The sequence below is a fragment of the Dromiciops gliroides genome, chromosome 1 (genome assembly GCF_019393635.1).
Source record: "Dromiciops gliroides isolate mDroGli1 chromosome 1, mDroGli1.pri, whole genome shotgun sequence".
NCBI classification, from domain to species: Eukaryota; Metazoa; Chordata; class Mammalia; order Microbiotheria; family Microbiotheriidae; genus Dromiciops; species Dromiciops gliroides.
Genome location: NC_057861.1, coordinates 64,673,646 through 64,797,090, shown reverse-complemented (window position 1 = coordinate 64,797,090; position 123,445 = coordinate 64,673,646). Strand labels below are relative to the sequence as shown.

Below are 123,445 nucleotides of genomic sequence, written 5' to 3'. Positions count from 1 at the left end.
GCTAATATAGTAAAAATGACAATACTGCCTAAATTAATTTACTTATTCAGTGCCATACCAATCAGATTACCTAAAAATTATTTTATACAGCTAGAAAAAATAATAACAAAATTCATCTGGAAAAACAAAAAATCAAGAATATCCAGGGAAATAATGAAAAAAAATTCACAGGAAGGTGGGTTAGCGGTACCAAACCTGGAGCTTTACTATAAAGCGGCAGTCATCAAAACTATCTGGTACTGGCTAAAAAATAGAGTGGTAGGGGCAGCTAGGTGGCGCAGTGGATAGAGCACCGGCCCTGGAGTCAGGAGTACCTGAGTTCAAATCCGGCCTCAGACACTTAACACTTACTAGCTGTGTGACCCTGGGCAAGTCACTTAACCCCAATTGCCTCACTAAAAAAAAAAAAAATAGAGTGGTAGATCAATGGAATAGGCTAGGCTCAGGAAATGCAGTAGTAAATGACACTAGTAATGTAGTGTTTGATAAACCCAAAGACTCCAGCTTCCGGGATAGGAACTCAGTATTTGACAAAAACTGCTGGGAAAACTGGAAGATAGTATGGCAGAAATTAGGCATAGACCAACATCTTACACCTTATACTAAAATAAGGTCAAAATGGATACATGATTTAGACATAAGAGGTGATACCATAGGTAAATTAGGAGAGAAAGGAATAGTGTACCTATCAGATCTTTGGAAAGGAGAACAGTTTTTGACCAAACAAGAGATAGAGTATATTATAAAATGCAAAATGGATGATTTTGATTATATTAAATTAAAAAAAATTTGTACAAACAGAAGCAATGCATCCAAAATTGGAAGGGAGGCAGAAAACTGGGAAACAATTTTTGAGGCCAGTGCTTCTGATAAAGGCCTCATCTCTAAAATATATAGGGAATTAAATCAAATTTATAAGAATCCAAGTCATTCCCCAATTGAGAAATGGTCAAAGGATATGAACAGGCAGTTTTCTGATGAAGAAACCAAAGCTATCTATTCCCATATGAAAAAATGCTCTAAATCTCTAATGATTAGAGAGATGCAAATTAAAACAACTCTGAGGTACCACCTGACACCTATCAGATTGGCTAAAATGACAAAAAAGGAAGATAATAAATGTTGGAGAGGCTGTGGGAAAATTGGAACACTAATGCTTTGTTGGTGGAGCTGTGAGCTGATCCAACCATTCTGGAGAGCAATTTGGAATTATGCCCAAAGGGCGATAAAGCTGTGCATACCCTTTGACCCAGCAATTCCACTTTTAGGTCTTTTGCCCAAAGAAATCATGGAAGGGGGAAAGGGACCCACATGTACAAAAATATTTATAGCTGCTCTTTACGTGGTAGCAAGGAATTGGAAGTTGAGGGGGTGCCCATCAATTGGGGAATGGCTGGACAAGTTGTGGTATATGAATACAATGGAATACTATTGTGCTGTAAGAAATGATGAGCAGGAAGAGTTCAGAGAAACCTGGAGGGTCTTACGTGAGCTGATGATGAGATGAGCAGAACCAGAAGAACATTGTACACAGTATCATCAACATTGAGTGTTGACCTACTGTGATGGACTATATTCTTCTCACCAATGCAATGGTACAGAAGAGTTCCAGGGAACTCATGATAGAAGAGGATCTTCAAATCCAAGAAAAAAAAAAAGAAAGAAAGAACTGTGGAGTATAGATGCTGATTGAACAATATTATTTCTTTTGTTTTGGGTGCTGTTGTTTTTTTTTTCTATTTTGAGGTTTTGCATCACTGCTCTGATTTTTTCTCTTGTAACAGGATTAATGCAGAAATAGGATTAATGTTATTATGTGTATATATATGTGTGTATATATCTATATCTATATGTATATGTATAGAGATATATAGACATAACTTATATCAGATTACCTGCTGTCTAGGGGAGGGGGGGAGGGAGGGGAGGGAGGGAGAAAAATCTGAAATTGTAAAGCTTGTATAAACAAAAGTTGAGAACTATCTTTACATGTAACGGAAAAAATAAAATACCTTATACATTAAAAAAAAAAAAGAATATATAGGTTCTTTTCTTTTTTCCTTGATCACCTTGGGGAAAAAAGACCTAACTGTGGTATTGCTGGGTTAAAGGGTATACAGTTTTATAATTCTTTGGGCATAATCCCAGAATCCCAGATTCTTTGGGCATAATCTCCAAAATGGCTGGATCAGTTCACAGTTCCACCAACAGTGCATTTGTGTCCCAATTTTTCCATATCCCCTCCCACATTTGTCATTTCCTCTTCTATTATTTTAGTCAATCTGTTGGTGTGAGGTTTGCATTTCTCTAATCAATAATGATTTAGAGGGACAGCTAGATGGCGCAGTGGTTAAAGCACCGGCCCTGGATTCAGGAGTACCTGAGTTCAAATCCGGCCTCAGACACTTGACACTTACTAGCTGTGTGACCCTGGGCAAGTCACTTAACCCCCATTGCCTAAAAAAAAAAAAAATGATTTAGAACATTTTTTCATATGATTACAGGGCTTTGATCACTTCATTAAAAAACTGCCTCTAAGGGGCAGCTAGGTGGCACAGTGGATAGAGCACCGGCCCTTGGAGTCAGGAGTACCTGAGTTCAAATCCAGCCTCAGACACTTAACACTTACTAGCTGTGTGACCCTGGGCAAGTCACTTAACCCCAATTGCCTCACTAAAAAAAAAAAAAAGCTGCCTCTAAAAAAAAAAAAACCTGCCTCTTCATATCCTTTGATCATTTATCATTTGGGAATGACTCATTCTTATAAATTTAACAAAATTCTCTATATATTTGAAAATTTTTATCTGAGAAATTGTCTATAAAATTTTCCCCCATTTTCTGCTTTCCTTCTAATCTTGGCCACATTGGTTTTATTTGTACAAAACCTTTTTAATTTAATCAAAATTATCCATTTTACATTTCACAATGTTCTGTTTATTCATAATTTTTTTTCTTCTACCCATAAGTCTGATAGGTAATATGTTTCATGTTTTTCTGGAATGCAGATTTCTTTCAGAATTCTTTGTATAGTCAGATTTGCATAATGCAAATTGCCATAAAGCAAGAACCATTTGTTTCCAAAGGCACCTTGCTGCTATTTCTGACCCTTTGAAATTTACAAAACTTTTCTCATGACAATTCTGTGAAAAAAGTTGTATAAGTATTATCATCCTTGTCTTAGAAATTAGTGAACTGGGGGGCAGCTAGATGGCGCAGTGGTTAAGCACCGGCCCTGGATTCAGGAGTACCCGAGTTCAAATCTGGCATCAGATACTTGACATTTACTAGCTGTGTGACCCTGGGCAAGTCACTTAACCCCCATTGCCTGCAAAAAGAAAGAAAGAAAGAAATTAGTGAACTGGGGGGTGGCTAGGTGGAGCAGTGGATAAAGCACCAGGCCTGGATTCAGGAGTACCTGAGTTCAAATCCAGCCTCAGACACTTGACACTTACTAGCTGTGTGACCCTGGGCAAGTCACTTAACCCCCATTGCCCTGCAAAAACAAAACAAAACAAACAAAAAAAAGAAATTAGTGAACTGAGGCTGAGAAACTACGTAGACTTCTCTAAGGCCAGACAACTAGTAGATAGCCAAGCCAGGTTTGCAGGGCCCATCTCCTCGATCCACAGAGCCGCACTGATTCTGAGTCTGGCTATGCAGGCCACCCTGCTGTCCTAGGAGGCAGGGAAGACCATTCTTCAGTGGAATAGGGAAATATGTGTGTGGGGATAGGACTGGGAGGCCCAACCAAGGAAGGGATGAGACAGGGCAGGCCCCACCCTGATGCCATTTCCCTTGTCGTGCCAAATCAAGTCTTTCATCTAAGGCTTCTCACATCCCAGCTGTTAGCAATGTCCCCTTGCATGCAAAGTACACATGGAGAACATCAACTGCAGCCCTCTGATGGATGAGGCTAGACTACTGTGCCGAGTCCTGCTGTGAAAGAACAAGGACCCCACTGAGAAGAGGGGGGAGACCACTCACCATTCACCAGTTCATTCACCCTACAGGGTGGCTGGCTGAGTGTAGGATGGCAGAGCTACCAGCTGAGTTAATGGGGTTGGAAGGCAGCTCCACCAGAACCTCCTGCCACAGGGGCCTGGGGGGAGGTTTCAGGGCTTCTGGTAAACTGCCTGGATGTACACACCCCATTCCTTCCCATTATCAGAGCCTTTAATGGCTGGGAGAGACCTTGGAGATCATCCAATAAAACCATCTCGTTTTCTAGTTAAGGAGACACAGACAAGTGATTTGCTTGAGGTCAATAGTCTCTCAGTGGCAGAGATGGCACCAGAATCTAGGTCTCCTTGCTCCCAGGCCAGAGGATAAGGACTGAATAGGACAGAAGCACAGAAGCCCAGACAAGGACCTCTGTACATCTTCTCCATTGCCCACCAGAACAGTAATCCCCTGTAACACAGCCAAACAAGCAGTCATGGCCCCACCCGATGCTGCCTCCCAGAGATTTAAGGCTCAGGCTCAGCATAATCAGGAGTCCATTTGGTTTCCTTTATTTGGTTTAAGATAATGACTTATAGGCCTGGGGGTCCGGTGACAGGGATGGGGAGAGAATGGGGAGGGGAAAGAAGGGGGACCGGACCTCGGAGTTGGCTGATCTGGCCAGTGGCGGCACTATTGGTGTTGGAATCTGCCTGTTGTGATAGAGCATCCTCTATCCCAGAATTCAATTCCCAAAGGGCCAAGTGCCATCAGATAATCTTGGTGTGGGGTTAGGGGGAAGGCAAATCTGCCACATGTGCTAAGCTAGCACTAGGCACTGATGAAAAGTGCCATTCTGTGTGGCATATGAGGAATGCCACACCAGCAACAGAGAGAAATTAATTCCACCCTATCAGGGAGAAAAAGGCCCTCAAGTTCCAAGGATGGCAGGAGGTACCCCCCCATCCCCCCCAGTGATTCTGCTCTGGCTGCCTGGGCTTGCCCAGCACGAGGGGCAGAGGTCCAAAGGAAGCAGGGTGGAGTCTCGGTATCTTCTGCAGGGCTATCCCTGCTCTTATGGGAGGATCAGGCTAGGAAGGGATGGCAGATCTTCAGGTGCCACTCCCTAAAGAGGGAAGAGTGCTACAACACTGATTCCTCCTGAGGACTACGGGCTGGGAGAGGAGAGGAGAAGTCAGTTCCTGGGCAGAGGCTCTGGCCGTGTTGCTCCCGCCCCAATCCTCCTCTTCACATCGCTGGGGCTCAGTTAACAAAGAAATAAACCCACTCCAGCCTGGCTCCATGGTCAGGCCTCACGGGGAGGGGCCTAAAGGGTCTGGGGCCTCCCTCCCTCCAGGGGAGGGGCTGCTGTTTCAGCTGCTGTTGCTGCTATCTTCACTGTCCGAGTACGCCCCCAGCTGGCTCAGGGATGAGGCAGTGGGTATCCTGGGCGAAGAATCAGTCTGCGGCATGCCTGCAAAGACAAGCTGGGGTCAGCTTTGTTGAGCCTCCCCCACTCTGGGACCCCCGGGCTTCACAAAGTCCTGGTGCAGCAGAGCAGGACATTAGAAAAATCTAAATGCCTCCTACCTCCCGTCCACCCCTCCCCTTTCGGATTTAGCTTCTCAGTAATAAGATCACATTCATCTCCGTACAAAGGGAACCGAGAATCAGAAACAAAGCTATTCTCTGCACCTGTGTGGGTGCCCTTTGCCCCCTAGTGGTGGCCTGAAAGATGCTGCTTCCCTTTTTCCCCAGCAAACAGGACGCAGACAATTGTATGAAATTCAAAGAACAGACCTTAGAGACTGTCCAGACCTGGGGTTCACAGATTTTTCAGGGGGTCTTCCGTGAACTTGTATATGGAAAAAGTTTATATCTTTATTTGCCCTAACCACTACATGAAATTTAGCATTTCCTTCAATTACATAAGAACATTCTGAGAAGGGGTACCTACCGTAGGCGTCACTGGACATATTCCAAAGGGATCCAGGACACAACAAGAGTTAAGAGCCCCTGATTTGGACCAAATCCCTCATTGTACAGACAAGTAAACTGAGGCCCTAAAGGTCACAAAGGCAGGAAGCAGCAGAGCAGGCTCTGACCCCAGACAGTCCTCGGGCTCTGCCTCCCAACTACGCCAAGGGACCCTTAGGAGGCTGGAGTCCATTACCTGTGCCCGGGGAGGGCAAGACCACGTGCCCATTGCTGCTGCTGGGCCTTGGGGCAGCGGCCTTCTTGGCCACAACCAGGCCTGCCAGCTTTGACTTGCTGCCCAGTGCACCCACACTCCGTTCCCAGCTCTCCACTCTCTGCTTTTTTAGCTGTGGGACCTGAGGGGAGAGAGGAGGGCCGTGAGGCCATCTGTTCTCAACAGTCATTCTGAGCAAGACACAAGAGTTACCCTTTCATTTGGAATGAATTGGCACCCAAGGCTCTCACAGGGCCTTTGCATACTTTAAAGTGCAACATAAATGCTAGCAAGGATTACAACAGGCCATTCTTTCTGAGCATTGCTTCCAGCCCATGGGGAGTCCAGGCTATCAGCCCTTTCAGGCTCAGTTTTCAATGACTCCATACCCAGAGGGCAGAGGGGGGCAACTTCTCCCAAAACACTTTCTGTGCAAGGCCAGATACCCAGGAAGCATGTTCCTCAACCTTCCAGGATGGAAGCAGGTGGGAGGCCTGGCAGAGGAAAAAGAGCTGGAGAGACCAGCAGCTAAACCATAGGGACACCAGGTCTAGGAGACTCTCAAACAAAATGTCAGCTGGAAGGGTCTGGGGAGCACTGTGGGAGGAGGGGAGAAGTAAGAGGAAGGGGAATGGCTCTCCCCGCCCCAGCCTGCCTGGTGTCTGTAGTTCTCCATAGCCTGGCCCCTTCCTGCCTGTTCAGTCTCCTGACACACTCCTCCCCTCCATGCCCCCTATGGGCCAGCTGTATCAGCCTGGCTATTCTTCCTTGTCTTTGTATCTCCAATGGTCAACATTGTGCATGGAATGCCATAGGTGCTTAATAAATGTTTGCTGATTGATTGATAGCTAGGCTGGTTTGCTCCTCTGGCTAGTGGCCAAGCCCACAGCTCAAATTCCTTACTGGTCCTGTCTCAAGGATGAAATCACGCCCCCTTTCCAGAACACCCACCCACAGTCACAATATTGACCTGGTGGTGGGGCAGGGAGGTGACCCTGGACTTGCCTCCTCTAAGATGGCAGTAGGGTTGGCCCGAATGGGCATCTGGGAAGCTGTGAGGACGGGCTCTTCATCAGAGTCAGAGTCTTCGATCAGCCGCCTTCTCCGGGCCTGCTCCATCATGGCCCTGTGGGACAGACAACTGTATGCGAAGGCCACGTGGCTGCTTCTTAGGGGTCACAGCTGTGACTTCCCAGGCAGCCTCCAGCTAGTCATCACCCATGGAGAGTGCTGCTTCTCTCCCCCAACGACCCCCAAAGCTACTGCCCTTCAGTCTCCTGGAGGCAGTGGCTCCATCACCATTACGCTTCCCAAGGTGTGGCTTCCTAACACCTCTTACTCCCCTTGGCACTTTCTGGCTTCAGAAGCAGAAGTGGTGCCAACCCTACCGGAATAAGGATGGAGGGTGGAGAGTCTGCAAGGGGGGCCGCCCTAGAGGCTGGAACCTGAGCCGGGCTTCCTGGTCATTTTCATTTTATAAACTTATCAGAATCCTACGGGGTGTGAGGGTCTGGGGAGAAGAAAGAGGGTGAAGGAGGAAGCACTCATCTGATATCTGTTCTTCCCAACCCTCATAAGGCATCGAGTTTCATCTTCATGGAGACGAGGAAACTAAGCTCTAGGATCACCATGGACTACTGATACAGCCTGATTTCAAAGAGTTTAGATAAAGAAGAGGTATAATCCCATGGCCTAAGGATTCTACAGGCTAAGTTCACTCAAGAGGATTAGGAGGCTCTCAAGAATAAACACAAATTATCTCAATGAAGAAGAAAAGAGGAAACTGTCTAAAGAGTGATGTGCGCGCATCAAGAATTCAGATTTTTAAAAAATATACAGAGGGGGCAGCTAGATGGCACAGTGGATAGAGCAACTGCCCTGAATTCAGGAGATCCTGAGTTCAAATCTGACCTCAGACACATGATACTTACTAGCTGTGTGACGACCGGGCAAGTCACTTGGCCCTCACTGACCCACTCAAAAAAAAATATACAGAAAACGGAGGAAAGGGTAAGTAAATGAATATGAATACAAAAAAGTGCTGTGGCACCATAAAAATGTCCGGAACATTAAAGCTCAGAATGAGCTGAGGCTTGCAATGAATACAAACACTAAAAACAACAAAAATCAACTTTTTAGCTACTTGGTGGCAAAAAGAAAATTAAAGGAGACAACCCCTGCTCAGATGGGATAATAACAGAATGGATCCCTTAAAGGACATTTACAGGGGCAGCTAGGTGGCGCAGTGGATAGAGCACCGGCCCTGGAGTCAGGAGTACCTGAGTTCAAATCCGGCCTCAGACACTTAACACTTACTAGCTGTGTGACCCTGGGCAAGTCACTTAACCCCGATTGCCTCACTAAAAAAACAAACAAACAAACAAAGGACATTTACAGCTTACTGAATGTATGTGAGCCACATCCTCCCTGAGTGCCCTCTGGCCACCTCCTGATCCCCCAAGTCTCTCCGGAGTTGGATGGTTCCTCTTCCTGTCTTCCTGCCCCCACACCCATCCTAATCAAAGTGACAGCTTTGCCTCTACCCCTGTGCTAACAACTCTCTACTTGCAAAGGCTAAGATCCTCTAGGGTTCCCAGGGTCACCTCTATCCTAGACCTCTTGTGTGGTCAGGCCCTCATCCCTAACATAAGCAATCTCTCATGGAAAACTGGAACCTCAGAGTTAGCAAGGACCTTAGCAGTCACCTAGCAACCTGAGCAGGAATCACAGTGTAGTGAAGAGTAATGAACCTGGAAAAAGGGAGACCTAGATTTAAGTCTTCTTACACCTACTAGCTGTGTAACCATGGGCAAGGCACTTAAGCATTCTTCGCTTCAGTTTCTTTATCTGTAAAATGGGCATAATAGCACTTAATACTATCTACATCTTGGCCTTGGTAAGAAATGCACTTTGTAAACCTTAAAATATTACAGGAATGTGAACAAGCAGCTTTCTTACAACATTCCTCACAAAAGGACATCAAGCCTCTGATTTAAGTCCTCTAATTGAGGTTTCTATTTCCTCCCAGGGCAGCCCCCCATTCCCCCCATCCCTTTCTTCTAGCCCCCCACAGGTTGTCAATATCCTTCCCAAAATGTCCCCCCCCCCATGAAAACAATCCTCATTTTGTTGTTGCTCAGCTTACTCCATCTCCCTTTGGTCCTCCTCCTGCTCTCGATGGCGCTTCTCCTCCTCGGACACTCGGTGCTGCTGTAACATTGCTTCAAAGTCCACGTTAGCCTGGCGCTGGTTGAGCTCCTTGAGCTCCTGCAGGTTCTCCAGGACCTCCATCTCCAGCTTGGAGTCCTTGGTCCGATTCTCCAGCACCTGGTAGGGGGAACCACAGCAACAAGACTCAGCACCGGCTGGGCGTTTGGTGAGCCTCAGTTTCTCATCTGTAAAGTTGGGATGGTAATGCCTGCATCACCTACATCACCATGTTGTGGTGTGGACCAAATGCAATATTGTATGTGGCTGTGTCTTGTCTTCTCAACTACCCAGGCCTCAGAGCCCTTCGTATCGTAGCTCTCCCTGATGATGGACTTAAGAGTCAGGAGAGACCCAGGTTGGAATCCTTCCTATGACACTTGATGGCTATATCACCTTGGGCAAGTCTTTAAACACCTTTGAGCTTCAGTTTCCTCATTTATAAAATTCACAAAAAGATACAAGGAAGTGTGAGGTCTTATTATTATGATCTTACCTTCATAGGGTTATTTAATTCTTCATCTTCTCTTTCCTTCTGTACCCTTTTCTCTTCCTCTTCAAGGAGTTTCTCAGCCTGGAAGTTCCGAGTGGCTCCGTGCTCCATGGTATAATCTGTGTTCTCAGGGTCTGTCTGGGGGTAAAGAAGTTAGTTTTATATGAATCCTGGCCATGAATCAAAAATGGTCTGGCTTAGAAACTGCTATAAAATAACTGTCAAAAGAAAGAGAAGAAGCCACAAGAAAACCCAACTGGTCAGTGTGGGCAACAGCCAAGGTAGCTGCCTGGGACCTCTCCCAGTGAGGCTGATAGCCAGGAACTTTTCCATTTCCAAAAAAGTTAGGGGAGAAGAAGACATAGATAATGAGGCAAACAGTGATCTCAGGACATGCCTGCTTGCATCTGATCACACAGCTTCCTCATTTCATGAGACAGCAGTGGGAATACTGGACATGGAGCCAAAGGGCCCAGGCTCTCATATTTCTTTGCTAGGAAACTCGGAAAGTTACAACTTCTCTCAGCTTCAGTTTTCTCATCTGACTTGTGTGCACTGAGCTCACAGACTCATTGTAAAAGAAAACACTTTATGTACTGTATACAAAGTAACAGCAATATTGAAAGATGATCAGCTGTGAATGACAGCTATTCTCAGCAATACAATGATCCAAGACAACTCTGAAGGACTTATGAAAAATGTGATCCATCTCCAGAGAAAGAACTGATGGTGTCTTGAATACAGATTGAAGCCTATTTTTTTAGTTTCTTTTTCTTAAGTTTTTTTTTGTCTGTTTTCTTTCACAACCCGACCAATACAGAAATGTCTTGCATGACTACACATGTATAACTTATGTTGAATTGCTTGTGTTCATAAGGGGGGTGGGGGGTTGGGGAGGGACGGAGGAAAAGAACTTTTTAAAATGGATGTTAAAAATTGTTTTTACATGTAATGGGGGAAAAAGTAAAATAAAATTCTGAAAAAAGAAATGAAAAAGAAAAAAAAGAAAACACTTTACAAACCTTAAAATACCATAGGAGTACAAATAATTATCAGTAACGATAAATTCCATGATGGCAGTAAGTGTCTCATAGACCCTTGCATTTCCCAGTTTGTGGCCCTGGCACCTGCAAATAGTAGGTGCTCAATAAGTATTTGATGAAGGGGCAGCTAGGTAGTACAGTGGATAAAGCACTGGCCCTGGATTCAGGAGGACCTGAGTTCAAATCAGACCTCTGACACTTGACATATACTAGTTGTGTGACCCTGGGCAAGTCACTTAACCCTCATTGCCCCGGGGGGAAAAAAGCATCCAAAAACAAAACAGCTACATGTTCTAAGATTTTTAGTGCAGCATTTTGTTATTTTTAAAAGCTGGAAACGACCTAAACATCTAAGAACAGGAAAACCTCCGCTGAGGAAGAGAACATTGTCTTTCATTCCTGTCCTGGCTTCACTGACACCTCTATACACCCTTTCCCCACCCCACACCCCTCTTGCTCAGCTCCCTCTTCTGTGCTGTCTTGCCTCTCCTTGAGGGCAGGGACTGTCTGTCTTTTTGCTTGGATTTTTATCCCCAGAGCTAAGCATAATGCCTGGTACATAGTAAACACTTAATAGATGCTTGTTAACTTGACTAGACTTGAATAGTTAATTAACTGTGGCACAACAGAATGATGGAATTCAAGAAACACACAAGAATGAGGAACATAAAGGAATCTGGAGAGTCAATTAGTCAGTAGACATTTACTCAGTCAGCCAACCAATTAACATTTATTAAGGGCCTACTATGTGCAAGGCACCAAGTACTTACTATATGTCAAGCACTAAGGGATAGAAGGATATAAAGGCAAAACAATAGTATCTGCCTTCAAGATGTATATGGGGAAGACAACAAGAAAATAACTAAGTATCTACAACACAGAGACAGAGTGGATGGAAGGTGGTTTCAGAAGAGGAGGCACTACTAGTTGGGGGTGAGAATGGAGGCTGAGAAAGGCACCCTGTAGAAGGTGGGATGTGAGCTGAGACTTGAAGGAAGCCAGAGAAACCAAGAGTAGGAGGTGAGGAGCAGGGCATTCCAGGCATGGGGAACAGCCAGCACAGACGAAGAGATGGAGATAAAGGGTCATGTTCAAGGAGATGCGAGGAGGCCAGGCGACTGCACTGTCGAGGGTACCCAGGGGGGTAAAGCCTAAGTCTGTAAGGACGGGAAGGGCCAGGATATGAAGAGTTTTAAATGCCAGACAGAAGAGTTTATATTTGATCCTGGAAGTAATAAGGAACCACTGGAGATCACTGAGCTGGGAGGAGGGAAGGAGGCAGGGTTACACGATCGACCTACACACATCAGTGGCTATTTTATCCTCAGCTCCCAATGTAGACACTGACATCAGCTATTCCAGGATGCTGGAGTCTTAGGGCCCCCATGGGAAGTTCAGACCTTCCACCTTTTTGAAGTTTACAAGGTCATCTTCTAATTGGGGGAGAAGAAAGAGGGGCTCTCCTCCCTCTACCTCCCCCATTCCTCAAAATGATCTCCTCTAAAGGATTTGGCTGGAGCCAGACAGGCACTAAAGCTGGGTTCTAAACCAGCTTGCTCTTTTATACACAATTCACAGATAACAACTGAGTTTCTTCAGCCAATCCCAGTATACTTCCTGTAAAGCAGCACTCATTTCATCCAAAGGCTGAAAGCATTCTACTCCTGCTAGAACTTGGATAACTAGATTGTTCATACTGAGTTAATGCCCTTGACTGATTCAATAAAGGTGTTCTCACCTGACAGAAATATCAGAATTAAGAGTATTTTTATTAGTCGCTTTAGAGGGGTAAAACAATTGATTGTTTCAAACACCCCCCCTTACATCTCCTTCCTCCCTGCCCCCCTACAAAGTTTACCATTTTCTGTCTTTAGCAAATGTACTGAACTATGTTTAATGAAGTCCAGAATCTAAAATCTAGCGACCTGAGGAAGTTATTCATTATTCTTTTTAAATGCTTTCCCCAGTGGCTTGTCCTTGGAAAAAGTGTATGTAGCACAGTACCTAACCAAATTTGGTAGCTAGAATTCTTTCAAAGTTCCAAATGCACAGTGATACAATTTAGCAAACAAATAACACTTTTACAAAGTTCTAACACCTCTCTTAGAAAGACCTTTATGAAATAATAGAACGAAACTAGAACAGAACCAAAAGAATTAGCTACATAGTAACTCTGTACAAGAGGAAAAGTGAATGAGAATAAATGACTAAGAATCTTGACATAACCAGAGGGAATAAATGAAAAAAGTGTTATGCTAATTTGTGCACTGACTGAGATTATTCAATTTACTGTAAACAGTAACTAAAGAAGTTTAGTTGTTCATAATATTCAATGTTAAATTTCTAATAAAATATTTTATAGTATCTTACTTTGAAGGTGATTTCAGCTAGACACCGGGTACACTTGATATAGAAACGAAAAATTGGAAGTCCAAGATATAGTTCATTCTGCACAGTCTCCTTCCGGGCATTAAATTTCTTGCCTTTATAAATATACTCGCCACATGTCTTACATCTGGAAGGAGAAAAAGGAGGGGGTGGGGAATGACTTTCCAAGTCAGTTATAAAACACCTCTACATGATGGGAAATATACTGTCTTCCCTACCTCCTCCATGACAAACTGGCCCAGACCAATTCCATGCTGGGAGAATGCATTCCTATTGAAATACAGTTATCAAAATATTTTTAAAAAACAAATCCACAGGGCAGCTAGGTGGCACAGTAGATAGAACACCAGCCCTGGATTCCAGGAGGACCTGAGTTCAAATCCAACCTCAGACACTTACTAGCTATGTGACCCTGGGCAAGTCACTGAACCCCAACTGCCTAACCCTAACCCCCACCCCCCAAAAACCCACAGACTCCAGATGATGAAGTCTCTTTCTGAGGATCTCTGGGACTCCATATACAACATGTGTCTGATTCCCCCATATTAACCTCTTCGGGCTTTAAAAGCCAGAGATGGCTAAGTGGGATTCCTTAAGCCCAGCTGTAAACACTTTTCTGTATATGGCCAGGAAGCGATTCCACTGAGAAGACAGATTATACCATAGAGCACATATTCTCACCTCATGTTGAATGGGGCCATCAGTCTCACCACATATTGCCGATCTTTGGGCAGCTTGAGTTTAGGGATTTTTGATGGATCAAAATCTGGTGGATAGTATTTCTGTGGGGAAGAAAAAGACAGGTAATGATCACAAAGAAGGCTAGTTTTGACCCCCATTCTCAAGCTAAGGAATACAATGGGAAGAAGGCAAAAAAAAAAAAAAAGAGTCCCATGGAGGTGTATCTATGGCATTATAGGAGGAAGGCCTCACGGAAGGGGTATTTATAGGGTGGTGAGGATCATAGAGAAAGACCAGTCAAGGAGCTATATCATGAGGACTGGGAGGCAGGGCAGTCTTGGGATAGGGCATAGGGAAAGAAAGGGAAAAGGGGGTTGGGGGTGGCCGTGAGAAGGTAGAGAAGAGCTTCAAGGGAAAAAAGCCAAGAGATGATGGAACCAAAGAATTTATTGGTGGAAGAAGCCTTAAAGGCCATCTAGTCCAATCTTTCATTTTATAGACTAGGAGAATGAAAACTAAAGGAAGGACACTGGGGAGTCCAGTGCGGGGGGGGGGGGGGGGAGAACGGGGACGTAGAGGAATTCTGAAGGCGGCTAGCATATAGGTGAGAAAAATTAAGAAACCTGGGACCCATGACCATCCCAGGAACTTTCCTGGGCCGGGGAGGAAGAGAGAAGAACACGGAATGCTCTTTGGAAAAGAGCAAACTCCCCCCACCCCACCCCCAGTCCCCAAAGATTGCAGTTATTGGGGTTGGGGGAGACACAGGGGAAGGCCGAAGGTGTGACCAGGAAAAATATGAACACCGTGGCAAGATTAAAGAATGCAACTGATCCAATAAACCTTCCCTTGGAAAGTGTGGCCTTACCAGTTGACGCCACTTTGGGGATGAGTGATAACATCTCCTTGTTGAGTGTGTGACCCATCCCGAAGTCGGTGTCAACCTTTGAGTTGGTCCACCCTTTCCCAAAGCAAAGACTGACCAGACAACTCCCGGCCCACGAGGAGGAGCAGCCCTTCCCCCCAACCGCCCACCCCTATCCACAGTGGGATACCTGAGGATAGCCAGCCCCGCGCCCCACGGAGGAAGCCTTGGGGAGACCGGCTCCTTGAGCGTGGGGCCTCAGGTCCCATCACTTAAGAGAGTAGGAACTTGGGGAGCCCCACTATGGAGAGGAGCCACGCGAAGCCTAGCCTAGGGAAAAGAAAGGTCAGCGACCCGGGGTCTTGGGGCCCTCGCCACCCGCGCTTTACTCACGTTTAAGACTTTTCTCTCAGACATCTTGGCGACACTTCACTAACTCCACTCCGCAGTCACCAATTCACCAACCGCTCCCGGCACTGGCCCTGCGCAGCGGCTCTCCCGACCAGCACAGTACACTTCCGAGACCTACCGACTGGACCCACCGCACTCATTGGTCGAGGGTGAGATGACCCACCTCCTTCTCTGTGACGTATACCGCCGTTTCCCCCCTCCCCCTCCCGCTCTTTACGTATGGTTCGTCTCCTTAAGGGGTCCGTCGGCGCCCCGGCCCCACCGTTGCGAAGGTTCCTTGGACACGGAGAAGATCCCCTCCCCGGAGCCACGAGCGAGAACCTTTTAAAACCCGGGGACCGGGGAGGGAAGGAGAAGAAGAGAGGCCCGGGGCCTCTGCACTGGCTCGCGCTGGCCAATAGCGCTTTCTTGCTTAATTTATACGTATGCGTGTGTGCACTCCACCATTCATTTGTTTACATTTCCTTTTGGGTGGACTCCCCAAGCTCCACGTGGGCAATTTGAGGAAAGAATCAGGGGCTGTAAATCAGAAGACCTGGGTTCAAGTGAGGCGCGAACTCTCTATGCGGCTGACTTTGGACAAGTTCATTTCCCCTCCCTGGGCCTGGTTAAATTTAGGATCCCACAAGTCTCTTCCAGCTCTGACAGTCTAGGTCATATGATGCTTCTCTCTCTCTTTTCCTCCCTTTCTTTCCCCGTCTCCTCTCCCTCCCGACCCCTACAAGGAAGATATCAATTTGTGGCCCAGCAGAGCAAGGATAAATAGCTGTCATATTCATAGGGCTGAAGATGTAACCTGGGGGAGGAGTCAGCAGTCAGTTAGTCAGTCAACAAGCATTTAATTAAGGCTTACTCCTGGGGGCAGCTAGGTGGCGCAGTGGATAAAGCACCAGCCCTGGATTGAGGAGGACCTGAGTTTAAATGCGACCTCAGACATTTGACACTTACTAGTTGTGTTACCCTGGGCAAGTTATTGCCCCCCCACCCCCCCAAAAAAAGAAAGAAAAAGAAAGGCTTACTCCTTGGTTCCAGGTGCTGGGGATACAACAAAAGGAAAAACAAAAATTCAAAACAAAACTTCAAGAAGGTCAGGGTCTAATGGGGGAGACAACACACAAACTTTATTTGCAAGAGATAAACAATATAAATAGAGGTTATCTCCAGGGAAGGCGCTGGCTTCTGGAGGAGAGGGAGGGGGGATTGGGAGACGACCTCTTGCAGAAGCAGATGAGCTGAGTCTTGAAAGAAGCCAGGAGGTCTGGTGAGGAGAGAGAAAATTCTAGGCAAGGGGGAGGATCGGTGAAAAGATGGGGTGTCAGAAGGTGGAATATTGTGTGCAAGGTGGGAAGAGGCCATTTGGTGAAGGGCTCTAAAAACCAAACAAAGGATTGCATATTTTATTCTGGAGTTAATAGGGAGACAAATTTATTGAGTAAGGGGATGGTGGTCAAACCTGTGTCTTCAGAAGATCGATTTGATGACCTAGGGGGTTGCAGGATTTGAAGCAGGGAGACCAAGCAGCTAGCTTATCTAATAGTCTAGCTGTGAGGTGATGAAGACTTGGACTGGGGTGCTAGCAGTGTTAGAGGGGAAAAGGAAGTGTATATGAGAGAGATTATGAAGATAGAAACTGCATGACTTGGAAAGTGATTGGATTTTGGGGATGAGAGAGTGAGGAGTTGAGGATAACATCTATTTTGTGAACTTGGGTGACTGGGAGAGTAGTGGTATTCTCTACAGTAAAGGAAAAGTTAGGAAAAGGGGTGGGTTTGGGGGAAAAGGTTATGAACTCTCCTTTGGACATATTGATTTTAAGATATCTACAGTACATCCACTTGTATGATGTCCAATAGGCAGCTGGAGATTCTAGACTGGAGGTCAGGGAAGAGGTTAGGGATCAATAAATAGATAGTTGAATGATGAGCTTTGAAGCCAGACTGCAGAAAGTTTAGAAGAGAGGAAGAGAAGAGGAAGTAGAAGCATCAATTGTGGAGGGGTTTCCTCACAAGAAATGGAGAAGAGATATTGAAAAATAGCTATTAGAGAAGAGATAGAGGACAATAGTTATCTAGAATAGTTGGATCAAATGAGGGTTGTTGTTTTTTAAAAGGATAAGGGAGGGGGCAGCTGGGTGGCGCAGTGGATAAAGCACTGGCCCTGAATTCAGGAGGACCTGAGTTCAAATCCGGCCTCAGACACTTAACACTTACTAGCTGTGTGACCCTGGGCAAGTCACTTAACCCCCATTGCCCTGCCAAAAAAAAAAAAGAAAAAAAAAGGATAAGGGAGACATGGGTATGTCTGTAGACAGTAAGGAAGCAGATATTGATGATTAGTAAGAGAGTAAGAGGGGAAATCTTCTGGAGAAGATAAGAAGGAATGGGATCAAGGGTACATGTAGAAGGGTTTGCCTTGGCAGGGGAAAAGGCCACCTCTTCACGTAAGACAGGGGTGAAGGAAGAATTGGTGAGTGAAAGACATTTGAGTGATGTAAGATGGAGAGGGAAGGAGAGGGAGATCTCAGCAAATGACCTCAGTTTTGTCCATGAGGTCCTTAGCTGACAGAGTATGAGGGAAGGGGTGTCATGGGAGACTTGAGAAGGGATGAAAAGGTTTGGAATGGCCACTGTGGTGAGTGGGAGCATGTGCCAGGTAGGGAAAGGATTCACTTACTGCAGTGGGGCCCCTGCTTAAGATTATGTAACATAGATTTGTAGTGGACCTAGTCAGTACAATTTAAAAAAAAAAATTGGGGGGGGGGGAATGAGGGTTAAGTGACTTGTCTAGGGTCACACAGCTAGTTAAGTGTCAAGTGTCTGAGGCCAGATTTGAACTCAGGTCCTCCTGAATCCAGGGCCAGTGCTTTATCCACTGCGCCACCTAGCTGCCCCTAGTCAGTACAGTTTTGAGATTTCCCCCTACCACCTGTGTCCAAACAGAGGCAGCATATAGTGGGAGTAACATAAAGGTGGAGTTGACAATAAGCTATGGGGCACGGGATTGGAAAGAAACTGACAATGTAGAGTTGAAGTGGTTTAGCAAGGAGTCAAGATGGGGAAGGGAGCAGAGTGTAATCAGGGTGATGTCTTAGGGAAAAAACAAAACTGAGGGGTGTAGGAAATGGAGATCATGGTGAGAGTGGAGACCAGAGTTAAAGTCATAAAGCAGAGGGAAAGAGAGATGATAAAAGATTATAATCAGTTATGGAATTTCAGAGTTCATGAAATAAAGGTGTGAGCATCTCTGTGTGTAGTGGAGGTGTCATGACGGAAGAGGTCATCACAAATGAGTAGGCTGATGGATAGGGAAGCTGGGGTATTGCAGGGAGTATAATAGAAGGATCAAGGGGGCTATAATGAAGTCCTCTCAGTGTAAGGACAGGAGTTGGGGATGTCAAGCAGACGAAACTGGCCTCTCACCTGTGGATGGACAGAGGAGGCTAGAGACAGGAGAATCAGGAAGTTTAATTTCAAAGTGAGGGAAACAGCTTGCAAGCAAGGAGGGGCTATAGACACATGTGCCAGGGCCCCCGCCCCTAGTGGGGGAACCTGCTTTAGTGTGGCCAAACCTTGATTTATATACTTGTGGCTAGACAAAGAGTCAAACAGTGTAGCATAGCAATAGTGGTGAGGCACAACAACGACAGCAACAGGGAGGCAAGGTTTTCTGGTGACAAAAGGTCTGCTAATAACAAGGCTACATGTCTGAAACCAGCGAATCAGGGGAGTTTGTGTGAAATGAAACCAATAGCAGAAAGGGTACCATGTATGTCATCAGAAGGGAAGCAGATCTCGATGAGTGCCAGAAGATGGAGAGAATGAGACATGAAAAGGTTTAAGATGATGGCAAATTTCTTGGCCATGGAGAAGGAATTCCAGAGAGTGTGGCAGAAGACGAGCGTGCAGCTGGAATCAGACATTTGGGAGACAGAGGGGAGGAGGATGGGAGTGAGGGAGCAGGCTGTGGGGTTCAGATGAAGAGAGTGTTACAGGTTGGGAATCTGCTAACCATTGAGGAAGGCATCCACAAAGAGCATCAGTGGTTAGAGAAAAGTCCTTTGAGGAATGGAGGAGATTAGACTGTTCAAAGCTTTTTTTTTTTTTTTTAAGTGAGGCAATTGGGGTTAAGTGACTTGCCCAGGGTCACACAGCTAGTGAGTATTAAGTGTCTGAGGCAGAATTTGAACCCAGGTACTCCTGACTCTAGGGCCGGTGCTTTAACCACTGCACCATCTAGCTGCCCCTCAAGGCTTTTTCTAAAGGTCCAATCTTCAGGTGGTACCATTGTGTCCTGTGAGGCCCAAGGAGGCCCAGCTCCCAACGGGCAAGACTAGGCAAAGGCACAGCCTGTGGAATATTAAAAGGAAGCGGGAGCTGACTATTTGGGGGGGGGGGTCTGATCCAAATGGTGCTTACAGAGCCCTGGGGAAGGCCTGGCTGGGTGGCCTGGAGCCTGAGATGACCAGGCTCTGCCAGGAGGCCTGGGGCTGCTTTGTCAGGTTCCAGTCTCCAGGGCATTGGCTCATGTGAGAGGCTGAGAGTATGGGGATGCCTCAGGCCAGATCACTTGCTCCCAGGGGTGGTGGTCACCACAGTGCTCCAAGTGCTTAGTTCCCCATAGTCCATAAAGTCACCGGCTGCAACCTGCACTTGGTATTGGGTCCTGGGGCGTAGGCCTTGCAGGATGAAGGATGTTTCCTCAATTGGCCCCACCTGAGAGCAAAATGTGGGTGGTCAGTGCCCAGGGAGAGGCCCCATGTGGAGGTAAGCATTGGAGGTATGGATGTAGGAAAGCTTGCTGAGCAGAGCCTGGAACTAGGACTCAGGACAGTTGGGTCCGGCTGTGTGAGCCTGAGTAAAGTCTCTCAGCATCTCTGCACTTCAGTGCCTCTCTCCGTGGGATAAGTGGCTGGGCTATGTCGTCTCTAACAGGGCCCTTCTGGCCCGGACATTCTAGACTCCTATAGCATCCAGCCAGGAAGCTCTGCTCTCTGGGCCACCCTTTGACCATCCTCACCAGCCCTCTGAGATACTCGACTACAACTGGCCCCTGCTCTTGTCCCAGTCAAGGCCTTACCTGTCGGAATTGGGTGGCCCCCTGTCGCTGGTAACGGATCAGGTACTTGAGTGGGAAATAGTGGGGGAGGGGCCAAGAGTGGGGGGGCTCCCACTGTACCCGGAGTTGCTTGCCAGGGACAGGACTCACACTCATAGCTTCTGGTGGGTCAGGTTTAACTGCCAGACATAGATACATTGGTTATGGGGTGAAAAGCTCCCAGGGCATCATTATTTCTCATGGTGACCCAGTACCACCCTTTAGGGACCTTCCCCCCAAGCTCTTTCCTTTGTCCCAGAGCTAGACCCTGGGTATCTGATATTCTGCTGGGCACCCCTTCCCCATACCCAGCTCTGACTTCCTAATACATTGTTTGGAATTCCCAGGTTGGACTCACTTATATGCTCCGCAATGAAGGGGACCAGCCTACTTCTGGCTCCTTGTCGAGTGATAACTGTGATGTTGAGTATGTAGGGGGTCATGGAGAACATCTGAATGTCAGGGATGACACAGCTCCTGGCCTTAGGGGAGGGCTGGAGGCAGGGATGTGTCTCCCCTTGGGTGATCATCCCTAACCTGACAAGGAGAGACAAGATTCCAATCTCAGTAACCCCCTCACCTTGTTCCTGATTCAGGGGCATCCCCCAGTCTGCACTGGAAGGGAGGGACCACAAAGCTTATGTTATCCCCCACAGCCCTCCCCCTCCCCCAGGCTAGGGGTCATATTTTTGTTTTGTTTTGTTTTGTTTTGGTGAGGCAATTGGAGTTAAGTGACTTGCCTAGGGTCACACAGCTAGTAAATGTTAAGTGTCTGAGGCCGGATTTGAACTCAGGACTTCCTGACTCCAGGGGCAGTGCTCTATCCACTGCGCCATCTACCTGCCCCTAGGGGTCATATTTTAAGATGGACTTGGGATGGTGTGTGCTGTGGGAAGAATCCTTTGCTGTGAGTCAAGAGATCTAGGTTTAAGTCCCAACTCTGCCACCAACTCTCCTTGTGATCCTGGGGCATCTTTAGCACCTACTGTGTGCCAGGCAGCATGCTAACTGCTTTATTAATATTAGAGCATTTGATTCTCATATCCCTATGATGTGGGTGCTCTTCTTATTCCCATTTTACAGTTCAAGCAGATAAACATTAAAGGGACTTGCCCAAGGCCACAAAGGGTCTGAGGACAGATTTGGACTAAGGTCTTCCTGACTCCAGGCCCAGTGCTCTACCCACTGTGCCACCTAGCTGACTTCCTCCTACTTTGGTCTCATCTGCCTCTTCTGAAAGGGGAGGCTTGAGCCCATAATCTCTAAGGACTTTTCCAACTCTCTGTGATTGACAGTGCCTCCAGAGAAGAATGGGCAGGCCTTGTGAGGAGCCACTGAAGAGAGACTGGAAGAGAGAACAACTTGGGGGAAGGAGGAGGGGAGGGGAGAGGAGGGAAGGCCTGTCATGCAGAAGAGAAGGCAGACTTGTTCTTCCTTGGCTCCAGAGGGCAGAACCAGGAACAACTGAGGAGACAAAGGTGGCGTGCTCCAGGGAGCTAGATTTAATATAAGGAAGAACTTGGTAGTGATCACAGGTGACCCACAAGGGAATGGACCACCCATATGGAGAGTGAGCTTCCTCTTGCTAGAAGTGTTCAGCCCGGGGCAAGATACCTTCCTCTAAGGGACATTTTTTTTTTTAGTGAGGCAATTGGGGTTAAGTGACTTGCCCAGGGTCACACAGCTAGTAAGTATTAAGTGTCTGAGGCTGGATTTGAACTCAGGTACTCCTGACTCCAGGCCCGGTGCTCTATCCACTGCGCCACCTAGCTGCCCCGCTAAGGGACATTTTTGTGGGAGAATTGGAATGCATTCCCTCTGATGTCCCATCCAGCTCCCCAGCTTCTACATTTGTAGAATTCTGTGACCTCTGACCTGTAGGTGGCAATAAAGGAAGCCTGCAGGCCCAGCTCAGGATCTGTCTCTGTCTCTCTGTCTGTGGTCCAGGAACAGTCGATGGCCTCGGGATACCTCACGGCCCAGCACTGCACAGAGAGGAAGCTTGGGGACTCTGAGGAATGAGAGAGAAAGTCAGGGGGAGAACAGGGCTCTCCATGATGTCACCCCCTCTTCTAGCCAGACTAGACCCCTTGCTGGGGATCAACATCAACCCCAGTATCCTGTCTCAGGCCACTATACCTTGGAACAGGCTGGTGCCCACCTGGGGAAAGTAGCCCTTCCTCACATCATTCCTTAGGCTCCTTAGCATCTTTCAGAGCTCAGCTCATGTGGCATCTCCTGCTTTCCTGATCTCTTAGTTATTAATATCCTCTCCCTCCTCAAGTGATCACAGATCCTTACCCTGGATCCCTCTAGGGAGGACACGTTTAACCTTCCTTGTATCAAGTGCCCCTTGAAAGCCTGGTGAAACCCTTCTTAGAATCACGTTCTTAAAGGCATAAAATACAATTGTAGGATCACAAAGGAAACAGTTTTCATGGCATTTACCTCTCCTGGGCTTCCTTCTCCCTGTCTGTATCCTCCCCAGGCTCCTTTGCTGGATCCATCTCCTAGTAGAGTCCTCTAGCCAGGTTGTCTGCCATGGCTCTACCCTGAGCCCTTTTTTCTTTCTTTCTTTCTTTTGTTTTTTGGTGAGGCAATTGGAGTTAAGTGACTTGCTCAGGGTCACACAGCTAGTAAGTGTTAAGTGTCTGAGGCTGGATTTGAACTCAGGTCCTCCTGACTTCAGGGCCAGTGCTCTATCCACTGTGCCACCTAGCTGTCCCTGGGCCCTTTTTTCTTTCTCCCTCTTTTTATTTTACTTTTAACTCCCATGGATTTAATTATCCTCTCTGTACAGATGAGTCTCATGTTTGTCCAGCCTTAATGTCTGTCATGACCTCCAGTCTCTAATCTCCAGCTGCTTACTGAACATCTTAAACTGGATATCTTATAGACATATTAAACTCAACGTGTCCAAAATTGAACTCGTTCTCTTTCTCCCCAAACCCTCCCCTCTTTCTAGCTTCTTTATTACTGTAAAGGAAACTACCATCCAACCGGCATCCCTGCTCACAACTAGGTGGTCTCTCTCTCTTACATTCTGTGTCCAACTGGCAGCTACGTTCTGTTGTTTCTACCTTTATAACATCTGTATTTGCCCCTCCCCTCTCTCCTCTGACACTGCCATCGCGTGCTGTGGGCCCCCATCACCTCACAATAGCAATAGCCTCCTGGCTGGTCTTCCTGCCTCATGTCTTTCCCTCCTCTAACCCATCCTCCATTCAGCTGTCTAACTGATCTTCCCAAACTATAGGTCTGGCCATGTCATTGCATTATTGAATGAGTTCGAGTGGCTCCCTATCACCTCCAGGATCAAATAGGCGATCCTCTGAGTTGGGCATTCTCAGGCCTTCCTTTCCCTTTTCTAGCCTTCTCACACCTAACTCCTTTCCAGGCACTCTTCAGTTCAGCAACACTAACTTTCTTGCTGTGTATAAAAGAATGTGCAGTGGAGGTAGGTGGGAGGAGGGGAAAGAGGGAGGACAGAAACCCAGCCTTGCTCTCCTTGACTTCATGGCCTAGCTCAGCCTTGCTTTAAGATATAAAGACTGGGCGGCAAGGATAGGTTGGGACATGGGTTCCCTGAAGTCTATCCTATCTCCTGCTCTGACCTCTTCCATTCTCTACCCATTAAAGAGGGCCTCTCTTCTGCAGGCCATGTTCTACAGACTACCTCTGAGAGCCTCCCACTTGCCCCATGTACCTTCCACTTTTGTCCAGACTCTTTGGTGTCCATAGGAGGCCCAGCTGAGAGCCATGGCCAGCCTCCAGGTTATGGCACGGATGGACCAGGTGGCAGGGGATCCCATAGGCCTAGAGTTGCTATCAGAGCCCAAGAGAGAGCAGTAGAGTAGGTTCTGACTGTCCACTTAGCAGCTGCCTTAGACTGTCTCTAAGTATACCTAAGAAACTCCTACTTCTCCAAAATCCCCAGACCATACCCCTCTGGGAAACCCTTCTTCCTGTCCCTCTTGCCTTTCACTTTCCAAAGGGTGTCAGAAATAGCTCATCTGGTTGACCTCAGGGCATGTGGCTTCACTGTGGGCTAAGGGCACAAGAAGAGAGACTAGAATTGGGAACCATCCATTTGCCTGTCAGTCTGTTTCTCTCCAGCTCCTCAGGCTCTCAATAGTGGCCCCTGGGTGTTCCGGGTGGCTAAGGGCCAGGACAATGAAGATCAGAGACCTCTGCTTTCTTGCCCCACCAGGAGAGTCTGAGAAGAGGTAGATTCCAGCTCCCTTAGGGGAATCCAGGAAACCATGGAAAACGAGAATGAATCCTTGAACAGACTGTGGACCTTAGAAATCATACAGTCCCTCACCCACATTCTATAGATATAGAAACCAAAACCCAGAGAAGATAAGGGACTTGCCTAGGGTCACAAGGAGAAGCAATATGATGTCTTCCAAAGAACACTCTCTTCAGAGGGAGGAGCCAGGTTTCCAGTTCCAGTTTTGCCACTTACTGGCCCGGACCTTAGGGAAGTCACTTAGAATATTTTTAGCAGTAAGAAAAGCTGGTATCTAGTGTCTGAGGGGTTCACCTTCCAGACTTCATTCTGTCTATTGACTAGAGCCATTTGAAATGACCAGGTCCTCTCCCCACTGACTCAGGAGCTCTAGGGCCTGTGGACTCCAGTATAGCAGTAAGGGAGACCAAGAGCAGGCTGATCTCTCACTGACTCATTTTGCTTCCTCTGGGAAACATCTGGGCCCAGGCTGGAGGTTGAGTAAAGAAGAGGGCTGAGAATCCTCGAAGATGAGAGCTGGAAGGGACTTTAGTCCCAGCTCAGTCCTCTCCCCCTTCTAAGTATAGTCCCACAACTCAATCATAGTTGAAACCAACAAAACTAAAATAGGCAGACACGCAGATACACCCAGAGAGAACCCTGTACAAATGAGCACATCACTTCCCTCACTTCCTTAACAGGGAAGAGCCAAGAAAAACCCCTGGGGTTTTCAGGGCAGTTGCCAACTGTGCCCAAAGGCTGGGGAGCCGGACTCCTTAGCTCCCCACTAACCTGGTCCCAGGCAGATCTGAGTCAGGAAGTCTCATGGACAAGGTGGTTACAAACTGAAGGCTATCAGAGAGGAATATGGGCCCTGGAACACAGCACGGAAGGAACCTCTGATAGAGTAACACCATTGGTATCTCCATCTTTACCACCCTGTCCCTATGCCAGTTTGGGAATTATTGGCATTTCTACCATCACCAGACCTATCCACGTGGAGAAGAAATCCCTTCTGTCAGTTCAGGGTTTCTTTTATTTCCATCTAAAAATTTTAAGTTTTCTTTTATAAAGGTCTCATGGGTCCTGGCATGTTAAGGTCCAAATATTTAATATATTTTTTCAGTACCAGTTGTGGTATTTCTAACAATTTCTTCTGGTTTCTGTTAAGGTTGATAATTATAACAACATGATTGTGTTTGATCCTCATAATGCTGTGAAGTTGATGTTATTATCAAACCCATTTTATAGATGAGGAAACAGTCTGGGAGAGGTGAAGTGACTTGCCTAGAGTCACAAAGAGATCAAGTGATTGGGCAGGATTCAAACTGAGGTCTTCCTGACTCTGACTGCATTGCCTCCCCCCCCCCCCATCCACTGTAACACCTAGCTGCAAGACAAAATAAGAAATGCAGATGACTTTTGTGTTTTTATCTATCAACAGATAAATCAAGTAATTACTGCCTTAATTGCTTTGCCTTGGGTTTCCTAGCATGTGCAAATAGAAATATTTTAACTGCTTTATTTCTTCTTCAGTATTTAAAGATTCTGGAATTTCTTTGGGGGGGGGGCAGGGCAATGAGGGTTAAATGACTTGCCCAGGGTCACAAAGCTAGTAAGTTTCTAAGGTTAGATTTGAACTCAGGTCTTCTGACTCTTAAGTTCTTTATGTCAGCTAATACCCTAGTGTACCTGTGATCTCCTCAGTTTGGATGTTTCTTTCACTGATGCATATTACAATTCTTTGGATATCCTAGGGATGGCATCACAGCACAAGCTGTTCCTGTCAGCGCCTGCCCTTATCACATGACTAACCTCATCGTCAGTAAGCATTTATTAAGCACCTCTTAAGTGTCAAGCACCATACTGCTAAGTACTGGGAGATACAAAGAAAGGCCAAAATAGTCCCTTGCTTTGAAGGAGCTCATACATACAGAAGAACTTGGAAATCTTCCCAGAGGAAAGGCACTAACTTTAAGCACTAGGAAAGGCTCCTTATAAAGGTGGGATTTGGGCTAAGACAGGGAAGCCAGGAGGCAGAAACAAGGGGATGGGTGAGAATTTTGGGCATAGGAAAGAGCCAGGGAAATGCATGGAATGAGGAGACAGAACTTCGAGGAGGCCTGTCTCACTGGATCAAAGAGCACCTGGGAGGGAATGAGATGACTGGGATTGTAGCAGGGGTCTGGTGATGGAGGGTTTTGAATGCCAAACAGGGTGGCATATTTGGTCCTGGAGGTGATAAGGAGCCACTAGAACTCACCACATGGGGGTCAGCGGCAGGATTGACGTGTTTGTTGCTTTTTAATTTAGTCATACCCGACTCTTCACGTCCCCATTTGGGGTTTTCTTGGCAAAGATACTAGAGTGGTTTGCCATTTCCTTCTTCAGGTCATTTTACAGGTGAGGAAACTGAGGCAAGCAGGGTTAAGTGATTTGTACAGGGTCACACAGCTAGATTTGAACTCATCGTCCTTACTCTAGGCCCTGTGCTCCACCTAGCTGCCCTTTTTTATCCAAAAAAAAAAGTCAAGCCTGTGCTTTAGGAAGCTAAGTCAGGGGAGACTCAAGGCAGGGAAACCAAGTGGCAGGCTGCTGCAATACTCCAGGTGTAAGGTGATGAGGCCAGGGCTAGTGTGGTATCAGGGTCAGAGGGGAGAAGGGGGCGGAGACAAGAGTCTTAGAATTGGGTGACTGCCAGGATGGTGGTTCCCTTAACAGTGACAGGGAAGTTGGGAAGAGGGGAGAGTTTGGGGGAAAGAGAATGAGCTCAGTTTCATGCATTTCTCAGATGACATCATTTACTCCTTTTCTTCTTGTAAGTTCCTTACTCTATGTTGCTGCCCGCTCACACCCAGCCCCAGGCCCCTCCCACACCCTCTGGGTGATGCTTCTTTTGGGTTCCTCAGGCAGCTGTCTTCTGTGTCTCAGCCATCTACCACCAAGGCACAAAGTGGAGGTTAAAGAGCTGGCTGCGCCTTTCAAGGAGCTTGGCTACTTTAAAGACTTGGCCCCTTTTTCCTGCTTAACCTCAAGCCTATTTCACTGTCCATTTGAACTGTCTCTTCCAGATCTACGTCCCCAAGGACAATCTCTACCAGTTTCATGTCATACTCTGCAAAATTACCTGTTATAAGAATCATCTAAGAATATCATTATCCTGAGTTACTAGAGGGCCTTTGAGAATGGCTATCACCCCCAAATTCCCTGTCCTGTAGCCATCCTGGTAATAAGACACTCTTAACTTATTCAGCCTAATCTTCGGCCCATCACTGGGCCTTCAAGCCTTTCCAGCTTAGGAAGACCAGCCTTGCTGTAACAGCAACGTCCATGGGGGCAGCTAGATGGTTCAGTGGATAGAGCACCGGCCCTGGAGTCAGGAGGACCCGAGTTTAAATCCGGCCTCAGACACTTAACACTTACTACCTGTGTGACCCTGGGCAAGTCACTTAACCCTAATTGCCTCACTAAAAAACAAACAAAAAAACCCAGCAACGTCCATATGTCAAGCTAGTACTGATATAACACTTTTAGGTTTGCAAAGCTCTTTTCACGTTAATCTCATTTGATTTTCACAATAATCCTGTGAAGTAGGTGCTATTCTTATCCTCATTTTACAGATGAGGAAGCCAAGGCAGAAAAAGGTGAAGTGACTCATCCAGGGTCACACAGCTAGTAATTGTCGAAGGGTAGGGTTTGAACTTGGGTCTTCATGACTTTAAGTCCAACACTCCATCCACCCTATTGGGACCCTTTAAAAACCTCTTCATTGTCAGTACCTATTTCTTTAATTGATTTTTCCTGCCTTATCTAGAGTTGAAGGAGTCATGGGAGGAAAGGGGGTGGTGTAAGAGGAGAAGGCATGAATGAATGGTGGTCTGCCTTCTGAGAGAGAATACCCACACGGATGAGCTCACAGGACTGTCAGAGTATCAACAGGTCCTATTTTAAAGGCTTTTTCAAATCAGACTGGTGACGGTGGAGAACCTTGCTGGTTACCCATTTTTGGTTGGAATGCCCATAATGTTTCTCTATAGCTAGCTAGCTCTTCACACTTCTCATTCTAGAGAGGGGGGAACTGAAGACCAGAAACAGGATGTGACCATGGTCACAGAGCTAGGGAGCAGCTGTCCTCTCCTTGTCCCTTGAAAGAAACCAGCCATGTCACGTTCCACATTGTGAATATAAATGTTTATTGGTGCGTGTGGGGATGGGGAGGCCATAGGCTGCAAGACCATCGAAGGCTCTCAGAGCTCTGGAGGCCATATGCCACTATCTTGATCCCTCCCTACCGCCCCCTTCGATGTGTGTGTTCAGATAGCTTGGGAAAAGGGGGCATTTGTGGGATGATCTGTAAAGGCAAAGGGGGGCCCCAAAGTCCAGAGACTTCATCTGGTTTGGAGGTTGTCCTGGGGTGGTGCCAGGCTCTACTGGGTGTGCCTCGGGCATCGTTAGGGGCCAAAGGGTATGCCTGTGTTTGGATAGCGGCCCTGGAATGGTGCCAGGGTCCAGAAGGTGGACCCTGGGTAGTGCCAGCGTCAGGAGGGCAAGGCCAGGGCCCACATCCTCTCATCGGCCCTGTGCCTGGAGTCGCTGCATCTGTAAAATCTGATTCAAGATTCGCTGGACATCTTCATCCATCTGACCCTGGGGTGGAGAAGATGTTACTGCTGGGATGGGGGGATGGTGTCACCCCAGGGCCAAGCCTTCCTCCTCCACCCACACTCTTGGTGAGAGAGAGAAGGAATGAAGCGGCACTGACCTCAAGATCAAAGGAAAAGTGAGGATGGGCCTCACCTGGCCATCCCCGTTCTTTTGCCCATTTCCCCTCATAACCTAGGGCATTTTTGAAAATGGGGCCTAAGTCTGGGAATTTAACTCACCTGAGCTGTGTCCTCTGATTACTGGACTGATAGGATCCACCTGGCTTTCTGGGACCCTCCCCCCATCCCCGAAGCAATCCCCTGCCAGACCATGAAGCCAGTCCTGGCTGGCAAGTTTCTCCCCTCAGAGTCCTCCACCTTTGTGGTCCCAGAACACCACACCTCTGACAATAACCCACTTCTGCTTGCTACCAGCTCAGGCCCACTGACCCAGCCCCACCTTCTCCTGTGTTCCAAGTGGGGGGAGAGAAACTGACCTGGATGGCATAAAGCAAGTGGCTTCGATACAAGGCCACCACGGTGCTGTGACATCTCTGTGTGTCCTGTGTGGCAGGCACAAGGAGGAGGAGGAGGGATAAGGAAGGGAGTCATGCTGAGTCCCTCCATCCTCTACTCGGGCAGAGCCCAAGCCCCAAACCCAGACAGTTTCCATTCACCTCCAGCTGCTGTCGCAGTGTCTTCACCTGCCCCTGGAGGGTGGCCACCTCTGGTGAAGGGGCAACAGCCTGGCCCTTGAGGGCCTCCTTGAGGCTAAAGACTTCTTTGGACAGCTCTGTGATCTGTGGAGGGGATGGGGCACAAGTAACCGCAAAGTTCCACCTTTTGCCAGCCCAAGTCAAAGAAACACGTCCCCCTTCCCCATCCCACCCAGGGCACATCTTGGTAGGTAAGGCAGCAGTGCAAAGACTTGGCCCAAGAAGGCAGATCTGAGAAACTTTCTGGCTTCTAGGCCCAGTTTTGTAACTGATTCACTGCATGTTCTAGAGCAAGTCATTTCATCTCTCTCTAAGCCTCAGTTTCCTCTGTCATAAAATGGGGACAGCATCAAGAAAATATCTTTAAGACTGCTTTAGAAAGTTCCATCCACTGTGCACACGGAAAGTAGTGCAGTATTCTCCACTCCTAGGATCAGTTGTGGGGACGGGGGTTTTGAATTTTGCCTCCTGGTTCTCCTATAAAGGATCCTAGCCTTATCATTTGATGCCTAAATGTCATGCCCTCCCAAATACCCATCCACAAAATGCCACTGAAGTCTGGGATTCCTGACTGATGCCCAAAAGATATACTGGCCATCATCTTCCTAGGGCCTTTCAGCTCGGAGATAATTTTCTCCCCGTTGGCCTTTGAGGGGCCTCCGGAGAAATGCAGGCATTTTCCAGTCTCTATAACTTCCTAATAAAATGCCCTGGCACAAGGGGCCCTCAGCTCAGAAAGAGACAAACTCAGCCCCTAAGGCTGTTCCCTACCCTTGGCCACCTATTACCCAATTCTACTCCTGCTGACGACCATTATTACCATGTTTCCTGCCAGACCACCACCACCACCACCACCCTATCCCCTCTCTGTCCCCCACTTCCTGTTTGCTTATCACTAGTCCTCATCCCATCCCCCCTGCCATCCTGAACACCACCCAATCTCCATTTTGCCCCGCTTCCTTTCTGCCCAGTTTGTTCCCACCCCATCATTTCCCCTATGCCCACCATGCCAGCCTTCTTCCACACATCACTTCTTCCCACCCTCCGCGCTATCCCATCACCACCTGCCCCCACTTTCTTCATCTCACACCCTCCATTTCCCGTGGATCATTCCAATTCATCTCCCACCTTTCCGCCCACCATTTTATTTCCACTTCATACCCCAGCCGGCTTTGTGGGCGCACTACTCAGTTCCATCCAACTCCTTGGGCCATTTCCTACGTCTTCCACTCTATGCCCCCCCCCCACCACACCCCCAATCCACCAGCACATGCTGCGCTCCATCTCCTCCCCCACTCGTCTGCCCTCCACCCTCCCCTCCTCCCGCCCCTCTGGCGGCCCCACCCCCACACCTTCCTGTCCTTCTCCTTGGCCTTGTCCATGGCCTCCTGCGCTCGGCCCTGAGCCTGGCGCGCGCGCTCTACCTCAGCACGGAGGCCGCGCAGCTGCTGCTCGGCGGTGGCCAGCTGCGCTTCGGCCGCGTGCCGCTCGCTCTTCATGAAGAGCGCCTCGCGCTGCACCTGGAACACCTCGGCGCTCGTCTTCTCGTGCCGCCGGCCCAGCTCGTCCAGGCGCGCCGCCAGCTGCTCAGCCTCGGCGCGCAGGGCGCCCGCCACGCGCTCGTGCTCAGAGCGCGCCACGCTCCCCGCCCGCTCGCGCTCCAGCTCTGCCTGCAGCCGGGCCGCCTCCTTGCCCTTGACCACGAGTTCCTGCTCCAGCTCCTGCGCCCTGGCGCGGAGCTCGGCGGCCGCCACCTCGGAAGCCTCGCGCAGCTCGGCCAATCCCCGCCGGGCCTCCTCGCACACGCTCTCCAGCTCGTGCGCCCGGTTCTCGGCCGCCTCCCGCGCGCGGCCTAGCTCCTCCACGGTGTCCAGGTGCTGGCGGCGGGGCACGCACGTGGAGGCCAGCTGCTCGCGCAGGCCCTCCAGCTGCACCTCGGCCTCCCGCTGCTTGCGAGCCCCACGCGCCAGTGCCTCCCGCAGCTCCCGGGCCTCCGCTTCCAGGCGCTGCCGCTCCCCTCGGGCCGTCTCCATCTGGGCCCGCAGCTGGTCCCTCTCCGCCTCCAGGGCCGCGGCCTCCTCCGCTCGGGCTTCCAGCTTTCGGAGCCGTTCGTCGCGGTCCCTGAGGTCTTCGCGGGCCTGCTCCAGGGCCGCCCTCAGCTGCGCCGAGTCTCCGCCTCCGCTGCCCCCGCCGCCCCCGCCTCCACCCCCGCCGCCATTGGCCGAACCCTCCTCGGCCTCCCGCACCCGCTCTCGAAGGCGGCCAGCCTCGGCTTCAGCGGCCTCGCACTTTCCGCGGGCCGCCTCGAGCTCCGCTGCCGCCTCCCGCTCCCGTTGCCGCAGGGTCTCCTCCAGGGCCCGGATTCGGGATTCCAGCTCCTCCTGTAGCTGCTCGGAAGCCTCGGCCGGGCTGGCCTTGGGCGTCTCATCAGCCGCAGGCCCCGGAGGCTCGGGCTCCTCTGGATCAGCCCGAGTGGCTGCCGCTCCATCCGGGTCCTCCCCGCCTCCTGCTGCTTCCCCGGCCCCTTTCTCATTCTCCTTCACTTCTATCGCGTCCTTGTCCTCCTCCTCCGTCCCATTCACTCCATTCTCATTTTTGCCTGCCTCCTTAGCTTCGGGCTCATCTCTTTTTTCCTCCTTCACGCTCCCTTTCCCCCTGTCTTTCTCGACGTCCATTTCATCCTTGTCCTTCTCCTTCACCTTCTCTTCCCCCTCCTTCACCAGTGCACCCGGGGCCGCCTCTTCAGCTCCCCGCTGCTGCTCCAGAGCTCGCAGGGCCTCTTCGTGCTGCCTCCGCACCTGCTCCAGCTCGGCCTTCAGGGTGTCATAGAGAAGGACGGGAATAAAGTCAGCCGACGTCTCCAGCTCCATCTGGTCTTTCTCGAAGTTCTCCAGGACCTAAGGAAAGAGGAAAGATGACTTAGAGGGAACGTTCTGGCTCCCCCAGCCCACCCCCTAGTGCGTCCCTCATGAAGGGACTGGACCGAAGTAGTACTAGCCCGGGTATTAATGGTCACAAGAGAGGGGCCATCCAGAAGGAGTGGTGGAGGGAAAGGCCTCCCCTCTCATGGACATTCACCACCCACTGCCACATGAGACTGAGAAGCATGAAGGTAATGGAAAGTGCCCTGCTCTTGGAATTGGAGATCTGGCTTAAAAATCTCCATTTCCCCCAGTTAGTCACTGAGCTGCTTTTTCCCATTTTAAAAATAGGCATAGGGGCAGCTAGGTGGTGCAGTGGATAGAGCACCGGCCCTGGAGTCAGGAGTACCTGAGTTCAAATCCGGCCTCAGACACTTAACACTTACTAGCTGTGTGACCCTGGGCAAGTCACTTAACCCCAATTGCCTCACTAAAAAAAAAAAAGGCATAAAATCCTCCTCAGGGTTTTGGAGGAAAAAACCAACAACCTGCTATAGAAGTGAGCTCTTATGGGTGGCCCTTGTGAGGTGAAGTGTGAGATTTGGACTAAATTATCTCTAAAGATTTGCCTGGGGTGGAATGAGGCCCTCTCTCTAGGTCTCCTTTTTAAAATCACCCTCTCCCTAGGGGAGGGGGCTGAGGAGAAGTGAGGTACGGGAGGAAAGGGGTTGGATGGTGATAAGAATGGATTCAAACTTTGAAACAGAAAGCAGGATAAAGTTGGGTTGTACCTGGACCTTTTCCATCAATTCCTGGTTTTGTTTAGTAAGTGATGCCACCTGGTCCTGTAGGGAGGCTAGCAATTCCTGGGCAGCAGGGCTCAGCCCCTTGGACAGCAGCCCATCGACCCCTGCAGAAGCACGTTTTTGTTGTTGTTGTTTTTTTTTAAATCGTATTTCCTAGGAGCCCATAAAGTGAAGAATTTGGGGGGGGGGGGGTCCTGAGATGGAAATCATCCCTATCTTCAAAGGGTTTACTATCTATTAGGAAGAAAAATCAACCCAACTAACACAAGGCAGAATGAAAGCCAAGAAGAGACCCAGAGAAAATACTTTAGGAAAACGTGAAGGGGGAGGATGGAGATCGGGGGAGGATGGAGATCGGGGCCTCCTGGCGAAAAAGACATGAGCTCAGTCTTGAAGGAAGATGTCAAAGGACAGAAAGGAGGAAGTGAATTGTTGGCTTCCGGGTGACTCGTCTATGTAGGAAGAGAGGTGGCAGGTCAAGATCGGGGAAGTGTGAGTGGCCCAGTTTGGTTGGCTGTGTGTATCAGACTAGAAAGGTGGTTTTGCAGCCAGATGTTGGAGCATCTTGAATTCTGGGCTCAGCCAACTGTACTGTATCCTAGGGACAATAGGTGGCACTGAAGGGTTTTCAGCAAGAGATTGCCCCAGTCAGACCTGTGCTTTAGTGAGAGTAGGCAGCACACTGAAGTTGGATTGGAAAAGGGAAAGACTGGAGGCAAGGAGACAATTTAGGAGGCTATTGCACTAATCCAGGTAAGAGAGGGGGAGGGACCAATGTGTGTGGGGAAGGAATGTGGGGGAAAATAAAGAGATGTGATTTACAACAGATTCTTAACCTGAGGTCCATAGAAAGATTTCAGATTTGTGAACTTGGATGTGGGAAAAATACATCTTTTACTTCAACCTCTAGCTAAAATTTAGCATTTCCTTCAATTTAATGAATTTTTTAAAATCCCTAGAAGGGGTCCCTAGACTTCACCAGACTGCCAGAGGGGTTCATGACACAAAAAAGTTAGCCTCTGGGGGTGGCTAGGTGGTGCAGTGGATAGAGCACCAGCCCTGGATTCAGGAGTACCTGAGTTCAAATCCAGCCTCAGACACTTGACACTTACTAGCTGTGTGACCCTGGGCAAGTCACTTAACCCCCATTGCCCCGTTAAAAAAAATAATTAAAAAAAAAAGTTAGCCTCTGCTTTAGAAGGATCATTTCGTTGAGTTCCCTCATTTTACAGAGAAAAAGACTTGAAGCCTAGAGAGGGACTGGCCTAAGGTCATGCAGGTAGCAAGCAGCATGGCAGTGGGCTTGACAGCTCCTTTGACTCCAAATTTAGTCCTCTCAGAAACAGATCAAAGCTGTAGGAAGAAAAGTCGGGCTATATTCAGCCCTGGGCCATGGGGAAGGCCATGGTGTAGCCAAGAAAAGTAGGGAGGAGCCAGCTGTCCTACTATCCAGGTTTAGGCCCGGGGTCCCTTATCTTGTGCTGCTCAAGGGAAGGAGGAGACTGGCCCACTCCCAGATTCCATTCAGGGCCTGAACTTTGGACCCCTAGTCTATCTATCCTTTGAGTTGGGGCCTTGGTTAGAATGCAGGCGTTGCCATGTATGGAATGAAGGTGAAACTCTCCCCCGAAGATAGTGGCAAGCCTCGTGAAGGGTGGGAGGCAGGAGGCCCATGTTCTAGTCCCATCAATTTCACTGACTCACTGTGTTACCTTGGGCAAGTCTCATCCCCTCTCTAGATCTACTCACTCACCTATAGAAAAGTACTTTCCAGTCCTCTCCCAGGGTTGACAGTATAGTATCTGAGTCCTGTCTCAGCTCTGAACTCCTGCAGAGTTCACAGGTCTAGTCGGGGGGAGGGGGGCAGGGATTGGAAGGTTATGGGGAATAAGGCCCTAGCTGTATGGGAAATGAAGCAGCATGACAAAGCTAAAGGGCTTCCCCACCCACCCTTTCCCCTGGGCTGGCTCCAAACCTGGGTAGTCCAGCAGTTCCCCCTCTTCATCCTGCAGTGTGGCCACGTCATAGCTGGTGTTCTCCTTGTCATTCTGAGAGGAGGCAGAGCCTGGGTTAGGGGCCCCCTCTTAGCCTGCAAGCAGTCATCACTGGAGATCCCCACTCTCCCACCTCACCCAGCCCAGGTATTGAACAAAATGTGTGGGCTGCTTGGCCTGTTCAGGGTCCCTTGTCACTCTTGTAAACAGCACCCCCTTGCCCTCTCCTTCCTTGCCCCCTCCAAGGATCTTCCCTCTGAGCTTTTCAAAGGCTCGGTGTGTATGTATGAGTCTGCAGGGCCCATGTTTGTGGATTTGTAAACCCCTGTAGGTGTTTCCCTCTGTTTCCATGTGTGTGCCTCTTTCTTTCCCTGCGCCCCACCTCCAGAAGGGACAGGCGGCTCTGCAGACTCTCCACCTCACGGCCCAGACTCTCCTTCTCTTCCTGTTTCTCTGCCAGCAGCTGCTGCAGCTCCTGTACCTGGGGGAGGGGGGGAGAGGGGGCCGAGGGGGAGCTGTTTGCATGACCTGCCTCCCTCTCTGTGGCTTTCACCAACCACAGATAGCAGAGTGGGAGGCCTCCCAAAGGCTGCTTGGGAGGAAATGCCATTCGTGGGGATCCCCTAGTGGGCCCCACAGGCCTGGCCAGACATGAGCATCCTGTGTGTCTTCCCTTTGTCTTACAGCCCCTCTCTCCCACCTCCCAGGCCAACCTGTCTCTCCAGGCTCTGCAGAGAGCTGTCTTCAGCCTCCTGGTGCTATGAGAGGGGAAGAGAGGAAGTGGACTGGTCAGAGGCCGGGTGGCCTCAGAACCCCCTTACCAGCCCTGTCCCAGGTTCCCCTCCTTCTTACTCCAGGGCAATAGCTTCTCCCACAAGATTCTGTCTCCTTCCCCCGTGTTCCATAGCTCTCCTTCCCTCCAGATTGGGCCTCTTCCCTCCCACCCCCAAACATAGACAAGTGTAATCTGGAGTGCCCCTTTCCCCAGCTCTCGCCTCCTGCCTCTTCTTCTCTTTCCGCTGTTCCAGGCCTCGGATCTTCTGGAGAAGCTGACCCCGCTCCTGTCTGAGCCGTACAATCTCCTCATAAGCCTCCCTGTCATCCTAGGGCAGTTGATGGTTTTAGGCCCTGGACCATCGGATTGCCCCTCACACCTCCAGAATGGGAGAGAGAAATGCACAAGGAGGGTGCCCCCACAGGTCTGGACCTTCCATGTGAGCTCTCTCCCTCCACCCACCCCATCCCCGGGGCATCTCCCTACCGGGACAGGGATGCTAGCCGGAGGGGGAGGGGCTTTCCTCTTCTTGGGGGCTGCTGCCCTTTCCCGACTGGACTGAGATGTCTATGGAGGGAAACATGAATGGAGGGGAATTGTCCTTCTAGCACTACCACACCACTTTCCCGCTTGCCTGGGCTAAAGTCCCGGTTCTATCATTAACTTGCTTGAAAGTCACTTTTCCCTGGGCCTCAGTAATTTAGTGCAGTGGGGTTGGTGTCAGAATGTCATTGGAGAGGGATTGGCTAGGGCTTTGTACTTCCCCAACTGTTAGCCTACCATCTCTGCCCACCCAGAGTGTAAGAGGCTGAAAAGAGGAGTGGAGGAAAGGGGGTTTTCCTCAGATAGTTAATTTCAAAATATGGTGTAGGCCTCCCCTCCCCTAAGATGCCTTCCCTGGCTTCTCCAGCCCATAACGATCTCTGGGTTCCAAGAGCCCAGATCTTAGAGTCCAAACCATGCAATACTGTTCCATCCTGCTGTTGTGTCTCCCACCAGACTGGGAGCTAGCAAAGGGCAGGGCCAGATCTATTCCTCGGGCTCCCCAAGGCTGGGAAGTTCCCAGAGGCAGGGCTGGTCACCCAAGGTTGGATGTGAGCTCCATAAAGACTGATACCTGAGAAGACACTTCTGCTGACTCCTCTTCTATAGTAGGTGGAGACAAAAGCAGTAGTAAATGTCCCAGCTTAGGCACCTTGGTTCTCTGCCTCCCATTCTCCCCACCCCAGCTGCAGAGAGGGGATGGGCTGGGGAACTTGGGGCCAAATCCAGTGGGGATTTGGTTGGACGGGGCCCGGGGTTGAGGCCAGGTAGAGCAAGAATTGCCAGGGTTGGGTCCCAGCATAACTTCTATCCCAGATGCAGTTAACTTAGGGATGTTTGGTGGAGGAAGGACTTGTGGAAGTGCTAGAATGAGTCAGGGGTGGTGGTAGAGCTGCACCCAGACTGTCCAAGGAGCAGGGAAATGTGCAGATCATGAAATGCCCAAGAGGAGAAGTACCTTGGTGTCCTCAGATCAGGGAAGGAGAGAAGCCCTCGAAGGAGGGCTGGGGGAAGTAGGAAGAGTTGCAAAACTACCTGAAGATGGAGCAGGGTTGGGAAATGCAAGTAGGAAATTCCAAGAAAAGTGGGCTCTGCCCACCTGCCTATCACCTCCATCTGCACATACCACTGGTCAGAACCTGGTTTTGTAAGGCTTCCTGTAGGAGGTGCAGGATCAGGGCATCCCCTGTTATAGCTCCATAATGCGCAGCATCCTGGCCCAAGGCATCTGTGAGCCCAGGCCGAGCACCTCCTTGTAGCAGCACTTCCACTGTTTCTGGACTGGCCGCCTCACATGCCAACATCAGAGCTGTCCTGTGGCAGAAAGTGGGATGGAATGGGAGTTGGAAGAGGGCCTGAGAGAACTCCCCCCCCCCCAATCTGGGTTTTCTTCTCTTCAGTTCTGTTGTGCCTATTTTAGACTTCCCACTCCCCACCCCTGGCACAAAGGGGACCAAATTGTGAAGTGTCCATCTTTGAACCCTAAAAGAAAAGCAATTTACTTGCAGTCAGAGAGCCCAGGTATCCCATTGTTTCTCCATCCTGGAAAGCAGGCCTTAAATGTGGACCCCACAGAAAGCTGCCCCGCCCATCCCAGCTGTTGTCAACTGGGTGACACCCAGGGAGACAACTAATTCATCAGCCAACCTGTGGCAATGGAAGGAAGCTAGGGGCACCAACTTTCAAGTGACATGTAAATTTCAAATTGAGCTGGATAGGAAGGAAGAGCTAGAGGAGAGAGATTATAGGAACTTGTGGCAAAACCGCTAGCCTCCCACTCTTAGCTCTAGGGGCCTTTGCTCATAGGGCAGAGGTACAGGCAACAAGTGTGATGTGGTCAGAAGGGTTCTGAATCTTACATGGGAGGCCCTGCATATCCTAGCTATACTACTCACTGCCTGTGTAATCATGGGCAAGTCTCTTAATCCATCTGGGCCTAAATTTCCTTATTTGTAAAATGAGTTTGGAAGAGATCATCTCTAAGGTTCCTTTTCAGTTGTCAGTCAATCCTCTTCCCTGAATGAGCATTTGGGTGAATGGATTCCCAACGTCATTCATGTGGAGTGATGTTCTCTTTTCTTTTTTTTTTTTAAGTGAGGCGATTGGGGTTAAGTGACTTGCCCAGGGTCACACAGCTAGTAAGTGTTAAGTGTCTGAGGCTGGATTTGAACTCAGGTACTCCTGAATCCAGGGCTGCTGCTCTATCCACTGCGCCATCTAGCTGCCCCGAGTGATGTTCTCTTGAGGAAGATCCTACTTTGGCTACAAGGGGGCTGGGAGCTTCTGGCTAGAAGATCATGAGAGAAGCTTAGGCGCCATTCGGTTGGTCAAGTAATCCTGTTTCTATAGTGCTTGAATGTTTACAAAGAGCATTCTGTGAAGCAACCACACGTGCGGGGTTCTCCTCCTTGCATCTACATTGCAGACAAACCAACCTATGGCCCCTCTGCCTTTAATCTCCTGCCACAGCCTACTTACTGCACAGGTCTGGAATGCATTCCCACCTCCTCTTGGAATCTCTAGCTTTCTTTAATACAATCCAGCAAACATGTATTAAAGCTCATCTTGTGTGTCAACATCTGTGGTGTGAGTGCTCGCCTCTTCCTCCATAGCCCACATAGCTATTTCTTTGCCTGAATGTTGGCTTGTCTCAGTAGAATGGGAGCTACTTGAGAGCAGGGACTCTCTTGTTTTTGTATCCTTGGTTCTTGGCACAGTGCCTGACAAATAATTATTGGATGGAATTTGGGGGTGGGATATGGATGAGGAAGCCAGGGCTCAGTTCTGTCCTGGGGTAGGTTTAGAGCCTAGAAAATGGCCCATTGAGCCAGTATAGGAAGGAGGAGGGAGAGTGAGAGCAGATGCTAAGGTATGAGCCACCACAGGAAAAGGGGGAAAAGGTGGTGTCCTGGGTTCTGATCTCAGGACAAGAACGTGTGAGGAAGATGTGAGTTTGTATTCAGTGATCAGTAAAGGCATAAAAAGGGTGAGAAAGCGGAAAACTTGGGGCGAGGGCCGGGTCCTCTGGACCAGTTCAAAAGTTCATACAGTTCAGCTGAGGCCCAGGGACTGACTGTCCCCATAGACAAGCATACTCACCTACCCTGTTGATCCCGATCATTCACAGAAGCTCCTTGCTGCAGGAGGAGACGGCACAGCTCTGGGTGACACATCTGTGCTGCCAGGATAAGGGGCGTTGCACCTGACTGGGGAGGTGGGGTGAAGAGGGCAGGAGAAGCGTGAAACGGCGTTCCTTGGAGTAGAGGAGTGCAGATGGGGGTAAGGGAACTCCAGGTGGGCCTGGGCCCTCCTGTTGCATCTCTTTGGGTGTGTGGGGGGTGTCCCAACCCAAAGTGAAGAAGTCCTGAGAACATGGAGGAACAAGACCAGGAAGAGGATGTTGGCCAACTCAGGCTGGGCATAAGGCTCTGGGGCAAAGAAGGAGGCTCACCCGATCTCGGGGGTTCAGATGGGCCTTGAAGGAGCAAAGCAATTCGGAGCAGGCCAGGCAGCCGCCAGCAGCTGTGAAAGGGACAGAAAAGGATAGGGGAGGAGAGGAAGCAATTCAAAGCAGGCTTTGGAATCAGAAGACTTGGGTTCTGACCCCTGTTTGATACTTAGTGTGAGCTTTCTTTCCTTCTTGAGACCGAGGTTTCCTTACCTATAAAAGGAGGAGGTTCTACTAGATGACTTCTGAAAGACCCTTCAGCTCTATAAAGAGAGAGTGCCCTGACCCTGGTTGAGGGTTGAAATATTGAGATGTGTAGTGTATGGAGTCAGGAAGATCTGAGTTTAAATCCTGCCTTAAATACTTGCTAGCTGCGATACCCTGGCTAAGTCACTTAACCTGTCTCAGCCTTAGTTTCCTCATTTGTAAAATGGGGGTGATAGCACCTACTTCACAGAGTTATTGTGGCTCAAATAAGATTATATAAGTAAAACATTTAAACGCCTTAAAAGTGCTACATAAATATTACCTTTTATTCTGTATTTATTATCACATTGACTAGGTGCCTCACAGTCACACCCTCTACATTTACACTTAAAGCACTGGCTATGTCAGGGATGGTAGCCTCAAAAGAGTCTTTTTTACTCTTTAAAATCTTGTGCCAGGGCAGCTAGGTGGTGCAGTGGATAAAGCACTGGCCCTGGATTCAGGAAGACCTGAGTTCAAATCTGGCCTCAGACCCTTGACACTAACTGTGTGACCCTGGGCAAGTCACTTAACCTTCATTGCCCTGCCCAAACAAACAAAAAAAATCTTGTGCCTAACACCATCATCCTCTAAATATGTTTATATATGCGCTTAGGACTTTTCTTTCTTTTTTGCTTAAGACTTTTCAAAAGCAATTTCACATTCATTTTTTCAACCCCTATGAGAAAGGGAACCTAAGTATCAAGCCCATTTTATAGATGAGGAGCCCCCCCTGATAATGCATCCTTGTGACCTGGAATGGAGCCTGGGCTCTTGTAGAGTAATTGACCTGGGGCCAGAAGGAACCTTAGAGGTCATGTAGTCCAACCTTTCCCCTTCCACACCATTTACAGATGGGGAAATTGAGACCCAGAGAACCTTGTCTCTTGTCCAAGCCTCTTTCCAGCTAAGCATGCAGAAGCTAATCTACTAGAGCGTGGACAATCGGATAATTTTTTTAGCCACAACATTGCATTAAGCTATCTACTGAGGAGAGGGATGGCTGTAATCTGCCTGTGGTGGAGCTTGTACCCACATTGATCATGGATCTATAAAAATGCTGAAGTACAGATGGGGAAACTGAGGCCAAGAGAGGGACAGCCACTTGCCCAGGTCAGTGGAAGAGCCAAACTAGATCCCAAATCAGTCTAGGAATGTTTCCTCAGAAGACTAAACTGATTATCCTGGTCCTCAAATTTTCATTTTTAGTGACCTACTTTCACCCATCAATAATAATAATATACATTTCTATAGTGCTTTATAGTTTATAAAGTACTTTCCCCACATATCATAAGTTGTTTTTATTGTATTATATGACAAACAGCCCCATGTTCATATGGTAGCAGGCAGAGCTAGGATTTGAACCCACATCTCTTCATGTGGTTGGCTTTTCACTATATTATGGTATAAGATTGAAGCATGACACTTGCTGAATAGGGGGGTCCCAGGCAAGGAGGCAATGCTGGTTCTAGAGCTCCCGCCTGGAGGAATGCAGTGGAGCTCAGCTGCCCTGTCAGGTTAGTGCCTGAGAGGAGGGAAGGGAAGCCAGGATTCAGGATTCAGTACCCACCCGCATGATGGAGTGCTGTCCAGCCACTGTTGTCCACGGTGTCCACCACACAGGATGCCTAAGGTGAAGGAGGTGAAAGGAGGTGAAAAGTGTGGGAGGCCAGACCAGGAAGGGCCTTTAGGTTCATGGCTATCTCCTCCCACCCCTTCTCTTTCTCAGTGCTCCTAACTCCCAGTTAGGCTCAGAGACTCTCCTTGCTTCCTTAGGGGATCGCAGTCTACATGTAGGATCCCTGATCTAACTTGGGAGTGTCAGTGCACCTTAGAGCACAGCTAAAAGGGACCTTAGAGGCTATCTAACATTGATGGAAAATGGAGACCTAAAGAGAAGTGAACCTGCAGCAGTTGTTTCAAACATTGAGGTTGTCCATACTTTGCTGCCAGGTGGAGGGCGTTGTAACCTGAAAGACAGAAAGTGCATTGGGGCCAGCTGCCGGGAGACACCATGGGAATAACACTTCCTAGACTAGGAGGAGTCAGTCAAAATTAATCTGGTGACAAAAGGGTCAGTCCCATTGCCCACCCTGGATTAGTGAAGTCCTTGGGTAAATCTGGCTGTAGAAAGTCCAAGCTGGAAAGGAGCCTTAGAAATCTCCCAGTCCAAATCTTCCATTTGACAGGAAGTAATGGAAGCTTAGAGAGGAGAAAGAACTTACCCAGAGTCATGCAGTGAGTCACAGACACGCCAGCGCTTAGCACAGTACTGAACCCAGGTCTTTCTGTCTCCAAGTTCATCACTCTATCCACCACACCATGTTGCCTCAATATTGGTGGGATCATAAATTCCCATTTCATGGATGGGAAAACTGAAGCATTTCAGCCATGTCCATGACAGGGCCAGGGCTAAAACTCCCCAATATTTGGCCCTCTCCCTGCCCCTTCCTAACCCTCACCTATAGTCCCAGCATCAGGGAAGGGTGTTTACCAGAGCCATCCGTGCTCATGACGTTGGCACCGTGGGCCAGCATCACTTCCAGGCAGGCTGCTGCCCCTCGCATCGCAGCCAAATGGAACCTTGGGTGTGACACAACACAACAGACACAAAACAATGCAACAGTCCACAATGCAACATGGCCACCAAAGTAATAGAGGTCTAACAGTATCACTTTTCTTCCCATTTCACAGGATCAGAGATTTAGGGCTAGAAGAAATCTTTGAGCTCAACTAGCCCAACCCCTTCAATTTACAGATGGAGAAACTGAGGTGGACAAGGTTTAAATGACTTGCTTGAGAGTCAGTGGCAGAGTCCTATTTGAACGCAGGTCCTCTTATTTCCAATGGAGCTTTCTTTCCATAGAACTGTGTTGTCTTTCTCAAGGGTAACATACAAACCCCTCAGCATGGCATCTACAGTACATCAGGACTTGGCTCCAACGTCCTCCTCCAACTTTATTCCCCTTCCCACATCCTCTATATTCTACCTCAGCTGGCTTACTTGCTGTGCCTTGAAATCAGCATCCTACCTTCGGCTTTGCACAGGTCATCCCCCACAGCTGGAGTGCACACCCTCATTTACAGGAAGCCTTTCCTCGAACCCCTCCTTGTTAACGTTTTCTCCCCACCCCCAAATCGTGGGAATATAAGCCTTCTGATGACAAAGGCTTGTCCGTGCATTCCCAGAAACTAGCACGGGACCTTGTACACAGTAGGCTCTAAATAAATGCTTGTTTGGGCACTCAATGGGTCCAGAGTCCGGTGTTGAGAAGTAAAGAACACATTCTCTGCCCTCCAGGAGTTTATAGTCTCCAAAGATGTCACCAACACAGATAGTCATCATACACAGTATTACATAAGTATCATTGAAGGACAAAAGAAAGTGTTGTGTGAGGTCTGAGAGCTCTGAGAGGGACAGATTTCCTGGAGGAAGTGGAATATGAATTGGCCTTTAAAGGATACATAGGAATTCAATGGGTGAAGAACAAAGGAAAATGCACGGAGGCAGAAGAGTTCTGGGCTTGTTAACTGGGAGAAGTCAGGGCATTTTGGCTGAAGAAATAGGAGCCAAAGCTGGAAAGGAAAGTGTTGCCAAACTATGGAGAGTCTTGAAGGCGGAAGGAGAGAAGTCTGAATTTTACTTAAGAGGTTGAGCCACTCAAGATTGTTGAGTGGAGGAGTGAGACAACCAGATCTGAGCTAAGGAGGACTAGTTTGATAGCAGGATGAAGGATGAAAGGGGAGACAGCAGAGGCAAGAAGAATAGTTAGGTGCCCATTGCTGTAGTCTGTCTACATGGTGGTAAAGATGATCTATACTAAGGAGGTAGCCAGGGTCATCTGAAGGCACCAGCCCTACCCACCAGTAACAAGGGTTGAAGGGGCTCCTTTCCCAGTTTCCCATTCCCTAGGGCTCCTCCCTGCTTAGGAGATCCTAAATCTAAGCAAAAAGGGTAGGTTCCTATAAGGGGTCTCCCTTCCAAATATCTCCTCCCCTCCTGCCTGTCCTAAAATCCCCAATGTTGGCAAAACTCTGAAGCCTGGATTCTTTTTTTTATTTTGAGGGGCAATGGGGGTTAAGTGACTTGCCCAGGGTCACACAGCTAGTAAGTGTCAAGTGTCTGAGTCTGGATTTGAACTCAGGTTCTCCTGAATCCAGGGCCGGTGCTCTATCCACTGCGCCACCTAGCTGCCCCTAGAAGGCTGTATTCTTAAACCCTCCTGTTCAATCCAGCCAAAATGTGGTCAGCACTATACTCAGAATCCTCAGCTTCTGCTGGGTATTTAAAGCCTTTTCCCATCTGGTTCCTTCCTTCTTTTCCAGGCTTTTCCCACTTCTATGCACTCTACAATTCAACTGCAATGACCTACTTTCAATGCCTTGCGCGAGATGCTCATTCTGTCCCCTCCCCCAGTGGCTGTCCCCTAGGCCCTGAGTGTTCTCCCTCCTCACCTCTGCCTCTTGGCTTCAGTGGCTTCTGTTAAGACTCAGCTCACATCTCACCATCTGCAAGAGAGGTTTCCAGGCCGAATCCCCAAAGCCTGGTGCTAGTGTCTTCCTTCTGACTACCTTCCTTGTATCCACAGAGTTATTTGCATCTTGTCTCCCACAATGTTTTTTCCTTTCTTCACATCCCCTGCACTTAGCATGCTGCCTGGCATCTAATAAATGCTTAATAATGTGTTCATTAATCCTCATTAACTGACTGGGCAGAGTTCCTGCTCTCTGCGAGCCTATAGTTTTTAGGGGGCATAATGCACACCGAGAAAGCAATGCCCCAATGTAGGACGTGGAGGTGCCCTATGAGAGCTGCAGAAACCACAGGGAATGAGGAGGAAGATGTGAAAGCCCATGGAAGGCTCCTAGAGGCGGTGGCATTCGAGTTGATCCTCAAGGGATAAGGGGCATTTCACAGAATCATAGACTATTAGAAAGAACTTAGTGATCAGAGGTGAGAGGATTTAGGGTTGGAAGAAAATGCAGAGGTGCTTCAATTCTACCTCATTTTATAGATGGGGAAAATGAGACCCAGAGATGCTAGATGCCCTGCCCGTAGTGGAACGAACAAAAAGGAGCAGAGGCGGAATTCATGCCAAACTCCTCTGACGCCACATCTTTCCGTTGCACCATTGTTCAGTCCCACCCCTTCATCAGACAGGATTCCACTGCAAATCCAGTGGAAAGAGCACTGGATTTGGGAACCTAGGACTCGGGGCCAAATCCTGCCTTTGCCTTTACCTGTATGGTGTGGGGCAGGTCACTGACTGTTAACAGAGGCCCTCTGGGCCTCAGTTTCTTCATCTGTAAAAACAAGGGTTTGGACCTGATGAGCCCCTCTAAGATTCCCTTTTAGCTCTAACCTTTGGTTCAATGCTCTTATGACAGATGAGGAAACTGAGGCTTGGAGAAGACTGGATCAGGATCGTACAAGTCGAGCAGACCTGTGTTCCTAAGCTCCAGGCCCCACTCTCTCTACCACTTACCTCTGCCTAGCAGGAGCCAGTCCCAGATGTAACTTGCCCCACTGGGGCACTCGGGAGGTGATGGGTCCCCACCCCCTTCCCAGCCCAACCAGACGGATGGAGGTGTTCAAGTAGAGGCTGGATAACTACTTGTTTGGTATATGACGGGGGTTCCTTTATGTTGTTATACGTTATATTACACTAGGAATTTCTTTATTTTATAACGTGTTATAGTGGGGATTCCTTTCTGATGTGTTGGACTTGATGACTGCTAAGATCTCTTTTGACTTTAAAATTCTGGGGTCCTATGAGAGTGAGTTGAGGAGCACGGTGCTGAAGCTGCCTGTACCTTGGGGGCACAGAGTTAATGGGAAGGGAGGGTCAACAGCTCTGTCTGTGCTGTGGACTACACACATTGGCCTTTCCTTCTCATGTCCAAGCTCAGCTGGATGGATGCCACTGAGGTGGTGGGTAGAGAGGGAGGAATTCTAGGCATGGAGCGAGGAATGGAAAAGGAGAGAGCAAGGGCTGTGTTCTCAGGAGAGAGAGTCATCCCATCTGGCTCAAGGCAAGTTGAACAAGGAGGAGGTGACTCTGAAGGGGGAATCCAAAGCCAGGCTGTGAGGTGACCTTGCATGCTGGGTAGAGAGCCTAGATTTTATCCAATAGGGAAAGGGAAGCTTCTGAGACTCATTGACAAGAGAATTCATGATCGACACTCAAAGCTCCCCTTCCTCTTATGGATTCTTTTTTTTTTCTGGGGCAATGAGGGTTCAGTGACTTGCCCAGGGTCACACAGTTAGTATGTGTGAAGTATCTGAGGCCGGATTTGAACTCGGGTCTTCCTGAATCCAGGGCTGTGCCACCTAGCTGTCCCCCATCATGGATTCTTGACAACCCAGTGACTTCCCATTGCCCCCAGCTACCTAGAATCTTCCTATATCAACCATAGTTCTATAGACCCTTTGGTTCTTCCCAAAGCCTCTTGCTCTAGAATTCACTCTCCATTCTACCCCTCTTTCTCCAGCATACTCCTACCCAACTAACACCTTTATCTAGCTACATCCTCAGAAGTCTACATTATGATCATGCCTTCAGCAATGGAATGAATAATAAATAAAAACAATTTCTTCCATACATACATTATCTCACTTCATCCTTATAACATCCCTGAAGAATTAAATAGTATCATTGGCCACACCCAAACTCAGACCTCCCTTAAAAATTGTAGGCTGCTGACTTTTTGTTGATTTGCTGGAGGTGGGGGAGAAGAGGGCAGGGGACCTCCAGTCCCCACCCTTAGAGTCATGAATGGTTTGGTGGAAAAAGTTAGGGGAAGATTTTCTAGAAGGCCCCGATGAAAAGGGACAGATTCTGCCTAGGAGTTGGGGGTAAGAGTGGAGGAACATCTAGCCAAGAGCACATTAACCCAGATAAGCTCGAGCTGCCATCTTGACTGTCATGGAGATGGTGGTGTGGAACATGAAAAGATGGGCCTTGAAAAGGAGGTATCATTGGGACAACTTTGGGAATAAACTTGTTATTGAGTTGAATTATTCTCTTATTCTGGGTGACAGGGTGTTACTGTAAGTCTCACTATTGGAGGGGGGGAAGGGGGCCATGAGAGTTAAGTGACTTGCCCAGGGTCACACAGCTAATATGTGTGAAGTGTCTGAGGCCAGATTTGAACTCAGGTCCTCCTGAATCCAGGGCCGGTGCTTTATCTGCTGCACCACCTAGCTGCCCCCAAGTCTCACTTTTACATCTTTTTTCCCCTTCTCCCACTGTAGGCAGGGGAAGGGCAGATATCTTGTTAACCAGTGATAGCACAGAAGACTTTCTGATTCACTGAAAACAAGCTCAGGTTTCTCATCCTATGAATTTACTCAGGCTAGGGACCAGAAAAGGGTTGGGGCTGTTCTGGTCTTAGAGACTCCATTCCTGGGTGGGGATGTGGCAAGGTGGCCTATCTCCAGAGGCTAGGAGAGTAACAGACTTCAGGATAGTGGATTCACAGGCATCAGGCCTGTGTTCACCTCCTAACCCTCACATTCAGTAATTGTCACCACCCAATTCTTTTTTTTTTTTTTTTGGTGAGGCAATTGGGGTTAAGTGACTTGCCCAAGGTCACACAGCTAGTAAGTGTTAAGTGTCTGAGGCTGGATTTGAACTCAGGTACTCCTGACTCCAGGGTCAGTGCTCTATCCACTGCGCCACCTAGCTGCCCCACACCCAATTCTTTTAATCTTCCTAACCTCACTTTTTCTCTTCAACAAAATAGAGATAAAAACTGTATTACCTGCCTCATGAAGTTGTTTTGAAGTAGATGCTTTGAAGTAATAATAAGCTGAGCCCTGAGAAGTTCAGTTAGATATTAATTTAGTAAGCAGTGAGGTATAATGGAAAGAGCCTTGGATCTGGGGTAGAACAGCTGAGTTCAAGCATAGATTCAACCGGTTACTGCCTATATAAGATTCTATAACAAGGTATTACTTTGTACCACCCTCTTTTTCCGTATACATAATTGTACACTAGCTCCTCTTCCCCTCGCCCCCTGCCAATGCACAACTTTCTTGTCTAGAGGCAGCTAGAGGGTCACAGTGGATCATGTGCTGGACCTGGAATCAGGAAGACCTGGGTTCAAATTCTGCCTCAGATTCTTACTGTGTGACCCTCAGCACATCACTTAACCTCTCTCTGCCTCAGTTTCCTTATCTGTAAAATGGGGATGCTAATAATAGCACCTACCTCCCAGAGCTGTTGAGAGGATAAAATGAGATAATATTTGTAAAACACTTTGCTAGTTATCATCATCACCACCACTTGGAGTGTATAGAAGAGGTGGGGTAAATGAATAGGCAGCTGCAAAAGAAATGGGAAAGGTCTGACTACTGAGCCCAGGAGTCAAGCACACTCAAAGGCCAAGGAAAGTCAGGACTTGTTACCTTGAATTGAGGTTGAGAGACCATTAAGGGCCATAACAGAGTAAAAAGGGTCACTTGGATCAGAGGAAGCTTCACCCCTCCTACCCAATCTCTAAGTGAGTCCTCTCGATTTCCCCTTTACAGCGTTTCCTACACGTCCATCTCCTCCCTATTCCCATTGCTACCACTCTACTACCTGCCCTCATCATCAGTCCTCCACAATACAGACTATCGAAGTAGCCTGCATTCTCTCTCTCCTCCAGCCTGTCCCTCATACTGCTTCAGGAATAATCTTCCTTATGCATAGACGTGGTCATGTTATTACTCTACTCAAAAAATCTTCTGTGGCTTCAAATAAGATAATATCTGTAAAGTACTTAGCCCAGCGCCTGGCACAGGGTAGGTGCTGTATAAGTTTTAGGCATTTAAAAATGGACTCCCCATTACCTGGCAGCTGAAGTTCATCTTCCTTTGCAGAGCATTCGAGGCCCTCCCTAATCTGGTGCCCCCTTGCTTTTTCAACCTCTATCTCTCACTGTTCCACTTCAAGCACTCTCTGTTTCTGAAAAATATAGGCAGACCTCCATCCTGGCATAGACCTTGAATATTCCTACCTCTGTGCCTTTGTCCACACAGAATCATCAAATCTCTAGATTGGGAGGGACCTCAGAGGTCATCTAACCCAATCCTCATACCGTTCCCTGGCTAAAATGTGCTCCATCTCTCTTTCCTTTGTTAACCACTTCCTCCAGAAAGCTTTCCTTGATCTCTCTGGTTCCTTCCCTCTTACATTTCACATAGTACTTTGTTTTGAGAGGCAACATGGCATAACGAGTAGCATGTTAAACCAGAGCCAAGGAGACCAGGGTTCAAATCCCGCCTCAGATACTTGCTAGTTGTGTGACCATTGGGCAACACACAGGGTAGTCAGCCTCTCTAGGCCTAGTCTCCTCATCTGTAAAATGGAGACACATACCATGCTATTCTTTTCTTTTTTTTTTTAAGTGAGGCAGTTGGGGTTAAGTGACTTGCCCAGGGTCACACAGCTAGTAAGTGTTAAGTGTCTGAGGCTGGATTTGAACTCAGGTACTCCTGACTCCAGGGCCGGTGCTCTATCCACTGCGCCACCTAGCTGCCCCACCATGCTATTCTTCCAGGGCTGCCTTGAAGCACAAGGGAGACAATGTGTGTAAAATGCTCTGCTGACTTAAAAGGGTGACATAAACGGCAATTGTTATCATTATTCTTGTACCTCTCTGGTGGACTTGTGAGAGGCAGTGTGGCATGGTGGATAGAGGGCCAACCTGGGAATCAGGAGGACTAGGACCTGAAGCCCTGTCCACGGCTCTTAACCTCTCCATGTCCCAGAAAACGCTAAAATATGTCACAGAACTCCACTGGTTGAGGAGTTTTCCAAACCGGTAGTTCTCAACACTGAAGAAATGACAGCTCTGGCCTCCTCTCCCCTCCAAAACACACATAACATTGTGTATGGCAGTTAGCAGAGTTGGCGGCTTTTTGTCCAGTAGGCTCCAGGAGGGCAGGAGTGTGTTTCTCTTACCAGTATGCAGTATAGCGTTCTGCACAAAGTTGACTCTTTAAGATGTAGTTGTTGAATGAATGAATCGATTTGGAGAGGCAGCAGTGGATAGAGAGCTGGGCCTGGAGTCAAACCTGTCCTTAGACACTTACTAGCTGTATGACCCTGGACAAATCACTTTGACCTCTCTCTACCTCAGTTTCCCCATCTGTGAAATGGGAATACTAATAGCATCTATCTTACAGGGTTGTCGCGAGGATCAAATGACATAATAATTACAAAGCACTTAGCACAGTGCCTGGCACATGGTAAATATTACATAAATGCCATTATTATTCATTATTATTATTAATCCTTATTATGTACCCACTCTATGTACTGGGCACTGTGCAGAAATGAAGGGGCTACAAAGACAATAAATACAACAGTCCTTGCTGTCAAGGGGCTTACATTTTAACGGAGCTTACATTTTAACGGGCGACAACAAGAATATCCACATATGTTTCCCAATTTGTATAAATACCAAACAAACATAAAGAGAATGAATGCAAATGCATAGAGAGTCGCTAGATCCAAGGTGGCTGGGGGGGTGGGGTGGGGTAAGGCCCTGGAGGTTGAGAGGATCTGGAAATGCCTCATGTGGAATGTGGCACTTAAGCTCTCCATGGAAGAGAAGGGTTCTCAGATGTTGGAGAGAGAAGACTGTGCATTCCAGGGGAGGTGGGCAAAGGGTAAAGATGTGGGCCGTGAAGCATCCTCTTCCAGGCATGTCCACTTGGCCAGTATGGCTGGACTATGGAGTAAGAAGACTGGCATGAGAGAAAGGAACCAGATTGTCAAGACCTTTAAATGGCAAACATTTTTTAAAGGGACAGAGGAGGCCAGTCCAACTGGATTGAAGTCTGCAGGAAGGGGAGCCCTATGCTTGAATGAGTGAGTAAGTGAGTGAAGGAACTGAGGCCGGAGGGTGGCTCTTGTTACCTCCCCTCATCTCAAGGCATTATCCTTCCCAAGGATGCCAAAGACCTGCTTCACTGGTAGTCCCCTGGGGCTAGGTGGGGCACTTACGAGGACTTGCCCTCCGGATCCAGCTTGGTAGGAACCAGCCCTTTTCGGGCAATCAGGGCAGAGACTCGAGTGGCGTCGTTACTCTCCACAGCCTGCATCAGCTTCTCATCACTCCTTCCCCAGTCCTGGCTCTGCTGGGCAGCCAGGAAATGGGGTTAGTGGGTGCTGGCTGACTCCCCTTCCTCCCCCGCTATCTCCCAGCTAGGTTCCTGTCTCAGCCTGGACCTTGGAAACAGATCAGGCTGGGATCTTCAACCACTACTTGAAGCACAGTGGTTTCCCCTCTGCCCTTCATTTTTGCCCTTGCCCTATGTATGGGCGGGCAGGGAAGAGGGCAGCCTGAGGCAGGGCACCTGGAGCCCTAGCTGGCTCAGCTCTCTCCCTTCCCTGTCCACCCACCATGTTGTGCCTGCCAACTTGCCTGGTGCCAGCCTCTCGCTGTGGGCCTCGGGATCAGGCATCGGCCACAGGGGGGGCAGGTGCCGAGGTCGGCTGGGCTCAGCCATAGCTGTGAGCGGGGGTGGGGTTTGGGATGGCCAGTCCTGGGCTGGGGCAAGGCCCCTGGCCTGTCTGCCACCACATTCTCCTGAAACCCATCTCTCAAAGTTCTCACCCCCAACCCATTTTCACCTGCTCCATCTCTCTAAACTCTTCTTCCTCCTCCCCACCCCCTACATTGTGTTCTTCAACCGCCCCCAACTCCATCCCTAACCTTCCACAGCCTAAAACCCGGTCAGCCCCAAATCCCATCCTTCTAAACCTCAGCTCACTCCAGTGCATGCCCACCCACTCTATCCCTCTAAAACCCTTTGCTACCCCCCAAACTCCCTCCAACTCTATCCCCTGCAAACTTCACCCAAACTCCGATTCCCACCCCCACCAACCAAATGAAAACAACCCAAACTATTCTAAGGTTTGACAAGATCCCGGGCGGGGCCAGAGCCCAGGTGAGGGGAGGGGTGAGCCAGCAGCCCCCCAGCCACTGCCACCTCTGGCCCATCCTTCCCTGCCCCTGCCCCGCTCCTACCGAGAAGGAGGCGGTGGCGCAGAGACAGATCTGCTTCATCACGTCCAAGGCGAGCTCCGGGGCTGCGGCCATTCGGGGCTTGGGGCTGGAGAAGCCTGGGGGCCCAGGGCTTGGGACCCAGGGCTTGGGGCGGTGCTGCCCGAATACGGGACAGGAGCCCGGCCAGCCTCATCCCCAGGGACCCTCCACCCCTTGCTCCTCCTCTTGCTTCTCCCGCCCCTCCTCGCCTCCCGCCGGTCACACTGCAGCTCCCTAGCCTCCCAGCCTCCCGCAGCCCCGCCTCACCTCCCCCCCCCTGCCCCCCAACCCCGCCTCAGCTCAGCCCCCAGCCGGGTCCCTTGCCCTTCCCTGCCTCCCCCAGCCCCTTTCCCAGTACCACCCCCTTAAACTCTCCTTAAGCCTCTTTTCTCCTCTGCCTCCCCCAATTTCCCTTCCCTCCCCAACCCCTCCCCCCTCTCTGCCCTTACCCTTGCCCCTCCCTCACCCCCACCACTGGCCAGGCCCTTTCTAGTTCAGTGGGAAGAGGAGAGGGAGCCAGGGAAGGGGTCACAGACCCATTGACCCCCAAACATCCAATTAACTTTACCCGTTTTCCTCAAAGGAGAACGGGGCAGGGCACCCCCAACACATTTCTTTTTAAAGCCTGGAGGTTCCTGGACATAAACAGGGCAGGTAATTGATGGCACTTCACCTGGCTGGAGGGGTGTGCTTCCCACCACCCCAGGACCTTTCTATTGCACTCTCCCTTTGCCATCCCCCCTCCTCCATTTCCCTCTTTCCCCTCTGTCGCCAACTCTTTCTCACCCCTAGAATAAAACTAAAGCACAGATTTCAGAGCTTGTTGGGTGTGTTGAGCTAAATTTTGTTTCATGTCCCAGTGAGAAAATGTTTTGCAACCATCAAGGGTCTTCCTGTCTCTAAATTTAAACTCGATGATCTCCAGGTCCCTTCCAGCCCTGATGGTCTATGTTTTAAGGTTTTTCCCAGCTGGGACATTTTTTTTTTCTAAAGTCACTTCCTGCTCCTCAGGCTCAGACATTCACGGAGTCACAGAGCCTCAAAGCTAGAAGGGGCCTCTGAGACCATAGTCCAATCCTCCATGAATAGGAATTTCCTCTGTATCATCCAGCACTGGCACCGTTACCGATACCACCGTCACCGCCACTGCTGCCTTGAGCACGCAAAGTTCTTTACACGTGATCTCATTTTTGATCCCTTCAGTGCTGAGGGACTCAGGACCTCCTGAAACACCCTCTTTCCTTTTTTGTGATTTTTAGCAAGTTTTCACTTAAATGAGGGCAAAATTGACTTCTCTGCAACTTCCATCTTCTGCATCTAGGGCTGTGCTCTAAGTTGAAGTAAAAGAAATCAAATCTCTCTGCTATCTGACCACCTTTCAAATACCTGAAGACACCTTTATATCTTGCCTTCATCCTGACTTCTCTGCCCAGCGTTTGAGGGCTCCAGTGTGCCTCCCCGCCTGCCTTATACTCACATATGGTCATTAGAGGACACATTTCTCTAGGAATGGGGACTAGACCTGTGATTTCAATGGTGTAGGTGCGTACATTCCTGATCTCCCTTCCAGATAAGGAAACTCCCTCCACCAACACAGGTTAGCACTTTTTTTTTTTTTGTAACTTAGAACCCTGACACTGAGTCCAGTGTGTCAGAGGTGAGACCTGAATGCAGTTCTTCCTGGTTCAGAGGCCAGTTCTCTCCTTATTACTTTGCTGTCTCTCTAGAAATCATTGCATCCTCATTGTCTCATTTGTTCATCACAACAACCTTGTGTGTGAGCCAGGGCAAGAAACATTAACCCTATTTCACAGATGAGAAAACAGAAGCCAAGGATCACACTGTCTGTCCTCTCCCACTCCTTCATCTAATGCCCTTTTGGTTTCAGCTTTGCTGGGCTCCTCCTCCCCTAACTCCCTAGACTTCACATGCGCCAGTGTTCCCCCTGCCTCCTTCCAGCCTTTCCAAATCTTCTTCAGTCTTCTGGGACCCATTCAAACCCCAGGGAAACTGCCCTGATCATCCAGACTGATCCATCCCCTGAATTCCTATGGTACTTCAAGTCTATGTCATCCAAACTTAGCTCTTAACTATACTTCGAATGGTCTATGGGTGCGAAATTTACTTCTCCGTCCTGACTGTGAGCTTCTCGAGGGCAAGTTCCCTGATGTTTTCTTTATCACTGCCTTTCTTAGGGTGTACCTTCCCTCAGCACTGAGCCCAAAGAAAGTGCCAGTAAAGTTATGTTGATGGAGGAGGGACATGTGAGGATGAAAGGAAAGAGGGGGCAAGGACAGGAAAAATGTAGAGTGACCAGTCTTCTGGACAGACATTCTATCAGTAGGGAGAGGAAGTAGGGCTGAAAGGCTCAGAAAAGGCTCTGAAAACGAATTTAGCCAAGGGCCACCTTTGTTGCAAGGAAGAGAGCTCAGCTCATCATTAACAAATGTTTCCTCACAATGGCTAAACAAACTGTGATATATGAATTAAATGAAATATTGTTTTGCTATAAGAAATTATGAGTGTACTGAATGGAGAGGCATGGATAGACTCAAATGAACTGACACAAAGTCAAGTTATGGGAGCCAAGAAAACAATATACACAATGACAGAAACAATGGAAATGGAAAGAATAACAACCACAAAATTCAAATGAAATGTTGCAAAATTATAAAGAGGTTTATAAAGATACTCTGGAGTTGAGAGAGAGGGGATGTGATTAAGGGCAAGGGGAACAAAATGAATTTAGTAGATGCAGGGCATGATTAGGGAAAGCCCAGTTGGCACAAATGAAAAAGAGACCCTAGTTTTCCCAGGGGAGAGACACGCACCAGCCGGCGCCCGACCCAGCGCCTGGGCAATTAGCCTTGGGATAAACACTCTCTCATAAGGATAATGAGATTGGACACCAATCCCCCTGCCCCAAGCCTTCACCCCTAGAGCAGCTGCAGTCACCCATCCTGACTGGTGTCTGGTTCCCTCCTCTGGGATGCTTAATGCAGGGCAAACCTGACTCCCTTTGTCACAGAAACAAGAGAGGCAAGGGAGCAGGTGTGTAGAGGGTAAGGATGAGGTGGGATGTTAGCCCAAGGAGGCATGTGAAGGAGCCAGCTTCATTCCATTCTGCCCCTTGAGCACTGGGCACCCCAGCTGGTAAGCTTGATGCCTGGTGCCTGTTTCCTTTGAACCCAGCCTCCCTGGGTCTAATACAGCCCTAGCTTGCTTGCTTCTACTCTTTGTTCCACACTCTTCCCTGACCTTTCAACCTTTCAGTCACTCAATAAACATTTCTTAAGCACCTACTATGTATCAGATGTTATGCTAAGCCCTGGATATATTAAAAAAAAAAAAAAGATAAAAGACAGTCCCTGTTCTTGGAGAGCTCACCATCTAATGGGGAGTCGATCCAAAAAACTATGTACAATCTCTACTCAGGATAAATAGGAAATAATCAACAGACAGAGGCCCCTAGAATTCAGAGGGACCAGAAAAGGCTTCCTGTAGAAGGTGGGATTTTAACTGAGACTTGAAGGAAGCCAGAAGATGGAGATGAGGAGGGAGAGAATTCCAGGCACAGGAATGATCCGTGAAAATACCCAGAGAAGGAACATGTAGTGACTTGTGTGAGGAACAGTAAGAAAGCCAGGGTCACTAGAATATGTTTGCAAGAATATGTTTGGTGGGGAGAGGCATAGTAGGGTATAAGAAGACTATAAAGATGGGGAGGGGTGGAGCAGACCATGAAACGCTTTGTATGACAGAAGATTTTTCTATTTGACCCTGGAGGTGATAGGGAGCCACTGAAGTTTATTGAGTGAGTGAGGTGACATTGTCAGACTTGCTTTTTAGGAAGGTCACTTTGACAGGAGAGTGGAGGATGGATTGGAGTGGGTAGACACTTGTGGCAGGCAAACCAACTAGCTGGCTATTGTAGTAGTCCAGGTGTGAGGCGATGATGGTACTAGGGTGGTGGCAGTGTCAGAGGAAAGAAGGGGGATGTATTTGAAAGATGTTATGAAAGCAAAATTGACAGGTCTTAGCAACAGATTGATTATGGCAGGGTGTGAGAGAGGGAGGAATCAAGGAGGATACCCGGGTAATTGGGAAGATGGGGATGCCCTCAGCAGTAATAGGAAAGTTTGAGGGAAAGATAATGAGTTCAGTTTGGGACATACTGAGTTTAAATTTAAACATCTAGTTTAAGAAGTACAAGAGATAGTTGGAGATGTGAGACCAGAGGTTAGTAGAGATGTAGTATCTACTTGACTAGGTAGTTTGAGAATCATCAGCATAAAAATGATCATTGAATCTATGGGAGCTGATGAGATCACCAAATGAAATCATAGAGAGAGAGAAGAGGACCTAGGACAAAACCCTTGGAGATATCTACCATTAGCAGACATGACCAGGTGAGGACCTGCCTAAGGAGACTGAGTAGGGGTCAGAAGAGAGAAGAAAGTGTTGAGGACCAGACCCTGCAGAGCCATCAAGAAGGATGAGGATTGGGAGTAAGCCATTAGGAGATCATTAGTAACCGTGGAGACAACAGGTAAAGGAAGAGGTCGGAAACCAGACTATAGAGAGTTAGGAAGCTATCTTCTCTTACTTCTTTCTGCACACAATAGGGTCCAGTCACTCCCTCCCAGCCCCTCTGGGCTTTCCTGTGTTTGCTCCCCTTGGTCCCTATACCTGTGATGCTCTCCCGCCCCTCTCTTCACTTGTTGGATATCGACTCTTCCTTTAAAGTCCAACTCAAAGGCCACTTTCTCCAGGGAGGAGTCCCAGATGCTCCCAGGAAGAATGATCTTCCCGCTCAGATCTCATGGGGGTACTTTGTGTTGTATCTCTTTCAGATCAGTCCCCTTCTTGGCCTGCTAGCTGTGCTTAGTCTATCCCATCTTCTGTCCCCATGTCTTTCCACAAATGGTCCCTTACATCTGTAATTCATTTCCTCATCACCAAGGCCTACCAGAATCCCTCCATTCCTTCAGAGCAGGGTTTAGGCACTCCATTCCACATGAGGCTGTTCCTGATCCCCCAGTTATTACTATTCTTTCTCTCTTAAAATTATTCTCTATTCCAGTCAGATTTCTAGCAGGAAGGGACTTTAGAGGCCTTTTAGCCCATCCTTTTTATTTATTTATTTAATTATTTATTTTTTTTTGGCAGGGCAATGGGGGTTAAGTGACTTGCCCAGGGTCACACAGCTAGTAATTGTCAAGTGTCTGAGGCCGGATTTGAACTCAGGTACTCCTGAATCCAGGGCCGGTGCTTATCTACTGCGCCACCTAGCCGCCCCCCCCCCTTTTTTTTTTTGCCATCCTTTTTATTTTTTAACAGACAAAGAAACTCAAGTCTGAAGTTAAGTGACTTGCCCAAGGCTATACAGAGTCAGGATTTGAACCCAGGTCCTCTGACTTCTAATCCAGTGTTCTTTCCTCTGAACCATATATTACTTTTGCATTTGTTTATTTGATTACATGTTATTTTCCTCCAGTAGAATATACAATCCTGGAGGGTAGGGACTATTTGATTTTTGTCTTTTTACCACCAGGGCTACAGTAGGAAGCATTTACTAAATGTTTGTTAAGTTGGATTATAATGTAATATTGTATACTATATTGTATTATACTGTACTATATTATAATATAAAACTGTGTGTTTGTATCTTACACTCTCTACTAGACTTTGAGCTCCGTGAGAACAGATTTGAGTCCTAACTAAATTTTGTTTCTCTCTCAGCACTCAGAGGACTGTTCTATACATGGACAGGTGTTCAACAAATGTTGATTGATTGACTGATTTTTGTTTTGCTTAAAATATATATATATGTATATATATGTATGTATGTATGTATATATATGTATGTATGTATGTATATATATATATATATATATATATATATATATATATATATATATATATATATATATATATCCCCAGCACTTAGCACAGTACCTGGCAAATAATTGTCTACTTTCTAAACACATTTCTGTTTCTTTGATCCAAAGGCCAGATAGAATAGGAAAAGAATGTCAGAGCAGGAAGGGACCTAAGCCAACATCTGGTGCAGCTCCTTCATTTTACAGGTGAGGAAACTGAGGTGAGGAAATGTTAAGTGACTTGCCCAAGGTTGCAAAGCTAGAAATTAGCAGAGGCAGAACAGGAGCCCATATCTGTCTGACTCAAAGTCCAGTGCTCTAATATATATCATGTGGCTCATTGCATAGAGTGCCAGGCCTGGAGTCAGGATAACTCATCTTCCTGAGTTCAAATCTGGCCTCAGACACTTCCTAGCTGTGTGACCCTGGGCAAGTCACTTAACCCAATTTGCCTCAGTTTCCTCATCTGTAAAATGAACTGAAGAAGGAAATGGCAAACCATTCCAGTATCTTTGCCAAGAAAACCTCAAAATGAAATCACAAAGAATCGGACATGACTAAAAACAATTGAACAACATCACTTTGCCTAGGTCATGTTGTCTTACCAAGGGCTCCTACTCTCACCCAGTTCCAGAGTTTGCCCTTGAATAGCTCTGTCAGGGAGAGAACTCTGAGCTCTGTGGACCACAGGTCTGACCTGGAAAGGGGTGAGGGGTGGAGTTTTTCTCTTCTTAATCATTTTAGAGAAATTATCCATTTACACAGCAGAACTTTCATAGCTTCCAATTCTACATTCAGGAGTATGCTGGTAAATGTTTAACAACTGGCTCTGAGGGGGGAACTGTATGCAGCACACATTTTAAAGCTTAATCTGTAATATTAACTTTTTCTCCATCACTTTCTTAAGTCTAGACAATCAACAGAACAATAAGTCAAGGCTTTATTTATAGCATTTACCAATTTCCAGTATGTAAATGCTCACATTGAAAATTTAACAATCAGCTCTCAAGAGCCTCTATAGTCTGAATCCAGCACACCACTGACTGCCTCTCTGTAAATGACTTCCAAAATATGACTTTTAACTCACCCTCAACCTTAGTCTCCATGGTAAGTCCGTTTCCAACTGCCTGCTCTTCCAAGATGTCCCATAGGCCCTTCTGATGCAACATATCCAAACCAGAACTCATGCTCCAAACTTGTTTCTCCTTCTAACTTCCCTATTAATGACCTTGACATCTGAAACTTCAGGTAATCCCAGACTACTTAGTGGCTGGTCCAGTCGGTCCCAAACTCCCCAAACTGGCATGCCAGGGTCTCTAGGATCTGACACTAACCTCACTCTGCATTAAACAAGTATTTATTAAGCACCTACTAATATAATTGATAATAATAATAATAGCTCTTATATATTGTTTTAAGATTTGCAAAGTGCTTTACAAATATTATCTCCTTTGAGCCTCACAACAACCCTGGGAGGTTTACAGTTGAGGAGACTGAGGTAGGGATTAAGTCATTTGCCCAGGGTGATAGCTAGTAAGTGTTAGAGTCATAATTTGAACTCAGATCTTCCGGATTCCAAGTCTGCTCTATCTGCTGTGCTACCTAGCAGCTTCATATTACTCTGGGCAGTGGGTCTGCAGAAACAAAAATGACCATGGTTTCCTCAAGGAACTTACTTTCTATTTGGAGATAATATGAATAACATAGATAAGTAGATATACAGCACAGGGTATCCCAAAAATCTTAGTGTAATCCTTAACTTTCTGGACTAAGACTTTTGGGACACTGTGTGTGTGTGTGTGTGTGTGTGTGTGTGTGTGTGTGTGTGTGTGTGTGTAAAAGACAAAGTAATTTGTTTTGGGGCCTATATGGCAAGAAGTGCTAACAGGAAAGGCTTTTTGTGATAGGTAGCCCTTGAGAGGGGTCCTCCATGGATTTAGGAATTCTGAGGCATGGGATTCTTCTCTAGCAACTTCTTTCCCTTACTCCCACATGGACTCTCTTTTTCCAGCAGACTCATCTCCTTACTCTTCCCCAAACATTCTAGGCTTCTGTCTACTTTCATGCTTTTGCTCATACTGTTCTCTCTATATGATGCAATACTATTTACATTATTGTTGTTGTTCTAATTGCTCACTACCATTTCTGTAGCATATTAAGATTTATCAGGTAGTTTCCTTGGAACCCTCCCATGGAGGAAGTAATGAAAATATTTGCGTTATGTATATACAGAAGTATTTGCATTATCCCCATTTTACAGATGAGGAGACCAAAAATGAGGGTAGGGCAGTGACCTACCCAGGGTAAGGCAGCCAGTGAATGACAGAACTGGGCTTTAAACCAAAGTGAATTCAGTGCTCTTTCCCCTGCATTTTACTGCCTTATGCACTTCCTCCTTTTGGAAATCAAGGCCTAGCTTCTCCAACAAGCCTTGCCGTCTGTAAGAAGTGCTTCCAAGACCCAGTACTCCATCTCTGCCCTGAGTTGCTCTGCCATGTACCTTCTGTATCGGTCAGCTAGACAATCTGTCCTCCTAAAGCCGGCCTTTCTCTTTGTGTTCCATGCCTGTGAGTCTTGTTTCCCCAGGCCAGGGACCCTGACCCAGGTGGGTGCCTCCCTTGCCCAAGCCCTGAGAGGGTTCTCTTCTCTGGGAACCCTCTGTGACCCACAGAGATGAAATTCCAGGTGTGCTTCAGGTAAAAGCCTCCTTGGGGAGCAGTATCACCTACAGTTGGTAGGTATCTCATGGGCTCCCATCCCAGCCCTTAGGACTCACCTCTGTCTTCTTAAATCTGGCCCGAAGGCTCTTCATAGCTACTGCTAGAATCTTCTGGCTTTGCCAGGGGAACCTGGGATAGATGAGAGCATGAAGGGAGTTAGGCAAGGTATTGGGGCAGCGGGGGGCTCTAGGCCAGTTAGTCAAACCATTAATCAACAAACATTTATTAAGTACCCACAGGCACTGTATGAGACGCTGGAAATACGAATAAAAAGAATGAAACAATCTCAGCTTGTGTATCACAAGGGTTTGGCCTTATACCCCTTCCACCTCTCATCCCAAATCCTCACTCAAGGATAAGAGACAGAGCTAGAATGTCAGAGCTAGGAAGGAAAGGACCACTTAGAAGCCCTATGATGTCACTGAGTCTACTTACAAAGGGGGAAACTGAGGCCTAGAGAAGGGAAATGACTTGTCCGAGGCCGAATATCCAGTCAGGAGCAGAGCAGGCACCGGCATGGAGGCCTCCTGGCTTCCACTCCTCCAGGGCTCTTTCTACCATGCCAGAACAATGCAGGAACTTGTTCGAGAGTAGAGGATCCCAGTATGCAGATATATGCAAATGTATGACAATAACACAAAAATATAAATTCCTATTTGGGAAATTCTAGTAGACATTCCTGATGCCATGCTAAAGAGGATGTTTGCCTCACCATTTGGTCTTGAAATGAGAACCCCTCGTGTTTCTGTAATGCTCTGTCCAACTGATCAGATGTAAAGCAATGTATACATGATATCTTCTTGTTGTTGTTGTTATTTTCAAGGTTTAGGCCAAGGTTTGTGGGGGCAGCTATGTGGTGCAGTGGATAGAGCCTTGGGTCTGTAATCAAGAAGACATGAGTTCAAATGTGACCCTAGACACTTACTAGCTGTATGACATTGGGCAAGTCACTTAACCCTCTCTGCCTTAGTTTCCTCATCTGTTATATAATGAGGATAATAATAGCACTTGCCTCCCAGGGCTGTTGTAAGAATTAAGTGAGATAATATTTGTAAAAAGAACGACAACAAAAACACTTAACAGTGTAAGCACATAACACATAGTAAGCATTTTATAAATGTTAGCTATTATTATTATTATTATTATTTTCAAAGTTTGTACCATATTATGGGAATTTTTAAATTTCCTTTTATCCCTCCCACATCTTTTGGTTAATATTCCCTCATATGGCCAAAACCTGTTCCATGAGATGTAAAAATTGACTTAGAGGGGCAGCTAGGTGGCGCAGTGGATAAAGCACCGGCCCTGGATTCAGGAGGACCTGAGTTCAGATTTGACTTCAGACACTTGACACTTACTAGCTGTGTGACCCCGGGCAAGTCACTTAACCCCCATTGCCCCGCCAAAAAAAAAAAAATTACTTGGAGCCTTAAGCATTCCTTAGATAAGAAGCCAAGAAAGAGTCTCAACTGTCTCTGGCTCCTAGATGACATGTAGATTCTCCTGCTCAGTTTGTTGAGTCTTTTTTGAATGCTCTAAATGCAGTTTAATCTGTAACCTGAGTTAGTTCACCTATTATTTGAAGAAGTTCATCTCCACAGGGGGCGATGTGTAAGATTATGCCTCTGTTTAGCTAAATTTGTTCCACTTTTATGACACTGAAGGAAGTACAGGATTTGGGATCTAGCTTCTCTTTAATGTTTATGGCCTAGGAGGTATACGAAACTGCATCATGTAAATCAATTATTTCTCTATCGCTCTGACATAATTTTTCCCATGAGTAATCTGGTGAGAATTCTAATAATTGCTCAGGTTTTTTCTAAGAACTGAGCATACTGATAAAACCCGGGCTTTTACCTCTATAATCTCTGTGTTGTGGTGAATATATATTTGGCAGTAGTTATCCATGACATGAGCTCAGAAAGGAGGTAGTTCTCCCGTAACATAGTGGAGAAGTCTTGAAATCAGAAGACCTAGGTGAATTGTGTGACCTTAGATAAGTCACTTCCGAGTCTCAGTGTCCCTGTTTGTAAAATGAAGAGGCTGGACCCCAAGGTCCCTTTTAACTCTACATCCTATGTTCCCACACCCCAAATCCCTTTTAGTGGGGCAGGATGAGGACTATTAGTATCATTAAACAGATGGAGAAACTGAGACCCAGAGAGGGAAAATGACTTGTCTAGCATCAAATTGCAAGTCGAGAGCATAGGCGGGGTGAGGACCCAGGTGTCTTTACTCCCCGTCTGAGACTGTCATCCCAGGTCCCAGATTTTTAGATCCTGTTCCCTGTTTGAGCTATGTCCAGCTTGTTTGCCCTGGCCAGTCTCATTGGGACATCATCTTCTCTAGGAAATTCTCCTTGAATATAGCCCAGTGCTTAGGAACACAATGGGATTGTTGTCCCCCTTAAGGAGAAGCATGGCTGAAATCGACTCTATGCCCTCTACCCCTGCATGAGCATCCATGCCTCCCCTGACCCCATACCCAAAGTAGGAGATGGGCCATTGCCTGTGCAGTGGGGCAGGGAAGGCTGAGACCTCCCAGCAAAAGTGGTAGAGATAACAGAAGATAATCGACTTTTAGGATAGGTACCTTATGAGCTGACATCGTGGGCAAAGCCAAGAGCTGCTCCACAGAGGGATATGAGACCCCACCAGGTCCTCAGATATAGCCCCTCTTTTGCAAGGGACCACCTTTCCCTCCTCTCTGCCCTGAAATCCCTATCATGAGAGACAAGAGTGGATGGCACAGCAACAGTGGGGGGCCCGTGAACCACACAGACGTTTCCTGGGAAGCTCCCTCTAACCCTCCTCCATGGATGCGAAATGGAATTTCAGGTAGTGGTCCTGAAGGTGACCTTAGGCCCTGAGGCATTGAAAGTTTCTGGGGGAGGTCCTAAAAGGACAGGAATGACAGAGAAAGCACCAAAAGCTAATGGATGTTTCATATCTTTACCTTGTGGGGTAGCAGGATAGCAGGATACAAAGCGTGGGGTGTGTGTGAGTGCGTGTGCGCGCATGTACACATGTGCATTGTTCTCTGTGTCTGTCTTTGTCTCCTTCTGAGTATTCGTTTCTGTGGATTTTGGGGGAGGGATTGTGGGAGGATGAGAGACCTGAATACCCATTTTTCTTGGCTCTAAGGTAGGACCCTTCCTTGGATATCCTGGGTTGCTGGTAAATAGTCTTTGAGGCCCATCATTGTTTCTACCCCACCCCTCTTCCTGGTATCCAAGACTTCCCCCCAACTACTCGCCAAGATGAATTGGCATCATGTGCTTGACCCACAGAAAAGAACCACTCCCTACTTTGGTCCCAGGTCCCAAGCCACAAACCCAGGAGGCAATAATTCTCCATAATAAATCCCCAACCCTGGGCATACTGTGGGCATCAGAGCATCTGGCCACCTGACCACACCTAATTAGGTAGGGAGCAAAAATGTCTATCCCCATTTAAGAGATAAGAGACTGAGGCCCATGGTCACAATAGAGCTGGCCTTCACTGCCCACACCAGCCTCCTCTTTCTTTTCCTACCTGCTCTGCTGCCGAGCTCCGAGCAGGGCCTCCTGGCTCCTGTTACAGCACCAAGCACTGGGCTGCAGCTCTCCCCTAGTGTCTCCTTACTTTAGCCTGGTCTGACACCTGACTCCACACAGGTGGCCTCAGCCCAGGCTGCTGGTGAGGAGATTGGATGTGTGCATGTGTATGGGGGCGGGGGCGTATGTGGCTGTTTCTGGTCCAGTGCCTTCTCTTGGAGAGAGAGGTAGCCCTTTGGCGGGAAAGGCATCTGGTGTCACTGTACTCCATTTCTATCACTCAGACTTATGTCAGAGAATTATGGAGCATAAGATTTAGAAGTGGCAAGAACCTGAGATATCATTGCATCCAACTACCTCATTTTTTTCCTCATTTTTTTTGGCGGGGCAATGAGGGTTGAGTGACTTGCCCAGGGTCACACAGCTAGTGTCAAGTGTCTGAGGCTGAATTTGAACTCAGGTCCTCCTGAATCCAGGGCCGGTACTTTATCCACTGCGCCACCTAGCTGCCCCTCCAACTACCTCATTATTTAAAAAAAAAAAAAAAAGGTCAAGTGATTTATCCAAGATCACATAGGCAGAAAATTCTGAAACACAGAAAAGTAACTATAAAGCCTAGATTTCTATCCACCAACAAACATTTATTTAGTACATGGCAGGGAATAGGTAAGGATGCTGAGAAATGTCAGAAAGCATGGATGGCAGAAGGAATAAGAGCAGGTCAAAAACTTGGAGACTACCCAGAGGCCTCATGCCATTACATCATGAATACTTTCTGTGATAAAATAATTGGTTGATATTGAGCACCAAGTGACATCACAAAAATGAAATTTTTATATTTTAATAGGAAAGAGACTCACTGATGTGGACCATGAACATGGAATTTGTTTGTGTACAGTCAGAATACTAACTTATCACCCCAAAGGTCAGAATTAGTCAAAATCTGGAAAAATGAGAAAACAATAGGCAAACAATTGAAACAACTCCATGCTGAGCCATTTAAACAAGCAATTGATACTAAAGAAGTGGGTATTGGACAGTAGAGATGACTTCAACAATAATAATCATCATTTTAGACAGAAATCATGTAAATCAATCACCATATACAAGACCAAAGCAGCCTAAAAAGCACCTTGGTCAGCAAACACTTGACTTACCAGGTAGGAAGGGAAGAAAGCCAAAGACAACTCTGGCTTGTAAAAATCTTGTGAAGACTGATGGCTGATTATGAGAAATATTGCCTCATAAAGCAAAGAGAAGTTGTGGAGGATACAGTTTTTGGAAACTTGTCAAAGATCCAACTAAGCAAAGTCATCCTGAGGACATTGGGAAGATGAAAATGGAAGGACCAAAAAAAAAAAATCCCTAAGGAAAATGGAAAATATCTGCAATGATTTTTTTTTTTTTTTGGTGAGGCAATTGGGGTTAAGTGACTTGCCCAGGGTCACACAGCTAGTAAGTGTTAAGTGTCTGAGGCCAAATTTGAACTCAGGTCCTCCTGAATCCAAGGCTGGTGCTCTATCCACTGCGCCACCTAGCTGCCCCTGCAATGATTTTTTTTATAACAGTTTTCTCTCACCAATGCAATGGTACAGAAGAGTTCCAGGAGACTCATGATGGAAGAGAATCTCCAAATCCAGGGGAAAAAAAAAAAAAGAACTGTGGAGTATAGATGCTGATTGAAACATACTATTTCTTTTGGTTTTGGTGCTGTTGTTTTTCTATTTTGAGGTTTTTCCTCGTTGCTCTGATTTTTCTCTTATAACATGACTAATGCAGAAATATGTTTAATGTTATTATGTATATATAAACATACACATATATATAAAATCTATATCAGATTACCTGCTGTCTAGGGGAGGGGGAGGAAGGGGAGGGACGGAGAAAAATCTGAAATTGGAAAGCTTGTATAAACAAATATTGAGAACTATCTTTACATGTAACTGGAAAAAAATAAAATACCTTTATCAGAAAAAAAAAATAACAGTTTTCACTGTCAAGGACAGAAGAGCCACCATATTGGGCTTCTACTCATCACAGTTCCAGATGGGCTTATAGAGGAGATAGAAATGGGACTAAAGAGAACAAAGGTGGGAAAAGCAGGCTGAAGTTGAAATAATTGTGAGGACATTGAGAGAATGATCCACAAGCTTTCTGAAGAAGATGCCAAAGGCATAGAAAACATTTCTGTTCTTTTCCATCTTGGAAAAAAAACAAAGAAACCAAAAGAACATCAACTACTGACTATAGGCCTACTTCCCATCTCTACAAGATCTTTATGAGACTCATCAGCACATGAACGGATGGAATCTTTTTGTTTGTTTGTTTGTTTGTTTTTTTGCAGGGCAATGGGGGTTAAGTGACTTGCCCAGGGTCACATAGCTAGTAAGTGTCAAGTGTCTGAGGCTGGATTTGAACTCAGATACTCCTGAATCCAAGGTCGGTGCTTTATCCACTGCGCCACCTAGCTGCCCCAATGAACTGATGGAATCTTGAATGAGGGTATTAATCATGAATATTCTACAATAGGTCACATCTTTCCCATTTTGCTACTGGCTGAAAGGTAAAGGAAGTACTAGACGCCACTGTGCTTATGGATTATTGAGCCTCTTCTCCCTATATATCTTTCCTCAGTAATCTCATCAGTTCCCATAGATTTAACTAGTATCTCTATGATAGTTATGACTCTCAGATCAATATAATTAGCCCCAGTCTCTACTCTGAGCTATAGTCCCCTATCACTAATTGACTGTTGGATATTTCAAAATGGATGTCCTAAAGAAATTTTAAATTCAATGTTTCAAAAACTGAATTAATTATCTTTCTTCTTGACCTAAAACCTCCCCTATTCCAAACTTTCCTATTTCTGTTGGTTAGTTCATGGTGGCAAACTAGGCCATCTTTTGTGTCAATTCTTACCTAGCCCTTAATCACTGAATGGGTGTTGCCTCAGACAAACTGAGACCTGGGAAAGACCTTAATTTAAAAAGGCCAAGGTCACCCACTGTCTCCTGGGCCATCACTGGTCATCTTGACTTTTGTCTTGCCACTGGACTCCAATGATTCTGGAAGAGGGAGTGAGCTGATGACTTTGTGCAGCTCTGCCTCACTTAAATTCAATTCATGAGCAAGTCCTCACCCTTGTGATGTCATTGGTCCTCTTCAAGAACATTTCTTTTGAAGGTGCCACCATCTTTCCAATGTCTCAGGTTCAAAAACTTGGCATTATCCTTGACTCCTCACTTTTCCTTATATCCAATCACTTGCCTAATCTTGCCATTCTGTATTCACACCATCCCTCACATCTGACCCCTTCTCTCCTCCATTCACATAGCTGTTACCTGAGTTCAGGCCTTCATTACCTCTCACCTAGATTATCATAACAATTTCCTAATTTATCTCAGTTCTGCAAACCTCTTACCACTCCAATTCATTCTACACACTCCTGCCAAAATAATTTTCCTTAAGTATTTGACTCCCCTATTCAACTAACTCCAGTGCTTCCTATTGCCTCTAGATTAAAACAAACAAACAAACAAACAAAAAACAAACCTCCTCTTTTTGGCTTCTAAAGCCCTACACAGCCTAGCTTTGGCCCAACCTACCATTCCAGCCTCACTGGACATTATCTCCCCCCCCCCCCCATTCTGTGATCTAGCCAAACTGGCCTTCTCCCTGTCCTGCATTCCCAACATTCCATCTCCCCTCTCTCTATGCCTTTGGTACTGCCAACATCCAGGCTTCTTGAAGAAGGTGGGACATGAGTGGACTCTTGATGTAAGCCAGGGGAGCTGAATTGGAGGTGGAGAAAGATCATTCCAAGTATGGGGGACAGTCAGTACAAAGACAAAAAGATGAAGATGGAGCATCATTATTCAGTAAGCACAGGTCATCCAATGTTGCTGGCTTGAGAAAAGGCCACCAGATTTGGCAATTAGGAGATCATGAGTGACTTTGGAGAGAATGAAGTCTTTTAGATGTTCCTCTTTGAAGATGACATTGGGCTAGTGGCATCAAGCCCTGGAACATTTCAGAACCTTCTGGAAGCGATCTGTAACCATTCAAAAGAGCAGTTATTGAACATTTTTAAAAGGGGGTGGGGGTAGGTGGAAAGAATCTTATCATCCATACAGGAAAGACCAAATGAATGAAGAATGTCTATTGTCTGAAATGTCACAGGCAGTTAGACTACCTATAGAATTTGTCCATTAGTATGTATAGCTGGGACAGACGATACCAATGAACAATGAGTTGGGCCCAGAATTAAAAATGAAGAGAGTTGGATTGTCTTCATTAACCTGAAAAGCTCTCTCTCTTCTCTCTTATTTTTTTTTGGGTGGGGCAGTGAGGGTTAAGTGACTTGCTCAGGGTCACACAGCTAGTAAGTGTCAAGTGTCTGAGGTCGGATTTGAACTCAGGTCCTCCTGAATTCAGGGCCAGTGCTCTAGCCACTGTGCCAGCTAGCTGCCCCCCTGCAAAGTTCTCTTAAAAGACTCAGGCTTTTCCAGGAAATTAAGGCCTGTCTTTTTCATACCAATATTCTTCTGACATTAAGGTGGTGTGTGAGACATGGAGCACAACAGTCTCTAAAGAACTGAAATCAATACAACATGCTCCAAGGACAGGTCTAAAAGATGTCTTCAGAAAAGTGATGTAAGGAAGAAAAGATGGGGTGATCATGAGGTGAGGAGGGGGAATGACAGATGGATAGGCCGAGTGCTCTACTGACATCCTTGCCAGGTCAGGAGAAATGGAGGAAGGTCTCTGGTATGTCAGGGGGATGTCCCTTCCATCTCTCTTTCCTTCCTCCTTTCTTTCCTTCCTTCCTTTTGTTATGGGCCTGGGCACCTCATTTGAATGGCCCTGGGTACCCCAGAAGTTTTGTGGGGTAAATCAAAAGAACCTTCTTGAGAAACTCAACCAAAGGAGACATACCTAAAGAGATAAGCAGCACAGGATCTGGACTGAGTTAACTCCAGGACCACCGCCCTTCATTTCAGTTTCCCCCACCCCTGGGTAGATAAGATTAGGTGTGGCTGCTGCCTTTGTGGCATGAGGGGGAGAGAGATGGCTTGAGAGGCCCCCAGCCACCCCTCACCCAACTCCCCCCAGCCACCACCATTGGGCGATGGTCCTCCCCCAATAAGGAAACTTTCCACAGTCAGATGATCACCTCATCAGACCACCATTGGGCCTTTATAAAAGGATTTCCCTGTCTCCTGCTCAAGGAGATAAGTATCTCAGAGCCACGCCTCTGTGCCATGCCTTCTCCCCTTGAGAAGTCCAAGGATTTCTCTCTTGAGTTCCTTCCCCTAGCACCTAAATAAACTATTTTATTCTAATTGGATTTGTGTGCAAGAGGGTGTAATTCTTTAAAGAGGAATTCCTAAGAACCCCTACCTCAAACCCCTACTCTATTTCCCCCATAACACTTTCTTCCCTCCTTTTTCTTCTTCCTTCCTCTTTCCCTTCCTCATTCTTTCTTTCCTTTCTTCCTTCCTCCTTTCCTTCCTTTCTTCCTTCCAAAGGCAGCCCAGTTTTCCCAAAGACTTCATTCAGTCTCTTATCGCTCACTGGAGGACACTCCCAGTGTCCCTTCCCATATTCTGAGCTCTCCCAAACTCACAGACAAGCTTGGCTGACTACCAGTTCTATATAAAAGTTCTAGATTTATATATCTAGGACACATAGGTGGCGCCATAGTGCACAGAAAAAGGGACCTGAAGTAAGAAAGCCTAAATTGAAATTCAGTTTCATACACTTGATTGCAGTGGGATTCTAGGAAAGTCACTTAACCTCTGCTCGATTCAGTTTCCCCATTACTCTAATCAGAATAATAACAGCACCTACCTCCCAGAGTTGTTGTAAGGATCAAATGAGATAATATTTGTAAAATGGTTAGCATAGTGTCTGGCCCATAGTAAGTGCTATATAAAATGTTCACTATTTGTTACATTATTATTTGACCTGGAGGATCCTGAAAAATTACCAAAAAATAGTTAAACGTCTTTTCTCTCAGGGGCAGCTAAGTGGCGCAGTGGATAAAGCACCAGCCCTGGATTCAGGAGGACCTGAATTCAAATGGGGACTCAGACACTTACTAGCTACAGGATTTAGATTTTAATTTTAATTTTAATTTACATTTTAATGACCATGTGACTCATTCCAGGGAAAGGCAACTGTAGAAAAGTCAGATTCTCCACTGATCTTCCTACCTTCCATCGTCTCTGCCAGAGGGAGAAGGGAGGGAAAAATAAGGGGAAAGGAACCAACCTTTATTAAGCACCTGTTTTGTGCCAGACTTTGTGCTAAACACATTACAAATATGATCTCATTGGATCTTCACAACAGCTATTATTATCCCCATTTCACAGTTGAGGAAACTAAGGTAAGCAGAAATTAATTTACCCAGGGTCACACAGCTAGTAGTATCTGAGGCTGGATTTGAACTCAGGTCTTCCTTATTTCGGAAGAGATCTAAGGAGGGGGGAGAGGGCTGAAATTGGCTTGGCAACCAGTCTGAGAAACAGAGATGTATTGAAGATTGGTACCACATTCTGCTGGTCTCCTTGGAGCTGGGAGTTTTCATAAAAGCTGCCAGTGCTATCAGTTTCCTCTGGTTCAAACCTGCCTCTGCTCTGTTGGCTCCCACTCTGTTAGGCTGACCTTCAGATCCTAGCCCTGGCCACCAGAGCTTTCCTGGACTTGTCCTGGATCAATCACCCTCTGCTCTGGGCCAGCTCAGGCTGCAGTGACAAGGCAGAGAGCCTTTGGCTCCAGTGGAAGTCCCTAAGTCCTAGTCTCTCAAGTCTTCTAGCTCCTGCCTGCATGGAAATGATATGGGGCTTAGGATAGATCAGAAGTTTCTCCTGTGAGAAGCAAAACCAAAGATGACCATATAACAGGACAGACATATTGAGGAATCAAGGGACTATTAAAGTTTAGATTGACCAACTAGGGGCAGCTAGGTGGCACAGTGGATAAAGCACCGGCCCTGGATTCAGAAAAACCTGAGTTCAAATCCAGCCTTAAGACACTCGACACTTACTAGCTGTGTGACCCTGGGTAAGTCACTTAACCCCCATTGCCCCACACAAAAATTTTAATTTTAATTTTAAAAAATAGATTAACCAACTAGATATCAGGACACATATACCTAAGAAGTAAGGTTGGGGGGGGGTGCAGCTAGGTGGTACAGTGGATAAAGCACCAGCTATATGGCTCAGTGGATAAAGCACTGGCCCTGGATTCAGGAGGACCTGACTTCCCACTTGATCACTTTCTCTAGTGCCAAATAAAAAAACCACTTTAATTTTAATTGGAATGTGTATGAGGGTGTAATTCTTTATTGAGGAATGCCTCCTTCTCCCCTGTGACAGAAAGGATGATATGGAATCACACACCTGAGCATCTAGCCTTTCCTTTCCCAGCTCTAGGAAGGAATTGATAGAGAATGGAGGACAAATATGCCTTTCTCCAGGTGAGGTCAGTGAGCTCAGACCAGGGAGAAGGAAAAGAATGAGCTCATGTCACTACATGCAGAAGTCTCACTGAGCTTCATCCTTGTCTACGATTATGAATAGAGTGAATAACATTACTGATATTTCCAGTTCCTCGAGCACTTTGTGGGTTAGAAAGCACTTTTCTCGGAATGCCGCCCTGAGGGAAAGTAGTATATCTCACACTCGGACACCTCAAGGATCCCTGATTTAAAAGGTTTGAGTGTTCCTTCCCTAGTACCATTCACACTCTCCTCCATACCTCCATACAAGGGTTGGAGGTACTCTACTGCAGATAAAAGACAATAAATTATCTTGTTTTTAATAAATTGTTCTTACCTTGCAGAGTAGTATTTATTCACAAAATAAACAATATTTGTCTATTACTAATCTCAAATCACATCGCACTTTGACCTGGCAAAGGACTAGACAAAAACAGTAGTGTGCCAACACACCTATCATTCCCGCTATCAGAGAGGCGCGGGAGTTCTGAGCTTTGGTAGGTTGGGCTAGTCCATGCTAACTAAGTCAGGTACCAATGTGGTGGGTGCCTTAGAGCCGAGGGCCACCAGGATGCTAAGGGAACAGCAAACTACCTCATATTGGAAAAAAAGAGCAGGTTAAAGCTTCTGGGCAAATCGTTACCGGGATCAGAAACAGGATAACATCTTCACTTTAGTGGGAGATCCATTTTTCAGATGTGGCAGCTGAGGTTCAGAAAGTTGTCAGTCTCAATCCAATTCTCCTAACTCCAAATTCATCAACATTATAGCAGTCTCCTAAAGAATATTAATATCAATAGGAGACAGGAGTGAGGATGAGGGCTTTGCAAATCTTAAAGCGATATATAAATGCTATTATTTTAAGAGTCAAGGGTGACATTTGAACCCAGGTCTTTCTGCCTGACTCCAGTTAGAGAGCGCGGGCCACTCAGCCACGCATGCCCACTGGTCACCATGGCTTCCTCTCCCTACCCTCTTCTCTAGGTTTAAGCTTTCAAACTGCCCGGCTGTGCCAGGAATTAAGATGTCCCTCGGCGCCTCGGTTCCCACTTACACCACTGCGCACGCGCAGACCCTTAACCACCCCACCCCTCCCACCACCACCAGCCAGTCCCCCCGCCTTCTTTCTCTGGTTTCGCGGGTGCGCCCTGGCCACAGAGTTTCCGGCGGAAGCATCCTCAACAAGGAAAACTTTATTGAACCCGAAGGGGCTGGGGCTGGGGGCCTCCGGGCCTGGCCGGGCCGCGGCCTGGGGGAGGATGTCGGTGAACTACGCGGCTGGGCTCTCGCCTTATGCGGATAAGGGCAAATGCGGGCTCCCCGAGGTGAGGCCGGGCGGGGCCCGGAGGGACTGGGCCGGGGTCCCCGCCATCCCCAACCCCCACCAGCATGTGGACTGACTTCGGGCCGCCCTGAAGGGCGTCGCTTTGAGCCCGGTCCCCTCCCCTTGGGACCCACCCCCACCCTCACCCCCATTGCTGTCCTCAGGATAGACTGACCACTTGTCTCCTTTATGCCGATCTCCTACCCCGTCCTCAGCCTAGAGGCCCTCCTCCATCCACATCCTGGGTAGGGGGACACCCCATTCATTTACTACTCTACGCGGCCCCTTAGCACTTTGTGTGTGGGTAGGGGGTACGTAAATAGAGAATAGTCATCATCGCTCCCCCCCCCCCAAAAAAAAACCCCTGCAGGAATGGGGGTGGGGTGGAATCTGATTTGAATCCAGCCTCAGACGCTTCCTAGCTGGGTCAGTCAATACACATTAATTAAGCGCCTGCTGTGTTCCAGGCACTGGGCTGAGCGCTGACACAAGGCAAAAGATGGTTCCTGCTGTCAAGATGCTCACAGTCTAATGAGAGGAGGCAACATGAAAAACAAGATATATAATCGATATAATCAATAGAGAAAGGGCACTAGTTTTAACGGGGATCAGGAAAGGCTTCTTGTAGAAGATGGGATTTTAGCTGGGACTTGAAGGAAGCCAGGACCCTACTTAATGATAACCAGCTTTTATATGGCGCTTTAAAGTTTGCAAAGCACTGTGCTTATGTTATCTTGTTTAACCTCTCAACAATTCTGGGAGGTAGCAGCTGAGAAAACCCAGGCAGACAAAGATTAAGTAATATGCCCAAAGTCACTCAGCTAGAAAGAATCTGATGTTGGATTTGAATTCAAGTCTTCCTGACTCCAAGTCCAGCATGCTCTTATCCTCTGTCACCTAACTTAATCTCTCAAAGTCTTAATTTCTTATCTGGAAAATGGACATAATCCTTGGACTACTACTTTTTTTTTTTTTGCAGCATCGTGAAGAAAGCATTTTGAAAACCTTAAAGAGAGAATAGGAATATGTTTTTATTTTTGTTCCTTTCTCCAAGACAAAACATGGAACTTTTTAAAGATTCTCTGATGTGTTTCTTCAGCAGGAAGCAATCTCATACTGTTAGACTTCATTTTATTATTATTTCAACCAGTCAATAAGCATTTGGCAAGTGTCTTCTCTGTGGCAGACACTATCGTCAAAGAGCTTACATTCTATTGGGGGGAAGGGGAGTGAGGGGAGAGACAGCATAAATTAAAGGAGAGCTGCTTAAACTTTTTCCACTTGAGACCCCTTTTCACCTGAGGAATTTTTGTGCTACCCCGGGTATATAGATGTATTAAATAGTTATATATAATCTTTTACTATTGCAAAATTTTTCTGCAACCCCCACATTCAGTTGCTTGACCCCATGTGAGGTCAAGACCCACAGTTTAAGAAGTTTTCAGCTAAAACATAGCTCACACATGACCCTGTACAAAGATGGTGCTCCATATTTGTTGGTGAATTGAGTGAGAACTGGCTGAATCAGAGACCTTGAAATAGAACTTGAGCTGGGGCTTGAAAGAAATAGCTGTCTGGCTGTCTGTCTGCCTGCCTGTTTCTCTCTCTCTCTATCTGTCTATCTGTCATCTAAGATGTAGATATGTGTATATAGCTACTATATATAACGTTTTAATGTATATTAATAGATGCATATATATTTGTATATATAATGTATACAAGTGTATGTGTATACTATATAGTGTATGTGCATACATGTATGATTAATTGTGTATACATGAATGTATATATGTATGTGTATATGTGTTTATGTTATATATGTCAGAATATGAAGAAAGGCGTTTTGTGGGCCAGGAGAGAGGTATGAGTGCCCTTCATTTGCCGGGGATAAAGAGGAGACTAAAGCTTCTTAAAACTGTGGGTTGAAACCCCACATGGGGTCATGTAACTGAATGTGGGGGTTGAGGAAAATTGGGCAGCAGTAAAAGGTTATGTATACCTATTTTATATACTTGTATACACCTATTTTATATACCTCTATACCCTGGGGTCAAGTAAAAATTTATCTGGTGAAAAGGGGTCTCAAGTGGAAAAAGTTTAAGAAGCCCTGGGCTAGACCACTAGAGAGTTGAGAACATGGAATGTCAGAGTTTCGAGGAGATGTAAAGCATGGAATATCAGTGCTGTAAAGAACCTAGAACATGGAGTGAACTGGAGAATTTGGCAGGCCTCTTGTATACAATGGGGCTGTCCCGGGTGTCCCAAGTGATTCTCTGGGTGCATTTCTACCTCTTTTAAAGCCCAGGAGTTTGGACAGTGGCAAGAACTCGCTAAACATAGTCAGAAAACCTGAATTTAAATCTTCGGGATTATTTTCCTTTTCACTACCTGAGACAAATCATTTAACCTCTCAGGACCTTATTTCCTTGGCTGCAGATTAAGGAGGTTCCATCCTAGATCCTGTGTCAGTCCAAATGTTACCTTCCCCAAATCCCAGGATTCCATTTCAGCACTGTAGGAGGTCTTAAGGCCATCAGATGCACTAGTACTTTGCTAAGAATCCCGAAAACCTTCACCAAGGGATCTTTCTAGCCTTTGCCCGAGGCCTTCTGGTTAAGTTGAAGCCAATCTCCTAATAATAATCACAGCTAACATTTAGAAAGGGCCTACTTTGTACCAGGCACTGTGCCAAGTGCTTTACATATATTGTCTTATTTGTATGGGCTGTTCAGGGAGGACTAGCACCTCCAGTATGAGGGCTTGCTGAGCCCTTTTTAGGGCTGCTCATCCACCTTTGGTGTCTGCATTTCGCCCAACTCTGACTTGGGGCTCCAAGAAGCTGTGCAGCAGCCACACCCTGGCGAACGGCTTAACCCTATTTGAGGGTAACTGGCAGGCCTCAAACTGTCTGTGAGTTGGGGGTCTCTACCCCAGGCATGTGAAGACTTCCCCCCAGTGGAATGGGTGGTTGAGAAGAACATCTGTAAGAAAGAAGTTGCTAACAACTAGAGTGGAAATCTGCCCTTTTGCATTCTGTTTCTTGTTCTTATACTCGTCTTCTGGTTTTGAGCAGAACAAATTTAATCCCTCTTCCATGTGCACTCCTTCAAATATTTGAAGATAGCTATCATGGCCTCCTCCCCTACATCTTCTCTGGGCTCACCATCCCAGTTCCTTCATCTGGTCCTCCCATGGCAAGATCTGGAGGCCCTTTAATTTCCTGGTTATCCTCTATTAGATGTTGTTGTCTAACTTATTTTTCTTCCTAAAATCTGATGCCCAGAAGTGAACACAGGATTCTAGTTGTGGTTTGACAAGGTTAGGGAACAGTGGAATATCACCTTGTTTTGGGTACCGTGCCTCTCAATCTAGGATGAAATTGTAGGGGCAAGGGGAGATACAACAGCACCAATCTGTTGAGTTTTTAGTCCACAAACATTCCCAGATGTTTCACAGGAACTATTTGTCCAGTCATATATTCTAGGCAAATATGGGGCTCATCTTGCCTTTAATTAAGTTCCAGGTTTACTAAATATGTCCACTCTGACATGCCCATTGCAGGCAGAGCTGAGACGTAATGGCAGCCAAGCCTGCTGGAGCAGAGGAGCTAATGAATGCTTGCTTACATAATTTAGATGAGCTCAAATTAGGATCCCATTAATTAGATGTTAATCCCACTTCCATCTCCTCTTGTCTTCACTCTTCCTTACTGCTGAGCTCAGATACTTTTCTCTCCAAGAAAGATACTCCTCTCTCTCTGACACAGCTGTCATGCCCCATCCCTAGGGATAGAAACAAACCAACTGGGTAGTAACTGAAAGGAGAAAACACCCCAAGCACACAGCTTTAAAAGATGGTTAACTTGAAATAGACTTAGGTTCTCTCTGTGGAACACAAGTGAATGGTAGGAGTTTAATAAATGTCTGAAAAAGTGCTAGCGATTTCACTCTTCTCTCAGGAATAAATGTGGCACAGTGGAAGGATCAGTGGACTGTGTGTCAGGAGATCATTGTTCTGTATGTATTTATGAAGCTCCCAGAGCTTTGTATGATTCTGGGGAGAACTTGGAAGAGATGGAACAGATTCCATGAAACTTGAGAGTGGTGCAGTAGGTAGAAGTCTGGAGTTGGGGTCAGGAAGAGCAGAGTTCAAATCCCACCTCAGATACTCACTAGCTGTGCAACTCTTGCCTCAGTCTCCTCATCTACAAAATGAGGAGATTGGACTCAGTAGCCTTTAAGGTCCTTTCCAGCTCAAAATCTCTGACTCTTTAAACAACACCTTTTCCAAATACCCAAGAAATTCAATTCATTTAACCAATCAACATTTGCTATATACAAAGTCCCATGTTTGGTCCTGGGAAAGATACAGAGATAAATCAGTTGTTATTCCTGCCTTCAAGAAGCTTATAGTCTTGTCAGGTATAAGGTACTATATAAATGTTATCTATGACTGTTGTTGCAAGAATCAACCTCATAGGTTTATTATAAAGAAATCTCTTGGGGCAGCTAGGTGGATAAAGCACTGGCCCTGGAGTCAGGAGGACCTGAGTTCAAATCCAGCCTCAGACACTTGACACTTACTAACTGTGTGACCCTGAGCAAATCACTTAACCCTCATTGCCCCACAAAAACAACAACAACAACAAAATCTCTCTTTAAAGTACTATATAAATGTAGCTTACTATAAAAAAAAATGGTGAGCAGTATGCTACCAGAAAAACTTGGAAAGACCTGCAGGAGCTGATGCAGCATGAAATGTACTGCATACAAAATAACAACAGTACTGCAAGATGATCTGCTGTGAATGACTTGGTTATTTTCAGCAATGCAATGATCCAAGACAACTCTGAAGGTCTTATGAAAAATGCAGTCAATCTACAGAGAGAGAATTGATGGTGTCAATACAAATTGAAGCAAATTTTTTTTGTTAGTTCCTCTATCTGAAGTTTTGTTTTTGTCTGTTTTCTTTCACAACCTGGCTAATGTGGAAATGTTTTGCATGACTGCTCATGTATATCTTATATTGAATTGCTTGAGTTCTTGGGCGGGGAGGAGGTAGGAAGAGAATTTGGAACACAGTTTTAAAATTTATGTCAAAATTTGTATTTACATGTAATTTGGGAAAAATACAATTCTAAATAAACAAAAAAGAAGAAAGAGAGGGAGGAGAAGGAGGAGAAGAAGAAACTTATAGGCTTTTAGGAGAATTCCAGGAGATATGCTTTCCAGGTCAAAAAAAGAAACAAACCTGGGGGCAGCTAGGTGGCGCAGTGGATGGAGCACTGGCCCTGGATTCAGGAGTACCTGAGTTCAAATCCAGCCTCAGACACTTGACACTTACTAGCTGTGTGACCCTGGGCAAGTCACTTGACCCCCATTGCCCTGCAAAAAAGAAAAAAGAAAAAGAAAAGAAACAAACCTGGATTTGAGGGTCAGTCACTTAAAGCACAAAAGTGATCTCTTTGTCTTCAAGATGGAGAAGGCCTCACTGTAACTCAGGTAAGGCAGAAGATGAAACAAGTGCCATGGGGAAAGCCCAGGATTAACTGCTGAAATAGTCTGATTGTGAGCTCCTAGGGCTTGTTACTAAGGGAAGTGTGGTGGGAACAGGTGGTCAGCTTCTCTGGAAATAGTTAGGAAAAGGAGAAACACTTGTTTCCTTACGTGGTAAATCTATTATCTCCTTAATGTAGATATTTCCTTTATTAGTGCATTTCTCAACCCTTGGAGCCTTTTTATTCTGGGCTTTATAGGTCTTGGTCTTTTCATAAATTCTCCATAGTGGATCTGTCCAGATTTCTATATGGATATTTTCCTTTTTTCTTTCCTTTTAACATTTTTAATATTTTCTCCCTCAATTATATGTAAAAAACAATTTTTTTTTTAGTGAGGCAATTGGGGTTAAGTGACTTGCCCAGGGTCACACAGCTAGTAAGTGTTAAGTGTCTGAGGCCAAATTTGAACTCAGGTACTCCTGAATCCAGGGCCGGTGCTCTATCCACTGCGCCATCTAGCTGCCCCTGTAAAAAACAATTTTAACATTCTTTTTTTCAAATTTTGAGTTCCAAATTCTCTCTCTCCTTTTCTCCTGTCCACTTCCCTCCTCCCTCAATTGAGAAGGCAAGCAATTCAATCTAGGTTATACATCTGTAGTCAAGTAAGACACATATCCTATATGGATATGTTCTCTGGGTTTTTTAATTTTTTGTGGATACTGATGTAGCTCAAGCTTACCAGTCTTTCGAAATTACTAGCCTATTGCTCTTTCTGTTCATACGTGTCATGGGTGAGATCTTTTACAGGACTTTTTTTTGCTTTTCATTATTGATAACATGTCACTCCTTATTTAAACCTACTTTAAACCCACATATCTTTCTATTGACTTTGGAGTCAACTGTAATCTTAATTTTTCCAAGGTTGTGGTTTCTGTTGTTTGAAGACTCATAGCTTCACAGGGAGAAAGCTGGTATTTGCAAATGGGCATTTGAGACATGGAACATACGGGCATCATTGAAGAACTACACAAATGGAATCTAGTCCCTTCTCTTCCTGCTATTCAGTCCTGGGCCCAGCTCTTCCTTTAGCAATGCTTATTCAAGATACATTTGCTGAAGACAGTTCCAAAGGATTCCTGATGGAAAATGCTCTCCACATCCAGAAAAAAGAACTATGGAATCTGGATGCAGATTGAAGCATTTCTACTTTTCTTTACTGTTCCTACTTTTTCTCTTTTTTTTTTTAGATTTTTCCCTTTTGTTCTGATTCTTCTTTTACAACATGAGTAATAGAGAAATGCATTTAATGTGATTGTATGTGTATAACCTATGTCATTTTACTTTCTGTCTTGGGGAGGGGGGAGAGGGAGAAAAATTGGAACTCAAAATCTTATAAAAACAAATGTTGAAAACTATCTTACATGTAACTGGAAAATAATAAAATACTTTTATGAAGAAAAAAAAGATACATTTGCTGATTAGTCAACTAACTTCCTAGCCATCTGGCCGCCATAATATGGGTACAAGGGTGATATCCTTCCTGAAACAGATTGATTGACTTCTTTTCCCTTGCAGATACCCTAATAGCTTCCTGATCCTTTTTTTTTTTTTTGTCAATAGATCTTTGACCCCCCTGAAGAATTAGACAGGAAAGTATGGGAGCTGGCACAGCTGATTCAGAGATCTTCCAATGTGGTATTTCACACAGGTGCAGGCATCAGCACATCCTCAGGCATCCCAGACTTCAGGTGAGTGGGGACAGCGCTGCCAGGTGGTCACAGTAACCTGGGACTAGCTACCTACAATAAGGCCTTTTCCAAATTCATCCTTCTAGTTAAGCAGTCCTTGTAGGATGTTCTGTCCATGAGTGGTCATTGAATTGATTCCATGGACAGAGCTCAGGGTGGGAAGGAGAACTGGTGAGGCAGAAGGCTGATAAGCCAGTCTTTTTTTTTTTTTTTTTGCAGGGCAATGAGGGTTAAGTGACTTGCCCAGAGTCACACAGCTAGTAAGTGTCAAGTGTCTGAGGCCAGATTTGAACTCAGGTCTTCCTGAATTCAGGGCTGGTGCTCTATCCACTGCACCACCTAGCTGCCCCCTAAGCCAGTCTTTCTTGCTTTTTGTTTGTGTTTTTTTGCAAGTCAATCTAAACACTGTTTTGCCCTTGAGTATAGTGCTTGCTTCTGGGCACTGCATTTTAGGAAGGACGTTGACAGACTGAAGTGTGTCTCAAGGAGGATGGCCAGGCTGGAGAAGGAGGGAAGAAGTTGCCACGAAAGGACTGGATGAGGACATTAAGGTAGTTTAGCCTAGAGAAGAGAAGACTTTGAAAGGACATAATCACTGTCTTCAGTGTGTGAAGGGCTGTCATATGGGAGAAGAATCGTACTTTTCTGCTTGACCTCAGAGGCAAAACTGGAACCAATGGACAGAATCTGCCAGTAAGCTGGCTTTTGTTTCAATATAAGGAAAAACTTCCTAATAAGGAACAAGTGGACTGGGCAGTCTTGAAAGATAATGAACTGAGAGCAGCTGGGTGGCGCAGTGGATAAAGTACCGGTCCTGGATTCAGGAGGACCTGAGTTCAAATCCAGCCTCAGACACTTGACATTTACTAGCTGTGTGACCCTGGGCAAGTAGCAACTCTCATTGTCCCACCAAAAAAAGAAAGAAGGAAAGAAAAGAAAGAAAAAAAGATAATGAACTACGTATCACTGGAAATAATTTGAGCAAAGGTGGTAAAATGGCCACCTGGGAATCTTACAAGAGGGGAATTCTGAGCTCTATGGGAATTTGGGTGAGATGGCTTCCGTGCTATCTTCCATTTCTCAGGACAATACAACTCTAAGTATCAGAGTTCGGACTTAAACTCAAGCTTTTTGCCTTGCTCCGTGATGGTGGCTCAGTCTAGGAGGAAGGGTACTGGGTTTAGCATTAGAAGATTGAGATTTGAGTTCTCCTCTGATACTCACTGTTTGTGGGGTCCTGGGCAGATCACTAAACTTTAGTTTCCCGATGGGTATAAAGGGGATAATAATTCTTGTACAATCTACCTTGCAGGGTTGTTGTAAGGAGTTCACTTTCTAAATCTATAGAAAGCTTTTGGACATGGACAGTAAGAACTTTATTGTGCATGACTATCTTTGTTACCAAAAAAACCCAAAAAACTATGGAAAATGCTAAAAACTATGTTTTGTGTAAGATACGAGTAGGAAGGGAATAACCCTGTTCTCCAGGAGCTCAAAGTCTGGTCAGGGAAGCTAGATTCACAACCAGTAATTATGGGAAAGTACAGATGCCAAGTGATCTTTCAGTTGAGACCCGTTTCTTTTGCTTCTCTCCTTCGGTAATTCATTTTTTTCACTCCAGGGGTCCCCAGGGTGTGTGGACCATGGAGGAACGGGGCCTGGCACCCAAGTTTGACACAACGTTTGAGAGTGCCCGGCCTTCTCAGACCCATATGGCCCTGCTACAACTGGAGCGAGTGGGCATCCTGAAGTTCCTCGTGAGCCAGAATGTAGATGGGTTGCACGTGCGCTCTGGCTTCCCCAGGTACTTATTTTCTCTGTCCATAGTTTCCCTCCATACTTTCAGCCTATTCCCCCTACATCACCCCATCTTTGAACCCTGCAAGCAAAAATGCTCTCTTTGGAATCTAGTGCAAGGCAAGCCCGGGGTCCAGATCCTTCTCCCATCCACCTCCATTTCCCCTGAATATTTGTCAGGAACCCTCTGTGGCCTCACTCTGTCCTAGTGCTCGGCCCTTTAGGGGGTAAGAACCCCTTCATCATTCTCCTAGCCTGGGATAGGACTCGAGGTTTTCTCCTTCAGCTCTCTTCCATATCTTTTGGCTGGGGTTTGAGGGACTCATGTTTTTTGTTTCAGTCATTAAAACTGTCAGTTATAACTGCTCTTGGTCACAATCTGGCTTGAGGTGATTCTTGTTCTACTGAACAGGAATTCGGGGATATACTTCTGTTAAGCTGGTGTTTGAAATAGCTAAAAGTCTTCTGGGAAGGAGGAGGGAGAGGGCTTTGTGTTTGGCTTGGGAGAAACTCTGAGTATTTCAGAGCCAGACTTAAGAGTTAGTATCAAGATTTCTATGGACAGTGGCCATGTCCGAGGGGATCACTGCCCAAGACTTTCTTAAGAGACTGGTCTGCAGAAGGAGCCCTCTCCTTAGAACCACCTAGAGCATAACACTGAGTCCCTTTGTACATCTGAGGGGCCACCCACCCTTTGGAATAATTCTAGTAATAAGCTTTTATGTTGTTATAACACTTGTAGCTTTTCACATCCCTTTTCTAAACCCTAGGTGAAGAAGGAGCAAGGGCTATATATAACTCCTATTTGGCAGAGCAGGAAACTGGGGAAAGTGACTTACCCAAGGTCACAAATCATAGGCAAAGCCAGGCTCCAGCTCTGTGGTCTCTGGACTTTTGGTATTGGATACCCTGAACCTTGAAAGCCAGGGAAAGTTTAGCCGTAAGGTCCTATCCACTAAGCTTCACCCTTTCCACAGGGACAAGCTGGCTGAGCTCCATGGGAACATGTTTGTGGAAGAATGTGCCAAGTGTAAGACGTGAGTGCTCCAGCTGCCTGCGGATGGAAGGGGGGAGATGGGGAGCATGCAGAGATTGGGGAAGCAGCTCTGGGGGAGGAGGAGAGATGAGTTACATCAGAAGAGCCCAAGGCTTCCCGGCTGGCCCTGTCCTGCCCCTGTCCTAGGCCATGAGCACAAGCAATCCTGGAACTTACTGAAGGATCCACAGCTTAAAGGGGGACCATATATTAAAGCAGTGTCAGTGAGGTCGGATTTTCCTAAGGAAGCAGTGTCTCATAGGGGTCCTGACCAAGGGATGCCCATTGTGACAACCATCTTTAATTGGTCAGAGTGATATGCCCCGACACTCTCCTATATCAAGTTATCTACAGTATGAATTATGAATGACAGCAGCAAAGTCTGATACGGTGAACATCACCAGAGCTGGAAAAGAGACACAGCAGCAAATAAGATCATAGAATAGAAGCTCCGGAGCGTGAAGGGGCCACAGGCGCCCTTTAGTCCAACCTCTTCATTTTATGGAGGAAGAAACTGAAACCCAGGGAGGTTAAGACTCCACCGTTACTGTTTTTAGTTGATGTATACATCTTCCAAAAAACTACCAAAGGTTTGGAGTTTGTGGTTTTATCTGTTATTTTATGTATCTCTTTATCCATTTATTTATTTAGAGCCTGGATCTCCTTATCTTCCCCAGGTTGTTCATAGGCCTCATTCCAGTACGGATTGGCCCAGAAACCTTAACCTGCTCCTGGGCTGGTTCATCCCTCCTTAGGCGTCCTGGTGCCAGCGCAAGTCAGAATTGCTGAGCTCAGCAATACACCAGCCTAACCCATAGATTTTAGAGGGCAAGGATGTGTTGTGAGATGTATCTTGTAGGAGAAGGTATCTACCCACATGGATAAAATTGCAGTTTGTTCAAAAAGACAGAAAAAAAAATTTGTTGGTGGTTCAGTTTATAACAAAATTATTTTTTAAAGTAAGGATTATATTAATTAAAGTAATAGGAAATCATATTTATTGAAGCCGTTCTTGGAAGAGGAGCTATGCCAATCCCTGGGGAACCTAGAGCTGGAAGGGGGATAAATAAGGCTTTACCTGTCAGAGAATGTTGGACACTAGACTGACAAGGTGGTGGGTTTGATATCATGGTAATAGCTGTCAAGAGCACTTGTTCTAAGGATGCATGTGTCTGAGGGAAATTCACCAAGTTCACACCCAGATCTCCCCTTTCTCTCCTCTTTCTCCTTCCTCGTTCCTGGACTCTCTTCTTCAGGCAGTATGTACGTGATGTGGTGGTGGGCAGCATGGGCCTCAAGGCAACAGGACGCTTGTGCACGGTGGCAAAGGCTCGAGGCCTTCGGGCCTGCAGGTGAGTGACCTGTGACCTGGAAAACCAAATTTGGGCCTGAAAGGAATTTTAGAGAACATCTGTTGTAGTCACTTCTGCTCTTTTATCCTCAGTTTTCTCATCTATAAAATGAGGGGTTGGAACGGATGCCTCTGAGGTTCTTTATAGGATGAGAGCCAAGATCCTGAATCTGTGATTTACGCCCGTGTCACCTCAGCCACTCAGTGGCAATTTTGTGTTTCAGCTTCCTCATGTGTGAAAAAGGGTTCATCGTCCTTATATTCCCTGCCTTGGGCCTTTGGTAAGGAAGTGCCCACCATTGAAAGGGCACCTGTTAGGCTGGCCCATAGTCTGCCCAAGGGCAACTGGCAGCCCTTTTCAGCAGGGGCTGGATCTGGAGCCTGGCCAGCCTAACCTGGGGGAGCTACCGAGGTCTCCTCCATTCGGTCAGCAAGTGTTTATCAGGTGGCTGCCCTGTGCCAGGCAGGCACCATTTGTGCTTCTGGGAAGGCAGAGGCAAAAGGACCTTCCATTCTACTTATTCTCCATGCCACTGCAGAGGAGAATTGTAGTGGGAGAATGACACTCTTAACCCTTGCAGTAGTATCTAGTACTCTAGAGCAAATAGGTCAAACTCAAATAGAAACAGATCTATGTGGCTGCATATTGACTTTGAAAACCACAAATTAACATTATTTATGTTGTATTGTATTTTTATTTCTTTTGTTAACATTTCCCAATTATATTATCCTTCTTTTTTTCTTTTCTTTTTTTGGGGGTGGTGGTGGTGAAGCAATGAGTGTGACTTGCCCAGGGTCACACAGCTAGTAAGTGTCAAGTGTCTGAGACCAGATTTGAACTCAGGTCCTCCTGAATCCAGGGCCAGTGCTTTATCCACTGCGCCACCTAGCTGCCCCCATCCCAATTATATTTTAATACTCCTTTGATACCTCTGCTGTTGAGCAGTATCAATGATCCCTTCCATTTGGAGAGATTCCTCTTACTTATTGCTCTTGCTGCATAATAATGCTAATTGTATCTGCCAGAATAACAATCTGAGGATAGGATCCTGGTAGTTTAGCTATGGAAGGATCCTTAGAGATCTTCTGGTTCAGGGGAAGTGACTTGACCAAGGTCATGAAGCCAGGCAGTGGTAAAACATGGACTAGAACCAGCATTCTCAGAAGACAGGTGGCCAGAGGAGACTCAAACCCAAGTGTCCTGACTTCAGATTTTGTCCACTCTGCTCTGCCCTGTCATTAACCAGAGTCACTCCTTTGGGGACAGGTGTCTCAGGCTAATCAGTAGAATCCGATTTCCAACAACTCTGCTCTAGTTGGCCTCTTCCCTGGTGCCCTATTGATTGGTTAGGGTCAAGCAGTTCATTTTGGCTTTGTTTGAGAGTGGTTGGCAGCGGTCACAGGTGCCCAACGAATCAGGGATTCCTCTGTGCCCATCTTAGGGGGGAACTGAGGGACACCATCCTGGACTGGGAAGATGCCCTGCCTGATAGAGACCTCAACCTTGCTGATGAAGCCTGCAGGTATGATAAATCAGAGTACTTTGCTCCCTCCTCTTTCATCTCCTTCCCCTGTCCGTCCTCCTCCTGGGACTGTGGAGCCTGTAGCCTTTGGGCATGAATGAGGAAGGGGAAAGTCTCGAGCCAGGGAGGCTCTGGGAAGCTGTTGGAGAAGGCTTCAGCTGTATGGCCCCTTTCTCTCCACTTACCCAGCTGCTACCCCAGTGCAGGCCCTCGTCACCTCACACCTTGATTCTCCCAAGAGCTGCTGGCTGGTTCCCCCGCAGCCCATCTTCCACTCAGCTGTCAGAGGGATCTTCCAGAAGCTCAAGCTTGCCCACACAGATCCTTTATTCAGTTCTCTCTCGTGGCTCTCTGTTTCCTCCCGAATCAAATATAGAATCCTCTTTGTGGCTTTTGGAGCCCTTTATAAACTGACCCCTTCCTACCTTCTCAGTTTTCTTACTCCCTCTGCCCTCCCTTATACACACTGCTGTGATGCCAGCCTCCTTTCTGCTCCTAGAACTGGGCTTTCCCTCTCTCTGCTCCAGGCATTTTCACTGGCTCTGTCTGATGCCTGGAATTCTTTCCCTCCTCAGCTCTGCTTCTGTCCCGCTTGGTGCGAGTTTCTCACCTCTGGGATTATCTCCAGTCTATCCTGTCTGCAGTTTGTTCAGAGCCATTTTTCATGTTGTCTCCCCCATAAAACTCAGCTCCTTTCAGGGCAGGGACCCTCTTTTTTCTATAAAAGTATTTATTATTTTCTAGTTACATATAGAGATAGTTTGCAACATTTGTTTTTATAAGATTTCTAGTTTCAATTTTTTCTCCCTCCCTCCCCCCTCCCTAAGACAGCAAGCAATCCGTTATAGGTTATATATGTACAATCACATTAAACATATTTCTGCATTAGTCATGTTGTGAAAGAAGACTCAGAACAAAAGGGAAAAGCATCAAAAAAGAAACAAAAAAGAGATAGTATGGTTCAATCAGCATCCATATTCCACAGTTCTTTTTTTTTTTCTGGATTTGGAAAACATTTTTCATCATGAGTCCTTTGGAACTATCTTGGACCATTCTATTGCTGAGAAGAGTCAAGTCTATCATAGTTGATCAACACACAATATTGTTCATACTGTGTATAATGTTCTCCTGGATCTGCTCATCTCACTCAGCATCAGTTCATCTAAGTCCTTCCAGGTTTCTCTAAAATCCACCTGCTCATTGTTTCTTACAGCACAATAGTATTCCATTACATTCATATACCATAACTTGTTCAGCCATTCCCCAATTGATGGGCATCCTCTCAATTTCCAATTCCTTGCCACCACAAAAAGAGCAGCTATAAATATTTTTGTACATGTGGGTTCTTTTCCCTTTTTTATGATCTCTTTGGGAAAAAGACCCAATAGTGGTATTGCTAGGTCAAAGGGTATGCACAGTTGTTTGTTTGTTTTTTGCGGGGCATTGGGGGTTAAGTGACTTGCCCAGGGTCACACAGCTAGTAAGTGTCAAGTGTCTGAGGCCAGATTTGAACTCAGGTCCTCCTGAATCCAGGGCCAGTGCTCTATCCACTGCGCCACCTAGCTGCCCCAGAAAAGGCTTTTATAATTAAAAAAAAACTGTCTGTTCATATCCTTTGACCATTTCTCAATTGGGGAATGACTTGGATTCTTATAAATTTGATTTAGTTCCCAATATATTTTAGAAATGAGGCCTTTGTCAGAAATACTGACTATAAAAATGGTTTCCCAGCTTTCTGCCGCAGGGACCCTCTTTTACCTTTTTTTGTATCTGTAGTCCTTAGCATAGTGCTTGGCACACAGAAGGTGCTTTTAAAATGCTGGCTGAAATATTGTTTGATGAACTGTGAATGACTTAACTCTTCTCAGCAATACAGCGATCCATGACAGTCCCAAAGAACTAGTGATGAAGCACACTGTCTGCCTTCAGAGAAAGAACTGATAGGGATAAAACACAGACTGAAGCTTGCTGTTTTTCACTCTATTTCTTTCGGTTTTTTTCTTTTATTCAAGTCTTCTTATACAAAATAACTAATATGGTAATATTTTACATAATTGCACATATATATCTTACATCTGATTGCTTACTGCCTTGGAGAGGCAGGGAAAGGAGGGAGGGATAGAGGAATAAAATTTGGAACAGAAAACTATAAATTAAAATGTTTTTTTTTTCATGTAAATATTTTATTATTTTCCAGTTACATTTAGAGATAGTTTTCAACATTTGTTTTTATAAGATTTCTAGTTTCAAATTTTTCTCCCTCTCTCCCCAAGACAGCAAGTAATCTGATATAGATTATATATGTACAATCAAAGGCTTATTATTTTTAAAAACTGCTGGCTGAGTGGAGCCAGAAGCTACAGGACTGAGGACTGGATGATAAATTTCTTTCTATAGCATTTACAAATTCTCAGAGCACTCTCCTCACAAAACAGCTTGAAAGGACTAGTATGGGTATTAATCTCCCATTTAACAGATGAAGAAGCTCAGGCTCAAAAACCCACGGGACAGAAGGGACATAAGCGGCCTAGCCCAGGTGGTAGGCAATGCGGAATCCTACTGTCCCAACTCCCAGATTTCCACATTCTTTCCCCTTCCCCTCCCTGGGTTTGGGGAAGAAGGGGGCAGAGATAAGAGAAGTTTTCATCCTGGGGGCCTGGGAACATGGCAGTGCTGGCCATTGTGAGGAGGAGGGAAGGTCCAGATCCAAGGGGATCCAGGGAACTGAGTGTGATGAGCTTGTCCCATTTCATTTCCAGGAATGCAGATCTATCCATCACTCTGGGAACATCCCTGCAGATCCGACCCAGTGGCAACCTGCCTCTGCTCACTAAACGCAAAGGAGGCCGACTAGTCATAGTCAACCTGCAGGCCACCAAGCATGTGAGTACTTAGCCCCATCCACTCCACCAGAGGGCCTGGTCCCTGGTCTCAGCAGCCTCCTGGGACTCAGATTTCATGTGGCCAGGTTCTCCCTCACTTAGGTCTGACTCCCCTTTCCTCCCAGGACCGCCAAGCTGACCTTCGAATTCATGGCTACGTGGATGATGTCATGGCCAAGCTCATGAAGCACCTATGCTTGGAGATCCCTGAATGGCAGGGGCCCCTTGTGGTGGAACGGGCCCCACCCCTGTTACCCCTCCCGACACAGGTGAAGGCTGAGCCCCCCACCCTGCCAGCCCTGCCCGAAGCACCCAAGGCAGAGCCCCCTGACCAGCGCCAAAGACCAGAGCAGGAAGGTGTCAAGAGGGAGCAGCCCCCTGCCCCCCGGCTGCCCAAGAGGGTGAAGGTGGAGCCTATGCCCAGCTGAAAGGGTTTGAGACATCGTGTGGACTCAGGCTAGTGTGCTCCTTTCTGAGCCCCAGTCACCCTCACTGTACAAAGGGACAGTGCACTCACTTGGTATCTATAGGCCCATCCAATCCTCAGTTGTGGTGACAGTGTGGCCTGCTAGAAGGAGCACTGCACTTAGAGGATTTGGATTCAAATCCTATCCTGTGTGACTTTAGAAAATTGCTTCACTCCTCTGGGCCTTATAGTTTCATTATCTGTAAAATGAAGTTGAACTAGCTGATCTTGAGGGATCTTTGCAGTTCCTATAAGCTATGATACTTTGATGGGAATGGGCAAGTCTGGGTGGGTTTTTTATTTTTAAATAAATTTGATTTCCTTTTTCTTACCAGAGGGTTTTTTACCTTCTGTTGTTTGTAAAACAACATTTCCAGGCCTTCTGGTCCCCTCTGATAACCTTGTCTGCAGTCCTTTACTGTTCTCTCTCACTATAGCTAGGACCTGTTCTCTCTACTTTGAGCCCAGTAAGCAAGTCACTGGCTTTGACTAATTTCCTTCTATCTGGGCCTCACTTTCCCTTTCTGTAAACTTGAAATCTTTTCTGTCTGTAAATCTTCTGATTACATGGGGCCTGCTTTTGTCCCTCATCTTTTCAGTTATAATCTATTGGGGTATCTGCTGCTAACAGCACCAAATGTGAGAGGGGCCTATGGCCATTGCCAGCAAGACCCTAGGATTCTTCCCTCTGCTAGCCCTGCTGCGGTTTGGAGGAATGAGAATCAGACAGCCTTTGGCCTGGAGCCGATTCTGTGTTCCGTGGAGGGGCTCCTGCTGAGCCTCTCTTTATCACCTCTCTGTTTTCATCCCTTTCTCCATCTTGTCTTCTGAGACATGTTAGAGACCAGAGTTAGGGGACCAACTACCCTTAGGCAGATGGTGAGGGCTTTGTTATCTTTAGATGCTTCTCTTATGTTGCAATCTTCCCATTGCCAAATCAGTGGCAATTCCTGATCCTTGGACATAAATGGGTTTTTTTGCTTTCCCTCCCTCACAGTCACCTGGGAATGAGCACCTACCTCTTTCAGGACAAGGATTACAGCCATACTTGGTGAGGAAGCTGTCAGTGGCAGCTAAGACAAGGAAGAGGCAAGTCCCAAAGCCCCAACGAGGTTCTCATTGTATATTGGACACTAGCTGTGTAACCTTGGGCAAGTCCCTTCCCATCCCTGGGCCTACTTCTCCATCTGTAAAACAAGAGGGGTGGACTGAAACCATTTAGTCTTTTCCAGCTGAACATCTTGTGGTCTTTTTGCTTTTCTGATTTGCTCCTGAGTGTGGGCTTGATGTTAGGGACCAAGATGGGAAGGCTTTCAGTGCAGTGGTATCCCACCCTGTCCGAAGTCAGAGCCTAAGGCTTCTTTCTGCTTTGGAGGCTTCTCCAGATATCATCCACCTGAGTTGGTTTAGCTTTTAGAGATAATTGATTCATTGACTCTATCCTGGCCCTGGCCTGGATAAGAAGTAGATATTTGTCAAGGGAGAGAAAGGGAAGGTGGGACAGCCTCGCCCATAGGCCTTTCTGCAGAGATGGTTGGGCTCATCCACTGGGACTACCTCTTGCATTTTCTATATAGTCCCTGTCTAGTGAACCCTGGGATTGAGAGATCTGAGAAAGCAAATGAAATTCCCAGGCAGCTTGGAGCCTGTACTTTAACACCCCCCCACAAGTGTTGTCTCTGAGACTTTGATAGCAGAGGCCAGGATGTGGGAATAAAAACATCTTTCTGTCTCTCTCTCCATCTCTCAGTCTCACCCTCAGTCTCTCTCTCTCTGTCTCTCTGTCTCTCTCTCTCTCACACACACACACACACACACACACACACACTTACTTTGGTGCTTGAGCTGAGTTTTTAAGGAAAGAAGGGACTGTTATGGTGGCAGTGAGGAGGGTGTGCATTCCAGGCAGGAGGTAGAACCAGCCAGTGTAAAAGCCCTGAGGTGAGAGAGGCATCTGCAAGCCCAGCTCTGGGGACAGTGCAGGCTGTGAACTGACTTCACTACACAAATGGTTCTCCCCCTCCCCCAAGGAACATGTTAAAGGAGCTCTGAATGTGTAGCCACAGGGCCCAGGTGAAATCTTGCCTGTGTCACTTAGGATTGTATTGCTTTGGAAAAGTCATTGCTCTTGTGGCTTCAGTTTCCTCATCCATGAAATGAGGGAGTTGGACTAAATATTTGAAATGGCCTCTTACAATCTGTTTCAGCTCTAAATACTGTGATCCCCAGGACTTTTTCCTGAAAGCTCCAAGTATCCTCTGTCTTTATTGTTGTCTCTTTCCCCTCCTCACCTTCTTCCTCCACAGCAATAAGGAAGCCTGCATACCTAATAGAGAAATGACTGCTCCAGGAGTCCACATTGAGGCCCTTAAGCCTTGACCAAGCCTACTGCCCTGGCTAAGGACCAAGCTGAGAACATTTGGCCCTATGGAATTCTCCTTCCCATGGCTCTGGGCCCCAGTGTTTGCCCCAGCAAGAAAGGGGAGGAGGTTTGGATAGGAGGGAGAAACTGGAGCCAACTGGACTGTGGTATGAACAGCCTTGGACTAGAATTAGGGGATTTGGCTTCACACGCAGGCTCTGTGACCTTGGGAAACACTGTTAATATCATTAGACCTCTTTTTCTCCTCCAAAATGAAAGCACCTGGGAGATCCTTCTTCCCCTTGAACAGTAGACCCGGAAGGCCTGCTCTTTCCCCACCCACATTCACTTGAGAACATAGGATGTAGATGTTGGTCCTGGCTTATCTGTCCTTTTAGTCACAAATGTGATGTGTGATATGGGGAAAGTAATCTAACCTCTCAAGACTGTCAGTTTAAAGTCTGAGGATTACAGCAGACAAACCTAAGCCTCCCTCCAGTTTGATAGTATAAAATCTGATTCCAAAGCTCCTGCCTGGCTAGCCGAAGCACTGCTCTCCAAGGTCCTGAACCACTCTGCTTGGCTATTCTCAGTCTGGTCCTCCTGCAGTCACCGATCCCCACTCTGCTGGGTGGAGCTGTTGACTTTGGGTTGCCTGTGGCAGGTAGGGGAGTGGGTCACACAGAAGACAAAGGAATGAGAACGTGCCAAGATGGCCAGACAGACCCGGTCCACGGAGAGTAGGCATAGCCAAGCAAGCCTTGCTGGGGTTGTGAGGAGAGCTTCTTCCTGAGATCCATAGGACATTCTCCCCCACTAAATAACATCCTTGGCTTGAGAGCCCATCCTACAGTACAGCTTGTGTTCCATACAGCTTGCTCCCCCTCAAACCCAGAAACATTCCAGCTGTTTTCTGCCAAAATACTTTATTAAGGGATCACTTCAACTTACAAAATCCTACCTCCAGGGAACTGGGAGAGGCATCCCCTAAAAGGCAAAGCTTTGGAAATGAGGGTAGCCTCCGAGATGCAAGATTCCCTCCTACGCACTTCTGGGAGCTCTGGAATGATCTTTCTCTGGGATTCCAGGATATGTACCTTAGCCGGTCATGTGGACAGATTTGTTCCTGTGGATATATTGTTGATGGCAATATATGTCTGTAGAAAGGAGCCCTGGACTGGGACTCAGAAGACCTGGTTCTAGTCATGGCCAGGTCCCAGACTCCCTGGACCTTATGCAAGTTCTTGCCCTACCTGTGGCCATCAGTTTTTTCTTATGCAGGGTCAGGGGAGGTGAACTGATTTTTCATCTTCCATTTTGGGTATCCTGTGCAACTCTGTGTATGTTTCAGTCTTTGTCTAGTAGCTTCTCAGTCAGAAGCAAAGGAGAGACGAAGGGGAGTAGGAGGCGACCACTTACTTTTTTGGCCTGGGTCCAGCCCAGGGCCGTAGGGTGTAACTTAATTTCTAGAGAAGAGCAGGGACCCGCCCCCTATTGGACCACTCCACTTAGAGCCGGGGGAGCTGGTAAAACTCCCCCACAACACCGTAGGCATGGTACCGCCTCGCCTCTCTGGGTGGAGCGGGGTCTTCCCCGGACGGGCTTCTCAAAGCTCCTCTTCGGCATCTAGCAATCCTCCAGCCTTGGCGTGGCCCGGCTCTGTACCGGCCAGTATCGCCACGGACGTAGGCTCCGGTATCTCGGCTGGCGTCCCGTTGCCCGGAGTGGCAGCGTCAGACGGGGGTCCTGGGCTGCTATCCTCCTGGGGATACCGAGTCCAGCGGCTGGGGGCTCGGGGACCTAGCTCCTCCCCACCCGGCATTGGAGCGTGGAACACCCGGGAGGCGGCGTCAGCGTTCAGTGATCTGGAGAACACTGGGTCGAAGGAGAGGGAAGTCAGGGAAGAGAGTTAAAGGAGGTGAGATGCAGGGAGAAGAAACTACAGGGTCCCCGAGACTTCGTAGGAACTAGTGCAAAGCCCCAGACACCCACCCTGACTGCTGTGAACCTCTTTACTCATCTGCAACACAGGGCTAATAGAACTCGCCCGGCCTGCCTGGCCATATAAATGTGAATTGTTACTTGCTTTTGTTACTCTGGTTTATACCTGTGTTAGAGTAGGAATCTCTCAGTATGGACTACTGTTCATCCATTACAGTCCTCCAGTGCCTTACTGAGGAGTGGAGGTGAGCCAGTCTCCAAAATTAGGACAAGAAGGGCAAGCTTTGGCAGGGCCATCGGGCTAGCAAGGGTTCAGTTACCAGTGTATCATCGATCAAAAGGCCAGCCCTAGGGGCAGCTAGGTGGCACAGTGAATAGAGCACCGGCCCTGGAGTCGGGAGTACCTAAGTTCAAATCCGGCCTCAGACACTTAACACTAGCTGTGTGACCCTGGGCAAGTCACTTAACCCCAATTGCCTCACTTAAAAAAAAAAAAAAGGCCAGCCCTGCCAGGAGGGGAGAGGCTCACCGCCTAAGGGCTGGCCACCCACTGAAGATTACTTGGCCAGAGGTGTGGAGAGGTACTATGGTGCATATTTGCATATCGGTGGAGTGTTCACCTTCTTTGATGAGTGAATAGGTCATTGCTGCATTGAAATTAACTCAGAGGAGTAGAAAGGCCTTTGGCTTTGGAACTGCCGAACTTCAGCTTAAACATCAATTACCCAAGTCCCCTTAGTACCTGCTTAGGCAACTTGGGGTAGTAAAAAGATCAGTGGAGCTCCAGTCAGGAGATCTCCGTTTTGGAATCCTGTTCCCTCCATCAACCTTGAGCAAGTCACTTAACCTTGATTACCATCAGTTTCCTCATCTGTAAAATGGGGCTAATAACTGCCCTTCCAGAGTTGCTGTGAGATTTTGCAAGATACTTGACATACATCAAGTTCTATAGAGATAAAAGTTTAAAATTTTTTTTTCTGATAACTTTAGTATTTAATGATTTGGCTAAGTGGCACAGTTGAGAGAATGCTGGGCCTGGAATCAGGGAGATTTGAATTAAAATCCAACCTCAGAGACACTTCCTTACCTGTGTGACCTTGAGCAAGTCATTTAACCTCAGTTTCCTTGACTATAAAATGGGAATAATAACAGCACTCTCAGGATTGTTGTGAGGACCAAATGAGATAATATTTGTAAAGAACTTAGTGAAATGCCTGGTATATAGTAAATGCTCTATAAATGCTTATTCCCTTCCCCTTCCTCTCCTGTTAGGAAAGTCATTGAATCTCTCAGTTTCTTCATCTGTCAAATGAGAGCTGAACTAGGTGGTCTTAAAATTCATTTCTAACTCTAATTACAAATATATATGTATATAGTTTTAAAAATAATAGCTCTTTAGCCCTAATTAGCTTATAATCTTCATCCTCAGTAGGATCATGTTGTCGGGGAGGCTCCAAGTGCTCGCAGGGAAATCAGGGAGGGAAAGGGGAGATCCATTGGAAACTCCATAAGGGGCTGGGCTAGGGTGACAGGACCTACCTCTGACTGGCATAAAGTCTCCAGGTGACTCAGTTTTGTTGGGGGCGAAGGGACTGATGGAAGGGAAGATGATTAGGGCAAAGGACAGCAGCAGGACCTGGGGTGGGAAGAACAAGGGTCTTAGGCACCAAGGCTCCCCTAACTCCCATCCCAAGTTTCCAGAACTGACTACCAAAGTGGGAAAGCCCAGCCCTTCCCTCACTGACCATCAGCTGTGTGATGTTGGTGATGACCCAGGGCTGGAAGGCAGGTTTCCTTTCAGCAAAAGGGAGGCAGGCAGGCCTGATGGTGGAGGTCATTTCTACCATCTAAATCCCTTCCCCACTTCCTGGTCTCTAATCCCTGTTGTGGAAAGAGCTCTGGGTTTGGAGTCAAGACACTTGCTGGCTGGCTGCCATCAATACCCTCTATGACCTTGGGCAAGTAAGTCTAAATGTCTGGGCCTCTGAACTAGATTTGTTTTGTTTTGTTTTGTTTTGTTTTGTTTTGCAGGCAATGGGGGATAAGTGACTTGCCCAGGGTCACACAGCTAGTAAGTGTCAAGTGTCTGAGGCCGGATTTGAACTCAGGTACTCCTGAATTCAGGGCCAGTGCTTTAACCACTGCGCCATCTAGCTGCCCCTGAATTAGATTTCTAAGGTGCCTTCCAGCTCTGACAATATTTAGTTCAATTCAACAAGCATTTATTCAATGCTTTCTATGTGCAAGACAGTCTTCTATTTTATGCTCTAAGGACCCATCTGGCTCTGACAGTCTGTATTCCACAGGCTCCCCAGATGTGTCATTTCTGTGTCTCCAGGTCCTTCAAAGCAATAATAATAGCTAGCATTTGTATAGTACTTCAGGGAGTACAAAGCAATTTACCTGTTCTCTCATCTGATCCAGCAACCTTGTAAGTTAAGGGCTGTTATGATCCCCATTTTACACATGAGGAAACTGAGGCAGACAGAAGTTAAGTGACTTGCCCAAGGTCACACAGCTTGAAGAAGGATTTAAACTCAGGTCTTCTTGACTCCACGTCCAATACTGTATCCACTGTGCCACCTCACAGGCGAATGGCTCATTTTTTTCTTTGTATTCCCAGGGCCTAATGTTATATATGCCCGGCACACTCACAGCATCCATAAATGCTTGTTGAGTTGAATTGATGACCTCTCAGGGCCCAGTTTTGACATTGTGTCTTCTAAGGTCCTTTCCAGCTCTGACAACATTTTCTGTCCCAAGTTGCCTTCCATCTTTGGCCTTCTTATGTTCTAAGGTTCCTTATGGCTCTGACATTTTATTTTCAGTGATCTCTAATTCTCATCCCTGGTTTATAATCCCCAAAGTGGTTAATCAGACCTTTCTTCCACTTTCATCACTCTGACTTTGTAGTAGAGCCTCCAATGGACCTGTAAAGTTCTGTGGAAATTACTTTTCTGTCCTTTCAAGTAGAATTTAAGTACCTTGAAATCAAAGATAGTTTTCCTTTTTGCCTGTATCCTCAGCACCTGGCAAAATGTCAGCATGTAGGAGACAATTTAACAAATGTTTGTTGGGCTGGACTGGGGCTGAGACTAAAGTGAAATTGAAAGGCTATGGCCCCCTGTATCTGCCTCTGCCCCTTTCTGCAGGCACAAATTGGTTAGGGGGCAGCTTTCTGGCATTTTTACTGTTCAGGTTAGGGGCCCCAGGAAGAAGTAACAAAAAAAGTTTTGGAGGAGAGAGAGAACATACCGCTATACAGGTGCCTGTCTGGGCTGATTTGCTGGTAGACTGTACCATGATGGCCTGGAGTTTCCTCAGCTGCTCCATGAGAGATCTAGAAGGAGAGGGCACAAAGAAACACCTGGTGAAGGCAGGGCACTGACTTAGGCATCTCAAGCCCAGGCAGTTTGCATTTCTGTCTCCTATACTTTAATCAGTCACCTTCTTCCTTATTTCTCCCAAATCTACTCCCAGGTATCCCCACCCCATCTTTTGTTTGTTTGTTTGGTGAGGCAATTGGGGTTAAGTGACTTGCCCAGGGTCACACAGCTGGTAAGTGTGTAAAGTGTCTGAGGCCGGATTTGAACTCAGGTACTCCTGAATCCAGGGCCAGTGCTTTATCCACTGTGCCACTTGGCTGCCCCATACCCCATCTTTTTTAATCCAATTCTATCCTTCAAGACCCAGATCAATCCCTGCTTCCTCCAAGAAATCTTCCCAGATCACTTCCCTTTTCTCTACCCAAGAGCTCTCCCCTCTTTCTCTGTCTCTCTGTCTCTCCCTTCCTCCTTCCTTAGTTCCTTCAGCCCTGGCCCAATTCTATGGCACCGTTCTATATACTGGAAAGAGAACTTGTAGACTTTCGAGCTGTGTGACCCTGGACAAGTCATACTCTCTGAAGCTCAGTTTCTTCCTATGTAAACTAGGGCAAGAATCTATACACTGCCTAGCTTCCTGGGCTGTCATAAAGGAAGCACAAAGTCCCTCTTAAAGGCCTGAATCTCACAAAATACTTCATAGACTTTTAGGACTAAAGAACTCTTAGGGGGCAGCTAGGTGGCATAGTGGATAAAGCACCAGCCCTGCATTCAGGAGGACCTGAGTTCAAATCCAGCCTCAGACACTTGACACTTACTAGCTGTGTGACCCTGGGCAAGTCACTTACCCTCATTGCCCCACAAAAAAAAAAAAAGAAAGAAAGAAATCAAGTCCAGCCCTTTGCACCCCCCACTTTACAGAAAGGGAAACCAAAACTCTTGCTTCCAAATTGTGATGGCAGTTTTCTCTACCATCAAAAGGTCCATGATTCTATTTGTGTCGGGGTTCCTCTCATGGACACAGACTGCTGCCCTTTCATATTAGAGTATGAGTCACTATGAATTGCCCTGACTAGAACATTTTATCACCTGTGCTGAAGAGCCTCTCTGAGGTCAGTCTTGGGTTGTCCCTGGTCCTGGGACAACAGACACCCAGTAGGTTATCCGTGTGAGCTATAGTCCTCTCCATGTTTCATGGGTGAGTCTTGTCTCCCCAGCTACACTCTTAACTCCCTAACCCTAACCCTGAATTCCCTTTATCTCTCCCAGGCTTCAGGCAACTCCTTGAATTGCATTTGAAGCCCTAGAGGGAGCATTTAGTTCACTGATCTTTTGCTGAGCATCCCCTTCTCCCAGGGGGAAACTAAAGGAGCCAATCCAGGCCTGGCCCTCAAAGACCTTATGATCTAGGTGGTGAGATGAGATAAATCCACCACAAGTTCAAAAGAAGCAGAACAAGAGTTCCAGACACATGGTTGGGTGTGCTCAGTGCCAGATGAAGGGTAAACAAATACTATGGGTGATCAGAGGAGAGAGTTGTGGGGGAGGGGGATCTGGGAAGACTTTCTGAAGAAAGTGGAACTTGAGCTGAACTCTGAGGAATGAGGAAGGGAGGACATTCTTGAGGAGAAGAGACAGGAATGGTGCATGGATGTGAGTCAGAGTCCGAAATGGCTGGGGCAGAGGGGACAAGGGGACTAGAGAACGGGGGGAGACGTGGTCACGAAGTGAAATTGGGACCATAGTCGGAGCTCTCTGGGCGCTGTGGGGGCAGTCAGGCCGGGCCTCCCCCACCCTCCCTCCCTGTACCTGGTGGTGTGGGGGAGGCAGTGTTCAAACTTACACGTTTTGTTTCTCCAAGTGCAAGACCTTCCTCTGGAGCTCCTGGTTCTGGGCTGTGCACTTCGACATGCTACAAGAATAGGGAGTGGAGGATGTCACTCAGCCCCAACCCCTGCATGGGCAAGCCCGAGACAGCTCAGCTCAAATGCCAGGTAATGAGACCTGGAGAGAGATGAAATCTTTCCCACCCTCACTTCAAGTCATAAGGGACCTCTGAGGGCAGCTGTTCTAGCCCACACCCAAGCTGGAAGCCCTCTACAAAAGCCCCAGTGAGTCCTCCAGCTTTGGAAGCCCTTACTTACTTCAGAGGCATCCCATCTCCTCTGAGACTGGAAGGGCCCTAACACAGTATTTAGTCCAACTTCTTCATTTTATGGATGAGAAAACTGAGGCTTGGAAGTTGAAATGATTCACCAAAGGTCTAGGACATGTAGGATGAAAGCTACTCATTGGTTCTACTGTTGACCTCTGGTGCCAAGCATCCCTCTTCCCCATTTCAAACACTTGAGCTAGCCTCTGGAGGCTTTACAAGATGGCTTGGGGAGAGAGAAAGAGAATACTGACCCTTAGGGGACAAGGAAAGGTTTCTAGTAGGAGGCAGGCTCCTAGCTTCGCTTTGAAGGAAGCTCAGAATTTTAACTGGAAGAAATGGGAGGTGTTGTATGAAAGGAGAGAAGGTTAGCATTCCCCTTGATAAGGATGGAAGAGGTCCTAGTGGCCTTTACAACACAAATACGGTTAAGGCATTGCCACCTATTCTGGCATCTAACCATGTTTTTCTTCCAGAAGCTACGGTTTTAGAACTACTGTTGGTCAGTAAATAAAATGTTTATTAAAAATGAAAAAAAAAAAGAAATGGGAGGAGGGAGAACACTCCAAGCATAGGGGAGAGCCTGTGAAAAAGTGGGGATTGGGCCGGCAGAACTTTGAGCTTGGGGGACAGCAAACAGGCCAGTAATGTATAGTCTATGAAAAGAACAGTGTGAAATAAGTCATAGAAGGAGGCTGGAAGCTCTCAATGTCAAGCTGAGGGACTTGTCTTCTATCTCCGGCAGCAAGGAGGCTTTGAAGCCTCTAATAACATGGTCAGGTACATAGAGGGGAGAATGGAAAGGAGGAAGGAGCCAAGCTCTGAGGAGCAGCTTGTATTTCCTCCTAGAGGTGATAGGAAGCCATCTGAGGTTCTTGAGTAGCAGCGTAATGCAGTCTTTATAGCACAGTAGTATAATGCGGTAATACAGCAAGGTTAGACGCTGCTTTAGGAAAATCACCATTATAGTAGCATAGAGGAGCAGTTCAAGAAATTGGGGCCAGGGAGACCAATTCGGAGACTTATTGCAATAGGCCAAGGCCCAGGTAATGGGTGACCGAGCCAGAGCGGTGGCCTGGGAGTAGAGAGAAGGGGATGGATGCTGTGGATGGGGATGCTGGCAGCCGATTGGGAACCTGGAAGGTAGAGAAGGCCATCTGTTTGAGATGCCTGTGGAACACAGGTAAAGATGCACTTGCAGGCATTTGATGATGTGGGACTGGATCAGGGCTTGATGTGTAAATGTGGGTGTCATCTGAACAGACACAATGAAACTCATGCCATTTCCAGAAGAGGGTGTAGAGAGAGGAATGTCCTAGGAAAGGGCTGAGGGACCCCCCAGGCCAGGTAGAGCCCCCCGAGTCTGCCTTCAGCAGATCTTCCTCTCTGTCTCTTGCTCCTTTCTAGCTCCCTCCCCAGAGGATCTGTTGTCTTGCTTGGCTCAGGCCTCCTTGGGAATTAAGATGAATGAGAGAGAGGTCATGGGAATCTGGAGAAGGATCCTAGTGTGGTAGAATGAAAAGCCAGGACCACAAGTCAGAGCATCTAGGTTCTAGGCCCGGTTCTGCTACTGGCAACTTTTTTGGCCTTGGACAAACCACTTTCTTTCTCTGGGCCTCAGTTTCCCCATGTAGCAAATGAAAGGGTTCCATTAGATGAATTCTAAGATCCCTCCCAGAACAAATAGCTCTGCTACTCATTCATTGTTATATGATCATGGGCAAGCCCTTCCCCTCCCTGGGCCTCAGTCTCCTCATTTTTCAGATGGGGGCAACAGTCCCTGACATGCCCTCTCATCAGGGAGGTCATAAGAAATGAGTTTTCTCCAGGCATGGGAGATGCCAGGGAAGTTCATTACCGGAGCTCCAGCCCATCGATGTATTCCTTCTTCTTTTTCCGGCTTTCTTGTGCTGACTGCTTGTTTCTTATTTTCCTTCGGATCTTTTTGAGCACCCGTTCTTCATACTGACAGACGGGACATGGAGGAGTCAGGGGCAGTCTGTGGTCCTGACTACCCAAGTCCCCACTATCCCAAACACTCCTGATCCTCAGAATCCCAGCCTCCCTGCCTCCCATGTGCCATGTGCTCCTAGAATCTTCCAGTTACTCAGCCCTTTGAGGTCCAATTATTATAATTATTTTTTTTGTGGGGCAATGAGGGTTAAGTGACTTGCCCAGGGTCAAACGGCTAGTAAGTATCAGGTGTCTGAGACCGGATTTGAACTCCTGAATCCAGGGCCGGTGCTTTATCTACTGCACCACCTAGCTGCCCCAATTATTTTTTCAATCTCTTTTATTTTATCTTTTTGGTTGGAAGCAACTGTGTACAAGATCAATGGCCTGTTTGTTGATTTGCTGTATCAGGGAATCCTACCTCCCATATCTATTGTTCTGGCCTCCAAAGGGTTGGGTATAACCAAGGTGATAAGAGCTAGCCACCTGCCTAGAGGGAACAGTTGGCTCTCTGGTAGTACGAGAGTGCGGCTGGAAGACTGTCCCCCAGACTTATTCCTCGTGTTAAACAGTGCTCCTGGGAGTGTAATTACAGCGTGACATAGTTTGTCACATTGATTTTCCTCAGGCATGCCAAAATAATGGGGAGAGTAATTCACATTTCTGTACCCCCTAAAAGTTCACAGATCCTTTTCCTCATGACACCCCAGCGAGGTCTGCAGTGTTGTCCCCCTTTTACAGACAAGAGGAAGGAGCTGTGAGAGCTAACAGAACTTGCTCATGGTCACATGGCTAATAAAGATCAGAACTGAACTTCACAACCATCCTGCACCATGTAGCAGATAATCTGTAAAGTTGTCACACAGGCAATGGAATGTTTGTGAAAATGAATTCAACAGACTGGCAATGAGGAGCCCGGGCCATGTAGCGGGGCATGCAGTCACCTTTGACTTTAAGGCTCCTCGTTTACAGTGGTAACAGTGCTGTTCATGCCAGGTATCCCATAAACTTTAAAGGGCTACGTGTAGGGAGGTGAATTGTTACCCCGGTCATGGTGGATAGGTGGGTCTGGTCTGGGGTGGGAGACCTTCCAAAAAGTGAAAGTGAGGAGCTGTCCAGAAGGGAGGCTCAAGGAGTGGCTGCCTCTTTGAGGGAGAGCTGGATGATGGGAGGGGCTCACCTTGGTGAGGGGCAGCTGTGTGGGCAGAGTGATGCCCTCCTTGGCAAGGAGCTTCTTCTCATCCTCAGTCAGCACCAGCTCCTGGCTGTGCCCAACACTTGGCCTCTGCACAGTTGGAGATCCCTGCTGCTGCTGCTGCTGCTGCTGCAGGCAGACCCCAAATCCCAGAGAGGATGGTCAGGGATAAGGGCCATCCCCAAAGCTGCTTATGCATAGCCCAGGCTGGCAAGGGACATTGAGGGGGAGGAGGGAGGGAACAAATGGGCTTAATGCCAGTGAGGCTGAAGGTTCAGGGTCAAAGGGAGTGGTGGAGCATGGCGGAAAGAGCCCTGACCCAGGAGACAGGAGACCTGGGCTCAAGACCCACCTCTGCCACCAACTGTCCTGACGTGTAGCCTTCACCTCCAAGCCTCAGTTGGCTCATCTGCTGAAAGGCGGCCTTGTCGTAGTGGAAATGACACTGGGTTTAAGGCCTTCCTCTACCACTGGCTTATCCATCCCCTTCTCTGAACCTTGACTTCCTATTTGGTCGATGAGAAGGTGCATCTAATCTCTAATGTCCTTTCGAGCTCTTCCCGTGATTTCCAAGGTCTCTCTAGCTACAGCTTTCTGTGACTCATTGAGGCCTCTCTGTGGGCAAGAACATCTGAGGGGCTAAAATAGCTTTGGGTGGCAGCCAGGACAACTAGGCCACCTGGAAGCAAGATTCAGAGATGAGAACTGGGGCAGGGGGCATCCCATGTGGGAAGTTACCAGGAGACAGAGGACGTAGGGAAGAAGGGACAGTTCAGGAAACATGACCGATACAAACTGGACACCATGAAGAAGGAGCTCACCATGTCTGCGTTATTGGATAGCAGCAGGTCCTTGACTGTGAGGCTACAGGATGGAATTGAGCTTGTCAGTTCTGGGCTGTCCTGGAAGATGCCTTCTGGGCTCCACATTTCTGCCCGGGGAGAGAGGGCAAGAAAAGAGACCTCTCAGGGCTGTTACTGCTACAGGGTTTCTTCAGTCCTGGTTAGGCCCTGGGATCACCTCTCCCAGATTTGGGGAGGACCAGGGGCTTTTACCCTTTCCTCTGGCCCCAAGCTCTTCTGATACTTGGACCCTTCCCCTTCCAAGGCCCAGGGACCCCTTCTATCTTGGTTTTGTTCCTAGGCCCCTGGAAGTTGCCCGCTCTTACACCATTCTTTCCTAACTTCTCCTCCTCCTAATCCTCCCCTCTCCATGTATTCAGATTATTCTTCTTTAAAGTCTTCCCCCATAGCAGATATGAATTTTCTTGAGTTTAATTTTACGGTCCCCCATTCCCTATCCCTAATCCTTCTCAATTAATCTAGTCAAAAACATGCCGGGCAGGGGAATACTCTGAGAAGGTGGGATAAAGGGCCTAGGTCACTGGCAGCACTCACCCAGATCTATTGACACAGATGACTCTAGCACTTGGGCCCTTGGCCCTTCGGACCCAGTGAGGCTAAGGCAGGGGCCAACATGACAGTAGGGAGGTTGAGAAGCCTTTTGGTAGCCATCTGGGCTGGTCCCAGCCTGAAAGCAATGTGGGCTGTCCTGGGGGTCAGAGGGCAGGTCCTCAGAGATCCCACTGTCACTGCCAGCTGGTGACCAGAGTGGAGAGTTGGGGCTAGAGTCCCCACATCCTAAGATGGAGCTAAGGAATGTGTCTGGTTCTGGAGCCGGCTGCATCTTCTGGGAACCAAAGAGGAAGGAAAAGTTAAGTAAAGAGGGCTTGGAGCTGGGAGGGTGAAAAACAGAAATTCCTCCCCCTTCCCCAACTGTGCTCAAAAACAGAACAATTGCTGAGGGGCTTGAGCAGGACAGTGAGAAGAGCCCTCCTCTAGATCAATGTATAATCCTATGTTTGGGATTCAGGAGATCTGGCTCTGCTGCTGATTCAACTGGGAGGAGGTCCTCCTTCCAAGGGCTTGTGGTGTGGGGAGGAACTCACTCGGTCCTCAGCACGGGCACAGTCAGAGTCTTCCAGCTCCATGAGCCACAAGACCCCATCCTGTGGGTCAAAGAGAAGGTCTAGAAGCTCCAGGCTGTCAACGGACCCCATGGGGCAGGAAGAGGCCATCTGGAACTGAGGGAAAAGGGCATTAGTGTACCTCCCTCTGCCCTCAGGGTACTGCATCGGGTGCAGCTTTCCTCAGAGAGGAGACACTGAGATTCCTTTGCTTCCACCGCCAACCCGAGCTCCCACTTTTAGTTCCTAGTCATCTTATTAGAGGAAGACAGCGTGAAGAGAGGGCAGGACTTTGAGCCAGAAAGGGCTGGGTTCAAATCCCACTTCTGGTACTTAGTAAACTGCGTGGTCATGGGCAAGTCTCCTTTTGTAAAAGAAGGATGCTAATACCTATAGTACCTTCCTCACAAGAATGTAGTAAGACTCAAAGGAGATCATGTATATAAAGTGCTGTAGAAATGTTATTATTCTCTCTGTCTTTGTCTGTCTTTCTCTGTATATCTCTGTCTTAGTCTCTCCGTCTGTCTCAGTCTGTTTCTGCCTCTGTCTCTGTCTCTGTCTCTCTGTCTCAGTCTCTCTCACTGTCTCTGTGTGTCTGTTTCTCTGTCTCAGTCTCTCTGTCTCTTTCTGTCTGTCTTTGTCTCTCTGTCTCTGTATGTTTCTGTCTCATTCTGTCTGTCTCTGTGTCTGTGTCTGTCTCTCTATGTCTGTCTGTCTCTATGTCTCTGTGTGCCAAGAATGAAGCCTAGAGAGGTTTGACTTCCAGATGCTCCCACTCCCCCAGTCCCTCTGTCTTTCTCTGTCTGTGTCTGTCTCTCTGTCGCTCGCGCGCGCTCTCTCTCTCTCTCTCTGTCTCTCTGTCTCTCTCTTTCCCTACTGTGTAGATACATACCCCTTGGCCTTTTCCACAAGCCTGACTGCATATTTTGCCAAGCATTGTGGGCACCCACTCATATGTCCTGAGCTTCCAGGGAAGGGCTTTAGCCATCAGGAATAAGAGATTGGAAGAGCTGGTCGCCAGGGAGGGAATGGTGTAAGGGAAGGATGCACAGACATCCATCCTATTTTCACCTTTGCCAAGAACTCACTTGTCCACAACTTTGGGTAAGTCACTGAGCCTGAGTTTCCCCATCTATAAAATGAGGAGGTTGGCAAAGCAGATCTTCCAGTCCCCTACCAGATCTAATGTCCTTCGTTTCAAGGCCCCTCCCAACTCTAACATTTTTGTATTCCAAGTTCCTTCCCAGCTCTAACATAAGCCCAAGGCCCCTTTCTCTGTGCTGACTCTTGTACCTGTCTGTGACAGCTGCTTCCTGGCCCTAAATTCCAAAGGGCCCCATCCAAAAATAGATGACTGTTTCTAAAGCCTGAAGGATCCTGAGATGATGTAGTCCACCTGCCTTGTCGAGATGCCAAGAATAAGGCCTAGAGAGGTTGTGACTTCCAGATGTTCCCACTCCCCCAGTCCCTTGCATCTCCCACTCCTCCTCACCTTTTCTGAGGCTAAGTCCCCATTCAGGAGGGGAGGTTCAGGAGAGCCTTCTTCTTCCTTTCCCCACCCTGGGGACGATTTTGGATTGCAACTCCCCGAACCACCAGGCATCGAATCCCAGCCCTAAACTGCTTGCCAAACCCCAGCTGGCTCAACTTTATGACAACATTTCCACTCTGGTGAAAGCTAAAAAAATACCAAGAAAGCTGAAATCCCACCCCTTGGGACCAATTGGTAGGGGTGGGAGGATTGGGGTGAGTGGCAGGAGAAGGACCCAGTCAGACAAGTCTGCCCCTCCTCCCAGGTGTGTTTAGAGGAGGCGGAGTGACCCTTATCTGAATGTTTTGTGGTTTTCCAGTCCAGAGTGGGCAAAGCTCAAAGTCTCTAGCTCCTCAGGTCTGCCATGACCTTTCCCCTACTTACCAGGAGTGCTTCTCTCCCACTGCATACATAGCCTTGGCACCCTGCAGCCCAGCCCTCCCCACCTCTAGCTTCCAGGGGCTGAGCCCTCCCCACTCCCTCCAAATACCTGTTGTCCACCACCACCCCCAGCTCCCATCAGTCTCAGCTTGTATAAATCTTGCTCATGTTTCACCAGCCAGATCACATGCCCTCCTCTTCCAGGAAGCCTTCCCAGATCCCCTGTATTTCTCATCTCACCAAAAAACCTCATAGATTTCTTTTTTCCTCAGAGCCCTTATAATACTTTGGACACTTCTTCTGTACACATCCTAATACATTACCTCATAATGTAGTTCCCGGCTTGACCCAGAGATTTAGATTATCAGAATTTGCAGGTCTTTATAGCATAGAATGTCAGCTCTCAAAGAATTTTAGTAGTAATAATAATGTTGTTCATTCATCTCAGGTTCTTTGTGACCCCACGTGGGGTTTTCTTGGCAGAGATACTGGAGTGCTTTTGCTGTTTGCTTCTCCAGCTTGTTTTACTGATGAGGAAACAGAGCCATACAGGGTGTATTGACTTGCCCAGGATCACACAGCTAGTGAGTGTCTGAAGCTGAATTTGAACTAAGGTCTTGGGAAATTCAGGTCCAGTGCTATCCACTGCACCACCTAGCTGTCTAACATAGATTGCTGCTACTGAAAGGGACCTGAGAAGATAAGACTGTCAGGGCTAGAAGGCCTTTTAGTATGTCTCAGGACATAAGGTCCTGAGAGAAGAGAATTTTAAATTCCTTAAGGGAAAGCTCTGAGAATAGAGGCTGGTTTAACTGGATGGCAGAATATGGGAAGGGGAGTCATATCCAAGGAGACTGGAAATATGGGTTTGGGCCAAGTTGTGTAGGGCTTTAAAAGCCCAAACAAGGAATCTGCTCCTACAGGCAGGCTGTACTGGAACTGACTGACAGCAGTGTGTAACTGGAACCGTGAAGAGACGTGAGGCAGAGGGACCAGCTAGGTTGTGATGAACTACTCAAGAGAAGGCCTGAACTAAGGTGGTAACCATGGGAGCAGAGAGAAGGGAGCAGATGAGAGGAATGTTGCGAAGGTAGAAATGGAAGATTCAGAATGAGGAACAGCCAAGAGTTGAGGATAAGACCTAGGCTAGGAACCCAAGACACTGGAAGTATGGTGGTGCCTTCCACAGAAATAGGGATGACTGTAAGAATACAAGATTTAGGGAGAAAGATCATGAGTTCAGTTTGAGACATGGTGGATTTAAGACATCTCTGGAAAATCCAATTTGAAATCTCCAGTAGATAGTTAGTGATAGGGGACTGAAACTCAGGTGAGAAACTAGAGCTGGAATTGCAGAGAAATGATACTTCTGAGAGAGACAGACAGACAGACAGACCTTTTTTGTGTCATGGACCCCCTGGCAGTCTGGTGAAGCCTAGGGACTTCTCAGAATACTTTTTTTAAGCTTTGTAATTGATCTAAAGGACTCATGATGAAAAATGCTATCCACCTCCAGAGAAAGAGCTGATGAACTGAGTGCAGATCAAAACATGCTTTTTAACTTTCTTTTTTTTTGTTTTTTTTTGGAAATGTGGGTAATACAGAAACATGTTTTAAATGACTTTCATATGGATAAAGGGCATCATATTGCTTGGCTTCTCAATGGGTGAGAGAGGGGCTGGAAAGAAGAAGAGAATGTGGAATTAAAAAATTTTTTAAATGAATGTTAAACATTAATTAAAATACTTTGTAATGAAATGAAATAAAATCCATAATTGAAGAAAGTGAAATATCTCTGTTAGAGGCTAGTAAAAATTCAAATGTAAGTTTCTTCCCACATAAATTCACAGGCCTCAGATTAAGAACTTCTGGTATAGAAGGAGAAGAGAAGAAGGCCTAGCATAGAACCTTGGGGATTGCCCACATTTAGAATGTGTGACTGGGGATGATGAACCAACAAAGGAGACTGAGAAGTCAGATGGCTAGAGATGAACTAGGAGAGTAATGTCATGAAAACCCAGAGAAAATAGTATGTAGGAGGAAAGGTCTGTAGGAGTGAGATAGCGAAGAATTTGCCTTGCTGCAATGAGGGCCCAGTTGAGGTCAGATAGCATGCGTAATGTATCAGTAGTTGTAGGATTTCTTCCAGCTTTGTTCATCAGCTTTGAAGTAGGAACAGAGGAGACAGATGGTGGGAATAATCTAAGAATGAGATTTGGCAAAAGAAGAGCAGTGACAGGATAAGGGGACAAGGATTCTAAGAGCAGAGGATAGTGTAGAGTTGAAATGACTAACTATTGGATTGAGTTTGGAGGAGAGAAGTAAAGTCATGGGTAATGACCCGTGAAAGTGCTAAGGGATGGAGGGAATGGAGGTCTCAGTGGGGACAAAGAACAGGTAAAGCATGGAAAGAAATAGAGGTTCTGGCAGGTAGGAGAGTGTCAGAGTTTTAACTAGGGAAATGAAACACTTAAGAGTAATGAAAAGATGGAGTATGTGACTATCCCTATTGTGGCCAAGGTGGAGTGAAGGAGAACATTAGGGGGGTTTGAAGGTGCATCAATAGGAATATTATAATCCCCTAATGTACAGTCAGGAGTTTCAGAAGAGAGGAAGATGTTGATCCAGGTCCTGAACTCTCTGAGAAAGGAGGTATGCTACAGTTAGCATAATCTTGATCAAGTGGGAAATTTTAATTGTGTGGACCTCAGAAAAGAAAAGATTATTGAAAAGAGGCGAAAGAAGAGCCTAGAAGTGACAATAAGTAGCAAGGAGTATTCCAATTTTTTCCTTTAGGGCCAGTGCGGGGTTGGGGGGGGGGTGTGTGGCTGGGAAGGGGAACAAGCATTTTTTAAGCTCCTGCTAGATCCCAGGGCTTTACGGGTGCATTGTTCAGTTGTTTTAGTTGTGTCTTAACTTTTCATGACCCCCTTTGGGATTTTCTTGGCAGATACTGGGATGGTTTGCCATTTCCTTTTCCAGCTCATTTGACAGATGAGGAAACTGAGGCAAACAGGGTTAAGTGACTTATCCAGGGTCACCCAACTAGGAAGTGTCTGAGGCCAGATTTGAACTCAAGTCTTCTTAACTCCAGGCCCAGTGCTCTATCCACTGCACCACCTAGCTGAGTGTGGGGGAAGGGTGGTAGAATAAAAGGGGTGAGAGAAAATACAGCCACTGGTGGAGAGCCTAGCCGGGAATACAGTATTGTTGGGGGGTGGGGGGAGCAGATCTCTGTGTGGACTAATAGATGCAACAAGGATGAGAGAAAGAGGTCCAAGATGAAGAGTCCGTGGGCTATGTTACAGGAATTCCAGAGGACATGGTGGAAGGGATGGGCAAAGTAGGATTGGGATGTGGGTGGGGATGAGAATGAGAGAACATGAAGAGGAGGCAGGGAAATGTTCTCCTACACGGGTGCTGATTCATTATTAGAGGACTCTGTCCATCTATTTCTCTCTCCATCTGTCTGTCTATGTTCAAGGACAAAAGTGGGGACAGTAAGAGAAGAATGAGTTATAGTTTGAAAGGAAGGCTGCTTGGAGTAGAAACTTGAGTGAGATGGGTTTTTTCTCCTAAAATATATATATATTTAAATTTTGAAATATATTTATTTGAGGGGCAGCTAGATGGCACAGTGGATAGAGCACCGGCCCTGGAGTCAGGAGTACTTGAGTTCAAATCTGGCCTCAGACACTTAACACTTACTAGCTGTGTGACCCTGGGAAAGTCACTTGACCCCAATTTGCCTCACTAAAAAATATATATATATATATATATTTGCCTTTTATATATTTTAAATATAAATGTTTTAATTTCTTTTGACTAGTATAATATTCAGATATACGAATGGTTAAGGATACAAACAAAACTAATAGAATGAAAACTAGACAAAACTGGAAAGAATTATGGTCCTTATAAACTTATACTTGTTATTTATTGCTTGTTTAAAGAAACAAAAGCTTTATATGTTAACAAGATTGCTCCAGAGATCTCTGACATATTTGGCTCACCTTTCATTGCTGCTGGTGGTGCTTTTAGCTGCATCATTGTAGAGAGGGTGTTTGTGTTTCTCTTGTCTGCTTTTTTCATTCTATATCACTTGATAAATGTCTTTCTTCCTACACTTCTTCATAGTCATCTGCAATAACATTTGATTACATCTATTATGCCTTTATTCCCACCATCCGCCCCCTGAACTCCTACTCACTTACAATGGCAATGGGGGATTAAGTGACTTGTCCAGGGTCACACAGCTAGTAAGTGTTAAGTGTCTGAGGCCGGATTTGAACTCAGGTCCTCCTGAATCCAGGGCTGGTGTTCTATCCACTGTGCCACCTAGCTGCCCCTAGAGATTACCATTTCTTTTTTTTTTTTTCCCGGTAAGGCAATTGGGGTTAAGTGACTTGCCCAGGGTCACACAGCTAGTAAGTGTTAAGTGTCTGAGGCTGGATTTGAACTCAGGTACTCCTGACTCCAGGGCCGGTGCTCTATCCACTGTGCCATCTAGCTGCCCTTGCCTGAGCTATTGTAATAACTTCTGTTTAAATTTTTGTCAATTACATGTAAACAAAAATTTTTAACATTCTTTTTAAAAAAATTTGAGTTTCATATTCTTTCCCTCTTTCCTCCCCTCCCCTCCCCCTCCCTGATAAGTCAAGCAATTTTAGATAGATTATACCTGTGCAGTCATGCAAAACATTTCCATATTAGCCATGTTGCAAAAGAAAACACAGACCAAAAACCCCACAAGAATAATAAAGAAATTTTTTGCTTCACTCTTCATTCAGATTCCATCAGTTCTTTTTCTTGAGGTAGACAGCATTTTTTGTCGTAAGTCCTTCAGATCATTGTATTGTGGAGAATAGCGAAGTCATTCACAGTTGACCATAGTACTTAGTATTTCGGTTACTCTGTACATCGTTCTCCTGGTTTTGTTCACTTCACTTTGCATCATCAGTTTGTGTAAATCTTCCCATGTTTTTCTAAAATCAGCCTGCTCATCATTTCTGATGGCACAGTAGTTTTCCATTACCATCATATACTGTAACTTGTTCAGAGCTGTTGGCCAATTGATGGGCATCCCTTCAATTTCCAGTTATTTGCCACCACAAAAAGAGATATTGCAATAACTTCCTAATTGGTTCTCTTGCTTCAGGTCTCTCGCTTCTCCAATCCAGTCTGATGGTATCAGTTGACTACTTAGTAAGCTTCACTGGCTCCCTATTACCTCTAGGGTCTATTCCTTATGCAGAGCCTTTCACAACCTGGCCCTGACCTGCCTTAATATACATCCCTTCCCTTGGTAATTTCTACAATCGGCCAAACTGGTCATTTTCTCTTCTTCATACTCCATCTCCCGGCTCCATATTATCTTTACATAGGCTTTCCCTTATGGCTCTCAGAATTCCCATTTTCCTTCAAAGTTCTGCTCAGGCATCACCTTCTACATGAGGCATTTCTGGATCTTCCCAGTTGCTGTTGTCTTCCCTTTTCAAGATTAATCATCCTGGGAGCAGCTAGGTGGTGCAGTGGATAAAGCACTGGCCCTGGATTCAGGAGGATCTGAGTTCATATCTGGCCTCAGATACTGGACGCTAGCTGTGTGACCCTGGGCAAGTCACTTAACCCTCATTGCCCCACCACCAAAAAACAAAACAAAACCAAAACCAAAAAACCCACACAAAAGATTAATCATCCTGTATTTATTTTGTATAAACATGTGTTACATGTTGTTTCCTCTTGGAGGACAGGGACTGGTCTTGGTTTTGGTCTTTTTATTCCAAGCACCTAGCATAGAACCTGGCACACAGTAGGAACTACTAAATACTTGTTGAAGATGATAATTATGGTGATACATGTAGGCCTTCCCCCTCCCCCCCCACCCCCATTAATAGTCTGCTTAGGTTGTAAACGTAGTAGTGAGATAACTGGGTCAAAGGCTATGGACATTTTTTTGTAATTCCTAATTCTGCTCATTTACTTTCCAAAAAGACTGACCCAATCCCCAGCTTTCCCAGCAAAGTATTATTATACTTGTTTTTCCTACCTGGAGTTGGGATATTTAAAGACTTTAAAGAATATTTAAAGGATGAAATATTTAAAGAATATTTAAAGAATGAAAGATAAGAATTCCGATCCAATCCAGTCACCTACCCTGGATTGGAGAAATGAAGGTGAAGGTAAAAGAAGGCTGCAAAAGTATGTAGAAACCACACATTTTGAAGTGTCTTAAATGGCCGGCCGAATTCCAAGTGCTCATTTTACCCTATCTAGGGTGTCTTAGCTTGGGGTCCATGGACCTGCTTTTCCCCCCAGTATTTTGATAACTATATTTCAATAGAATTGATTTCCATTGCAAGCATCTGTCTTTTCTTTGATGCGTTTAAAGACATTATTCTGAGAAGTGGACTGTGGACTTTGCTAGAATGAGTGCCAAAGGTCTCCACGACTCAAAAAAAGGTTGAGAATCTCTATTACAGACAAAAGCTAGCCACGGTCTGCTGCTTTAAGGAATTGTGTCAAGAATGTGGGTTGAGAATAATAGTGATAACTCTTGCTCATGTAGCTCCTTCATTTAATTCAGCATCTTCAAGTTCCTCTTATGTGCAGGCACTGTGCCAAGACTGGGAAACCAGGAGCAAAAGTGAAACAGTTCCTTCCTGCAGGGAGTTTACATTCATTCTACTGGGAGAAAACAACATATATACAGATAAGTCAGTACAAAGCAGATACAGTGTAACTTGAGTGGGAAGGAAATGGCACTACCCAGAGGGGAAATCAGGAAAGGTCTCTTGGAGGAGGTGATACTGAAGCCGAGCCTTGAAGGGAAGGAAAAGCTTTCTAGGTCTGGATCCCATGTGAAGGCCCAGAGAAAGAGACTGGAACTTTGTGTAGGCTGGTTTGGATGGACCATAGATTACCATCAGCCTGGGAAAACAGGTGGGAGCTAGACTGTGAGGGACCAACATATCAGAAAGTTCTTCCTGTGTACCAGGCACTGTGGTAAGTGCTAGCAATACAAGTTGGACAGTCTCTGCCCTCAAGGAGCTTACATTCTAATGGGGGGGGGGAGATAACATGTAAAAGAAAACTAGAGGAGTATGAAGATAGAGGAGCATGATGGAGAAAATTCAGAGAGTTAGGAGTGAAATCTGGCTGAGGAGAGAGGCAGGCTAGCCTGGGCACCTGAAAAGGGAGCTTCTGGGTGAACCAGCCAATCAAAAGAAGGGCCTCGGGGCAGCTAGGTGGCACAGTGGATAAAGCACCGGCCCTGGAGTCAGGAGGACCTGAGTTCAAATTCAGCCTCAGACACTTGACACTTACTAGCTGTGTGACCCTGGGCAAGTCACTTAACCCCAATTGCTTCACCAAAAAAAAAAAGAAGGGCCTCCAAGAGTGGAATGAACCTCCAGGATGGGGAGGCCTCAGGAGCAGAAGATGAAGGCCTTTAGGATGAGCCTATTTATAATATCCCTGTGAGGTGAGTGGTGTGTAGTAATCCTTATTTTCAGATGAGGAAACTGAGGAAACTGAGGCTCAGAGGGATTAACTGATTTTGTGATCATGCAGCTAGTAGATACTACACCTGGCACTCAGACTCAGGTCTCCTCATTGAACACCCAGATCTCTTTCTAGCACAACCCAGGAAAAAAGAGACGTGCTCAGATGAAGCTGAGCTTTTTGCACTGAGAAGAGCTAGTAGGTAAGGTAAAATATTTGTCTCCCACTGTCCAGTAGCAGCACATTTACCTGTTGAGGAGGTGGCCGGCAGGGGCTGGTGGTGGGGAGAAATGGGAGGACTAAAGCAATATCTTCCCAGGAATATCATGATGCAATATTACTCCACTGTGCCCCAAGATGGCTTCATCATGGTGTGATGTAACATATCCATCTAGTCAATCACCCCATCGTCTCATGACCCCATGAAGGCAACCAGGTGTGCTTGGGTATTGCTACATAATATGGCTTCCCGTTGGGGTGCCCTGTCTGTCTGGATTTGACTTAGAGGCCCACTTTGGGGGCGGCTGGTCCTTGAAAAAGACCTTAGACATGGGCTGGTACAGTGTTCTCATTTTGTAAATAAGAAATCTAAGGAACCAAGGGCTGACAGAGCTGGGATTTAAATCCAAGTCTTGTGGGCCTTATGATTCTTTTCAGTACAGAATGTTGTTGGACCATCGTTGGAAAAGCGTCCTCCCCCCTCCACATAAAGAGCTCCAAGGAGCGGGAAGCCCAGAAACCTCTGGGGCAGCCTGCTCAGAACGCAGGCAGGACGTTTTTCCTCTGGGGGAGCCGAGCTCTCTTGGCCCTATCACTCTCACCCTTTCTCCTCCTTTTACTGCTTGAGGCCAAGGGAGATAAGGCGAGTCTTTCATCCTATGACATTCCTTCAGCTGTGTGATGCAAGTCCTTGTGACTCCTGCCAGAGTCTTCCTGTTCTCCAGACATCAAACATCTTTTCTTTCCAATGCTGGTCACTCAATCCCTGTGTAACCTTCTTATGCCTTAGTTTCTCCATCCAGGAAAAGAGGACTGCACTACATTATCACTTCAAGTCCTGGGATCTTGAGCTAAGATTAAATAGGGAATTCTGGTTCAAGTGGGACTGAGTAATCACTGAGGTCTCTATCTACCTAAACCAGATTCCAGAGGCTCCTATCATCACCTAGGGGCATGTGCATTTTTAAAAGGAATGGTCAGCACCTAACCCTGAGAGAAGGGAATGAAGAAATGTCAGCTTGCCTCAGGGAGTTGTTTTAGGGGAATAGAGCTTCCCAAAGAGTGGCCTCATCTTGTGCGGAGAGCTAAACGAGCTGAGGGAAGTGGACATGGCCCTTGGATTTCCAACAACAGTAGGAATAAACAGAAGATAAACAGGGGCACACAAGCAGGGAATGATCTTTGAGTAAATATTATGAATTAAATGAATCAACTAATCCAGTGTCTAAAAGATGAACAAGCATTATTAGAGAAGAGGGGAGGTGGTGGTGACCATCTATAGATTTAAGGCTGTGCCAGTCAATACCAAGGGGATACTTAAAAGAATTAGACAAAATAATAACAAAATTCATATGGAGAAATAAAAGCTCAAGTGTATTGAGGGAAATAATGGCTGGGGAGAAAGTATACGTAGAAGGGATTTGGTATTATCAGATCCTCATATTATGAAATAATCATTATTACAACTGTCTGGTACTGGGTTAGAAAAAATAGTAAATTAGATCAGTGGAAGAGATTCAATATGCAAAACACAGAAACAAATGTGCATAGCAGCCTAATGTTTAATAAATACCAAAATGCCAACTACTAGGAAATTCTGTATTTGAAAACATTTGGAAAAATGGGAAAGAATTTTGGTGGAAAATAAGTTTAGGCCAGGTACTATATGGTGGTGTATTTTAGCCAGAGGAAAACCTATCTCTCTACATCCTTAATTTTATCTTTTTGACTTTTAAAGTCCTTAAGAATCTGGTTCCTAGGGGCAGCTAAGTGGCGCAGTGGATAGAGCACCTGCCATGGAGTCAGGAGTACCTGAGTTCAAATCCAGCCTCAGACACTTAACACTTACTAGCTATGTGACCCTGGGAAAGTCACTTAACCCCAATTGCCTCACTAAAAAAAAAAAAAAAAAAAGAAAGAAAAAGAATCTGGTCCCTTCTTACCTTTTAGTTTTCTCACTCTTTGTTCTCCTCCACTCACTCTAAGGTCCCCACATTAGCCTCTTGCTATTCCTCACACACAGAGCACTTTCATGACTTAGTTTTCTCCCTAACTATCCCCTTTGCCTAGAATACTCTCTACTTACCTCCACCTCATGTCTTCCTTCATGATTCAATTCAATTCTCACCTTCTTCAGGAGGCTTTTCCTGGTTTCAATCTCCTTCCCTTTACCCACTACCCCTATTCCTTTCATCTAAGGTGATCTCCTGTTTATCCTGTATATAGCTTGTATGCACATAGTGGTTGTCATATTATCTCCTCTATCAGACTGTCGGCTCCTTCAGAGTAAGGATGGTCTTTTACCTTTCTTTGTATCCCCAGAGTTTAGCATAGTTATACAGTTGTTGTTCAGTCATTTTTTTGTTGGTGGTTTTTTTTTTTTTCCAGTTGTGTCCAACTCTTCATGACCCCATTTGGGGTTTTCTTGGCAAAGATACTGAGTGGTTTGCCATTTCCTTCTCCAGCTCCTTTTACGGATGAGGAAACTGAGGCAAACAGGGTTAAGTGATTTGCCCAGAGTCACCCAGCTAGGAAGTGTCTAGGCTAGATTTGAACATAAATCTTCCTGACTTGAGGCCAGGCAGTCTATCCACTGTGCCAGCTAATTATACCCTGATATACAATAGGCAATTAAGAAATGCTATAGTGGACTGACTTTATTTTTTGGTCTGAATCTGTAATTTTACCAGAAACTTCCTCTTTTGATGTGAATAGGCAACTTCTCTGAAAATTCAAACCCAGAGTTACCTGGGGCCCTGAGACCTTAAGTGACTTGCCTGTAGTAGCTAGGCCATTATGTGCCTGAGGAAGGACTAGAGACAAGGTCTTCTTGACCCCAAAGCTAACTCTCTATTCACAGATATCACATGCATGCACACACACATGCACATAAATTCCAATTCAGTATTCTTTTCAGGCAGGAGTGAATAGGAAATAGTCAATCAGTCAACTAGCATTTTAATGAAACGTACTATGTGCCAAGCACTGGGCAAAGCCCAGTGATGTTGTTGTGTCATTTCCAGCTCCACTTGAGAGGTTGCCTGGTATACTGGAAAAGACTGTGGATTCAGAGTCAAGATGCCTCCACTGAAATCCTAACTCTGTTGACATCTATTGGCTGTGAGACCTTGGACAAATCACTTCCCCCCAAGGATTCTCAGTTTCCTCATCTGTAAGATAGTATGAATAATATTTGAATATTCAGTTTCCCAGGGTTGTTGTGCAGAAAGCCTTTGTAAATCTTAAAGTTCTGTAGCAATTTACACAGGGCTGGGGCCGTAGCAACAGTGCTCCGTAAAGATGTGTTGATTCTTTTGCTCTTCTCTTTCTCTTCAGAGATTATAGAATCATAGAATCTTAGCACTAGAAAAGACTTCAGATTGCATCTAATATAACCTCTTTCTGGGCAGGAGCCTCCCCGCACAACAACATCCCTGATAAATTTAGGCCTTCAGTGTCTCAGCCTGAAACAGTTCATTCTACTTTTAGAGGTGGGGGTGGGGGCTTTATTTGTATTTCCAAGAAAGAGGCCAAGATTTAAATAGCTTTAGCTTAGGAACCTCAGTCCCCTCAGGTCTGGCACAGAGGTCTTCTGGGGAAGCCAATTACTTTCTTCCTGGCCCAAGTGAGGGTGAGTAAGAGGCCTTGTGACTGGGGTGTGGTAAGTGTCATAGATGGGGTGGGGAGGGGAAAGGGGGCCCCTGGGGGAAGGGAAGGAAGGTGACTGACCTGCCTATTATGAAATTCTAATTCATTAGGAATCAATTACCTTCAACTCCCCTAGACCAGGCAAGTGGTGGTCCCAGGACCACTCAGCCCTCCTCCATTGCACTTCAACTCAGCCAACATTTATTAAGTACTTATAAATGTCCGGCTTTGTGCTGGGCTCTAACCCAGAAACGAAACAGTGCCTGCCCTCAGGGGGCTGATTGTGTCCTCTGCCACTCTCACCTCAGGAGAGGAGACTCTCCAAGTCTTGCAGACCTGGAATGCTGGGTACTACCTGGACTTCCCTTGATGTTCTTTCTAGCCCTGAGAAACCTTCTGGGAAGGAGCTAATTTATTAGCCAGTCAATAATCGGAAGTGAACTCCTTCATTTTGAAATCCTTTGAATTGAAACTGCGTTCTTGTGGGATACTAGTTGGGATCTTCTCCCCACCCCCCACCTCCTTCCCCTTTACTAAGTTGGAACCCAGGTGGAGGTAGAAAAGGTGGGGGATGTGACCCAGGTGGATACAACCATAAGATTAAGAACTAAAATGGACCTTTAGAATCATTTATTGTAACCGCCTCATTTTACAGATAAGGAAACTAAGGCTGAGAGAGAAGGGACTTATCTAAGAGCTCATTGGTATAGCCAGTATTTAACCATTGATCCTCTGTCCTTGTGGCTCAATGGCGTGTATATATGGGGGGGTTGTTACATGTGTGTATTTCAGTGCGACCTGTATGCATAGAATGCAGAAATTTTATACGTAGTATGTTTTATACATGAGTACATTTAAATGTATTGTAACTTTGTAGTCTGTCTCTTTCCACGCACAGCAGGAATTCCTGTATATATCTGAATGTACATATTTATTGGGAAATGTGGAGGATTCAGTCTCACTCATCTTTGCCTCTCCTAAGGGGCCTAACAGGTACCAGGCATTGATTAAACTAAAAATTCAACTTTACAGAGTCATTTCATTGGTATGACCCACCACTGGCCACTTCCCCCCTGTGCTGCTGTGTCCCAATGACATTCCAGCTCCCATCCTGTGACCCCGTCCTACTCATTGGTTTACTGTATTCCACACGTCCAGACCTACCACGCCGCATCTTCTAGACATGCCTGGGTATTTTCCACTTCTTTTTCTAGGAACTGCAATCAAATGAACACTACCATTCCCATAATATCAATCAATTGTCCTCTGAGTCTACTCACTGTCTGGGTGACTTCCCAGGCCAAAACACCCCTCCTGGCTCCCCTACCCTGCACGTGCTCTTTTCTCCCATTAGAACACAAGCTCCTTTAGGATAGGGATGGTCTTGCTTTTGTATCCCTGTCCCAAGAACTTAATACAGCGCCGAGCACAAAGTAACATGGATGTCTTGTCATTCATTCATTTGGTCATTTGCTATGGGTACTCCCTCCACTGATGTAGGTTGAGGATGGTTTCCGTGAGCTATTGGATTTTTTTGTTTTGTTTTGTTTTTTAATCACCCAATGGCCACTAATGAACCTCCGAAATTAGTGAGAACATTCCAGCCGAGGGCTGGTCAGACCACATAGACTGTGCTCTCTACTGGTAAAGCATCTTAGAACCCTGGCTGACCTCCATGCCAAGGTGAGGCACTGGAGGAAGATTTCAGCCAAGGACACTCATACTTATTAAAGCACTACAAATGGAGTTTGCTATGATAATAGGAATATGAATAGCTACATAACAGTGATCAAACCAGTTGTCCTTTTGGAGACTGTTCCTTCATCTGTAGGAAGTATTCTTATTGTGAAGAAGGTGCTCTGTGAACCTTAAAAGACTATGGAAGGGGGCAGCTAGGTGGCACAGTGGATAGAGTACCGGCCCTGGAGCCAGGAGTACCTAAGTTTAAATCCGGCCTCAGACACTTGACACTTACTAGCTGTGTGACCCTGGGCAAGTCACTTAACCCCAATTGCCTCACTAAAAAAACAAAAAACAAAAAACAAAACAAAACAAAAAAGACTATGGAAGGGGTATCTAGGTGGCGCAGTGGATAAAGCACTGGCCTTTGATTCAGGAGGACCTGAGTTAGGAGAGGCAAATCTGACCTCAGACACTTAACACTTACTAGCTGTGTGACCCTGGGCAAGTCACTTAACCCCAATTGCCTCACCAAAAAATAAAATTTTTTTTAAAAGACTATGGAAGTATGAGTTATTATTGTTCTAACAATAAGAACCTGCTGTTGGGCTTGAGGGGCTGGGGTTCTCCTGTGCTCTGTATCCAGTCACATGGTCAGCTGGGGACTCTGTCCCGGCCTCTAAGGAGAGCAGTTCTGCTCTGTCCACCCCAGCCCCAGGGAGGATTTACTTATATTTCAGGCTTTGGCCCATATCTAGGATCTCCCTGGCATTCAGTGTACAACATAAAGCAGATATTTCCTGCATACATGCACGAGATGCTAAATGCGTACCCATCACAAGTATTCATTGGCAGAAAGATATGAAGCAGGATTCAATAACTTGGCTTGTAACTATTGTTCTACTCTTCTGGGATACTGAGAACCAAACCTCAGAACAAGAAGCTGCTTGTGGAAATGCAATTTTTTCCCATCCAAGTTCTCATCCTGAAATCTGTACATGAATCCTTGGACAGGTCGTTGGACCTCAAGTTTAAAAACCCTATTCTGCAAGAATACAGAACATATGATGTTGGAGCTGAAGAGGCCTAGAGATATCATTTTGTGCTCTAGTCCCCCAGTGCTGAATAGGCACTGTTAGATTTCAGCTCAAAGCCTAAGAAGAAGAGGGGTTCTCTGTCCTCTCTCAAGGACAAGCCAGGCCAAGGACTGGGCTCATCCTCCAATCAGTGGCCCTCTTCTCCAATGCAGGAATTTCCCAGTAGACTTGGATGAATGGACCCAGCATCTCCATGTCTTCCAAACCTGAAAGGGTGCTTCCCAATTTGGAACTATGCCCAAAGGTTTATAGAATTGTGCATACCCTTTGATCCAGCAATACCACTGCTAGGTTTATATCCCAAAGACATCCCCCCAAAGAGAAAAAGACCTATTTGTACAAAGATATTTATAGCAGCTCTTTTGTGGTAGCTAAGAATTGGAAATCAAAGGAATTCCCATCAATTGGGAAATGGCTAAACAAGTTGTGCTTTTGATGGTAATGGAATATCATTGTGCTCTAAGAAATGACTAGCAGGATGATTTCAGAAAGGCCTAGAAAGGCTTGTATGAAGTGATGTATAGTGAAATGAGCAGAACCAAGAGAATCTTGTGCACAGAGACAGCAATATTATTTGATGAAGAACTGTCAATGACTTTACTGTTCTCAGAAATACAGTGATCCAGGACAATCCCAAAAGACTACTGATGAAACAAACTATCCACCTCCTAAGAAAGAATTGGTATTGATTGAACACAGACTGAAGCATGCTATTTTTTACTCTTAATTTTTTTCTTTTATTCAAGTTTTTTTTTTTTACAAAATGACTAATGTTTTGCATAATTGCACATGTATAATTACACATATCAGATTGCTTACCACCTGGGGAGGGGGGAGGGAAGGGAGGGAAGGCGGGATAAAGATTGGAACTCAAAACTATAAATAAAAATGTTTATTATTTAAAAAAAGAAAGAATCATCAGCATTTATTATTTATCACCAACAAAGTCCAACAACAACAGATAGAAAGAGAAATTCCATTTAAAATAACTGTGGCCAATATAAAATACTTGGGAATCCACCTGCCAAGACAAACACAGGAACTATATGACTAGAACTACAAAACACTTTTCACACAAATAAAGACAGATCTAAATAATTGGAAAAATATTAATTACTCATGAGTAGGCTGAGACAATATAAAAAAATGATAATTCTACCTAAATTTTTTAGTTAGTGCTATACCAATTAAACTATCAAAAAATACTTTATATATCTAGAAAAAATAGTAAAGTTCATCTGAAAAAACAAAAGTTCAAGGGTATCATTGGAATCAATGAAAAAATATAAAAGAAGGTGGTCTAGCAGTACCAGATCTCAAACTGTATTATAAAGTAGTAATTATCAAAACAATCTGGTACTGGCTAAGACATAGAGAGGTAAATCAGTGGAGTAGAATAGGTACAAATTACACAGAAGTAAATGACTATAGTAATCTGGTATATGATAAACCCAAAGTTCCAAGCTTTTGGAACAAAAACTCATTATTTGACAAAAACTGCTGGGAAAACTGGAAAACAGAATGACAAAAACTAGGTATAGACCAACGTTTCACACCATATACTAAAATAAGGTAAAAATGGGTACATGATTTACACATAAAGGATGATACCATAAGCAAATTAATAGTGTATGGGGGGGGCAGCTAGGTGGTGCAGTGGATAGAGCACCGGCCCTGGAGTCAGGAGTACCTGAGTTCAAATCCAGCCTCAGACACTTAACACTTACTAGCTGTGTGACCCTGGCTGGGCAAGTCACTTAACCCCAATTGCCTCACTAAAAAAAAAATAGAGTATGGAGGGGCAGCTAGGTAGCATGGTGGATAAAGCGCCGACCCTGGATTCAGGAGGATCTGAGTTCAAATCCAGTTTCAGACACTTGACACTTACTAGCTGTGTGACCCTGGGCAAGTCACTTAACCCTCATTGCCCTGCAAGAAAAAGAAAAAGAGTATGGAATCATTTTTTTGTCACATTTCTGGGCAGAGGAAGAATTAGGAACAAAGAAGATATAGAGAGTAACACAAAATGTAAAATAGATAATTTTTATTATATAAATTTAAAAAGTTTTGCACAAACAAAACTAATATAACCAAGATTACAAGAGAAGCAGAAAACTGGGAAAGAATTTTTGAAACAAATATCTCTGATAAAGGTCTCATTTCTCAAATATATAGAGAACTGAGTCAAATTTACAAAAATATAAATAATTCCCCAATTGATAAATGATTACAGGATATGAACCAGCACTCTTCAGACAAATAATCGCTATGAAAAAATGCTCTAAATCACTATTGATTAGAGAAATGCAAATTAAAACAACTCTGAGGTATCACCTCACACCTATCAGAGTGGCAAATATAATAAAAATGGAAAATATTGGATGTTGGAGGGGATGTGGGAAAACTGGGACACTAATCTACTGTTGGTGGAATTGTGAAAAGATCCAACCATTCTGGAGAGTAATTTGGAACTATGTCCAAAGAACTGTGCATACCCTTTGATCCAGCAATACCACTGTTAGGTTTATATCCCAAAGACATCCCCCAAAAGAGAAAAAGACCTATTTGTACAAAGATATTTATAGTAGCTCTTTTTGTGGTAGCTAAGAATTGGA

General features: G+C 46.4%; 5 protein-coding genes and 1 non-coding gene across 10 annotated transcripts; 2 read left to right on the top strand and 4 right to left on the bottom strand.

Moving 5' to 3' along the window:
- Window positions 1-4,488: 4,488 nt before the first annotated feature.
- YJU2 (YJU2 splicing factor homolog) lies at window positions 4,489-15,376 on the bottom strand. Its single transcript, XM_043982635.1, has 8 exons — window positions 15,201-15,376; window positions 13,943-14,043; window positions 13,244-13,388; window positions 9,834-9,968; window positions 9,276-9,457; window positions 7,136-7,256; window positions 6,113-6,272; window positions 4,489-5,413 (listed from the first exon to the last, which is right to left on the bottom strand). Exons 1-8 carry the CDS (start codon window positions 15,222-15,224, stop codon window positions 5,313-5,315), a joined length of 969 nt encoding a protein of 322 aa, XP_043838570.1. The 5' UTR covers window positions 15,225-15,376; the 3' UTR covers window positions 4,489-5,312.
- Window positions 15,377-19,780: 4,404 nt separating this feature from the next.
- Window positions 19,781-24,124, bottom strand: EBI3 (Epstein-Barr virus induced 3). Its single transcript, XM_043977121.1, has 5 exons — window positions 24,019-24,124; window positions 22,188-22,323; window positions 20,671-20,849; window positions 20,295-20,452; window positions 19,781-19,930 (listed from the first exon to the last, which is right to left on the bottom strand). Exons 1-5 carry the CDS (start codon window positions 24,122-24,124, stop codon window positions 19,781-19,783), a joined length of 729 nt encoding a protein of 242 aa, XP_043833056.1.
- Window positions 24,125-28,712: 4,588 nt separating this feature from the next.
- Window positions 28,713-52,826, bottom strand: ANKRD24 (ankyrin repeat domain 24). Of its 3 annotated transcripts, XM_043984629.1 has the most exons (20): window positions 52,600-52,826; window positions 51,994-52,080; window positions 51,573-51,703; window positions 43,070-43,158; window positions 42,481-42,545; window positions 42,146-42,203; window positions 40,333-40,403; window positions 39,981-40,087; window positions 38,008-38,195; window positions 37,456-37,484; window positions 36,825-36,905; window positions 36,559-36,666; window positions 36,277-36,321; window positions 35,946-36,044; window positions 35,545-35,617; window positions 33,555-33,673; window positions 31,255-32,799; window positions 29,864-29,986; window positions 29,684-29,749; window positions 28,713-29,190 (listed from the first exon to the last, which is right to left on the bottom strand). In XM_043984629.1, the coding sequence occupies exons 1-20, from the start codon at window positions 52,669-52,671 to the stop codon at window positions 29,113-29,115; spliced, it is 3,234 nt and encodes a 1,077-aa protein (XP_043840564.1). In that variant the 5' UTR covers window positions 52,672-52,826; the 3' UTR covers window positions 28,713-29,112. The 3 variants fall into 3 exon arrangements, with proteins under 3 accessions (XP_043840564.1, XP_043840574.1, XP_043840582.1); XM_043984639.1 differs by lacking the exon at window positions 36,825-36,905; XM_043984647.1 differs by lacking the exon at window positions 51,994-52,080.
- Window positions 52,827-73,413: 20,587 nt separating this feature from the next.
- Window positions 73,414-92,048, top strand: SIRT6 (sirtuin 6). Its single transcript, XM_043984689.1, has 8 exons — window positions 73,414-73,580; window positions 80,697-80,824; window positions 82,446-82,628; window positions 83,599-83,658; window positions 84,914-85,009; window positions 86,451-86,531; window positions 89,291-89,414; window positions 89,539-92,048. Exons 1-8 carry the CDS (start codon window positions 73,515-73,517, stop codon window positions 89,839-89,841), a joined length of 1,041 nt encoding a protein of 346 aa, XP_043840624.1. The 5' UTR covers window positions 73,414-73,514; the 3' UTR covers window positions 89,842-92,048.
- A 1,102-nt stretch (window positions 92,049-93,150) lies between these two features.
- CREB3L3 (cAMP responsive element binding protein 3 like 3) lies at window positions 93,151-107,172 on the bottom strand. 3 transcript variants are annotated; one of them, XM_043984666.1, is made up of 10 exons: window positions 106,264-107,172; window positions 104,754-104,888; window positions 104,203-104,494; window positions 103,627-103,736; window positions 102,791-102,931; window positions 101,516-101,622; window positions 99,349-99,417; window positions 97,438-97,522; window positions 95,722-95,818; window positions 93,151-94,116 (listed from the first exon to the last, which is right to left on the bottom strand). In XM_043984666.1, the coding sequence occupies exons 1-10, from the start codon at window positions 106,372-106,374 to the stop codon at window positions 93,848-93,850; spliced, it is 1,416 nt and encodes a 471-aa protein (XP_043840601.1). In that variant the 5' UTR covers window positions 106,375-107,172; the 3' UTR covers window positions 93,151-93,847. The 3 variants fall into 3 exon arrangements, with proteins under 3 accessions (XP_043840601.1, XP_043840611.1, XP_043840594.1); XM_043984676.1 differs by having other exon boundaries at window positions 102,791-102,928; XM_043984659.1 differs by having other exon boundaries at window positions 102,791-102,934; window positions 106,264-107,170.
- Window positions 100,003-100,128, top strand: LOC122737810. The gene has a single exon (XR_006354582.1). It is a non-coding gene; the product is annotated as a U6atac minor spliceosomal RNA (small nuclear RNA).
- Window positions 107,173-123,445: the final 16,273 nt, after the last annotated feature.

Excerpts from the sequence above, each read along its gene's own strand:
- CREB3L3 (XM_043984659.1), bottom strand. The coding sequence starts at position 106,374 with ATGCCTGGTGGTTCGGGGAGTTGCAATCCAAAATCGTCCCCAGGGTGG. Across the intron at positions 104,495-104,753 it reads GTGCCCGTGCTGAGGACCGA|AAGATGCAGCCGGCTCCAGA; the intron begins GTGAGTTCCTCC and ends TTTGGTTCCCAG. Across the intron at positions 102,935-103,626 it reads TATCCAATAACGCAGACATG|CAGCAGCAGCAGCAGCAGCA; the intron begins GTGAGCTCCTTC and ends GTCTGCCTGCAG.
- ANKRD24 (XM_043984629.1), bottom strand. The coding sequence starts at position 52,671 with ATGGCCGCAGCCCCGGAGCTCGCCTTGGACGTGATGAAGCAGATCTGT. Across the intron at positions 40,088-40,332 it reads ATCTGAACCCCCGAGATCGG|TCAGGTGCAACGCCCCTTAT; the intron begins GTGAGCCTCCTT and ends CCACCTCCCCAG. Across the intron at positions 38,196-39,980 it reads GATCGGGATCAACAGGGTAG|GACAGCTCTGATGTTGGCAT; the intron begins GTGAGTATGCTT and ends TTTCTGCCACAG.
- SIRT6 (XM_043984689.1), top strand. The coding sequence starts at position 73,515 with ATGTCGGTGAACTACGCGGCTGGGCTCTCGCCTTATGCGGATAAGGGC. Across the intron at positions 83,659-84,913 it reads GAATGTGCCAAGTGTAAGAC|GCAGTATGTACGTGATGTGG; the intron begins GTGAGTGCTCCA and ends TCTCTTCTTCAG. Across the intron at positions 86,532-89,290 it reads CTTGCTGATGAAGCCTGCAG|GAATGCAGATCTATCCATCA; the intron begins GTATGATAAATC and ends TTTCATTTCCAG.
- YJU2 (XM_043982635.1), bottom strand. The coding sequence starts at position 15,224 with ATGTCTGAGAGAAAAGTCTTAAAC. Across the intron at positions 14,044-15,200 it reads CTGAGAGAAAAGTCTTAAAC|AAATACTATCCACCAGATTT; the intron begins GTGAGTAAAGCG and ends TCTTCCCCACAG. Across the intron at positions 5,414-6,112 it reads CTTGCCCTCCCCGGGCACAG|GCATGCCGCAGACTGATTCT; the intron begins GTAATGGACTCC and ends TTGTCTTTGCAG.
- EBI3 (XM_043977121.1), bottom strand. The coding sequence starts at position 24,124 with ATGGGATCCCCTGCCACCTGGTCCATCCGTGCCATAACCTGGAGGCTG. Across the intron at positions 20,850-22,187 it reads TCCTTTATTGCCACCTACAG|GTTAGGGATGATCACCCAAG; the intron begins GTCAGAGGTCAC and ends TCTCCTTGTCAG. Across the intron at positions 20,453-20,670 it reads CTTCATTGCGGAGCATATAA|TTAAACCTGACCCACCAGAA; the intron begins GTGAGTCCAACC and ends TATGTCTGGCAG.